A 112693-nucleotide genomic window follows, 5' to 3' on the forward strand; every position below is an offset into this window, starting at 1 on the left:
GCCTCTCTGCCTACTTGTGATCTCTCTCTCTCTCTCTCTCTCTGTCAAATAAATAAATAAATAAATCTTAAAAAAAAAATCATTTGGGGCACCTGGGTGGCTCAGTCATTAAAGTATCTGCCTTCGGCTCAGGTCATGATCCCAGGGTCCTGGGATTGAGCCCCACATTGGGCTGGCTCCCTGCTCCGTGGGGAGTCTGCTTCTCACTCCCCTTCTGCCCCTGTCTGAGAGATAGAGAGATCTATCTCTCTCTCTCACGCTCTCTCTCTCTCAAATAAATAAATAAATAAAATCTTTAAAAAATAATAAAGAATATTCAGAGCCTGGTGTTTAACCAAGACTGGGGGGGAAATAGGTGGCCAAGAGGCAGTTATAATAGTTGGGGTCTGCCAGCCTAGGAAGAGGAGCAGTCCCCACCCATGCAACCTCAGTGGGACTGGAGAACCGACTGGATATAGGTGGGTGGGACAAGGTGGGGTCACAGAGCAGACAGAACACCTTCCTTGTTGGGCTCCTCTAGGACCAAGAGAAACTTAGTGCAGGGTGTCTGGCTGGCTCAGTCAGAAGAGCACGCAGCCCTTGATCTCAGGGTTGTGATTTTGAGCCCCATGTTGGGTGTAGAAATTGCCAGAAAAGAGAGTGAGAGACTTGGTGCACTTGAGAGCCAGGGAAAAGGGGAAGGCAGCCCTGATGGTGAGGGGGAGGCAGGAGCTTGGATTTCGATGTGCTTAGTTTCTCAGTTGGTGGCTGCCTGTTCCTGTGATGATGTCTTATTGAGGATTAGAGTGCTGAAGAACAGTGAAGCCTCAGGGCTTGAGAGCGGACAGGCTCTGCAGAGGTTAATACTGGAACAACTAACATGGAAAGGGGTGAGAGATCATCTCAATGTTCAGACACAACTGCTACCATTTACAGAAGTGTCCACTGAGGCCAGGGGCTGCACAAGACCTGTCACCATTTCTTGTTTACCCCGAATCAACTTTGCAAGCAGGGTAGGTGTTTTTACCCATATTTTATACATGATAAAACAGATTCCTAGGGTTAATTAACTTACTCAAAGACACAGTGCTCGTTGGTCACTGACCAGGATTGTGGGGAGTCAAAGCCTTCCCCATTGCTCTACTGGAGTTATACCAGAAGGCCTGAACCTCCTGACTTAGCAAATGAGAAACCGGACACCTAGAAAGAGAATGTAACCTACCCCAAGAGCACTGTTAGAAATTAAACTGTGGGGGTAGGCGGGGTGGCGGGGGCACAGCTGGCTAGCTCAGTCAGAGGAGCATGCGACTCGATCTTGAGGTCAGGAGTTCAAGTCCCATTTTGGGTATAGAGATTAGTTAAATTAATAACAAACAAACAAAAAACTCTTTAGAAAAAGAAAAAAAAAAAGAAAAGAAAAGAAACTGAATGAGGGCTATAAACCAGGCACCCAGCATGAAATGCCTCTGTGGGGCGTATGAAAGGGGCCTGGGGTGGGAAAGAAAAGCCAATAGAGAAGACACAAAAAGACATGAAGGAAGAACTTCTCAATAGGGTTCACAAGGCCTTGCCTAAAGTTTTCTACAGAACCTCTGCTCTCTCTCCTCCACACACCCTACACTTCTGCTCCCCAGGTTCCTGCAGTTTCATCCCTCACCCTGCAACACTCCACCAACTGACCCCGCCTCTCCTGGAAAACTGCTCACTGAACAGCCAAGTTTCCTGTGCTCTGTGAGGCCTTCCTGCTCAAGCCTCAGGACCCCAGGCAGGCCCCCAGCAAGGGGGGGTTGTGCGTCTCTGGGAGGCTACAGACTGGCGAGGTCATCTTTCCCCAATGACCGCCACGTGATCCCACCAAAAGTAGGCTTATGATAGTGAAGGAAAAGAAAGAGACAGGAGGAGCCCAGGATCCCCAGAAGATGGGGAAGGCCCAAGGACAGGGAGATAAAGCTGACTTTATCTCTTTCCTATGCACACCCACCCCTCAGGCCCCGATCGGGACTGCCCTATACTAGACGCCCACAGAAGGATCTAGGCAACTGGCAGGTTGGAAAGGCAATGGTGAGACACAGCAGTCAGGCATCGGAGCACCAGATTTATGTTTGCACGTACAGAGATTATACTTAAGTTGCACATTTACAGGTGAGACACAGTGTGGGAGGACCCCCGGAACAAAGGCCTTGCTGGAGGCTGAAGTAGCAGACGTTCCACTGAGGCCTACAAGGGGGGATGGCCATGGGGAGAGCCTGAGAGGCAGTCTTCTGGGCAGAGAGGTGGGCTGCCTTGGGCACAGCTCTCTGGGAAGGGTTGGGCCTCCTGAGGATGGGCCAGGGCGGCCAGACGCTGCTGAGCACATGCTGCCGTCAGCCTTGCTTCTGGGTCCGCATCCCAACAGTCCTCCAGCAGCTCTCTCAGGCCGCCAGGGTCCTGGGAAGAACAGGAAGCAGGCTTAATCCTGGGATCCTCAGTGGCCCTCAGAGGGTCCATCTTTTCCTCTGAGGAGTTAATTCAGGTTAATGACTTCACATGCTGATGGGAAGTTACTCCTCTTCCTTTCAGGCGACCAGGGTCTTAGGCAAACAATGGTTAACCCCACAGATACTTGTGCTGTGGAAATTACAGATCAGGTAGCAGGGAAAGGGGCTTCCTGCTAGGAAACTAATTCTACAGACCCTGAAATTTCACTGTTTGGCCACCTTTTTAACCCTTTACACCCAGGACTGGCTTTTAGTGGGTCATAGCAGAAACATGAATGTGTGGGACAGGGCAAGGAATTACTGGATTGAACATTGGGCTCCATTGTAACAGGAGAGGAGCCATCTTGGGAGCAGAGCTCAGGCAGAAGCAAAGCTAAGGAGGCCTTCCTGGAGGAGGGGACTGAGAAATAGGGCTAACCGATGGTGGAGAGGAAGAGAGACAGACCAGGCAAGTGTGAGCAGGAGGAAGGTGTCTGTTTCAGGAATGGGCTGTGAGACTTATGGCGGAAGGGGATGAGCCAAGGTGTAGAGCAGATCTGCCCAGCTCCAGCTGAACAGGAGACAGGAGTGGGGATAGATGAGAGGAGAGAGGAGCAGATGGGCTGGTCCACACTCTCCAGGTCCCCAGCCCACTAGCAGGTGGGTTCTTACTGTGGTGAAGCCGTGCCAGGTGGGTGGGATGTAGGGCCGCCTTCTCTCCTCTACTGCCAAGGTCCACAGCTCACAGGTGCTGGGAGTGCTACCCAGTTCTGCCTCATAGGCCAGCTGGAAGGGTGGTGGTCTGCTGTCTGGGGAAAGGCACATAGGGCTAGATGTCAACTAGTCCTGGGGTGCCTCCTCATGGAAAGGCCAAGAGGGAGAAGGGCAGAACTTCCTGCATCAGGAGGTAGGTGCATCTAGAATGGGTGGGTTAGTTATGGGAGGAAAAGGGGGCACGGTCATAACCATTCTTACCCGGCCACAGATCTGGACAGCGGCTCAGGATCTCCCAGAGGAGCAGAGCCAGAGAGTACACATCGGCTTGTCGGAGGGCCGTGCCCCAGTCCTGTAGGTCCAGAGTCTTGTCCAAGAGCTCTGGTGCCATGTACCTCTGGGTGCCAGCCTGGAGAGAAAGACATGGAGGGCCAAGAGTCATCTCCCTGGCAAGCCTTGCCACAACACTGGTCCATGCAGTATCCCCCCAGCTAGAGTCAGCAACGTCCTAAATGTCAGAAGTACTGCTGTTCCGTTGCCCCAGCAAAGAGCGTGACTTCATCAGCAACACTGCCGTCATCCCGGGCCTCACCATCATCCAGAGTACTCACCTCCATGATGGCAGCAGGGCCTCGGGGTTGAGTAGGGGCCCAGGTGGGAGGCTGGGTGAGGCCAGGGAGCACCAAGGCGAGGCCTAGGTCTCCAATGGCACACGACCCATCCTCCCGAATGAGCACATTTTGGCTGCTCAGATCTCGGTGGGCGATCCCTGGTTTATATTGGCCTGTGAGAGAAGCCAAGGTTGAAGGGGCATGGGTCCTCTTCCTTTCTCTTTGGACCCTCTTCTTCCCCTCCAAGCTAAGGGAGAATCAGAAGCACAGCAGGTGGCTCCTGATTCCATGGCTTCCTCCTTCCGGCTCACCCACCATCCTGCCAGCGCTCCTCATGGAGGAATGCCAGGCCCCGCGCCAGAGACAGTGCCATCCGCACGGAACTTCCCCAGTCACTGGTGTGCTGGGTCAAGTAGTGGCACAGGGAGCCCTAGGGAACAGCAGAGAGAAAAGGAGGACACATAAGCTGGAGGTGGCCGATCTGCCCCGGGCAGCAGAGATCAGTCTACAGACCTCCCCCTGCCTCTCCCAGCAGATGGACATGCTGATCCATCTAGGCCGAGACAAGAGGCAGGGAGGAATGAGAACGTGCCTCTGTCAGACCGACGGGAAAATAGTAGCCCTAGTTAAGTGTCTGAGTGCTTACTGTACCAGGCCTCCTGCAGTCCTCACAACCCTAGGAGACAGGGGCCTGTCACTCCTCTGATAGACGAGGAGATTGAAAAAAAATGAAGTAAACCTGCTGGAAGTCACTTGTGAAAAGCAAGTAGAGCTGGAACCCCAGCAGTCTGACTCTAGGGTCACTCACGAGTCATCACCTTATCCGGCCTAGGGACCTGAGACACCAACAGAAGCGGAAGAGGCAGGGCGAGCTCAGGAGTGGTATTCCCCGGGAACCACCTGGCCTGCGGTGTCAGGCGCCCCCTCCTCTAAGAGCCTCTGGGAAGGAGAGGGAAAGGAGGGGAGCAAGTAGGAAACCGGGAAGGGAAGGAGCATTTGTGTCCCTCATTCCACAAACATGACTTCAGTGTCCCAGGGAGGTTCAACCAACCAACCAACCAACCAACCAACCAACCAACCAACCCAGGAAAGCAGACGTTGTTGAGCTAGGCATTAAGGCACATGGTCAAAAAGGGGACTTCTCCGGATTCAGGATTTCAGAGGGAGAGGACTGCAGGGGCTAATAAAGTCTTTAGTCCTTAGACGGTCCATAGGGACAGGGGCAGCCTGGTCCCTGACTACCTTGTCCTCCTCATCCTTCCTGTTCATGATCGTCCCCTCGAGGCACATCCCCTTGTTCTTCTCTCACAGTATCTCCTCTCTCAGCACTTAGCACACTTGACATTTGACGCTTATTTTTGTGTTTACCTGATTCGCTACTGTCTCCCCCACTACTCTCTCAAATCTACAAAGGCAGGGACGAGGCTCTTTGTCTTAGCCCAGGAGGTTCGGCATACGGTTCATAAGGTTCATAAGTACTCCTTGAACGAGTGTGTAAATGGCTTTGGAGGGCTGTGCCTTGAGATATTTCTTTAACATTGGTTTTCCTTAAGGTTGGGAATATGAGTGGTTTTGATTTCTCCTTTTCTATGTCTCATGAGTAAAAAATATTAGCAAGTATTTCTTGACTAATAAAAAAAACCCAAGAAAACAAAAAAAAATCATTTTTCATGTTCTAGAGAAGAGGAAATCTGGAGCAGAAGAATAAGCGCAAGCAGGCCCCTGCTCTCCCCTAGCCCGGCACCCCCATACACACACAGGCACAGACACACAGACACCTCTCCGTCCTCACCTTTGGGTGCAATTCCAGTACCAGCAGGGGCCCACAGGGCAGGGGCTCAGGGCCCCCTCTGCTGGCGGTGATAAAGCGGACAACGTGGTCATGCTGTAGGCCTGGCAGCTTGTACAACGCTCTCTCGGCTTGGAACTGGGCCACAGCCCTCCGGGAGAAGGCCTTGATGGCTACCAGTTTGCCTTGCAGCTGCCCAGCCCACACCACTGTATGACCTCCTTCCCAGATGACCTGGTGGAAACACGGTGCTGGGTGTGAGCCTCAGCTCGCATCAGGACCAGGCTTCCTCCCCAGCACACCCTCCAGGAGGGACCAGAGGACCTGCCCCCCGAATCCCTGGGCACCTGAGAGAAACACAGCTCAGGCAGCTCAGGCAGCTCAGCACTCCAGTCCCTGCCTGATTCCAGCTCTGGCTCTGGCTCTGGCTCTGGCGCTGACCTACCCTGCACTCTGCAGGACTTTCGCTGTAGCAGGGCTGGGGCGGAAAAGAGCCCTTGGGTCAGGGTACACAGGCATGGAGACTGAGAAAGGGGCTTTGTGGGAGGTAATGAGCTCAGGCTGTAGAGATCTTAGAACCGTGGGATCAGGGGAAGCTGGAAAGGGCCGAGAGCTTTGGGGCAGTGACCGGGGGTGACAAGGGATGGATGAAGTAGATTAGTACCCAGGATGCTGCTGCCCAGCAGGAGGAACAGGAATAGTCCCAGCAGTACCAGCGCCATCCAGATGGACTTGCCTAGATATTAAAGCAAGAATGCAGCCTGGATGAGCCCTGCCCCAAATCCACTCCACTCCTTTCCCCTCCTTAGAGAACTTGCTTCTGGACCCACCCCCACCTTGGTCACAAGCCCCTTATCTCCCAGTCACCAGGGCAACCAACTTCTCAAGGCCAGGAGGAAGAAAACTTGGGATGGGGGTAGGGTGAGAACTGGCCCTGGTTCTACCTCTCGCCCTAACCTGGGCCCCAGCCCCTAACAGGCCCCAGCACCCTGCATGGCTACCTGGGACGGTGGGGGGACCGTGGGAGCCAGGAGTCCCAGGGCTCCCTGGAGGAGGCAGATGACTGTAATTGGCATTGCAGAAGTCAGTGCCACACGAGCAGGTGAAGAGAGTGGACCTCGGGCTGGGGTGGGCTCGGGGGCTCAGGTCACAGTGCGGGGACTCACAGTCTGGCTCATCACTGTCTCGGCATCCTGATTGGGGTGGGATTAGAAGAGGAGAGAGAGGGAGAGAGAGAGAGGGCGAGCGAGCATAATAGAGTCTGGGAACAGAGGATAACCCCCTTCTCTATCAGAGGCATCCCCTCCAACTCATTCGGGCTTTTCTTTCCTCTGCATATTCCATTTCTCCTCCTCTCCCGCTGCCGTCACCCCCACCCCAGGATGTACCTGACTCCCACCCTAGCTTCCACCCGCTGTATACTTTGCCATTCACCTTGCATCTCCACCTGTGCCTGGTCTTGGGTCAGGTTCCAGATCCCAAAACAGCAGCGGCTGTAGAGGCAGCGGATAACCCTGGGAGGCCCTGGTCCTGCATCTAGCAGCTTCCCCAGTGTCTTTGTGCTTCCCCGCACTCCAGGGGCCTCAAAGAACACACAGGTCCGCCTGCTTGGGGATGCTGTGGCCCAGGGTGGGGAGAGGGGAAGGTTCAAGATGGGAATGAATGCAGGGGCAAAAGCAGCAGCCAAAAAGGAGACACAAAACATGTTTCATATCCCAGGGCCAGCATGGTAATGCCGTAAGAGGAAACAGGGTCAGCAGAGGTCTGGAACCTGACCTCACCATGGGGACACATGGATCTACTTTTTACCCTCACTCACCCACCCCACTTACTCTTCCAGAGGGGTGGCTGCTGCTTCAAGTCCCCCTTTCCCTCAGTGGGTGAGTGAAAAGCACCCCCCCATAGACACTTACCTCGCACAGCTGTGGGAAATAGTACGCAAAGGCCCAGAGTCCCCAGCATCATGCTGGAGGGGACAAGCAGCATGAGGTGGTGAGCATGAACCAGCACAGCTGCCCTGGCCAGAGCTTCCTTCAGATATAGGGCGCTGTGGGGCTTCTGATCCCTCAGTGCCCAATCCTGCCCTCCTCCCTCTTCCCAGTCTCTGTGGGGGAGACGGCTGCTGTGGGGGAGAAGATGGGTGTGGGGAAAAGCAAGGAGAGGGAGGAGCAGAGAACGGAGCTCATATCCTCTTCTCTGCAGCCGCCTCCTTTCTCTGCAAAGTGGGAGGAGGGGGTCTTAGAGGCCCAGCTGAGAACCCTGTGATGCCTAACTTCAGGCCTCTGCCCTTTGCTGACCCTGGAAGAAAGTGCTGGATCCTGTCAGCCCTTCTAGGCTAGAAACCAGAGTGAGGTCAACTGAGGGATTCAACTGTGCCCAAGATCCCTTCTTTTCAGGGCTCAGATGTGCAGCTCTCTCCGCAAAGAGAGGCTTCACAGACTAAAGTTGACCTCAGTTTCCAAACTTCAGAATCAGAAAAGAGTTATATAAAATTTCTCAGAGTTTAAAAAAGTCACATTGGAAATGGGTATAATGGTAAAATTTTATGTTACCAAAATTTTAAAAATCATATTGAGTCAAATACTGAAAAAAAATCAGAGAAGGTCAAAACAAAACAAAACCCAAAAACCACAACACTTCTATTGAGTACCTATGTGCTAGGGCATAGCTAGGGCTATGCATTTTACAATCATCTCATTTTATTCTCCCATTGAGCTATTTATTATTATTTTCACTGTACAGGTAAGAAAGCTGAGCTTAGGTAACTTGCCCAAGGTCAATCTGCTAGGAAATAGCAGAGCTAGGATTTGTTTTGTTTTGTTTTTAAGATTTTATTTATCTATTTGACAGGGAGAGAGATCACAAGTAGGCAGAGAAGCAGGCAGAGAGAGAGGAGGAAGCAGGCTCCCTGCTGAGCAGAGAGCCCGATGTGGGGCTCGATCCCAGGACTCTGAGATCATGACCTGAGCCAAAGGTAGAGGCTTAACTCAGAGCTAGGATTTGAACCTAGGTAAGTCTGATTCCAAAGCCCAGGCCTTACTCTTCACATTAGTCTATGATGCCTGAAAACAAACAAAAAACTCAGCAATAAAAAATATTTCCAGGGATGCCTGGGTGGCTCAGTTGGTTAAGTGTCTTCTTTCAGCTCAGGTCATGATTCGGGTCCTCAGATGGAGTCCCGCACTGGGCTCCCTCCTTGGCAGGGAGCCCGCTTCTCCCTCTGCCTGCTGCTCCCCTGCTTGTGTTCTCTCTATATCTCTGATAAATAAATAAAATCTTTAAAAAATATTTCCCTCTGATACAATAATTGAATGTTAGAATTTAGATTGTTGAGAAAATACACATCATTACCTGCCAGCCGGCCATGAACTAGAAAGGGAGCAAACAGTTCAAACTACCGCCACCAGAGGTCAGCAGACATAGGAGAAACTCAGGGTGCTTCAGCATCCTCTGATGACTGATGTCTATAGTCCATCTCCTGCATTTATTAAGAGGCAGGGACTGTATAATGTGAAGGCAGAGCCCAGGGTGTGCAGCGTGAATGTCCGCACAGGGATAGAAGAAGTTTATAGCTTGTGCTGTAATGGGAGACAGGAGTCTAACTGCACCAGACTCTTCCTCAGGGTAAAGCATTACATTAATAGGTAATCATTTCCCTACCTGGGAGCAGTTGGCTCCCTTGAGAATCTGAGTCAGAGGGGATGGGTTCCATTTTCCTAGCCTTCTGTCCCCCTGGTGGTTGCCTAGAAACCCTTTCTGGGAATAGTCTGGCTTAGACCAGGATTGAGGGTATAGGTATTAACTCTCTAATTCTGGAGCCGTTCTCCTGGGAAGCCTGCAGAAACGAAGGAGAGAGTAAAAGCTCTGGTAGTTGTGAAGGAGCAAACGGAGAATGACCAGGGCCAGAGGAAGATGGACAGCTGCCCATCCTTCCCCGGGATCTTCTGGGAGTCTGCAGAACCCTGCCAGTGAGATGGAATGTTGGACTTCGTTACAGCTATTTTCCTGCTCTCAGATCAGATAAGTTTGGGGGGCTGGAGAGCATGTGGGGACTTGAAGGTCAAATAGCTTCTTGTGTCTGGAGTGTTTCAGGAGACTACCTCCTCCAGAGGGGAACAAAATAAAGATGAGGCAGGAAGACCACCTCCTCACCCCAAACCTTGGATGACTACTCCTCTCAAAGACAGAAACATCCCAGGCAGGCTTATGGAGTGAGGTGGTAAGAGAAGGGGTAATGATTTGAATGCTGAGGGATTAGGAAGGTCCTGAGAAAGGACCCCAGCATTGAAACAGTCTCCCTGGATTCCACATACACAAAGATCTTTCTTCATCAGGATCCTGATTCAAGTCTGCAGTGGCCCAGTAAGTTACCTTTGACCGCCCCTGTCTATAGGGCTAACATGAGTTGTTTATTCATTCAACTCAGAAAATATTAAATCTCAGCCTGTCTTTTCTGAGAAAGAAAAGACTGGGACCAGATTGGAAAGGTTTTCAGGTCTTTATCAAGGAGACGAGACTTTTCCCGAAAGCAAAAGATTTTAGGGAGGGGTTTGGTGGCAATGTGGAAGATGGATGACTAGAGTTTGGGGAGACTAGAAGTAGGGAGATTATGAGATCTGAGCCATAGCTATAGTGAGTACTAGGACAGTGGAAATAAAAAAAGGAAAAAGTTGAGATACACTGTACTGGAAATATTGACAGGATTGGCAATCAAATGAATGTGGGTATTTTTTTTAAGATTTTATTTATTTATTTATTTTTGTTTGTTTGTTTAAAGAATTTATTTATTTATGTGACAGAGAGAGCACAAGCAGGCAGAGAGGCAGGCAGAGAGAGAGGAGGAAGCAGGCTCCCTGCTGAGCAGAGAGCCCGATGCGGGGCTCGATCCCAGGATCCTGAGATCATGACCTGAGCTGAAGGCAGAGGCTTTAACCCACTGAGCCACCCAGGCGCCCCTTACCCACTGAGCCACCCAGGTGCCCCTTAAGATTTTATTTTTAAATGTGGGTATTTTAGTGAGAATTAAAAGATGGTTCTGAGGTTTCAAGTATAAATGATCAAGTAACAGTATTACTACTGTTAAGTGAGATGGGGAACACAAAGAATCATTTCCCCTTCTTACATGTTGACTTTGAGTTATCTGTGGGACACCAGATAAAAATGTCCTGTAAGGGACGCCTGGGTGGCTCAGTTGGTTAAGCAGCTGCCTTCGGCTCAGGTCATGATCCCAGCGTCCTGGGATCGAGTTCCACATCGGGCTCCTTGCTCGGCGGAGAGCCTGCTTCTCCCTCTGCCTCTGCCGGCCATTCTGTCTGCCTGTGCTCGCTCTCTCTCCCTCTCTCTCTGACAAATAAATAAAATCTTTAAAAAAAAAAAAAAGAAAAAGAAAAATGTCCTGTAAGCAGTCTATCAGGTTGAGAGAAAAGGCAGGGCTTAAGATTTGGGATACCTAAAGAGTGGATCCAACTTGTTTAAGGGGTTCAAAGGTAGAGTAAGGGTAAGGACACAAGAGAGGGACACCAACACTTAAGGGACAGAGGAAGACGTGACTATGAAGGAGAATCAGTCTTACTTACACTCCAAGGGAACAAAGCTCTAAGATGCACATGGTTGCAAGAGGTCTAAGAGGCAAATGACTGAAAGACCGCCAGAGCTGGCAACCAGATTGCTGATATCTGTAAGAAACAATTTTGTACATGATAGGTGCTGAACAAAGTGGCCTGAGGGGCTCATTAAAAGAAGAGAAAAATTAATCAACTACTTTGACTAACTTTGGAAATGAAAAGAACTGGAGCTGAAGCTTGAAGTGGAAGCAGAGGGACAGGGGGAGAATTTTATTTTAACATGCTTATAGGATGACAAAAGGGAACCCAGGAGAAACTGAAGATGGAAGGGGAAAATACTATCAAAACGAGGAAATGAGGTTAAGAGCACAGGTAGTAGGGCTGGCCTTGCAAAGGCAAACTTTCTCTCCCAAGAAAAGATAAGGAGGTAAATTAGTATTGGCAAGTATATGGCTAATTATAGAAGAGAGGGAAGTTTGAGGAAATTCATGCTTACGTTCTCTCCATGAAATAGGAAGTAAAGCATCTGTTACAAAGTGGGGTCAGGACTCAGAAATCTACAATTAATGATCTCTCTCTCACTCACCAGACCATGAAGTATGTGATGGCAGGATCTGCCTTACTTTTTATCCTCAACCTAGCTCAGTACCTAGGACAAGGGCCCAATAAATGTTTACTGAATGACGAGATGATACTGCTATTAAAGGTCCATTTAGGGCTACAACACCCCCCCCCAAAAAAAGCCCCCAAACCCAACCCTCAAACCAAAAAAATACTCCCCCAATAAAGTCAAATGTTAAAATGTTATATTGCTAATGGCTAAACAGGAAATCTGATGGCTGAGTTTACCCATGGCTAAGTGATTGAAAAGCAAAGGGAGTCAACGAGCAAAATAGTTGGGGATGCTGGTAGCCACAGTATAAAGGAGTGACTAAGGATTCTTGGACAGGTAGGGAGGGAAGTGAAGCCATAGGCTGATGGGAAATTGGAAAGACTGTCAAAGTAATTTCAAATTCAGTTTCAGATGGGGCCATAATCCAGATTCGATCATTTTAGACACAGGCTGGTATTAACCGAATGTGAAGTATGTGAGGACCAGATCTTAGTTTTTGATTATCATTCTCCAATAAAAAGAACTAAGGCTCCTTGGAGAAATGGCTGATTCTAGGGCTGGGGCTGGGAAAATACAAGGGAAGTCTGAATCATCTTGTGTATTGGAAAATTCTTTGAAAAGTGCTCAAAAAAGGAAAAGGATATAGATATATGAGAGACACAGGAGCCAACCTGAAAGGGCTCCCAGTGCCCAAAGCTGGGGTGATTTGAGCAATGAAAATAATGTACAATCTAAGTATAAACACGAGTATATACTAAAATAAATTAATGACAGGAGAAGAGACGGTTTCCTCAGAGAATTACAAATACTCCATGTAGTTACTTACTTCCCTTAGGAAGGGAAACTTAACTCCCACCAACTCCATTAAGGGTGTACTAGACTTACTGACTTGCTTCCCAAGAATAGGGAAACACAGTGGTGAAAGCTGGCAAACACTCTACCTTAACCAGGGTGATGGTTAGCACTGGTGATGTCATGTGGCTCTCGTGGCATCCGAGGGGATGTAATGAGAAAGGCACTTCACACCATTTCACCTGTGTGGTATTTTTTCCAAAAACCTGGAAGCTCAGTCTCAGAATGAGGGAAACATCAGACAATTCAGATTGGGAGATATTCTACAAGATACTTAGTCAATACTCCCAGACTGTCAAGGTCATGAAAAATAAGAAAAGGGTAAGAAATTGTCACAGACCAGAGGAGTCTGGGGAGGCATGTCAATGAAATGCAATGTAGCATCCCAGAATGGATCCTGGAATGGAAGGACAACAGTGGAAAACTGGTGAAACACAGAGCCTGGGGTTTAGCTAATGTAATATACCAGCATCAGTTTTGGAGATTTGACAACATACCCCAATAGTATGTTAAAATGGAAAAAATTGAGTAAAGTATATGGAATCTCTCTGCACCATCTTTGTAGCTTTCCTTTAAATTTAAAAGCATTCCAAAATAAAAACATATATATATATATATATATATATATATATATATATATATTTTTTTTTTTTTTTTATGAGGTTGGGCCTGCCCTGTTCCTCTTGGTCCTCCACATTTCTATGTCCTCATTGCACACTGATCTGGTCATGAAATTATTTGCCTGGGAGTTAAGTATAGGGTAATTGCACTGATTAACATGTATGGTAGCACAACCATATATACCTGGAAACCTTTGTTGGGTACAGTATATGAAGCTATGACCATATTCTCCCCATTCCCACCTTGTCAACACACCAGAGACATGGCTTTTTATTAAAAAAACTTTTTTAATTGGTTTACAAAGGAGCTACAGACTACATTGAAACTAATCTTTGTACAAAAAGGCCAAAAAAAAAAAAAAAAAAAAAAAAAAGCCCCAAAATACCCAGAGACAAAAGGTAGGGGGAGAGACAAGAAAGGAAGATACAAAAGAGCAGGAAGAAACTTAAAGACAAGAGATTAGCATCATACATACACAAGATCAGGGGGGGCGGGGGCAGAAAAAAGAGCAAGAACGATGAGAGAGCATTTAAAAGTATTCCCCACACAGCCCTGGTGATAATTGGATTGGAATTAACAACAAACACAGCATGAGACTATTAAGAGGTTTAAAAAGGCCACAGTGGTATGGAGACTGGGTATCCCCCGTGTTGAGAAAGAGAAATAAACCTGTTTTAGGCACCAGAGACTGGAGCGCTGCCCCTCCCTCCCAGAGGATGACAGACTGGGTTAAGAGGAAGCAGGCTCTGGGGCAGCTGCCATTGGTGTGTGTACAAAGGGTCTCCTCAGGTCAATCTCAGCATATTTCTCCCATCTTCCCCAAAGTCTTTGTGCCCTAGACTCCAGGTGAGGGCTATGGGATGCCACTGGGAGAAAAAGGTGAAGGCCTGCCCTTGTCCACACTGTTCAAGAGCAGTTGCTGGGAAAGTGGAGGGCTGGGTAGACAAAGCCCATGTCCCCTGTGGAGAAGGCACAGTGTAATTCCTGAAGGTGAGATAGAGGAAAACACATATCCCAGGAGAGGTATCAACAGAGTCCTCACTACTTGCAGCCCCAGCTTAACCCCACTTGTTATGCCTTTTTTTTTTTTTTTTTTTTTTTAAATACTGAAGGGAGTTGAACAGATCACCACACCTCTTCCCACTTAAAAGGGACAAGGAAAGCTGGGGCTGTTTGATAAGGAAAAAGGAAGACAGAACAATGTACTCATTTCTCTCAAATGAACGTGGCAGAGGAAATCTTTCTAGGTTTGGGGAAATCAAACTGGAAAAGACCTAGGAGAGGAATGAAGCTGGGGACTCCCCTTTTCTATCCCCTCCTAGCCCTTACTCTAAGGCAAGTGAGCCAAATTGGGAAGAGGGAGTAGGAATTTAAGCTTAAGGCTGCTTAATGTCCTCCTGTGGGCTGGTGTTTAGGGAAGGCAGACAAAGAAAAGAAACAGGTCAACCTCAAAGCTGGTCTGCTCATCCTCCCAGAAGAGGAGAGCCAAGAGAGGCACCAGAGAGAACACAGGCTCCCAAACAAAAGTAATAACCTGCCCATGTTTTATCAGAAGTTCCAAAAGCAATGTTTTCCGGGATTGGAAGAGTGCCATATCCTCCTCCCTTTCCCCAAAACTACTGCTGCCACCTTTCATCCTTGCATATAACTTACTGGCTCTCTTTTAAGGGAGATGAAACTCTGAGATTTCACATTTCTCTTCTCCACCCCGAGAGGCTACCTAGCTTTGAAGAGGGGGAAGGAGAGCTATGCTAAGAGCCCCTTACTTGAGGCAGCTAGACTATCCGCATTTCCTTGGTACCGGGATCTTAAAAGTTGTTTGCTCTGATCCCGAGGTCCGAAAGGCATCAGGGTACTTACAATTGAATGAAAACTCTAAGTAAGTAGCACCAGGGCTCCCCCAAAGCATAACAGGGGCCTGATTAACACCCCCCCCCCGAAGAACCCCTCAAAAAGTATATAAATTTATTGCGTCCTAGCAAAGATCTGCAACTTCCAGTATTCACACAATGTGAAGATATTAACAATACAAAATATATTCTGAAAGTCAAACATCTGCAGTTCATAGTGCTTTCTCAGATTTGTTAAAAAAATACAATGCTTAGTTTCCTATATAGGATATACAAAAGCAAAAAATATATATATATATGTATATAGTAGAAATAAATCAATCAGCCATAGTAATTTACAGCTTTTGTCTCTAACCCTCCCCCAATCATAATCTTTACCCCACACTTCAGTCTATACTTTCTAGATCAAGGGTTCTGTTTATTCTGAATCAGGCTGAGAAATATCCATTAAATTGCATTCTGCACAGCACCCACAAACAGGGTGCTAGCTGGAAGTCCCTGAAGGAAGATGGTGTGGGTTGTTACCGCTCTGGGTTAAAAGTGAGACAGTCAAATGGTACACAGATGAATGTATATGGGCAACCTGAATGGACAAGAGAATCAGGGTTTTAATATTACCACTCCTCTGGGCATCCCCTGCCCCAAAGGTTTGGTCATTTAAAATTTTTAAATAAAAAAGCAACTCATGAAAAAAACTTTAGAATCAATATGCCTGTCAGTTACATTAATTTCTGCTGGCCAAAGTGTTCAGGGAAAGGGATTTTCAGCAATAAGCTCATGACTCAAGGAATGTTGGTTCCTAACTCCCTGTGGAAAAGACTGAGCAGCTCACTGCTGCTGGGAGACAAGAGCAGAAGCTGCTTCAGTTTGGGTGCCAAACAAGATACTGGATCTGGAGCTTCCTTGGAGATAAGGAAAGAGGGTAGGTAAGTGGAAAGAACGGACTATGAATTCACTTACAGCAATGCTCGTGAAGGGGGTTGAGGGTAAACCAGCATTCCATCCCAGAGAAAATCATCATCAAATAACCTTCCAAACACCTGTAGTCCTCAGCATCATTAAGCTAGTTTGTATCAAATTAATTTCATACTGGGGAAGATTCCATTCCTTGAAATGCTCTAGCAAAATACTGCACACTCTGGTGAGTTATCCTGCCCCTTTCCTCCAAAAGATGCCTATGTACATGATTATAGACATAAAATAACAGGTTCTGAGTTCTGCCTTTCAGTGGGAATAAAGGGGGTGTGATAAGTGGCTGGACACGGATGACTTTTACTGCAATGTTAACAGAATTTGATCTGGGGAAAGTTCCTTGCAATAGTTCCTGAGTGTATTAAGTCTGCAGAGAAAGGACCAAATGGAGCGAACTACTGTTTAGAGTATCAACAGTTATTATATTTCAGGTTAAACAACACAAAATTACCCAGACCCTAATTTGGATAGATTTGATACAAAATATATAGTAGAATCATAGCATCATCTATTTGTAATCAAGATAAAAAGATTTATGAAAGAAACTAGGACTCTGGTATAGATCTGGATGTTGGTTTCACTTTCAAACACAAAAATAGTTTTTTCTTCAAAAGTGCAGTTGAATATCCCCCATCATTAATTGTTACTAATTTAGCATAAGCAAAGAAATGACCTCAGGAACATACCCAGGTTTTAAGACAGATTACTAGGTAATGGGCCTGAAAGGCATTTTTGAGCTGAATTTGATTTTCCAACAATTTCAAATATAATTTCTCATCTGTGTGTAGATATATACAGGCACAAACACACATTCACACACAGTCATACACAAACACTTCATTTTCTATCAGATCAGGGCAATTTTTTATTGCAGGTCTCTTTTAGTATAGGCTAACAGAAAACCTATCCCCAACCTAACAGATTACACACATACACACAGCCATTTCCATACTTCCTCACAGTGAAAAGCTCTCCGACAAGATACCAGAAGGTCAAGAGAGGCAACGTTTTAATGGCTGGGCCTTGAGGACAACTCTGGTTGCATTTAAATCTCAGTGCCAAATGCACTAAGAATTCCCTGCCGCTATAATTTTTGGATCAGTCTCTTCAGGAATCAGGCCATGGAGAAAGCAGGATGGTGTCTCCTGATCTCTCCTATAAACCACAGTGGTAAGACAAGATTTCTTTTTGTTCTGGGCTATCATTCCCATGATCATGTGCTTCCTTTTCCCTTAGGAACCACCCAAGGAAGAGTTAAGGGAAAAGATCAAAGAACCACTGCCTTGCCACTTGTGCATACTCTGGAGTTTTGCAGAATGGAAACCCGGAACAGATCCATTGGCTGATGCTCCTTAATAACATGAAAAAGAAACTACGGGGGATGTTCAAAAGAGGAAGTGCATTTCCTTTCAGAATGTGACCTCAAAAACCCATAAAAAGCTTAGAGCTACTTTGGAAGACAGCTGTACAAAAGTCCAAATACTCCACTAACTCCTGAACTGGACCACTCTGAGTCACTTCCACTTCTGGGCACATCATTTTCCTACTGAAAGCCCCTACCTGTTTCTTGACCACTTTGTGACAGTTTATACAAACTGATCCCAGATTATAACCTTTAAAGGGTCTCTTGTACAACTCCACAGAAAGACTCTCGATGCTTAGAGCAGCTAATAAGGAGAGATGCCTTGAACTCTCCAGCGCCAAGAGGGTGCCTGCGTCAGTAGTATTTTGAACACTCTCTCCACAGCTACCTCAAGCATCAGCCTGGGCTTCAAGGCTCTCCATTCTGCTGCTGGGACCAAGGACCTTAAAAGACTGATAGAAGTGCCTCATCCAGGGATCATTACCAAAACATAAAGTGATCAGGTGAGAGAAAGGGAGACAGAAAGGTTGAGTCAAGAAAGGAGTGCAAGAAGCTGATCCCAAATAAAAAGACAAAATTAAGAAAGGAAAAACATTATGTATGTATATATAAACTAAAAGCAGAGCATATGAATGCTTAATCTGGTGGGAAGCCAAGACAACATCTATAGAAAAGCTTGATGTGTCACAACAAGGCTCAGCCATAGGGAAATAAGGCAATATAAAAAAATGACCAAGGTATTTTGGTCACAGAATGGTCTCCTTCCTCCTCCCAGCCAACCCCTGCAAATGCATCTCTATATATCTTTTATATATATATATATAATATATATATAATATAGAATCTGTTTTTTTGTTAAAAAGTATTTCAATGATCATATATATTTATCAAGGCATGATGGCTTTAGGAAAGGGGGGGATCCATCATGGGGGAGCTGAGAAGGGAAATGCAGGAAGGGGAGGCTGGGGTAAGAAGTCTAAGAAACTGGTTGGGGTCAAACAAATGCTCATCAAAGGGTGGCACCAACAGAATTTTCACTAATGTTTCCCACTTTAAGGAGGTACTGATGATATAGGTGGGTGCCAAGACCCCATCTCTTCTCTTGTATCCCTCCCCCAATTCTTCCCACCACCATGCATTTTAATGCCTCATGGCTCTCTCTCCCACATGTCTCTTGGACCCATGCTACCTTGCATCCCAGGATTAATGGGTATGGCCCATATGTCTCTGGCCCTGGGTGCCTCATCTCAGAAGCCATTGCCACTGATATTAATGGACTGCAGATCCGCCACCTGCATGACGTTGATGCCACTGTTGGCAAGACGGGCAATACCCTCTGGACAGATGGCCTCCATGGCTACCATATTGGTGGTAATAAGGGCTGAAGGGGTGGCAGTGCCGCTGCCTTCTGAACCTGCCCCACTGTCCAGGGGCAAAGTGCCCACACTCAGGGATACACCTGGGCCTCCCTTCTTATTCTGGTGGGTCTTGATATGCTTCGACAGGTGGTCACTCCTCATGAAGCGCTTGGGACACTCAGGGCAGGCAAATTTCTTCTCACCTTAGTAAAAGAAGAGAAAGAAGGTAAGAAATGGACATCTTAGGAAGCAGGGTACTTGTTTAATTCACTGTTTTCAAACTACATTAAACAGAATATCAGGCACTCTTAGAAGGTGATAAAAACAAGAAAAATCTATTGAGTATCTTTTTCTTTGTGGGGGCGAGAAAAATAAGTAAAGCTCAAAGATTACTCAGAAAGAAAGGACTAGGAGCGCCTGGGTGGCTCAGTGAGTTAAGCCTCTACCTTCAGCTCAGGTCATGATCTCAGGGTCCTGGGATCGAGCCCCACATTGGGCTCTCTGTTCAGCAGGGAGCCTGCTTCCCCCTCTCTCTGCCTGTCTCTCTGCCTACTTGTGATCTCTCTCTGTTAAATAAATAAATAAAAACTTAAAAAAAAAAAAGAGGAGCACCTGGCTGGCTCACTGGGTTAGGCCTCTGCCTTTGGCTCAGGTCATGGTCTCAGGTCCTGGGATTGAGCCCCATGTTGGGCTCTCTGCTCAGTGGGGAGCCTGCTTCCCCCACTCTCTCTGCCTGCCTCTCTGCCTACTTGTGATCTCTCTCTGTCAAATAAATAAAATCTTAAAAAAAAATCTAAAAGAAAAAGAAAAAAAAAAAGAAAAAAAGAAAGGAAGGACTATAGCAGAAAAGTAAGGCAGGACTGAGACTAAGAATAATAATGGGGCCATGATCTTCCTTTAAAAATCCCACTGAGGGGCACCTGGGTGGCTCAGTTGGTTAAAGCCTCTGACCTTTGGCTCAGGTCATGATCCCAGGGTCCTGGGATCCAGCCCTGCATCTGGCTCTCTGCTCAGCAGGGAGCTTGCTTCTCCCTCTCTCTCTGCCTGCCTCTCTTTCTACTTATAATCTCTGTCTGTCAAATAAATAAATAAAATCCTTAAAAAAAAGAAAAAAAAAACACTAAAAACCTAGCCCCTTCCTTCTGAAAATTTTTCCAGATTAACTCCAATTCCATTTATGTTCTACCCATTCACTTTCAAACTTAAGTTGCTCAGAAATTTAATTATTTCATAGATACATTCTGTGTTTTCTATTCTATTACCATTTCTCTCTTCCCAGGCTCCTCCTCACCTGTGTGTGTACGTTTGTGTCTCTGTAGCTCATCCGAACGTGTAAAGCGTTTCCCACAGTATGACCAGGTACACATGAATGGCCTCTCGCCTGTATGCCAGCGCAAGTGTGCCCGTAGGTGTGAGGTCTTGCCATATACTTTGCCACAGCCTTGGATGTGGCAAATGTGCTGTTTCTTTTTGCCAGGATCCCCAGAGCCCCTAAAAATAAGAACACAACTATTCATCATGCATTCCAGAGACAAAAAGAACCCCAGTGTCAGCGTTTATTACCTGACCCACTCAAAACTAACCCAAATTTTTATTTAAAAAAAAAAAAAAAAAAAAAAAAGGCTTCTCTTGGGGCACCTGGCTGGCTCAGTCAGTAGAGGATGCAACTCTTGATCCTGGGGTCACAAACTCGATCCTCATGTTGGGGGTAGAGTTTACTTAAAAAAAAAGAAAGAAAGAAAGAAAGAAAGAAAGAAAGAAAGAAAGAAAGAAAGAAAGAAAGAAAGAAAAAGAAAAGAAAGAAGAGAAGACTTCTCTTTAGTACCAAAAGATAAATCTTTAGGGGTGCCTGGGCGGCTCAATCGGTTAAGCATCTGACTTTGATTTAGGTTCTGGTCATGGTCTCCGGGTAGTGAAATGAAGTCCCACATTGGGCTCTGCACTCAGCATGGAGTCTGCTTGAAATTCTCCCTCTCCCTCTACCCTTACCCCCACTCACATTCTCTAAATAAGTAATAAAATAAAGTAAAAAGATAAATCTTTAGTTGATTCTAATTCTTAATACCCCAAATTCAAGTTTTAAGTTTCCTCTCTACTGGATATTTACTCTTTCCTGTTTTTCTCCTCCTTAATCCTTCTGATGTTTGACATGTGAAGAGATTAATTGCTCTCAAGACTTGTAAAGTCTGTGAGGCATTTTCTTGTATTTTTCACAAAGTTTAATCTCAACACAAGCATTTCCATGGAACAGTGAATATGGTACATTTTTGGCTGGGGACGTACTTAAGGACCAAAAGGTCTCTCCATTTAAACACCTGGTGGAGAACTTTAAAGAAACATGATACTTGGGGCGCCTGGGTGGCTCAGTGAGTTAAGGCCTCTGCCTTCGGCTCGGATGATGGTCTCAGGGTCCTGGGATCGAGCCCCGCATCGGACTCTCTGCTCAGCGGAGAGCCTGCTTCCCTCTCTCTCTCTCTCTCCGCCTGCCTCTCTGCCTGCTTGTGATCTCTGTCTGTCAGATAAATAAATAAAATCTTTAAAAAAAAAAAAAAAAAGAAACATGATACTTTACAACTATGAACCTATTTCCTAAAATAAAGGTCAAGAGCCAAATGGTGAAGATTAGAAGCTGGAGCACTATCAGGGACTTCAGAGTAGAAGAAGATGGGCTGGATAAAAGTTAAATCAGAGGAATAAAAACCCTAATTCAAGGTATGTTTAAAAAAAAGGGGGGGGAGATGTAAAAAAAAAAAATTATATACATATATTCCCTATATGAAGCAGTTCCTAAGCTCATCCCTGGAATCAGCTCTGAAATGTTTTTGCCAAACCAATTTGTTCCATGTGTGATCCATTAGTGGGCACTGGGGAGATTTCTAAGAGGGACTTTCTTGGGTTTTAAGAGCAGAGGGGAAAAAAAACCATAACAGAAATGAAATCACACTTAGGTGGAAATCAGAGTTTCCTTTGAAAATTTAAATCCACTTTACATTTTGTTAGATGAAAACTCTATTGTACTCAGTGGTTTTTGTTTTGTTTTGTTTTTTAAAGATTTTATTTATTTTATTTTATTTTTTTTTAAAGATTTTATTTATTTGTCAGAGAGAGAGAGAGAGCGAGCACAGGCAGACAGAGTGGCAGGCAGAGGCAGAGGGAAAAGCAGGCTCCCCACAGAACAAGGGGCCCGATGTGGGACTCGATCCCAGGACGCTGGGACCATGACCTGAGCCGAAGGCAGCGGCTCAACCAACTGAGCCACCCAGGTGTCCCAAGATTTTATTATTTTTAAGTAATCTCTACACCCAACATGGGGCTCGAACTTACAACCCAAAAATCAGGAGTCACACGTTCCACTGACTGAGCCAGTCAGGTATCCCTCAGTGCTTCTGATTCGGATTTTTCCTGTAATGTAGGGTTAACCTAAAAAGGACTCAAATTATATTTAGTTTTGGTGCTCTTCTTATTTTTGTATCTTTTTGTATCTTTGTGCTTATTTTGTTGGGACAAAACTTAAACAGATTTTTTTCCAAAGGCATTAAAAAAATCTGTATGGCTTTCTATTTTCTTTCAAAAGCGGTAAGTTAACGAAAAAGAATATAATGTGGAAATTTCCAGAGATAATACTGAGTAAAACTAAATATTTTACTAATAAGAAAAATTTGCCAAAACTTTGTTCTGTAGGACACATTTGATTCTATGATGGAAGAATTTTCTATCTGGAGTAAGTATTTCTGTCTATTGTGAGGGAAAATAAAACTCTGTAAACCCTTAGGATTCTCACACAATCACTATAAAAAATCATTATAGTAAGTATGTTTCTTTTTCTTTGCAAGACTATTTTATAAGCAACCTTGTTAAACCATCTCAAAAACAGACATATGGTAACAATCACCTGACCAGTTGGCTCCATGTGATTTTAACGTTATCTGTGGAGAAGGCAGGCACCTATTAAGGCCCAAGGTCTTAGAGTAGATGAAAGGATCAGAGCTGGAACCAAAATCCTATAATATAACCCAATCAAATGTATTGTACTATTTCTGGTTCCTCTGCAACACTGCCAAGTCCTAAATGTTAAAAAATTAACCCTCTTTTGCTTACCTCCAAATTCATTAATTTTTCTCCTTTATACTCTTAAGAGACTGGCCTGACTGGGTCAACTTACCTTCCTTCACTGTCTTTACAGTAGGGGCAGGTGCATGCTTCCCGCCGGGTCCTCCGACCAGCTTGGGGCTGTGGATCTGGGCTGTTTTCCCCTTCTTCTCCACCTGCTGTGTCATCATGTATTCCATCACCTCCAGCCCCATGGAGGCCAAGCTGAGCTCCATGATCACCTTAAATTAAGAGAAAAAGGGATCAAGGTAAAGTAGAGGAGATCGTCAAGCTGTGGTCATTTCAGTGACATTTTACATTTATAGCACCATTTCATCACAGCTTTGAAGCCACAATTACTGATAGTGCGATCCATCCTTAAATCTCAAATAAATAAAATCTTTAAAAAATAAAAATAAAAAATAAAATGCAACTCTAAGATGACTTTTATAGCTTTTCATCTATAGATCACAAAAGTTAAAACAAACAAAAAAACATGAAAAGTATAAACTCTAATAATAACAATGCATAGCATTAGCAAGGACATGGGGAAATAGGCATTTTTTTTTTAAATTTTATTTTTTATTTGACAGGGAGAAACACAGCGAGAGAGGGAACACAAGCAGTGGGAGTGGGAGAGGGAGAAGCAGGTCTCCCGCCAAGCTGGGAGCCCGATGTGGGTCTCGATCCCAGGACCCTGGGATCATGACCCGAGCCAAAGGCAGACGCTTAACGACTGAGCCACCCAGGTGTCCGAAATAGGCATTTTTAAAAAAAGATTTTATTCATTCATCAGAAGAGAGAGCATACAAGCGGGAAGAGGCAGGCAGAGGGAGAAGCAGGCCCCGCGCTCAGCAAGGAGCCCAATGCAGGACTCAATCCTAGGACCCTAGGATCATAACCTAAGCCAAAGACAGATGCTTAACAGACTAAGCCACCCAGGTGTCCCCGGAAATAGGCACTTTTATAAATAGGTGTTGATAAATCAGTACATCTTGAAGTCCAATTTGGCGATATTATTAAAAATTTAGGGGCTCCCGGCTGGCTCAGTGGAGCATGTGACTGACTCTTGATCTCAAGATCGTGAGTTCAAGTTTTATGTTGGACACAGAGCTTACTTTAAAAAATAAAATTACATTTAAAAAAATTTAAATGTGTATCTTCAAAGTAATTCCACTTTGAATAAGCAATGTCCTACTCATGAGTATACAAAAATATGTGACAAAAATATTTTCTATAGCTTTATTAAAAAAAAACTAGAAACAATCAAATGGTATACATCAGAGTAATTAAGTAAATTATGATAAACTTCCATAATTGAACACTATACACCCATAAAAAAGAGTGAGATAGGGGTGCCTGGGTGGCTCAGTGGGTTAAACCCTCTGCCTTCGGCTCGGGTCATGGTCCCAGGGTCCTGGAATCGAGCCCCATGTCGGGCTCTCTGCTCAGCAGGGAGCCTGCTTCCCCCTTCTCTCTGCCTGCCTCTCTGCCTACTTGTGATCTCGGTCTTTCAAATAAATAAATAAAATATTAAAAAAAAAAGAATGAGATAAAGTTATGTGCTATTACAAAAGACGGTCATGACACAGTATACTTATTTTATGAAGCACTAACAGGTCACACTTAACATTTTCAAACTCTTCTCTAGGCCAATGGACAAAAGTAATGTTTCAAAGGGAGAGGTAACATAACCTCAAGTTTTCAAAGCATCAACTAACAGTACGTATTCATCTGTGAAAACACTTGTAAAAAAGTTAATGACTATCCACAGTTAAGATTCCTATAAATGGAGATTTTATTTTTTTATTTATTTATTTTTTTAAAGATTTTATTTATTTATTTGAGTGAGAGAGAGAGGCAATGAGAGAGAGCATGAGTGAGGAGAAGGTCAGAAGGAGAAGCAGACTCCCCGTGGAGCTGGGAGCCCAATGCGGGACTCGATCCCGAGACTCCGAGATCAGACCTGAGCGAAAGCAGTCGTCCAACCAACTGAGCCACCCAGGCGTCCCTAAATGGAGATTTTAAATTGTCCTGCTTTGTTTTTATCTGTTGTATAAAGGAACAACAATATTCTACAATCTCAGCTCTTGGTTTTACTTCTGTACCTATTCTCCACTCTTCAGCGCGGCAACGTTAATTTTGAGTTACTATGCCTAATAATAAATTCTCCTCATGATTTCTTTCTCACTTTACCACTTCTATGCATTTATGTATGTATGTCATTATTTATTTTTAAAGATTATATTTATCAGAGAGAGAGCAAGCGCACAAGGAGGGGGAGTGACAGGCAGAGGGAGAAGCCAAGAGCGGTATGCTTAACGGACTGAGCCACCGAGGCATCCCTAAGATTTTACTAGGGGTGGGGAGAGGAAGAGGGAGAGAAAGTCTTAAGCAGACTCCCTCCTGAGCATGGAAGCCCAAGGTGGGGCTCAATCTTAGGACTGTGAGATCATGATCCAAGAGGAAACCAAGAGTCCAATGTTTAACCAACTGCACCATCCAGGTGCCCCTCACTCTACCGCTTCTAAGAACAAGCCTATGAAATTAAAATAAACGGGAATGTTTTGAGATTTTCATGGTATTGGCAGAGCTAAACTTGAAGGACTGGAGTACAGGGTTAAGAACAGATTTTGGAGTAGGACAGATATATGAGTCCCTGCACATCCACTTGATTAGCTTTCTAACAGTGAGCCAGTAAAACTTCTCTAATTATCAGTTTCTTCCCTGGCAAAAACTGGGATGAAATATTATCAATTTCATAAAGTTATTGTGAAAAACAAATGAAATAATACTGTAAGGTGCTTAGCATGGTATCTGTCCCTACATTTAACACAGTGTAGTCAATTTTATTAGGAAATCATTTTGTGGGCAAAGCATAGTGAGAAATCATGGAGTCAGATATACACTGCTATTTTATTTAATCAAGTTGCCTTAAAAGCTACATGTGAAACTGAGTGGAAACTCCCCATAATGGGGATAGATAATTTCTCCTCTTGAAATAGGCCCAGGGGTACCTGGGTGGCTCAGTGAGTTAAGCCTCTGCCTTTGGCTCAGGTCGTGATCTCAGGGTCCTAGGATCAAGCCCCGCTTTGGGCTCTCTGCTCAGCAGAGAGCCTGCTTCCTCTGCTCTCTGCCTACTTGTGATCTCCCTGTCGAATAAATAAATAAAATCTTAAAAGAAAAGAAAAAGGCCCAAAAAGCTAAGTGGGTGACAGAATGCTATTCAGTATCACCAGCTGTTATCTATCAAAAATTAACTTCAGAAGAGAAATTATGAAACTATAGATCCTGTTATTATCTATAATAGGTCTTCAGAAACACAGTAAGCAAAACCATGGTCCATACAAGCAACTTATCTTTGATCTACTTTCAAAACTAACCTTACTCCATTAAAATCAGAAAAGCAATTCATTAAACCCCAAAGTTCTCCCTTGCTGCAACTGGAAAGAAGAAAACTGTTCTCCATTTTTATTGAAACATAAGTGTAACATTTAGAACATGGTATGAGTCAGTAAAAAGGGAAACAAAGAAATGCTGAGGTATTAGTATGCTATAAAATCACATCTTTCAAATTCTTATAAAATGGACAGTCAAAACTAATAATCCTCCTCAATCTCTAGTATGATTTCAAAGGACTTTTTTTTTTTAAAGATTTTATTTATTTATTATTTGACAGACACAGATCACAGGTAGGCAGAGAGGCAGGCAGAGAGAGGAAGGGAAGCAGACTCCCTGCTGAGCAGAGAGCCCGATGTGGGGCTCGATCCCAGGACCCTGGGATCATGACCTGAGCCGAAGGCAGAGGCTTTAACCCGCTGAGCCACCCAGGCGCCCCATCAAAGGACTTTTTTTTAATATGAAAACTGGAAATGGGGTTAAATGAGTTTCATTTAACAAAAAGAGGGATGAAATGCCAACAAAACATCAACATCAGACCAGAATCTGTTTCCAGCCTCTTTATTTTTTTTTTCCAGCCTCTTTTAATAACAGTTTTGGAAAAAGGACAGTTTTATCTTAAAATGTGGGACTGGTTAAGCAATGAAATAAATTAAAGATTTTCCTTTCCATGATGAAAATAACAAGTAAACCAAAGGCACAGTTTAATGACAGTCTCGCCCAACCCAGTGGTTGCCTCTAGCATCAGTTATTGAAATAGCTATGGTAGTTAACACACTTTTTCAGTTTCTTCAAAGTGAAGAAGTGTGCTAAAGTCATGAACTTTTAAGGAGACCACCATGTTAAGTCAAATACCATATTCTTCTCTGAGAATAAACTTGGGCAATACTAAAATAAGATGAAATAAGAAACTCAATAATTTTCAAAAGGGTAGTTCCCATATACTTCTCTATTCATCTGGTCTCTGGAATGATTTTGAGAACACTGTGTTCTTTAATTCAGTAAGTATTAACACAGTATGACTGATATTCAAAACGATACCTATATTAAGCACACACTGAGTTTTCTGAACATGTTTCATTTTGCACAGCAAAATTAATCCAAAGAATTTAATCTTAGTGCAGAAAGTATACGTGTGTTCGGCCACATTCAAACAGAATACTGGTAACAAATCATTTAAGCATGAGGGATACCAGAATACACCCCTAAATCAAGAAATAAAACAGAAATAGATAATTCTAATATAGTGTCCTTTATTTTTCAGAATAATAATTTTATTAATCTGGCTTCCCAATGCAAGTGAATCATACGTAGCAAACCAGAGAAAAGGAAAAATGTTATTTTTAATGGCAGAGAAGCTGACAACTGGAAGTGGTAAAATATAACACCAAAAAATACTTATAGATGGGCTCCAAATTCATCCCTATCTTGACTACTTAGTTATGCTTGAGATACAGTTTAACATAAGAGATGAAATAAATGCCTGAGTCTGTCAATTACTAGTTTTTAAAATAGCTTCCTAGAATCCTTAAAGAATGACTAAGAACGGGGGCGCCTGGGTGGCTCAGTGGGTTAGAGCCTCTGCCTTCGGCTCGGGTCATGATCCCAGGGTCCTGGGATCGAGCCCCGCATCGGGCTCTCTGCTCAGTGGGGAGCCTGCTTCCCTTCCTCTCTCTCTCTGCCTGCTTCTCTGCCTACTTGTGATCTCTGTCTGTCAAATAAATAAATTAAAAAAAAAAAAATCTAAAAAAAAAAAAAAGAATGACTAAGAACTCTTCCTTTTTTTTTTTTAAATCTATTTTTTATTTTTTTTAGGACTCTTCCTTTTAAAAATCAGATTTGTTGGGGAGCCTGCCAGGCTCAGTTGGAAGAGCATGTAACTCTTGATCTCAGGGTCCTGAGTCTGAGCCCACTGGGTGCAGAGATTACTTAAATAAATAAACTTAAAAAAAAAATCAGTGGGGTAGGGAGAGGGTGGTTGGGTTATGGACTCTGGGGAAGGTATGTGCTCTGGTGAGTGCTGTGAAGTATGTAAACCTGGCAATTCACAGACCTGTATCCCTGGGGCTAATAATACATTATATGTTAATAAAAAATAAAAATTAAAAAAAAAATCAAGTTTACTAAGACGTAATTAACACACAGTAAAAATTCACCCTTTTAGTAAGTTTAGACCAGGGTTCTCAACCAGGGCCACTGTGCTTCCCAGGAGACATCTGACAACATATGAAGACTTTTTTTTTTTTTTTTTAAAGATTTTTATTTATTTATTTGACAGAGAGAGATCACAAGTAGACGGAGAGGAAGGCAGAGAGAGAGAGAGAGGGAAGCAGGCTTCTTGCTGAGCAGAGAGCCCGATGTGGGACTCGATCCCAGGACCCTGAGATCATGACCTGAGCCGAAAGCAGCAGCTTAACCCACTGAGCCACCCAGGCTCCCAATGAAGACATTTTTGATTGTCACGTCTAGCATCCACTGCTGATAAACATTCTACAATGTACAAGACAACCTGCTCCTCCTCCTAAACAAAGAATTCCCTGGTTCAAAATATTGATGTTGTTAAGGTTGAGAAACTATGGTTCAGATAAACGTATACAGAAGTAGTGTCACCGTTTAATACAATCAAGATATAAAATATTTCTACCACCTCAAATAGTTCCCTCATACCCCTCTGCAGTCAGTCCTTTGTGCATCAATATGTACTCAGGATTAAACTTATTTGATGTTTCAATCCATTGTGGTTATCGTTCTTATAGATACTCAAACTATCTTATCTTACACTTGGTCACAGTAACTTACCAAGTTGACTCCTGTATCCTTTACCAAAATATCCCATATTTAATACTAATTTCCTACTCTAGATATAAAATCAGCTATTTCTTCAAGTATTCCTAATATTCCTAGTTTCTCTTAATGGAAGAGAAATAAGGTATCACAGTTTGGTTCTGTAGGTATTTTAGTTATTTGAAGTTCTAGTAGATTCCATACAGATGATATGAACACTATTTTTTTTTAAAGATTTTATTTATTTATTTGACACAGAGAGAGATCACAAGTAGGCAGAGATAGAGGGGGAAGCAGGCTCCCTGCCGAGTAGAGAGCCCAACGCAGGGCTCGATCCCAGGATCCTGAGATCATGACCTGAGCTGAAGGCAGAGGTTTTAACCCACTGAGCCACCCAGGTGCCCCTGAACACTTTTTCTTCAATTCTTACAGGTTAGTGTTAAACTATCTGTGGTATGAGGTGCCCAGGTGGCTCAGTCGGTTAAGCATCCAACTCTATTTTGGCTCCGATCATGATGCGGAACTGTGAGATCGAGACCTGCCTCAGGTTCTGCGCTCAGCAGGGAGTTTTCTTGAGATTCTCTCTCCCTCTGCCCCCCTACCCCATCCATTCTCTCTCTCTCTTTCAGATAAATCTTTAATGAACTGTCTGTGGTTCTTATACTTAGAGGAGTCTTTATCTGGATACAAAATTCTTCTTTTTTCTTTAAAGATTTTACTTATTTATTTGAGAGAGAGAGAGAGAGAGAGACAGTAAGAGAGGAAACACAAGCAGAGGGGCGCTGGAGAGGGAGAAGGCGGCTTCCCTCTGAGCAGGAAGCCCAACGCAGGGCTCAATCCCAGGACGCTGGGATCATGACCTGAGCTGAAGGCAGACACCCAATGACTGAGCCACCCAGGCGCCCTAAATATAAAATTCTTGGTTCATGTTTTATTTCCTTGATTTTCTTAAATGTTAATCCACTGCATTCGGACACTAAACATGCTGTCAGTAAATCTAGTGCAAGGGGCACCTGGATGGTTCAGTCAATTAAGTAGTTGACTCGAAGGTCATGATCTCAGGGTCCTCGGATCTAACCCCATGTCAGGCTCTGTGCTCAGCGGGGAGTCTGCTTCTCCCTCTTCCTCTGCCCTCCCAATCTCTCTCTAAAAAGTAAGTAAATCTTAAAAATAAGTCCAAGGGCATCTGGGTGGCTCAGTCGTAAAGCATCTGCCTTCAGCTCAGGTCACGATCCCAGTGTCCTGGGATCAAGGTCCCACACTGGGCTCTCTGCTCAGTGGGGAGCCTGCTTCTCCCTCTCCTACTCCCCCTGCTTGTGTTCCCTCTCTCGCTGTCTGTCAAATAAATATATAAAATCTTAAAAAAAAAAAAAAGGCTAGTGACAATTCATTTTCCTTCCTTTTTAAGTGATTAGGTCTTTTTTTACTAGGATGCCTGAATGATTTTTTTTTTACCCTTAAAGTCCATCAGTTTTACTAAACTATGTCTCTGTACTGGCAATTCTGAATCAATTTACCCAGACACACTTGCACAAAGTTTTCTTTCCATCCCATGGCTTTGGTTGTTTTCTTTCTTGGGGACTTTGTTCATATGAATGTTAAGTTTTTCTTTTTTCTTTTTAAGATATTACTTATTTATTTTTAAGACAGAGAGAGAGAGAGAGACTGCGCACGTGCACATGAACGCACAAGCAGGGGAAGCCGCAGGCAGAGGGAGAAGCTGGAATTGATCCCAGGGCACTGGGATCATGATTTGAGGAAGATGCTTAACCAATAGTGAACCACCCACATGCCCCTCTTTGCCTATTAGTATAGCATTTTTTTCTCAATTCCTTTTACCTCTTTTTTTAATTTTTATTTTTTTAAAGATTTTATTTATTTAACAGAGAGAGATCACAAGTAGGCATAGTGGCAGGCAGAGAGAGGGGGGGAAGCAGGTTCTCCAATGAGCAGAGAGTCCGATGCCAGGCTCGATCCCAGGACCCTGAGACCATGACCTGAGCTGAAGGCAGAGGCTTAGCCCACTGGCCATCCAGGAGCCCTCTTTTTTGATTTTTAAAAGCTTCTCTCTTTCTACCTTTGTTAAAAAATTAATTTTGCTTTACTTTTTATTTTACCGAGTCATTACTTGTTGCACTTCTTCATTTATGTGTTCCTTTTAGTTTCACCTTTATTTCTGAAATAAGTTTTTCTTATTTCTAACTTTTTCCTGAGGTCTGTCACTTCTCTTTTCAAATTCTCCTTTTTCTCTAATCACCTAACTTCTGAGATTCTTCTAATTTGAATTAATTAACTAAATAATTAAGTAAGTAGGTGCCATGCCCAACATGGGGCTTGAATTATGACCCCAAGAACAAAGGTCACATGCCCTACCAACTGAGTCAGCCAAATGCTCCAATCTCCTTGAGTTTATTTAATTATTTAAAGATTTATTTATTTGAGAAAGAGTGAGTGAGTGTGGGGTGGACCGGAAGGGAAAGAGAATCTTGAGAAGCCTCCCTACCAAGCCTCTGCAGGGGTCAAACCCAGGACCCTGACCAATATCACCACCTGAGCCCAATTCAAGAGTCGAACATTCAACTGACTGAGCCATCAAAAGCCCCTCTAATTTGAATTTAAAGTATTTTACTTTGGGATGCCCAGGTGGCTCAGCAGGAAGAGCATGCGACTCTTGATCTCAGGATCATGAGTGAGCTGGGAGCCCCACACTGGGCATAGAGATTATTTTTTAAAAAATAAATAAATAAACAAAATAATTTAGGTGAAATCCTCATTCTCTCTTTGTGGTTGTTTCAATGGTATATGTATGCATGTGCATCAGGCTACGGTGCTCAAAGTAGATACTACTACTTGTTCCCAGTTTTCATTCTCTTCCTCTTCTGCCTTAAAGCCACCTGATTTTTTTCAGGCTAACATAGTGCCAGGTTACAAATATTCTCCTTCCTAGATACCCTTGCAGATAAGAAGTAGCCACGTGACAAGGTCTTAGCCAATCAGATGTAAAACAAAATTGCCTACGTAAGACTTTGAGGAAAGCTCTTTAAATGGGAAAAACTCAGCTTGCTTCCTCCTTTATCAAGCTTCACCTTTCCCTCCTTTATCCTGTCTGGAAAGAGGTCACAATGCCCAAAGGTGGTGCAGCTGCCTTGCAAGCATGGCAACTGTCCCACACTAAGGCAAAAGTAAACACAGCCAGGGTTCCTACTGTTACCCTGAGCTGCCACACCAACTTTGGACTCACTATTTTTAGACTCCATGTTACATAAAAACAATAAGCACCCACACACCTGGTTAAGACACTGTAATAGGTTTTCTGGTATATACAGTTAAATATGCATTCCCTAACAAGAAAGGAAGGAAGGAAGATTATTATTATTTTTTAAAGACTGACTTATTTATTTGAGAGACAGAGAAAGAGTGTATGTGCTCAGGTGGGGGGAGGGGAGTGAGATCTGAGGCAGGCTCCACACCCAGAGCAGAACCTGATGACACCCTGAGATCATGACCGGAGTCGAAATCAAGAGTCAGAGGCTCAATAAGGCACCTAGGCACCCCGAAATTATTTTTTTTTAAAGTATGTCATGATCATGCTAAGCCTATAGTTTTTCTTAACTATACAGTCTACACACACCTCAGTATATCCTACCAGTATTTTGTGTCACTATTTGTTGGGTGTCAAACTGATAAGAGCCTTTAATTTTTTTTTTGGTCCAGCTCCCAGAACTGTAAGTGGATAAGCATCTAACAAAAAATTCTAATACTTTTATATTAAATTAAACCACACAAGAATAAAGAACAGATACCAGAAACTTATTTCCTCCTGTTCCAGAACACAAGCCCTTGCTAATTCATTAGTAATTTGTGCTCGATACAAATCCATATAGCCTTGCTTCTAAGCTCATTTTTTCCACATTAAATCTTTCCTAATTATAGAGTTATTACTGCATATTACACACATACAGATAATTTATAGGCTTTACTATATATAAACTTCCTTTAGGGCTTATTCCTATAGTGTCCTCCCTAAAAGTATGCTGTAGAAATGACTCTTGGTTTCAGCTCAGGTTGTGATCTCAGGGTTATGAGATGGGGCCCCAAGCTGGGTTCTGTGCTCAGCGCAGAATCTGCTTAAGAATCCCTCTGCCGGGGGCGCCTGGTTGGCTCAGTGGGTTAGGCTGCTGCCTTCGGCTCAGGTCATGATCTCAGGGTCCTGGGATCGAGTCCCGCATCGGGCTCTTTACTCAGCGGGGAGCCTGCTTCCCTCCTTTTCTCTCTCTGCCTGCCTCTCCATCTACTTGTGATCTCTCAGCTTTGCGCAGCGGCAGTATCGTTGCCAATGAGATTTATCCGAGGCGCGATTATTGCTAATTGAAAACTTTTCCCAATACTTGTGATCTCTGTCAGATAAATAAATTTAAAAAAAAAAAAAAAAGAAAGAAAGAAAAGAATCCCTCTGCCGGGACGCCTGGGTGGCTCAGTTGGTTAAGCAGCTGCCTTTGGCTCAGGTCAGGGAGCGCAGGATCCCAGGACGCTGGGATCAAGTCCCACATCGGGCTCCTTGCTCAGCAGGGAGCCTGCTTCTCCCTCTGCCTCTGCCTGTGCTCATTCTCTCTGACAAATAAATAAATAAATAAAATCTTTAAAAAAAAAAAAAATTCCTCTGCCTGGACACTAAGGAGGACACGTGATGTGATGAGCACTGGCTATTATATAAGACTGACGAATCACTGACCTCTACCCCTGAAACCAGTAATACATTATATGTTAACTGAACTTAAATTTTTTCTAAATGGAAAAAAAATTATTTTAAAAACCTCTCACTCTCGGGGCGCCTGGGTGGCTCAGTGGGTTAAAGCCTCTGCCTTCAGCTCAGGTCATGATCCCAGGATCCTGGGATCGAGCCCCACATTGGGCTCTCTGCTCATCAGGGAGCCTGCTTACTCCTCCCCTCTCTCTCTGCCTGCCTCTCTGCCTGCTTGTGATCTCTGCCTGTCAAATAAATAAATACAATCTTAAAAAAAAAAAATCTTTCACTCTCTGGGGTTATGGACATTGGGGAGGGTATGTGCTATGGTGAGTGCTGTGAAGTGTGTAAACCTGGCAATTCACAGACCTGTATCCCTGGGGCTAATAATACATTACATGTTCATAAAAAATTTTTTTAAGTTAAAAAAAAAAAATCTCTCACTCTCATGCGCTCTAAAATAAATAAATAAATAAATAAATAAAATAGTAAAAAAAAAAAAAAAAAAGTGACTGCTCTTTTAACCCAGTAAGTATACGTCCAAGAATAAGAACATGTGCCAGAGGGGTGCCTGGGTGGCTCAGTGGGTTAAAGTCTCTGCCTTCGGCTCAGGTCATGATATCAGGGTCCTGAGATCAAGTCCCGAATCAGGCTCTCTGCTCAGCAGGGAGCCTGCTTCCCCCTCTCTGCCTGCCTCTCTGCCCACTTGTGATCTCTCTGTCAAATAAATAAATAAAATCTTAAAAAAAAAAAAAAAAAAGAACATTTGCCAGATACTGTATTAAACTCTGGGGATGGCTGGATGGGATCATGGCCATTACAGAGATTTTATCTTACTGGGAAGATATAAAATTAAATAAACTATAATATCTGCCTTATAGTTTATAAAATAAAGTGCTAATGACACGCTCTGATAAAAGGAGCATAAGAGTTGGAAGGAGGAGTATTAGGTTTCTTTTGTTGTTTTTTAAAGATTTTACTTATTTGACAGAGAGAGATCTCAAGTAGGCAGAGAGGCAGGCAGAGAGAGAGGAGGAAGCAGGCTCCCTGCCAAGCAAAGAGCCCAATGCGGGACTCGATCCCAGGACCCTGACATCATAACCTGAGCCCAAGGCAGAGGCTTAACCCACTGAACCACCCAGGCACCCAAGGAGGAGTATTAGAAAAAAGAAAAGTAGGGGCGCCTGGGTGGCTCAGTGGGTTAAGCCGCTGCCTTCGGCTCGGGTCATGATCCCAGGTCCTGGGTTCGAGCCCCACATCGGGCTTACTGCTCGGCAGGGAGCCTGCTTCCTCCTCTCTCTCTGCCTGCCTCTCTGCTTACTTGTGATTTCTCTCTGTCAAATAAATAAATAAATAAATAAAATCTTAAAAAAAAAAAAAAAAGAAAAAAAGAAAAATGAAAAGTAGAATAGTCTGGGCTACTCCACTCAATAATGGTAAAAAATTTAAAAAGGTCTAAAGTAGGCTGTGAGGGGTGCCTAGCTGGCTCAGCTGGTAGAGCATGAGACTCCTGATCTCAGGGTCATGAGTTCAAGCTCCACACTGGGTGTGGAGCGTACTTAACAACAACAGAAGCAAAAGCAAAACAAAGCAAAACAAAAATCAAGTACAGTTCTCTTCCAATGAAGAGAAAAGCATGAATAAAACGTATTTTGGAGTAAAACAGTCAGAATTTAATGGCTGAATACAGGGAACTTCAGTTTCTGGGACATAAATGAAACAGCAAGACTGTTAGGAACATGAACAAAAGAGAAGCAATAAATACAGTCATCTCTCCTTATCTGCAGACTGTCTTTCTGTGGTTTCAGTTACCCACAGTCAATCATGGTCAGAGGCAGATGATCCACCTGACATTATTGTGAGAAGGTCAACTATAGCCTAACACTATGTCACAATGCTTACATCATTCACTTTACTTCATCTTATCATGTAGACATTTTGTCATCTTACATCATCACAGAAAGGATACAATACAGTAAGTACTGTACTGAGTACAGTACAATTAAGATGTATTTTTTACAATAAGATATTGTGACAGAGACCACATTCATAACTTTGCTATATTATTATAACTGCCCTATTTTATTATTGTTGTTGTTAACCTCTTACAGTCCCCAATTTATAAATTAAGCTTTATCACAGATATGCATGTATAGGAAAGAAACAGTATATTTAGGATTCGGTACTATCCACAGTTTCAGACATCCACTGGAGGATGAATGGATCCTCAGCAGATGAGATGACTGTATTTTTTTTTTTTTTTTTTGACAGAGAGAGATCACAAGCAGACGGAGAGGAAGGCAGAGAGAGAGAGAGAGGGAAGCAGGCTTCTCGCTGAGCAGAGAGCCCGACTCGGGGCTCGATCCCAGGACCCTGAGATCATGACCTGAGCCGAAGGCAGCGGCTTAACCCACTGAGCCACCCAGGCGCCCCGAGATGACTGTATTTTTAAGATCTTTCAAAGACACAAAGAAACTCACTAAAATTGAATCTAACCCAGTAGCTCCACTTGTAAGTATATAACAAAGAGAAAATTAAAACATACGTCCATATAAAAACTTCTATATAAATGTTCAAAAGAGCATTATTCATAATGCCAAAAAGTAAAACAAGCCAAGTGTGTATCAACTCGATGAATGGATAAACAAAATGTGGTATATTTACAAAATGAAATAGTATTTGGCAATAAAAAAGAATGAAGTACTAATACATGCTACAACACAGATGAAGCTTGCCAACATGATGCCAACTGAAAGAAGCCAGTCACAAAGACCACATTTTGCACTATTCCATTTTATGAAATGTCCAGAATTGGCAAATCTATAGAGACTGCAAGCAGTGGTTGCCCTGGACTGGGAATGAGAAGTGAGACTAGGCAAGGACAGCTAATGGGCCACATGGTGTTTCTTTTGGGGGTAATGAAAATGTTCTCAAATTAGATTGTGGTGGTAGCTGCACAACTGTGTGAATGTACTAAAATCTACTCACCTGTACATTTTAAATGGGTGAATTGTATGGTATATGTGTTATAACTCAATTAGGATGTTTTAAAAAGCAAATTGTAAAAAAATAAATAAAAAGCAAATTGTAGTTCAAAACATTCCTTTTTAAAAATGGAAGAGAAAAGGAAAAAGGAGAAAATACTCAAAAGGGAAAACTGAAAAAAGAAACAACCTATAACTGCACAAGGGATGGGAGGTACACAGAAGGAGGGAGAAGAAAAATAGTTTATTAATTTTATAAATCTTTTTAAGAAAGATTTATTTATTTGACAGAGATCACAAGTAGACAGAGAGGCAGGCAGAGAGAGAGGAGGAAGCAGGCTCCCTGCTGAGCAGAGAGCCGGGTGCGGGGCTCAATCCCAGGACCCTGGGATCATGACCTGAGCCGAAGGCAGAGGCTTAACCCACTGAGCCACCCAGGTGCCCCTAATTCAATAAATCTTTATTGCACATCTGCTATGTTCTACACAGTAATGTTATGTGCTAAACTGTAGTGAGCCAAAACATAGTGAGGTAACACAGAGGACAGAAGGCAGTATCTCTAGTTGCCTTTTTTGTTCTAGATGTCAGGAGACTCAGAGACTGCTCTAATTTCAAAATAACTTTAGATACCTCTGCCCTGACAGTTTAAAAATAATTCTGGGCAGATAAAGTTCAATGTTTACAAAAATGTCTAGAAAGAAAGCCTGGCAAGAAATTCAAACACATTAATGCTGGTTTCTTTAAATAAGAGGTTGTCAAGAATTCTTCATATTTTCCCCCGAAATATAAAGCATGAAAAATAAAGGGAGGGGAGTTAAAAACACAAACATACACACTTAAATGTAAAGAAAAGAAGGGGCACCTAGCTGGCTCAGTCGGGAAAGATTACTTAAAAAATAAATAAAAATAAATGTGAAGAAAAGAAAATTATTAAACTTTGACTATATAAAAAAAAGAAAGAAAATTATTAAACTTTGAAAAGACATTTCTATATTTTAAAATTCATTAAAGAAATCACAAAAGATCAGTTCACTTGACACATAAAAATAAAAAACTTCTATATTATAAAGAAGCAAATAAAAACTTGAGGAAGTTATTTTCAACAAATTTTATTTTATTTATTTTTATTTTGGGGGAGGTGGAAGTGAGGAGTAGGAGAAGGAGACAGAATCTTACGCAGGCTCCACACCCAGCCTAGAGCCCAAAACAGGGATCAATCCCATGGCCCTGTGATCATGACCTGAGCTGAAATCAAGGGTTGGCCAACTGGGGTGCCTGGGTCACTCAATCATTAAGCATCAGCCTTTGGCTCAGGTCTTATGATCCCCTGCGCTGGGGCAAGCCTGCTTCTCCCTCTCCCATCCCCCTGTTTGCGTTCCCTCTCTGGTTGGTCTCTCTCTCTCTCTGACAAATGAGTAAAATCTTAAAAAAAAATAAAAATAAAAAAAATGAAGAGTTGGCCACTTAACCAACTGAGTGACCCAGGCACTCCTCAAATTTTAAAAAACAATGAAGTTCTTTATTTTTAAAAAATTGCCCAGGCAACCTCCTAAGAATATCATTATAGTGCCAGTAGACAAATCAACTAATACTACTTATGAACAAGCAGAAGGAAAAACTTCAACCTCACTAGTAGACAAAAACACAAAAACTTAACCTTTAGGAAAAGGTCAGCCTATAAAAATATTCCTAACTGAAAAAAATCCAAATATGGAAAAAGTCATTTGAACAGACAACCAACAAATTACTTAAAACAGCAATATAGGAGCACCTGGGTGGTTCAGTGGGTTAAAGCCTCTGCCTTCGGCTTAGGTCATGATCCCAGGGTCTGGAATCGAGCCCCGCATCGGGTTCTCTGCTCAGCAGGGAGCCTGCTTCCTCCTCTCTCTCTCTGTCTGCCTCTCTGCCTACTTGTGATCTCTGTCTGTCAAATAAATAAATAAAATCTTAAAAAAAAAAACCAGCAATATAAGAAATTGATTAAAATGGGTACAATGAGGAAACTGTTAAGTAACCTGATCGAATACCAGGCAGTCAGTAAAAATTATAGTTAACTGAAGGATAACAGCTTGGAAAAAATGCTTATGCCATATTCGTGAACCAACCAAGGAACAAATTACATGCATGCCAAGAATAAAGCTATGGTTAAAAAATAAATACATTAGGGAAGCCTGGGTGGCTCAGTCAGTTAAGCATCTGCCTTCAGCTCAGGTCATGATTCCAAGGTCCTGGGATTGAGTCCAGCATCAGGCTCCCTGCAGGGGGTCTGCTTCTCCCTCTGCCTCCTGCTCCCCCTGCTTGTGCTCCTGCCTGCGCCCTCTCTCTCTCTCTGACAATTAATAAATAAAATCTTACAGTAAATAAATAAGTACATTAAAATTTAAATAAAGTAGAAGAAAACACACCAAAACTGCTGCCTGTGATGGAGAGTAGTTATTAGTTTTGTTTTTCTCCTTTCTGTTTCTCATATTTTCCATAATATGATCATTTAACTTTTATAACTTTTTTTTAAAACATTTTATTTATCGGACAGAGAAAGAGACACAGTGAGAGAGGAAACACAAGCAGGGGGAGTGGAAGAGGGAGAAGCAGACTTCCCGCTGAGCGGGGAGCCCAATGCGGGGCTCCATCCCAGGACCCTGGGATCATGACCTGAGCCAAAGGAAGACACTTAAGGACTGAGCCACCTAGGCACCCCATGATCATTTAACTTTTATCATTAAAAACACACACAGGGGTGCCTGGGTGGCTCAGTACATTAAGTATCTCCCTTCAGCATGGGTCATGATCTCAGGATCCTGGGATTGAGCCCCTGAGCCCCACGTTCGGCTTCCTGCTCAGTGGGGAGTCTGCCTCTCCTTCACCCTTTTGCCCCTCCCCCTGCTCCTGCTCCAGCTTTCTCTCTCTCAAGTAAAATCTTAAAAAAAAAAAAAAAAAAAAAACAAACCAACACACAGACAAAGCAAAAAAAAAAATTAAAAAATCAGCCTGTGCATCTCACCCTTTTATTACTAACAATGTTTTACAGATTTAACATCTCAGTAAATGGGTAGTTTTGTTCAAGTATGAGGCAATCAGCACAGTGATGTCAAGGATTCTTACCAGTAGGTGTCGCTGTAACTAAGTGATAGATAGTTTTTAAAGTCCACCTTCCAGCAAAGAGGTTAGAAGAAAAAAAGGGGGAAAGGCAGTCCACAAATTACAAATGGGAACATTTGAGGAAGTGTAATTCAAATGTCTATCAAAACCAGACTTTTTTTTCAGCTTTGGTAACGTTTCTTTACTAAAAACTCCAGTCTTACGTTATCGGTCATGAATCCAAAGGTACAGATTTCCCTATTTTTGTGTCCAAAAAACTAAAAGATTTCAAAATTTAATTATTAGTAACCTACTGAAATTCTTCTAAATTCCAAGATTTTCACCTACTTCCCAACTCTGTCAACATTATTCCATAGTGAAAACTATTTTTTAAGACCAAGAAATGAGTAAGAATTGTCTTATCTTTTCACCCAACTTTCACCATAGTGATAACTTCCTGGGAAAGGTTTTATTTATTTATCAGAGAGAAAACAAGCAGGGCGAGCAGCAGGCAGAGGGAGAACCAGGCTCCCCGCCAAACAGGGGGCCCGATGCGGGCTCAATCCCAGAACTCTGGGATCATGACCTGAGCCAAAGGCGACTCTTAACCCACTGGGTCACCCAGGCACCCCAGATCTTAGATCTTAGCTCAGGTCTTGGTCTCAGGGTTGTGAGTTCAACCGCCATGCACGAGCAGACTCCTGCCAAGCAGGGAGTCTGCTCTATCTCCCTCTGCTTGCTGATCCTCCAGCTCGTGCTCTCTCTCTGGGTCAAATATAATAAATAAAATAAAATATAGACCTGATCTAAGATCAACTCAGAGACTTAATTGAGCCACCCAGGTGCCCCCAACCTTGCTGGTTTTCAAATTAGGTCCTTTTGACAGACTTTAGGGTCTGTTCATATCCATTAACAGACATTTAAAAATTACTAGGAGCTTCTGATCATTAAAATTAATCAGAACCAATTAAATACACTGTAGTACACTATAATGGTGCAGTTGGACAAACCTAGATTGAACCCTAGTTTCACCACTTACAAGCAGAGTAACCTCTTTGAGCCTTATTCTCCGTATCAGGAAAAAAGATATGATTATACTGGACTAATAAAATTAATATAAAGCATACCTTTAGCATTACACTGAACACATGGGAGGGACTTAATAAATCACTGTATATTAGTAAAATAAAAGAGATGAATTTGACTTTTAATGTTTTTCCCTCGTATCTATATATGCACTCTTACTACTCACAGTATGTTATTCTGAATTTATCTAGGACAACTGTAGTATCAAATTTAATCATCAATATCTCTAAAATAGCACCAATAAAAAACTGTGAAACAAAAAAATTAAATGCACAGTAATTTAATATTTTACTTCTAACCACTGGATTTACCACTGAAAAAGGATAATCATATAAAGCATTCAAATGATATTTGATTCCCATTAAAAATAATTTAGAGTTGATTAATAATGCAGAAACAACCATTCTGAATACACAATACTGTTTTGAAAGGAGAAGTAGTACCAATTAAGCGTCATGTTTTCAGAGAATTTTCTGGATAAAATACAGTAATGAGATGCCGTGTGATGATAAAACCATGAAAAAATGCTGAAGGAAAGTACAGATGATCACAGGGAAAATAAGCACTTTATTTTTTTATTTAATTTTTTAAAAGATTTTATTTGACAAAAAGAGACACAGCGAGAAAGGGGAACACAAGCAGGGGGAGTGGGAGAGGGAGAGGGAGAAGCAGGTTTCCTGCCTAGCACAGAGCCCAACGTGGCGCCTGATCCCAGGACCCTGTGATCATGACCTGAGCTAAAGGCAGATGCTTAACATCTGAGCCACCTAGGCGCCCCCAAAATAAGTACTTTAAACTCAGGTATCCTAGAGATGATCTCACCAATAAGACCAGATTAATTTCTTTAGTAGGGCCTGATGAAAAAGGAATAGTAATAGCCATCTATCATATTTTGTGAGTAAGATTTTTTAAAATATTTACAGTACTAGTAAGAGTAATGGAAACAAGGGGTGCCTGCCTGGCTGAGTTGGAGGAGCATGTGACTCCTGATCTTGGGGTTGTGAGTTTGAGCCCCACACGAGGTGTAAGAGATTACTTAAATAAATATTTTTTAAAAAGTAATGGAAACCAAAAAGAGGGGAAACATCCCAAATCCTACCATCCCAACAAATCATCACTTTTTCATCTTCTCAATATTCATATGCACAAACTTTACCTATTTATAATCATAATAGCTACATTATATATAAAAATCTGAACTAAAGAAGTAACTCTTCAGATCCACACCATTCTGAGATCCCTGAAGTGACCAGGTAAATAGCACTTACATGTTGGGTACCTCTTAATGATAGGCTCCTCAAAGTTTAGGCATGAGTAATGCCCATAGTACAATTATATAATCTGATATACTATGGGCTAATATTTTAACCCCTCCCTAACATAAACTCTAAAGTCACTTTATAATGTAAGAGCTAGACCTCACCCTGTCTTAATTTATCCAGATTATTAGACAAGTACTAAAAGCAGATACTCTCATTTAAACTAGTGTTGCAAAAACGTATCTTTAAACTGCCAACAACAATATAACAAAAAGATGTAAGACAAAAATGCTACTCTATGGGGACGCCTGGGTGGCTTAGGTGAGCCTCCGACTAGGTTTTGGCTCAGATGGACTAGGTTTTGGCTCAGATCGTAGTTTCAGGGTCATGGGACTGAGCCCCTCTGCAAAGGGCTCTGTGCTCAGTGGGGAGTCCGCTTGAGATTCTCTCCCTCTGGCCCTTCCCCATCCCCCCCCCCACTCTCATGTGCTCTTTCTAAAAAACAAATAAATCTTTAAAAAATAGAAAGAAAGAAATGCTACTTAATGATAGTATACAGGTGCTCGTCTATGCATTTACATACTTCTTTTCCCATACTAGTTTCTTTCACCTTCTACTTAATATGGCAATGTAAAATTCAGACAAATTTTATCTAATATATTTTAAATGTTATGTTTTCTGTTTTTTTAATATTGATTATGTAATGAAGGAATCAGCAAACCAACTCCTAAGAATGTATTCTTTTTTTTTTGAGATAACAAATTTATTATTTCTATTAACATATAATGTATTATTAGCCCCAGGGGAACAGGTCTATGAATTGTCAGCCTTACGCACTTCACAGCACTCACCATTTCACATACCCGCCCCAATGTCCATAATCCCACCCCCCCAACCCCCCTCCCCCCATCAACCCTCAGTTTGTTTTGAGATTAAGTCTCTTACGGTTTGTCTCCCTCCCAATCCCATCTTGTTTCATTTCTAAGGATGTATTCTTTTTTTTTTTAATTTTATTTTTTATAAACATATATTTTTATCCCCAGGGGTACAGGTCTGTGAATCGCCAGGTTTACACACTTCACAGCACTCACCATAGCACATACCCTCCCCAATGTCCATAACCCCACCCCCCTCTCCCAACCCCCCTCCCCCCATCAACCCTCAGTTTGTTTTGTGAGATTAAGAGTCACTTATGGTTTGTCTCCCTCCCAATCCCATCTTGTTTCATTTACTCTTCTCCTACCCCCTTAACCCCCCATGTTGCATCTCCTCTCCCTCATATCAGGGAGATCATATGATATTTGTCTTTCCCCGATTGACTTATTTTGCTAAGCATGATACCCTCTAGTTTCTAAGGATGTATTCTAAGTAAATGATTCAAAATGAGAAAACTGTAGGTCTATTATATTCTATATTTAAAATACAGAAATAGGGACGCCTGGGTGGCTCAGTTGGTTGAGCAGCTGCCTTCGGCTCAGGTCATGATCCCAGCGTCCTGGGATCGAGTCCCGCATCGGGCTCCTTGCTCATCAGGGAGCCTGCTTCTCCCTCTGCCTCTGCCTGCCATTCTGTCTGCCTGTGCTTGCTCTCCCTCTCTCTCTCTGACAAATAAATAAATAAAATCTTTAAAAAAATAAAAAATAAAAAATAAAAATAAATTAAAATAAAATAAAATACAGAAATATCTGAAACTACCAAAATATCAGACAAAAGAGAAATAAGACATTGTGGCAAACAACTTGACAATATTACATAGTAATTAAAATTAAAATCGCCACTTTAAAAGTGAGATACAGGGGTGCCAGGCTGGCTCAGTTAATGGCCCAACTCTCAATTTTGGCTCAGGTTATGATCTTAGGGTTGAGAAATGGAGCCTCTGGGTCTGGGCTCCATGCTCAGCAGGGATTCTGTTTCTCTCCTCCCTCTCCCTCTGTCCCCGCCTCCCCCCATACTCTCTCTCTAAAATAAATAAATCTTAAAAAAAAAAAAAAAGTGAGGGGCTCCTGGGTGGCTCAGTCGGTTGCGCATCTGCCTTTGGCTCAGGTCATGATCCCAGCGTCCTGGGATCCCCCTGCTCAACAAGGGGCTGCTTCTCCCTCTCCCTCTGTCTGCTGCATCCCCTGCTTTTGCTCTCTGTCAATATAAATAAATAAAATCTTTTTAAAAAAGTGAGAAATAAAATAAGGTTCCCTACTATTACCACTATTACTTAGCAAGACAAGAAATAAATAAGGTATAAATATTAGAAAAGAGTAGGTAAAATTACTTGTAGATTGGGGCGCCTGGGTGGCTCAGTGGGTTAAAGCCTCTCTGCCTTGGTCATGATCCCAGGGTTCTGGGATCGAGCCTGGCATCTGGCTCTCTGCTCAGCAGGAAGCCTGCTTCCTCCTCTGTCTCTGCCTGCATCTCTGCCTATTTGTGATCTCTGTCAAATAAATAAATAAAATCTTTAAAAAATTTTTTTTTGTAGATGATAAGACCGTTGAAAGCATTGAAAGCATTAAGGTTACAGTGAGAGAGCCATTATAAAATCAATGCCCATAAGTTAATAGCTTTCATATATACAAATAAAAATAAAATGGGGGTGGTCTGGGTGGCGCAGTTGGCTAAGTGTCCGACTCTTGATTTCGGCTCAGGGCATGACCTCAGGGTCCCGAGACTGAGCCCTGTGTTGAGCTCCATGCCTGAGATTCTCTCTCCCTCTTCCCCTTACCTCCCCTGACACCACCCACCCGTGCAAACACACTCTTTCTCTTAAAAAAAGAAAAAAAGGAAAGAAAAAAATAACATCTTAAAATAACAATAAAATAAAATGGAAGAAAAGGTCCTATTCACAATAGTAACAAAAACTAGAAAATACTAAGCTTAAACAGCAAGAAATATGTAGGACCAATAAGAAAAAAATGAAAGCATAATGAGTCAAAATAAAAGTATCAGAGGGATTTATTGGGAGAACCTGACAAAATGTGTCAAATTTACCTGGAAGAATAAGAGACTAAATTAGGGGGAAAAATTTTTAAGATGTTATTTATCTGAAAGGGGGTAGGGTGGAGAAAGAACACAAGCAGATGGGGCAGCACCCAGAAGTAAAGGGAGAAGCAGGCTCCCCGCTGAGCAGAGAACCTGATGCGATGCAGGGCTCAGTCCCAGGATGCTGGGATGACCACCTGAGCCAAAAGCAGACATGAGCCACTCAGGCACCCTAGGGAAAAAATGTTAAGTAGTAACGAGGGAAAATATTAAAACTTTTATAAAGGAAGATTTATTAAAAGAACCAAAAACACAATAAAATAAATACAGGCTGGGCTGCCTGCCTGGCTCAGTTGGTTAAGCATCTGACTCTTCATCTCAGCTCTTGAGCTCAGGGTCTGAGTCAAGCCCTGCATTAGGTTCCAAGTTGGATATAGAGCCTACTTTAAAAAGTAAAAAAAGAAGTTCAAAATAAAAACAGGCAATTTGTGTAAGAAAAAATGTAAATATAAATAAAGTATATATATGTCCCTAATATTCAAATAATGCTCCTTAAAGCAATAATCTCCTCATACTGGCAAAGACTAGTATTAATGGTAGAATAAATTGCTAGCTTTCTGAAACTCAACTTTTTTTTTTTAAGATCTTATTTATTTATATGACAGAGATCACAAGTAGGCAGAGAGGCAGGCAGAGAGAGAGGAGGAAGCAGGCTCCCCACCGAGCAGACAGCCCAATGTGGGGCTCGATCCCAGGACTCTGGGATCATGACCTGAGCCAAAGGCAGAGGCTTAACCCACTCAGCCACCCAGGTGCCCCTCAACTTAGTTTTAAGTATCGAAACATTAAATGTATAAAACCTTTGACCCACTGATGCTTAGAATTTTTTTCAAAGATTTATTTGAGAGAGAGAGAGAGAGAGCAAAAGAGAGGGGTAGAGAGAAGGAGAGGGAAAGGGAAAGAATCTCAAGCAGACTCCCTGCTAAACATGGAACCTGACTTGGAACTCAATCCCACAACCCTGAGATCATGACCTGAGCAGAAATTGAGAGTCGGGTGCTTAATGGACTGAGCCACCCAGGCACCCCTAGAATTTTTAAAGTAAGCTCAACAGCCAACATGGGGTTCAAACTCAAAACAGTGAGATCAAGAGTCACATGCACTACAGACTGACCCACCCAGGAGTTCCTTTTGAAATTCTTTTAAATGACATGAAATTCACCTAACAATTCGATTAACTATTTTAAAGTGTACAATTCTGCGTCATTTAGTGCACTCACAATTCTGTGCAACCACTACCTCTCTATACTTTCAAAACTTTTATCACCCCAGAAAAACACCCATACACATTAAATAATCATTCCCCATTCTCCCCTCAGTCCATACCCTGGCAACCACTGTTTCTACGGATTTTCCAGTTCTAGATAGGTCATATAAGTAGAATCACAAAATACATGACCTTTTCTCTCTGGTTTATTTCCTTCATTTAACAGAACGTTTTCCAGCCTCAATCACATCGTAGCATGTATCAATACTTCATTCCTTTTTTGTGGTTGATTAATAGTTCATCGTATGGATGTATCACATTTTATTTACCCAATGGCCATCTAGGTTATCTCCATATTTTGCCAATTATGCATTATACTGTTATGAACATTTCTGTGCAAGTTTCCACATGGACCTAAGTTCCCTTTTCTCTTAGAAATATACTTCAGGGTGCCTGGGTGGCTCCACTGATTAAGCGACTGCCTTCGGCTCAGGTCACAATCCCAGAGTCCCGGCATCAAGTCCCACATCGGACTCCCAGCTCCATGGGGAGTCTGCTTCTTCCACTAACCTTCTCCCCTCTCATGCTCTCTCTCTCGGTCTCTCTCTCAAATACATAAATAAAAATCTTAAAAATATATATATATACCTCAGAGTATGGGGTGCTTGGGTGGTGCTCATCAGGGAGTCCGCTTGAGATTCTCTCCCTCTCTCTTTGCTCCTCCCCCCACTTGTGCATGCTCTCTCTTTAAAACAGATAAATCTTGGGGCGCCTGGGTGGCTCAGTTGGTTAAGCGCCTGCCTTTGGCTCAGGTCGTGATCCCAGGGTCCTGGGATCCAGTCCCATGTCAGGCTCCCTGCTCAGTGGGGGAACCTGCTTCTCCCTCTCCCTCAGGTGCTCCCCCTGCTTGTACTCTCTATCTCTGTCAAATAAATAAAATCTTTTAAAAATAAATAAAATAGATAAATCTAAAAAAAAAAAAAAGCAAGCAAGAAAGAAAAGAAATATACCAAAGAGTAGAACTGCTCACTTATGGAATTTTAATCTAAAAAGTGTGAACTTTTTAGTTCATCACAAGATGTTCATCACAACATCACAAGCACTGCCATAACAGTGAAATTCTGTAAACAACAGGGTTAAGTACATCCTAGTGCAAATATACTATGGAATTCTCATACAATCATTTAAAAAGATACAAAATGTAATTTATTATTATTTATGGAAAAGATGTTCATACTATATTACTTAGTGAAAACATATCATGGAGCATTATGGATAGTATGATCCTATTAAAATATTGATAAAACTATATACAGATTTCTTTGTAAATTGTACACAAATGTACAAAAAGCTGGCAGGAATTTTATCAGAATTTCAACTGTGGATATCTCTGGATAACTTAACTTTAATTAATTTTTACTTTATTTTCCATATTTGTGTTGTTTAATGTTTTTACAAATATCATTTAAACAAGTTATTTTTTTCCCTATGCTCAAAAGTTTCTAATTTCAGATCCACAGATCTTTATTTTTAAAGATCGTATTTATTTATTTGACAGAGACAGTAAGAGAGAGAGAGGGGGAGAGCAGGGGGAGCAGCAGAGGGAGAGGGAGTAGCAGACTTTCCACAGAGCAGGGAGCCCCATGTAGGGCTCGATCCCACAACCCTTGGATCATGACCTGAGCAGAAGGCAGACGCCTAAACACTGAGCCACCCAGGTGACCCTACTAGATTGGCTTATGAAAGAACAAAGCACACTAACTGGAATTTACTTCCTTTGGTAGCTGTGGTAGTTTAATGACTACACCAATGGAAGAAAGAATCTAAACACCTGGATGCTCAACAACCCGGAAAAGCAGCCTTGAATTAAGTGTTTAATACCCTATTTTCAGGGGCGCCTGGGAGGCTCTGTGGGTTAAAGCCTCTGCCTTCGGCTCGGGTTGTGATCCCAAGGTCCTGGGATCGAGCCCCGCATCAGGCTCTCTGCTCGGCAGGGAGCCTGCTTCCCTTCCTCTCTCTCTCTGCCTGCTTCTCTGCCTACTTGTGATCTCTGCCAAATAAATAAATAAAATCTTAAAAAAAAAAACAAAACTATTTTCAGTTGAATAGGAAGACTACGTAGAATGGAAGTTTTATGAGAGATGGGCACTAATGTGTTAAGCACCCATTATGTGCTCTTAACATGTTATTGATCTCATTTAATCCTAATAATCGATTAAACTTTTTTTTACAAATAAAGAAACCTCAACTCAGAGAAGATGAAGAACTTCCCTGAGTCACAGAGCAAAGTTATGACTTGGACCCTTCTGGGTGTGCCTAAAAATGCCATGTATCACTTTCTTGTCCATGCTAGATATCTCATTTCAGGACAACCTTTCTTTCTCTTTCACAAAGGATTTTCAATCAATTACTGCTATTTTCAGAGCTGGAGTTATTTCGTCCATCAGCTTAATGAGTATGTTCAGGGGGCTTGGGTGGCTCAGTCGTTAAGCAGTTGCCTTTGGCTCAGGTCATGATCCAAGGGTCCTGGGATCGAGCCCCACATCGAGCCCCACATCGAGCCCCACATCAGGCTCCCTGCTCCACTGGGAGCCTGCTTCTCCCTCTCCCACTCCCCCTGCTTGTGTTCCCTCTCTTGCTGTCCTTGTCGAATAAATAAATAAAATCTTAAAAAAAAAAATAAAAAAAGAATATATTCACAGCTAAACCATTCAACCTGTATTATACAAGACGTGAAACGTTCATTTGCAAAAATAGTACATAAACAGAAAAAGCAAAAACAGCATTTTGAGCTTAAGATCCCATTTACAGTCAGTCATCCGTAACACTTCCCATCCAAAAAAGTACTAAGTAGGAAAACTCATCTTAAATCATCTCCCAACAATTCTGTGGATTTTTATATTGTACTTTTCAAAGAATCACTTCATCCACCCTCATAACAGCAGTGTAACAAATTGGAGGGGGAGTGTGGGACAGGGCAGAGAATTACCTTTAGCAAGACCCTGAGTCTGTTCATAATATCAATGTCTCGGGGAGTGTGGTGATAGAAAAAGGGCAGGGTACGGGAAAACAGCAGACATAACACAATATGAGTCATTTATAGATACAATCATTCATGTGCAATGTATAATTCATTATGAGCCTCCATTTCAGCTTAGAAGGCAGCTGCCTAGACCTGATGGCAGTTTTCTTGACTGACTTCCTAACTGAACAGAAAGCTTGTGTTTTCCAACATAACTATTATATTTTTGTTTCCACTAGATAAAATCTTATAGAGCATGCTGAGAACAATGCCAACACATGTGGCATCTCCAAACAATTTTCCACCGGGGTTCTGAATACCTTACTTTCATTAAGGGTCTTCATATGATGCAACATTCAGTAACATTCTCACTAAGAGAATCATTCTGGACAATGCAATGTATGGTAATGACGCTTTAAGGGAGCTAAATAAAAAGAAAAGTTTGCTGTAAGTCTGATGCTTGGCTTTTTGGGAAGGGACACATTTCTTGGCTGACACACTTTAAATAGCATCAAATTCCTCTCTGCAAGCAAAGCAATGATTAAAATCAAATAGTCCATGGAGTGTTCAATACCAAGAAGTGTAGGAAATGAAGGTGCCTATTTCATGTAACCCCCCCATTACATGTGCCTATTTAAGTTGAAATGCTTCTTAAATTTTTATGATAGGGCACATTTGGTAATATAGTAGTATTTTGTAATACCTCCATTTTACTTACTGAAATAAAATTCTTAGGACTTAAAACAAATTAGTTGTCAGAATGTTTACTGAAATAAATCAAAGAACCATCAGTAATTTAAGTCGGGATGCATCTGAGTTTGCTTCACACTCCAGGTAAAAATAATACAATGTGATGATATGCAGAGTTTTTATTAAGACAGTTCTGATCAGGCGTTTCACTAAAAGATTAATTACCACTACTACATCAAGATGTTTGGCCATGCTACAGTTTCCTAAGCATATATATATAGAGCTAGAGATTGTCTGGAATGGCAGGACAATTGTCATTTTCTGGGACTTGGGGCAGGGGAGAGGGGTGTCACTAAATTAATTCCATAAAGGGAAATGCTTGCCAGCAACAAGCCATTTTTACGTTTTGTGGCCTTTTATGTGTAAGTAATTAAAACAAGGTGGTAAGCAACTACCAGTTACCTAAGAAGAATGACTTATCTTTAAAAGCATGCTCAGGGACGCCTGGGTGGCTCAGCTGGTTAGGCAGCTGCCTTCGGCTCAGGTCGTGATCCCAGCCTCCTGGGATGGAGTCCCACATCGGGCTCCTTGCTCAGCAGGGAGCCTGCTTCTCCCTCTGCCTCTGCCTGCCACTCTATCTGCCTCTGCTCACTCTCTCTGTCAAATAAATAAATAAAATCTTTAAAAAAAAAAAAAAAAAGCATGCTCAATCACATTGTATATCATGACAATTTTTCTTGTGCAATTCTAAATAGCAATAATTCCTATCTCAAGCCTCAACCCTTGAGCTCCATTTTAAGCAACTTACTCTATAAATACCCAAGATTTAAATAACGTAAAAGCAACTGGATATCAACTATAATGTATTAATGATCTTGCTCCATTAGGTAATTTGGACACAATCTTACGAGAAAAGTGCTCAGTCAGAAAAGTTTAGGGGCGCCTGGGTGGCTCAGTGGGTTAAAGCCTCTGCCTTTGGCTCAGGTCATGATCTCAGGGTCCTGGGATCAAGCCCCGCATCAGGCTCTCTGCTCAGTGGGGAGCCTGCTTCCTCCTCTCTCTGCCTGCCTCTCTGTCTACTTGTGATCTCTGTCAAATAAATAAAATCTTTAAAAAAAAAAAAAAAAAGAAAAGTTTAAAATGTAGTTCTGACTATAGGGGAGCCTGGGTGGCTCAGCTGTTAAGCAGCTGCCTTCCACTCAGGTCATGATCCCAGGGTCCTGGGATCCAGCCCTGAATCAGGCTCCCTGCTCCGTGGGAGCCCTGCTTCTCCCTCTCTCACTCCCCCTGCTTATGTTCCCTCTCTCGCTATGTCTCTTTCTGTCAAATAAATAAATAAAATAAAGTTCTGGTTATAAAAATAGTGCAAAAATAGTGTAAAAAAAGTTTCTGGGGCATCTGGGTGGCTCAATCAGTTAAGTGTCTGCCTTCAGTTAAGGTCATTATCTCAGGGTCCTGGGATCAAGCCCCGTATCGGGCTCCCTGTTCAGCAGGGAGTCTACTTCTCCCTCTCCCTGTGCCCAAATCATGCTTGCGCTCTCTCTCTAATAAAATAAAATCTTAAAAAATTAATAAATAAATAAAATTAAAAGTTTCTTTAAAGAAGCGAAAAGGAAAGTTATAAAAAATAAATGTTTTTAAATTAAAAATAGAATTACCATATGATCCAACAATTCTACTTCTGGGTATCTACCCAAAAGAACTGAAAGCAGAATCTCAAAGAAACATCTATACACCCAAGTTCACAGCAGCACTATTCTCAATAGCCAAAAGGCAGAAGCAACACAAATGTCCATCATACATGAAGAGATAAAGACAATGTGGTGTATATATATATATATAAACAGTGGAATATTATTCAGCCTTACAAAGAAAATCCTGTCATATGCTACAATATGTGTGAAATTTGAGGACATTATGTTATATAAAATAAACCAGCTACAAAAAGATAAGTACTCTATGATCCTACTTATATGACAAAGTAGTCAAGTTAATAGTCAAACTCACAGAAATAGAAAGAATAATGGTGGGACACCTGGGTAGTTCAGTTGTTAAGCCTCTACCTTTAGCTCAGGTCATGATCCTGGGATCCTGGGATCGAGCCCCACATCAGGCTCCCTGCTCGGCGGGAAGCCTGCTTTCCCTCTCCCACTCTCCCTGCTTGTGTTCCAGCTCTCGCTGTCTCTCTCTCTGTCAAATAAATAAATAATCTTTAAAAAAAAAAAAAAAGAGGGGCGCCCAGGTGGTTCAGTGGGTTAAAGCCTCTGCCTTTGACTCAGGTCACTGCTCTCAGGGTCCTGGGATCAAGCCCCACATCGGGCTCTCTGCTCAGCAGGGTGCCTGCTTCCTCCTCTCTCTCCGCCTGCCTCTCTGCCTACTTGTGATCTCTGCCTGTCAAATAAATAAATTTTTAAAAATCTTTTAAAAAAAAGGAAGAAAGAATGAATGAATAATGGTTGCAAGGGAATGGTAAGAGGGGAAATGAGTTTATTGGGTATAGAACTTAAGTTTTGTAAGATGAAAATTTTCTGGAGTACTGTTGCATAACAGTGTGAATATACTTAACAGTATTGAACTGTTCAATTAAAAATGGTTAAGATGAGGGCATCTGGGTGACTCAGTAGGTTAAGCATCTTTGACTCAGGTCATGATATCAGGGTCCTGGGATAGACCAGGAAATCACCCTCTCCTCTCCCTTTGCCTCTCCCCTGACTCCAGCCCTGCTCATGGCCCCTCTCTCACTCTCTCAAATAAATAATGGTTAAGATGGTAAATTTTATGTTACATGTATTTTGTCACATTTAAAAATAATTATTTAGGGTGCCTGGGTGACTCAGTGGTTAAACAACTGCCTTCAGCTCAGGTCATGATCCTGGAGTCCTGGGATGGAGTCCAACATCGGACTCCCTGCTCAGTGGGGAATCTGCTTCTCCCTCTTAGCCTCTCCCCTTCTCATGTTCTCTCTCAAAAAAATAAAATCTTTAAAAAATAATCATTACTGGGGCGCCTGGGTGGCTTAGTGGGTTAAGCCGCTGCCTTCGGCTCAGGTCATGATCCCAGGTCCTGGGTTCGAGCCCCACATCGGGCTTTCTGCTCGGCAGGGAGCCTGCTTCCTCCTCTCTCTCTGCCTGCCTCTCTGCTTACTTGTGATTTCTCTCTTTCAAATAAATAAATAAAATCTTTAAAAAAAATTAAAAAAAATAAAAAATAATTATTACTATTTTAAAAATAACTATACCATTTTGCATATTCTTTAATTTAAAATAATTTTTCCCTAAAAATATGTAAATGCGGGGCACGTGGGTGGCTCAGTGTGTTAAAGCCTCTGCCTTCAGCTCGGGTCATGATGGAGCCCCGCATAGGGCTCTCTGCTCAGCAAGGAGCCTGCTTCCTCTTCTCTCTCTGCCTGCCTCTCTGCCCACCTGTGATCTCTGTCAAATAAAATAAAATAAAATCTTAAAAAAAAAATGTAAATGCTAGAGATTTAATAATGAACAAAAATACCATTACCATTAAATACATGAAAATATTTGTGCAATTCTCTTCCCCCTTTCCACATATCTGCTCTTAAAACTTGAGTCAAAATTATAAGTAGAAATACAAATAGTTAATAAAATATTAAAGGACACGACAGGATTTTAATTAAAAATAAATAACTTGGTAATATATAACACAGTAGGAGAAAAATAAAATCCAAAATAGCGTGGCCCTATTTTTTCTTGTATTTTCTGCAACTCAAGATTAGCTATGAAAATTAGTGTGAAAACTCGTCCCCTCTAAAGTGCAATAAGTGTATATAACTACAGCACAAGAGCAACTTGAATACCATGAAGGGAAGGACCATTATCTGTTTCAGCGAATTCTGAGACCCTAGCACATCTGACACTTAATAAATGCTCAATAAATTTTGCTAAATTTGCCTATGAATAAGGCATCAAAAATTGGAACCCATTTTCATTATTATACTTTTCCCCTCCACTGTTACACTTTTGTATCTAACTCTTAAGCCTGCTGGGGGCAATATATTATTGCTTATACTTATATTACTTATATACTTATATTACTATACTTAATATAGTAATTTACTTATATTATTTATTATATATAACTTTATTATATAATATATATTATATAATATTATAATATTTATATACTTATATTACTAAGTATACTCGTGTTCAGTAAATGTACACGTGAGTTAACTGAATCATGAGTATTACTGGATTTCTTTTTTTTTTTTTTTTTAAGATTTTATTTATTTATTTGATAGAGAGAGGTCACAAGTGGGGAGACAGAGATGGGACGCAGGCTCCCTGCTGAGCAGAGAGCCCGATGCGGGCCTCGATCCCAGGACCCTGAGATCATGACCTGAGCTGAAGGCAGAGGCTTAAACCACTGAGCCACCCAGGCGCCCTTTCTTCTTTTTTTTAAAGATTTTATTTATTTATTTGACAGAGAGAGATCACAAGTAGACAGAGAGGCAGGCGGAGAGAGAGGAGGGAGCAGGCTCCCCGCCGAGCAGAGAGTCCGATGCGGGACTCAATCCCAGGACCCTGAGATCATGACCCGAGCCGAAGGCAGCGGCCCAACCCACTGAGCCACCCAGATGCCCCTATTACTGGATTTCTTAACAGCATTTAAGGCTAAACAAGGAAGCCATTCAAAACATGATAATGCCAACAAGATATTCTGTTAAGAGAACACCAAACCAAAGAAGTTCTTGATAATATGGAAAATTCCCAAATACAGTTTTCAGAATTAAGAGTTTTTTAACTTAAGACAAATAGTCTGTATAAAATTAAAATACAGTTTTTCATGAGTGCAAGAAACTGCCAAATAATTCTAAGCACAGTACTTCCAGATACCACACGGGACCATAAGAAATATTATGTATTAAAAAAAAGAAATGTTATGCATTGTCTGTATCAGGCCTAGACAAAATTGGGCCCTTAATATAGTCTCTCAAAGGGTTGTTAAACTGTATCCCCAACAAAGCATGTCAGGATAATATGTTTTTTCCAAATCAGAAATGTGGTGGGTAGGGATGCTTGGGTTATTCAGTTGGTTAATCATCTGCCTCCAGTTCGGGTTGTAGTCCCAGGGTCCTGGGATAGAGCCCCACTTCGTGCTCCCCACGTAACAGAAAGTTTGCTTCTCCCTCTCCCTCTGTTCCCCCTTGTGCTCTCTCTCTCTCATTCTATCTCAAATAAATAAATAAAATTTAAAAAAAAAAAAAAAAGGAAAGAAAGAAACGTGGTGGGTAGAGAAGGCAGGCACTGAAAGGAAATTTCCTGATAGCATGGAAAACAACAGATGAGGAACAATAAATATTTGCTATGAAAATGTCTCAAGCATATCAGGGAAAAAACAGTAAGAGAGGTACAGTCAGGGAAAACACATCACATCATCCTAACTATAAAAAGGGGGGGGGGGGTAATACACTTCTACACACACACCTCAATATGACCCAGCTGATTTTCACATTTTCTCTTTTGATTTTTTCACATTTGATTTCTCTTTTGCCATCTTGATCCTCCCTTATGGTTTGATCACATCACTTTATTTATATTTCATTTAATTACAGTTCAAATAAATTCAAATTAACTAATCTGATTACAACAAATTATGATTCATAACAAAGTTTCTAAAGAAGTTGTTGATTAACCATGCTTCTTTTTTCCTATTATCTGTCCTAGGCTACAAATGTTAGTAACAGTGAACCTGGGTTTAAAAAAAAAAAACCCAAAGCCATTTTTCTACTTGAAAGAACTCCTATAAGAGAAAATAGCAGGAAAAAAGAAGAAAAGGAAAACAGGGGTGCCTGGCTGGCTCAGTCGGTAGAGTACTCGACTCTTGGCCTCACCCCACACTGGGTGTAGAGATTACCTAAATATTAAAAAGGAAGGAAGGAGGAAAGAAAAAGAAAATGAAAATAGTGTGGTACAGTGGAAAAGGATATTGATCTAAAGCCAAAAGATCTGTTACTCTATAAATTTTGTCAGTGACCTCTGCAAGTCATTGAATCTTTCTAGTCCTTAGGTTCTGTCAAAATGGGGGTATTGAAGAGGATGAGGGTCTCCAGCTCCAGCAACCTTCAGTTTAGTTGCTATTACCAATGATAGTCTCATTTAATTGTATTATGTCTGCAAAGAGTTGTAACTTTTAAACCATCAAACAGGATCAATTCAATGAAGAACATATTGAATTCTTCAACATGAAGAAAAGATCTCAATAGCATTTAACCTTTTTCAGATTATTTGCAGCAAGTATTTTCTTTCCTATAAAAAGATTTCTTGGGCACCTGGGTGGCTCAGTTGTTAAGCGTCTGCCTTCGGCTCAGGTCATGATCCCAGGGTCCTGGGATCAAGCCCCACATCAGGCTCCCTGCTCAGCAGGAAGCCTGCTTCTCCCTCTCCCACTCTCTTAACTTGTGTTCCCTCTCTCGCTCTCTTCTCTGTCAAATAAATAAACAAAATCTTAAAAAAAAAAAAAAAAAAGATTTCTTATAAGCTTTCAGAGATATATAGATATTTTTTAAAAGATTTTTATTTAGGGGTGCCTGGGTGGCTCAGTGGGTTAAAGCCTCTGCCTTCAGCTCAAGTCATGATCCCAGGGTCCTGGGATCGAGCCCCGCATCGGGCTCTCTGCTCAGCAGGGAGCCTGCTTCCCCCTCTCTCTCTCTACCTGCCTCTCTGCCTGCTTGTGATCTCTGTCAAAAAAAAAAAAAAAAAGATTTTTATTTATTTATTTGACAGATCACAAGCAGGTAGAGAGGCAGGCAGAGCGAGAGGGGAAAACAGGCTCTCTGCTCAACAGAGATGTGGGGCTTGATCCCAGGACCTTGAGATCATGACCTGAGCGGAAGGGAGCAGCTTAACCCACTGAGCCACCTAGGCGCCCCTGGAGATGTACAGATTTTTAACTTAGTTCTCTCATCTCTTACGGTAAAGTCTTTATTTTGGCACAGATATATCTTAACTCCTTCAAAATTAAGTTATTTATTTTGCACATAGATACAGACTTAGAAAGATTCACAGTAAATTAGACTGGCACATCCAAACTTGTCAAACAAGTAATACTGACCAGTTTCCATAAGCCATTTAGAGTTTAAAAAACACTGGAGAAAAGTGCAAATTCAAGTAACAGCCCAAATTTGCAACCAATTCTGAAGAAAATATGTCTACAGAAACTTTTTCAGGCTCTTCTAAGAGAAACATTTCTTAAAACCTAGCATAGTATTAACAATATAGTCATAATGTGAGCATATACGCCTTAAAATAACACTTCAGCACACCAGGGCCTGAATAATAATGCTGTATATTAGAGAAAGGGAATAGCAATATTGTGACACACCTGTGAGAAATATGAAAAACAAATAGCAAAGTAGAAAATTTCAACTAGGGACGCCTGGGTGGTTCAGCAGTTTAAGCGTCTGCCTTCAGCTCGGGTCGTGATCCCAGGGTCCTGGGATCAAGTCCTCATCAGGCTCTCTGCTCAGCAGGGAGTCCGCTTCTCCCTCTGCCTGCTGCTCCCCCTGCTTGTGTAAGCTCTCCCTCTCCATCTGACCATAAATAAATAAAATCTTAAAAAATTTTTTTCAACTAATATTATCTACTAATGTTTACAGACATCCAGTAAGTAACTTACAAAGCATTATGTAATAAAGCTTTACTACAGAAGTTCATCTTACATCCCAAAACATTTTCAAGGAGTCAAAACAAAACAATGAGAAGGAATGAGCAGAACTAAATTATTAGTGGCAACAATTATATGCTACTTTACAAAGTGGAACAGTTAAAAAAATGGAAGATATAAGAACAAAACAGATACTAAACTTCCCTGAAACACTAGGCACACTTGTGCTGTTATTTAATTAAGAACTAAAATGGCCACATTACACAATGCAATGTGATTTAACAATGACGTCATTTACAGAAAGCCACCAGAATGAGTAAATAGGAGCAACTGAAAAGGTCCGAGGACTATCTTCTCAGTAGTTTCAAATCAATGAAGGGACCTTGGTTTTAAAGGAACCTTTTCTACTTAAATTGAAATCAGTTAAAAGCACTAATATCACCTTCAGAAACAAGTATTAGATTAAAAAGGCAAACGATGTAGAAACATTTGACATTATGTATTTGATAAAGTATATTAAGAGAAAATTCTCTCAAATGATCTTTTGCAAAAGAATAATTCTGAACACATTTAAATTATCTAAACCTACTTGTAACTAGTGTTCGAATACCCTAGTCTAAAATACAACTTTATAATAAATTAGTTCTCAGCAATCTGACCCCAAGTTTAGCAACACTGTTGGCAAACTAACTCTGGTATCACATTCAACTTAACTTCTAAGAGAACACATTTTCCTGACCTGGATAAAACCAAGCAGATGTGAAATTTTTATTTTTAGTGCCTGAAGTTTGCTTCTTGACTGAATTATAGCCGTCAAGGAAATATGTTTTATTCTCCTGCCAAAGACTAGCCCTGAACTCTTTATTAGGCAGAACTCCCACGAAGTCATACAAACGTCTTTCAAAGCTGGCCCCCCTCAACCTGGTGGAAGAGTTTTCAGGACACAGCAGTGTCTGAGAAAAAACCTGAAACTTTAAACTGGAAAAAAACAAGATCTGTGAGAGTGTTAACTACAAAATGAGAGGAAAGGGGGCTTTAACTGGGAAACAGTGTCGATTTAAAAACAAAAAAACTATAAAAAAGCTGATGGGGAAAAAAAAAAAAAAACACCCAACCTCAGAGCCCATAGATCATTTCACTGTCTAGAAACTAAACTCAGTTTACTGGGTGGTCCCTTCCTCACTACCACCCACCAGGGGCTGAGCCATAAAAAACACAGAGATGGCTGGCTTACTTTGGTGCTAAGTTTCTGTGTGCCTTTGCCTGTGTATTCAGCAAACAGAAATAAACACTGCAAGTCAACAGGAGAGCTTAAACAATTTCTAAAAGATAATTTTTAAAAATAATAAATGTAAACAGACTAAGTGAACACCATGGAAGTTGCAGTCTTCCACAACCATGTAATAATGTTTCAATTTGTAGAGTGCTATGTATCTATCCACTTATCTATAGATGATTTCACATCCAAGGCTCTTTCTACTACATTATACTGTCAAGACATTGAGTTTTTCCAGTAAAAATACTACATACCAGAAAAAGGGGTAAAATGAAACATTTTTTAGCAGCCAGGCAACAGCAGAGCAGCACTAAAGCTTCTAGGAAATTATTTTATTACCTTTCAGTGAGGATAAAGTTGACCAATTGAAGGGGGAAAAAATGTTGCACAAGTATGACTAACCAAAAAGGAGGAAACTTTTATCTTCGGAAACCACTATTAATGAGGCAACCAATCTCAACTCTCACAAAATGGCCTTTCAGAGACTCATTCTCTCACTAGTGAATGTCAAGCTGCAGCTACTTCACAGAAAGGCATGCATTTTCTTGAGCTCTGAGACCATCAATAATAGCCAGGTAGCCCTATCCTATGACCTATTAAATGGCAGACTTCCCCAGAGCATGATTTAGCAATGAGAACGCCTCATAACTTTTCTCTAAAGCCTAAGCTCTGAAACTTTTTAGAAATTCGCAAGGATCCAAATTATTACTAAATGGAACTATCCCCCAGCTCTGCCTTCCTTTGAGGAAGAGCAAAGCTATTGGATACAACAAACTAAGAGTAAAGAGAAAACAAACATGCTAGTGTAGCAAGTGTCTAATTTTCAGGGTGTTTTTCAGTTTTCATTAACTTCTCCCACTTCTACAGCTATAATTTTTAGCCTATGAAACATCTGCCAGCTCTAGAGCATTAAATTTCAAAGAAGCAAAGGTATCTTTTCTAAAACATTTTTAATACTCTAAAGGATGTTTTTAACATCCTAAGTTAAAACTAATAGGTAAGTCTTACATTAGGAGAACTAAGTACAAGTCCTAGCTCTGACAGTATGTAGTCTCACCACTTACTTAATTGCTTCTCTGTAACTCCATGCCCTTCCTCATCTAGAAAATAAGGCAGTTTTACTAGATGAACTCTTAGGTCCTCTCCAGCTCAGACTTTATTCCAAGGTCTCCGATGCATTAAGAAAACCGTTGTCTTGTTAAGGCTCAAAATGTAGTCATCTTAAACACACCTCAAGAATGTAAGAAAGTGGGTGCCTGGATGGCTCAGGTTAAGCATCTGGCTTCAGCTCAGGTCATGATCCTAGGGTCATGGGATGGAGTCCCACATCGGGCTCCCAGCTTTGTGGGAAGTCTTCTTCTCCCTCTACCCCTCACCCCCACTCATGATCTCTCTCTCAAGTTCTAATAAATAAAATCTTTTAAAAAAAAAAGAAGAAGGGGCGCCTGGGTGGCTCAGTGGGTTAAAGCCTCTGCCTTCAGCTCAGGTCATGATCCCAGCCTCCTGGGATGGAGCCCCGCATCGGGCTCTCTGCTCAGTAGGGAGCCTGCTTCCTTTCCTCTCTCTGCCTGCCTCTCTGCCTACTTGTATTCTGTCTGTCAAATAAATAAAATGTTGGGGCACCTGGGTGGCTCAGTGGGTTAAGCCGCTGCCTTCGGCTCGGGTCATGACCTCAGGGTCCTGGGATCGAGCCCCGCATCGGGCTCTCTGCTCAGCAGGGAGCCTGCTTCCTCCTCTCTCTCTGCCTGCCTCTCTGCCTGCTTGTGATCTCTGTCTGTCAAATAAATAAATAAATAAAATGTTTTAAAAAATAATAATAATAAATAAATAAAATGTTTTAAAAAATAAATAAATAAATAAATAAAAAGAAGAAGAAAAGAGGCGCCTGGGTGGCTCAGTGGGTTAAAGCCTCTGCTTTCAGCTCAGGTCATGATCCCAGGGTCCTGGGATCGAGCCCCGCATCGGGCTCTCTGCTCAGCAGGGAGCCTGCTTCTTCCTCTCTCTCTGCCTGCCTCTCTGCCTACTTGTGATCTCTGTCTGTCAAATAAATAAATAAAATCTTTAAAAAAAAAAAAAAAAGAATGTAATAAAGTTAGGGAACTTGAGCAGACCTCCCGGCCACCATTTTCCAAACCTGCAGGAGACAGGAAATACGCTTATCTATTTGTTAGCCTCTTTTATATAAGAGCCAATCATAAATGAAATGATAACTCTATAGTAAAAGTAACCAGTTTACGAACCCACATACATTCCAATAAAACTAAATTCGGTGATATTAAATTATTTCCCATCATAATTTTTTATATCATGCCTAAATATAAAAATCTATAGTATCTTGGGTGGCGCACTGGTTTAAAATGTCCAATTCTTGATTTTTGGCTCAGGTCTGATCTCAGAGTTACGAGACTGAGCCCAGTGTTGACTCTAAGCGTGCAGTCGGCTTGGATTTCCCTCTCCTTCTGCCCCTCCCTCTTCAGATAAGTCCTGAAAAAAATTCTATAGTATCCTCTTCTTGTGCTTTACTAAAGATTAGCTCCATCACCAGAGAATTTAAAATAAATTCTAAATGGACTTTCACTTTTTTCACTTTTTTTTATCTCTAACCAACAGTGAAACACTATTCAAAATGAATAACTGAGTACTGTGGTCCACTGATTAAACATACATTCCAATACATACCTCTTCCCTGAGGACTCTTTCCCTTCAATGCTCTCTTTATTCCTAATTCCTCTCAGCTCCATCTCCCCACTCCATTTCAGGCCTTCTCCTTTTCTCTCCCATCCCTTCTTAATTATACGCTACTTTCAAAGCAGTCTAGGAAGTGGTTCTCCTAGCTAGGAAGTACCAGAATCACCCAGGAAACTTACTGAAAATACACATTAGTGTAAGAGAAGGCAGACGGATTCTACTTTTAAGGTAACCAGAAGTTTAAAAAAATTAAACCTTAATTAATCAGCTTGCTCAGAAAGTAAGATATTCTAGCTAACTAAATATTAAACAGAGAGTAGAGCAGGATATTCTGGCTAACTAAAAATTAAGTATGAACTTTTTTGTTGAAAATCCTTCTAGAGAGGCGTCTGGGTGGCTCAGCTGGTTAAGCATCTGCCTTCGGGTCAGGTCATGATCTCAGGGTCCTGGGATGGAGTTCCACAAGGGGCTCTCTGCTCAGTGGAGAGCCTGCTTCCCCATCTCTCTCTCTGTCTGCCTCTCTGCCTACCTATGATCTCTCTGTCAAATAAATAAGTAAAATCTTAAAAAAAAAAAAAAAAGAAAGAAAAAAGAAAAACATCTACTTTTGGCTCAAGTCATGATCCCAGGGTTCTGGAATCAAGCCCCACATTGGGAGAGCCTGCTTCTCCCTCTCCCTGTGCCTCTCCCGGGCTTGTGTGTGTTCTCTCTGGGTGTCAAATCAATCTTTTTTTTTTTAAGATTTTGTTTGTTTATTTGACACAGAGAGAGAGAGATCACAAGTAGGCAGGAAGGCAGGCAGAGAGAGAGGGGGGAAGCAGGCTCCCTGCTGAGCAGAACCCAATGAGGGGCTCGATCCCAGGACCCTGAGATCATGACGTAAGCCAAAGGCAGAGGCTTAACCCACTGAGCCACCCAGGTGCCCCTAAATAAACAAATCTTAAAAAAAAAAAAAAAAAAATGGGGCACCTGGGTGGCTCAGTGGGTTAAAGCCTCTGCTTTCGGCTCAGGTCATGGTCCCAGGGTCCTGGGATGGAGCCCCGCATCCGGCTCTCTGCTCCTCGGAGAGCCTGCTTCCTCCTCTCTCTCTCTGCTTGCCTCTCTGCCTACTTGTGATCTCTGTCAAATAAATAAATAAAAAATCTTAAAAAAAAAAAAAAGAAAGAAAGAATCCTTCTGGAACCCACTTTATCACTTTTCCCTTACTTAAAGAGCTACAATTCATAAGAAATACCTGATTACTGGGGCGCCTGGGTGGCTCAGTGGGTTAAGCCGCTGCCTTCGGCTCCGGTCATGATCTCGGGGTCGTGGGATCGAGTCCCGCATCGGGCTCTCTGCTCAGCAGGGAGCCTGCTTCCCTTCCTCTCTCTCTCTGCCTGCCTCTCTGCCTACTTGTGATCTCTCTCTGTCAAATAAATAAATTAAAAAATCTTAAAAAAAAAAAAAAAAAGAAATACCTGATTACTTAATAACTGTCCTACAAACAGGTCAAGTTTATAATCAAGTCTCATTCTACAATGCTGGTGGGCCAAGAGGCCAAATAAAGCCCTTGAGGTAAGAATGCTTTTTTTTTTTTTTTAAGATTTTATTTATTTATTTGACAGAGAGATCACAAGTAGGCAGAGAGGCAGGCAGAGAGATGGAGGAAAGCAGGCTCCCTGCTGAGCAGAGCCTGATGCGGGGCTCCATCCCAGGACCCTGAGATCATGACCAAAGCCAAAGACAGAGGCTTTAACCCACTGAGCCACCCAGGCGCCCTGGTTTTACATTTTTAAAGGGTTGTAAGGGAAAAACAAAAAAGAATACTACGTGGTCCACAAGGCCTAAAATATTTACTATCTGGACCTTTACAGAACAAAGTTTGCTGACCCTTGTTCTGTAGCACCAAAAGCCCTGGAAGTACAGTGACCCCAAAGACACTGCCCAGAAATGCTCCTTTCTCATAAGATTAACTGAAAAAAAAAGTTTCCGTTAAGTCGGTTCCAAATGACTTAAATAGAATCATTCTATTTCTCTGATCAACGTGCCTTCTAGAAACTGTTACCCACAAAAATCTCTATTTCCTTCCTTAGACTCAACAGTTTCAGTTAAGCTAGTTAGCTCTGGAAATGAATGCAAAAGATTGAAAGCCTTACCTGGGGCATTTGCTATAGCCAAAGGCAGGCTTGGAAGCTGGTGCACCTGGATACCTGAAGCACCCAATGCACTGAGGTTAATGGTCTGGAGGCCAGGCATGGAGGAGAGCTGAGCAGCATTCACAGTGACTGTGCCGGTAGGGATGGAGGCGGCTGAGGCAATGGGTGTAAGGGTGGTATTGCTGCTGCTGGTCTGCCCCAAGGAAACACCCTGCATTGGGGCCAAGGTGATTGTCTGGGCCTGTGGGTTCTGAACTTGGAGATTCTGCAGCTGAAGAGTCTGCCAACTGACCTGTCCATTGGGCCCCACGGTTGGTGTCCGGATGATGATGGGGCCAGAGTTTGGAACAGCCTGAAGCTGGAGATTCTGGAGGGTTTCCTGGGAGATAGCTTGGGTTGTAAAGGTCTGCCCTGACAATGGTGCTGCTTGAAGGGCCTGGAGAGCCTGTCCCCCTTGAACTAGCTGAGGCTGGATAAGGATTTGCTGCTGTTGCTGCGTCTGCTGGTTTTGCTCTCCCTCTTTTTGCTGACTTGTTTGCAGAGAGCCTCCAGATGTCTGGTTCTGCTGGATATTTAGAGCATCAGACCCCTGTAGCCCACTGACCCTCTGGGGTGTCTGCCCTTGAGAGTTGGTCCCTGCTGATCCGCTGGTGGTAAAGTTCATAATTCCCATGTTGCTGGTGGTTGTAGTTGTTGAATAGCTATTGGCATTGGTGAAAAAGGAGCTGGAACTGGCTTGTGATGATACCAAACTGGCAGAACTGATGGCAGTCCCTGAGGTGGCGGGCTGTGAACCACTCTCCTGGGACCCAGAGCTGCTGATAGTGACTGCCTGAGAGCTAGGAGTCAAGGTAGCTGCAGAAACGCTGTTGACAGGTAGCAAGGTGATATTCCCATTCAGGGCCACTGGTACGTTGGTCACATACTGAGTCTGTCCTGAGAGTACGTTATTAGCCAGGCCTTGGAGGGGGACAGCCTGCTGGAGTAGGTTTGGCATAGCAGCAATGATGTTGCCTCCACTTCCTCGATTTGTGATGATCTGTTGGTTTGCACCTGGTATGATCTGTATCTGACCAGAACCATCCTGCTGCACTTGGGCCCCAGTGGCTGCAAACTGCAGCTGTTGCCCATCAACCGTCTGGAACTGTGGGATTACTTGATACTGAATATTAGGCATCACTCCAGGTAATCCTGTCAGGACTTGCTGGTTCTGTAAGTTAGAAGTGGCGGCCACAACATACTGCCCACCAGAGACTGTGCGATTCTTGGAAGACTCACTGCCATTGCTGCCATTGGTACTGCTGCCACTCTGTTCCTTTGAGGTAGGGGTAGCCCCAGAGGAGGAAGAGATGATCTGCCAGCCATTGGCACCCTGTGAGAGCTGTGTGGCTGTGAGGTCAAGCTCACCTGTGCCCCCTGACTGGCTTGGGCCCTGGGAGTTGTTGCTGTTTTCATTGGGTGACTCAATTCTGCTGCAAGTTGCTGCCAGCAGAGCCAGAGGGGATGGCTGGGATTCCTGGCCAGAAATTAAGGGAGAAGAGAGGATTAGTTTAGTGATACCCAGCTGCCAGCCTAGAGGGTAGTATAAAACAAATAAACAGCAAAACAGTGCACATAAAAGGGGGGAAAAAGAAGGAGGAAAGGAAGGAAGGAAGGAAAAGCTGACCTATTTATACTCCTGAAATCCTCATCTTTGGGGATCTCCCAATCATTTGTTTCACTATGTTAACTTTCCTAGCTACAAAATGGCTTAGCTCTTTCCTAAAAATGTTTCTGTGAAAAGATAATCATCTAAAAATATTCACATTCTCTTAACATCTCCCCCACTCTGTCCTGATCATCACTTACCTGCCCTCCTCCTCCTCCACTGCTGCTACTGCCTGTGCTGCTGCTTCGAGCCTGAGAAAAGGCACCACCACCATTACCATTGCCCCCATTATTGCCACCAACTCCTTTTTCAATCTTCACCACAGCTGTCATTTCATCCATGGAGTGATCTTGGTCTAAAAGGAATTAAAAGACAACTTAAAGTTAGGGGAAGGAAAAGGGTGAGGTGAGGTGAAGAGGAGTAAGGGACACTACAAAGAAAAAGAAATACATAAGATGAAAGGTACTAGTGTAAAAAAAAAATAGTGGATTGGAGAAAGGGCAGTTGTAGGACATACAGAACACAAACTAGGCTTAGTAGCACTAAAACTGGGCCTCAATTCTCCCTTGCACAAAATTAAACCCAGAAAACATTAAAAATGTACTTTTCACATAGGAAATGTAAGGGGAGGTGGACATGTTCAAAGAGTTTCAAAATACAAAAAAGTATCCTGGGGAGAAAAAGGAGGATAGGTAAGGCAAAAAACAACATGTGGGTGGATGGAAAGCTTGCTAAAATTAGGGTCAAAGGATATGGAGAAAGAGAAAACTTGAAGTGTAAAAAGCACCCAGAGCAGAAGAGGGGCAAAGAAAAAAGAACAAATAAAAAGTGTGAGTGGGAAAACATTTGTGAATACTGCCAAAGGACTAAAGGGGTCCAGGGCTTAGGAATCTGGAGGTTTCGGGGCGGACAGAGGGCGGGCCCTAGAGGGAAAGGGCGGTTTCGGGGTGAGGGGCGTGGAAAGGGCGGGACGGCCGGGGGGGGGGGGGGGGAGGGGAAATCTACGGGGGGAGGGGAGGGCCTTGGGGCAGGCGGCGACCAGAGGGCGGACCAGGGAGGCGGTTGGCCCGGGCGGGGCCTGCACTGTTCGGGCCGCCCCCGCGGCTCCAGCCCCCGGCGGGAGGAGCCTCAGGCGGGCGGCCGAATAGTGGGGGGTAAGGCCCGTCCCCCGTGGCCGGGGCGGGCAGGGGGCGGGCGAGGCCACGCTGCCCCCTCCCCCGGGGCGGGCGGCCCATCCCCCTCTTTCTCGCAGGCCCCGCCACTGCCCCTTCTCCCTCCCTTCCCTCCGCCCCGGGCGGGACCAAGGCCGCCGCCGCCGCCTCCCGCCCGCCCCCCCTCACGGCGGGGACCGCCCGGTCGGCCCTCGCGCGCGCCCCCTCATTCCCCTCCCACCCCTAAGCTTGGAGTGGACTCATCCTTACCGCTCATGGTGGCAGCTGAGGGACGAGCTCAAGGGGGTCCTGTCCGGGGGGGTTGGGGGGGGCCGGGAAAAACGCGGACGCTGACGAGGCAAGCGAACCCGGACCGGACAGGGAGGGGGGGGGTAAGGAGGAGGGAGCAGCGCGCCACAAGCCCAGCCTAGGCTCCGCCCCTTCGCTGCTGCCCCGCCCAATGAGGGAGGGAGAAAGGAGGGACTTGCAGAAAAAAGACGGGTAGGTTATCCAATGACAAGACTCGCTTGCTCGCTGAGGCGTGTAAGACATAGTTGCGTGCCCAGTGTCCGCCCAAGGAGGCCACCCTCTCAGTTTTAAAAGCCAATGAAAGACGCAGGAAGCGAGGGTGGGCGGTAGCTAGTGATGATAGGCTTGGAAGGAAGCCAGTCAACCGCCAGGCGGGCTCCCTGAACGGTAGCGATAGGAAGAACTTTGACTGGAATGACAGAACAACGACCAACCAGAACCCTGGACATGCCTGGGCACAGTCCTTTTTGGGAGGTGGTAAGAAGTAGGCAGAAATGGGATAGGATGAAGCTGACCAAAACCAATCAGAAATCAGGCGGGCAGCCAGGAAAGTTATGATTGGATTAACACTGAAAAAAGACAGGCTAGGACGCAGATTGACGTGAATGAAAAGCCAATTGAACGCCGAATGAGCTCTGGGGGCGGGATTTTGGAGTGGGCAGAGGAGAACTGGCGTCTCCCTCAGTCACTCAGTCCAATGAGGCGGCGAAGGAAGGTAGGCACCGCCTCCAACTTGGCCAATGGGCGTTAGTAGAGCCTCCCGTCCTGGGGGAGGGAGCAGGGCTGTGCCAAGGGGAGTTCGTCGCCATTTTGGCCCTCCTCAGGGGACGTCTTTACAGTGAATAGGTGCCGCGCTTCGGTGGATCCTTGCTGCTCAGCAAGTGTCAAGGCCAAGACAGTCGGTTCGCAGTTCTGCCTCGCCAGCAGGGCTCGTTCGAGCCTTCACTTAACCGTTCTTAAAAGTACCTCTCAAGTCTCACCCTTCCTGGGGTGGGCGGACAAGCGGGCGGATGCCTCTGAATGTGGGTGTAAGCCCTGTGGGTGCGTGCTCGACGAAATCTGGCGCTGCGCTCGCACAGTTAACTGACAATTCGCAAGGGCTTTGTCAGACCAGCAAACGCCATTTTATTAACTTCTCCCAGATAAAGCTGCTAACTACTTAATCAGGGTTAACTTTTCAAGGGCTGGTCTTTGAGGCTCAAAATACATTGGAGAGCCTCCCAGCGTCAGTGTCCTATAAGCCACTTCCTGTTTCTCCCCTTCATTGTAAATACCGTCTAAGCGTAAAACAGGATGGCAAGATAAAGAGTTCCTGCTTTTGTAACTACAAAGTTAAAGGACATTTTTCCCCCAGGCACTCGAATTGCTGGCCTACCATTCCACCTCTCCTTTTTCCTGCTTTTGGGGGAGGCAGCCTGGGTGACTTGTCAATGACACGGAGGTCATTCTCTGTAGCCCCTTCTATTTTACGTGTTGGTCACTAAGTTATTTACAATTTACAATTCAGCACTTCGTGACATGTTGTTTTAAAGTCTGGATCCCCCTAAAACAGGCCTCTGCTGCTTTGCATAGGCCCTGAAGAAAGTAAGTGTGGAATGCCTACTGTGTTAGGTGCGTAGGTCAGTTAAGCGTTCTGCATTCCTTGTGTCATGCTCATAAAGAAAATATTGGTACCAGAGAAGTTATGTATTTTATAAGAAATTTAGGCTGGTAAATAACTGGCCCAAAGTCACAAAGCTAGTAAGTTTTAGTGCCAGATTCCAGCCCAGAGCAGTCCCACAAAAAGCCTTCCATAGATTTCTTGAATAAAGCAGGCCTGATATAACCATTTATAAAAATGGGTTTAATAAAAGAAATAATTACATATGTATTTTTAAATGTATTGTTCCTTTTTAGCTCCTGAAAACTACTAAATCTAACTTCTATGACAGCTCAAATGGCATTATCCTCTTGTATACATTTATATAAAACATTACATTACAAATTACAATAGCATCTCTCCCTAGATCAAAGCTTCCCAAAATATGTCAGATAGTCTCTATCCAAACCCTTGTCTGCTTTGTTTAAAAAGGTAGATTCTGGGGCTCCTGGGTGGCTCAGTTGGTTTAGCGGCCGGCTCCCGCTGAGGTTATTATCCCAGGATTCTGGGATCCAGCCCCTCCTCCTCCACAGAGGTCCCCTCCTCCGTGGGGAGTCGGCTTCTTCCTCTTCCTCTTCCTCTTGGCCTCTCACCCCCCACCCCGTTCATGTGCTGTCTTTCTCTCAAATAAATAAAATCTTTTTTTTTTTAAGATTTTTTTTATTTGACACAGAGAGAGAGACATGGTGAGAGAGGGAACACAAGCCGGGGGAGTGGGAAAGGGAAAAGCAGGCCTCCCGAAGAACGGGGAGCCTGGCGTGGGACTAGATCCCAGGACCCCAGGACCATGACCCCAGCCGAAGGCAGATGCTTAGCGACTGAGCCACCCAGGCACCCCTCAAATAGTAAAATCTGAAAAAAATAATAACTTCTCTGGGCTCCCCCCCCCTTTTTAAGGTTTTATTTATTTATTTGACAGAAACACCGAGAGAGGAACACAAGCAGGCTTCCCCCAGAGCCGGGAGTCCCACGTGGGGCCTGGGGCTTGATCCCAGGACGCTGGGATCATGACCTGAGCAAAAGGCAGACCCTTAACAACCGAGCCGCCAAAATGCCCTTCTCTGGGCTTCCTCATGTATAAAAATAGGAATAATGAAAATCTATCAAATAAATACATAGATAATTACGTAATACATAAATTTGAAAGAGGTAGATTCCTAGTCTCCATGTCAGACCTAGTAAATCAGATTCTCTGGGGTGAGGCTTGAGAATATTAACTTTTTAACTAATTCTTTCAAGTGATTAGTCCCTAAACCAAAGTTTAAGAAACAGTAAAGGATGGGGCGCCTGGGTGGCTCAGTTGTCAAGCAGCTGCTTTCGGTTCAGGTCATGATCCTAGGGTCCTTGGTTCGAGCCCCACACTGAGCCCTGCCTCTGGCTCCCTGCTCCACGGGAAGCCTGCCTCTCCCTGTTCCATTCCCTCTGCTGGTGTTCCCTCTCTTGCTGTGTTTCTGTCTGTCAAATGTTTAAAATCTTAAAAAAAAAAAAAAAAAACCTAACTAAAAAAAGGGAAAACTAGGGGATGAAACTGTAAAGAAGAAACTTCCAGAAGGGAAGAAACTGAAACTTCCGGGATGTTAGAAACCGCATTACTCATCTTTGTAAACCAAGCTCTGGAGATTCTAACAGCTGTTTAATGTATTCAGCAAAAGACCACACCTAAAGTTGCAGGGGCCGGTGGGGTGAGGTGGGGTAGGAGCTAACATAGAGCCCTCCTCTGAGTGTTTTATGTATATATGTATTGTCTAACTTAATCCTTTCAGTTAATTTAAGTTCCCATTCCCTTTTACAGATGAGAAAACCTAGGCTCAAATACTTAAGTTAAATTATAATAGTTCGGGACGCCTGGGTGGCTCAGTTGGTTAAGCAGCTGCCTTCGGCTCAGGTCATGATCCCAGCGTCCTGGGATCGAGTCCCACATCGGGCTCCTTGCTCATCAGGGAGCCTGCTTCTCCCTCTGCCTCTGCCTGCCATTCTGTCTGCCTGTGCTTGCTTTCTCTCCCTCTCTCTCTCTGACAAATAAATAAAATTTAAAAAAAAAAATTATGATAGTTCTGTTTAGTTCCAAAGCTTGTGTTTTTTCCCATGGTTCTAAGCTAGTTTATCCCTGAAATGGGAATTAGAGTTTGATTTTATCCTAGGTATTGAGAAAAAGGTCTATTTACCGATAAGAGAGCAAATGGGCATGACCCATCTTGTTCAATTCACCTGTGAAAATCTGAACAAAATTTCTTTAAACAAAACTAAGATAAATTTTAAAAATGGGGCACCTGGGTGGCTCAGTGGGTTAAAGCCTCTGCCTTCGGCTCAGGTCATGATCGCGGGGTTCTGGGATCGAGCCCTGCATCAGGATTTCTGCTCCGCAAGCAGGGAGCCTGCTTCTCCATCTCTCTCTGCCTACTGATCTCTATCAAATGAATAAATAAAAAATCTTAAAAAAAATTTTTTTTAAATGAATAACTTATTTCAAGGTTTCTCAAATCCCACACATGCCAGTGTCTGTCTACATAACCATTTGTGAAATCATTTAAATAACTCCTAATGACTGTGTTTACAAAGCAACATGGGTCATTTGAGAGATGTTTTACTTCAAAATCAATCATAATAGTACAAGCACTAAGTGGTAACACTCCAGAGTGGCTGTCAGGATTCTTAGTGGTCTACCCCTCACTTATTCAGGCTCATCTTCCATTACTGTCCATTGCACTCTTACCTTTCACTTTGTTCTTTGTTGGACTCTTCCTCCAAAGCATTCTTTCTTGGGTCTCCATAGTTCAGAACCACAGTTTACTCAGCTTACCCTCCTTCTGGGGTACCGAACTCTTCCTATTAGCTTTGATAAGAACGACTTCTCTGAAGTCTTTTCCTAACTCCCCCAGATTGAATACTCTGTCCACTATGTTCTTTTAACATACCTCCATTAGAGGTATGTAAATATCCAATCTCCTCCAACTAAAGCATTCTGAGGGCCTAGGTGATGCTTTTTTGCTTTGTATCCTCAGGGCCTAGCATAGCATATAATTGACACCCAGTAAACAAACACTTAAGTGAAAGAAGTCTAGTCCCCCCAATCCTAAACAGAACTCCAGAAAATACAAGGCCAAGGACTGACTCTCAGCCTTCAGTTGCTTGCCTTTTATAAATTAAATCATTCCTCTTGACTTTGAAGCCACTCTTGTTTTCATCAATTTCTCACTTGGCACACCTGGCTGGCCCAGTTGGAAAGGCCTGTGACTCTTAATCTAGGTGTAGTGAGTTCCAGCCCCGTGTTGGGTGTAGAAATTACTAAAAAAGTAAACTTGAAAAAAAGTTTCCACTTAGCAATCTGGTAACTGGGAACATTTTACAAAATAAAATATGAAGATATTTCAAAACCTTCCTTTTACACCATCATTGTAAACTTCCTTCTCAGTTAGCTTTCAACTACAGCTGTTAAATACAAAACAGACTTGGGGCATCTGGATGGCTCAGTTGGTGAGCATCTGCCTTTGGCTTGGGTCGGGATCCCAGGGTCCTGGGATGGAGCCCCATGTCAAGCCCCATGTTGGGATCCTTGTGCTTGGTGGGGAGCCTGCTTCTCTCTCTCCCTCTGCCTGTGGCTCCCCCTGCTTGTGCCCTCTCTGTAAAATAAATAAATAAAATATTCCAAAAAATAAATACAAAACAGACTTTTTTTTTTTTTTTTTTTTTTTTGAGAGAGAGAGGAGCGCCTGGGTGGCTCAGTGGGTTAAAGCCTCCGCCTTTGGCTCCAGTAATGGTCCCAGGGTCCTGGGATCGAGCCCCCGCATTGGGCTCTCTGCTCAGCAGGGAGCCTGCTTCCACCTCTCTCTCTCTGCTTGCCTCTCTGCCTACTTGTGAGCTGTGTCTGTCAAATAAGTAAATAAAATCTTTTTGAGAGAGAGAGACCATGCGTGTGCACATGCACGAGTTGGGGTGGGGGGTGGTGTGTCTCAAGCAGCCTCCATGCCCAGCATGGAGCCCTACACAGCTTCTCCATCCCACAATCCCTCAACCCTGAGATACTGACCTAAGCTAAAACCAAGGCTGATGTTTAACTGACTGAGCCACCCAGGAGCCCCCATATTATTCTATTCTATTCTGTTCTATTTTACCTATTCTGCCTACTCTAGGATAAAGGAGGTCAGGAAAGAAAAAGTAAAAGAGAGTCCCTGATAAGATAATAAAGCATCAACAGTCTTCGAAGCAAGAAAGCTTCTCTCTGAACAAGAAAACAAGCCTAGGATTTTCACACCATGCTATCTAGGGTCATCTGAAGTGCAGTGGTGATTGGAGAAGTTGGGTGGATCATCATGCACATCCCTCAGTCTTTTTAGGGCCCTGGAAAGGTGAAAAACTAAGAAAAGGACTATATTAAGCCTGGTTTCTATTTGGGAAGCCCAGAACTTGTTGATGAGAAATCCAGGAATGATTACAGATATTCTTTATTATTATCATTATTTAAAAGGATTCATTCTCGGGGCACCTGGGTGGCTCAGTGGGTTAAGACTCTGCCTTCAGCTCAGGTCATGATCTCTGGTCCCAGGTCCTGGGATTGAGCCCCGCATTGGGCTCTCTGCTCAGCAGGGAGCCTGCTTCCCCCTCTCTCTCTCTGCCTGCCTCTCCACCTACTTGTGATCTCTGTCAAATAAATAAAATCTTTGACAAAAAAAAAAAAAAAGGATTCATTCTGGGGCACCCGGGTGGCTCAGTTGGTTAAGCCACTGCCTTTGGCTCAGATCACGATCCCAGAGTCCAGGGATGGAGTCCCACATAAGGCTCCCAGCTCTGCAGGAAGTCTGCTTCTCCCTCTGAACTTCTCCCCTCTCTCATGCTCTCACTGTCTCTCAGATAAATAAATAAAATCTTAATAAGAAAAAAAAAAGGATTCATTCTGAGGGCACTGGATGGCTCAGTCAGTTAAGTGGCTGCCTTAGGCTCGGGTCATGACCCTAGGGTCCTGGGATTGAACCCTACATCGGGCTCCTTCTCAGCTGAGAGCCTGCTTCTCCAAGCTCTCCCTCTGCCTGCCATTCTGTCTACCTGTGATCTCTCTCTGGCAAATAAATAAAATCTTAAAAAAAAAAAAAGATTTATTCTGTCCTTTGCTATGTCTTTATTTCTGTATCTGAGAAGCATTGTGGTTCATCCCTGTCTATTCTGTACCTTGTACTAGGAAGGCCTCCATTCAGTCTGGCAATCTGTCCGTGGCTCTGGCGATCTTAAAGGCCTGGAGGGGGAAGAAGGGCTGAGGGTGGGGGAAATGAAAATTCTTGAGAGTTGGGGGGCATGGTCAACAACACGACTTAGTTGTTGTTGGAGTTGAAGTCTGGCCCAAACTTCTCGAATATTCTCTTTTCTGAGGGCTGCAAGATGACGGGCCTGACTTTAAACCCAGCTGATAGTCTCCAGAGCTTGAAGACAATTAGACAAACAAAAGCAGAGGTGGTTTGAGGTGGTGGGGAAGAGGAAGAGGAAGGTCTGAGACTAAATTCCACAATCTATCCGCATTTGAGAGAGCTAGAGAAGGCAGGCTCAGGGGCAAGGACAGCTCAGAAAGAAGCCTAGACCCCAAAGTGAGCAAGGAGACAGCTTTTCTGCACATTTGTGGAGTCCGGCTTGAAATAAATGCATAATCAAAACATTTGCCTCCCCTAAAATATCCAAACCCTTCAGACACCTCAGGGACCTCAGCTCACCAGACCTGGAAGTACGCCAGTACCTAAGGTCAGTTTACCCACCAGTCACCCCCACCCAGACTGCTGCACCCCAACAGTGACTGGGGTCCTGCCCTGCAGTTTAGCATTGTTAAGAGGAATAAAGTTCCTCTTTTAACCAAAAATGCAACAGCTTCCTCTCCTGGGACAAACAGTCCTGAGTCCTCACCAGAGGCCAGAGCTGGGAGAGTTACACCACCCGCAGCTTTCCATTCCCATTAAGGAAAATGGCCCTAACAGGGTACACGCAGCTGGACTGGGAAGAGGACCTGGCCTCCCCGCTCATCCACAGGAGAGGCTGGAGAAAGTAAGGGGAGGAGTAGGGGGGTAGGCGGCCCAGTTTCCCCCTCCCATGCAACTAGGGCCACCCTGAGGGCGGGCGGAGGGCCGGGCTGTGGGAGGAGGGAGCTGGATTCATAAACAAACCCGTCTGGGCCACGAGGTGCCCAGAGGAATGGGGTGGGGTTTGCAGGCCTCCCAGGCCCAGCCTGGAGCTGGCTTTCTGGTGTGAGCTGGGCTGGGTCTCTCCACCCCCAAGTTTCCGGAGAGGGGTGGGCCCTCTGGCTCTCCCCAACCGCAAACCCCTCCTTCCCGCTTTGCCCTCCCTCCCCCGACCCGGGAAGCCCGCTGAAGTTCGTAGAGGCGGAGGCGTGACATCTAACTTGTCTCTTCTTCCGGAAGTTTGCACTGTCCCCAGGGCTAGTGGGTGGTTTCTGTGGGGACAAGGGTCTGGAACACCATGTTCATTCCTTCTTGAAGTGGCCAGGGGAGACGGTGGAGAGTGCAAGGTGGGAGAGGGCCAGAGCTTCCCAGACTTTTGCCTCCAGCAGGGGTTTTCCCACCACTGCTGCGAAGCTCTCCAGCCCAGCTGAGAGGTAATCTTTACCAAGGCTGGCCTGTTTTCTGCTCTCCCCTCCCCCACCACCGCAGGGGCTGAGACGTGCCTGGACAAAGGTCCCAGGGAGCCTCCCAGGAAGAACTTGCCTTCAGTCACTCGCAACAAAACTGGTTACTAACGCCTATACACAGTGTAGTTACTTCCTTCTTATTGATTAGGAAATACATTCAGGACTTGAGAAATGTGCCCAACCGAGGTCCAAGGCAGAATGAAACTGACAACAATTCTACTTCTGTGGCATTTCCCAAAGTGTGATGTACTTACTAACTGGTGGAATGTGAACATTTCTTTGTGTGCTCTTGTAATTAATTTTATTTTTTTAAGATTTTATTTATTTATTTGACAGAGCACAAGCAGAGGGAGGAGCGGGCAGAGGGAGAAACAGGCCCCCTCCTGAGCAGGGACTACCCCCCCCCCCCATGCGGGGCTTGATCCCAGCACCCTGGGATCATGACCTGAGCTGAAGGCAGCTGTTTAAAGACTGAGCCACCCAGGTGCCCCTCTTCTGATTAATTTTAGGAAGAAACAACAACATTACCAAACCTATCATTTCAGAGGGGGTGTTGTTATGATAAAGAATAATGGTATACTATGGAACAAGGGGAACCTGATTATGTTAAAAATTATGCAGGTGGAGTGGGAATGATTGAAGTCTGGGGAAATAAACTGTACCTTCTGGTTTCACCATCTAACATGGAGCTATTTCTAAGGAAGAATGGAATTTCTTCAGTGACGGGCTAGCTTAGATGGTACACAAGCTTCTTTCAAGTACTGACACTCTAAAGCTTAAAAGCAAGAAAAAAAAAAAAAAAGTACTGTAAGGCAGGACCTGGAAGCCAGGGAACAAGAAAAACTGAACTAGTAGAGTCAGGAATTTTTCTGAGCCACAGCACTACCAGGCCCATTACCGACGGGCCCAGAGCTAAAGAGGAAGGTTTCTTGCTCTCTGCAGTGGAGAGTGCAGGACAGCATGAACGGGTCCTGGAATGGTTCCAGCCCCAATCCTGGGGAATTTTGCCTGCTTAGTCTCCACCTTCAGGACTAAGGGAGGCTGTGTGTGTGGTATCTGCCTGTGTCCCAGAACTCTGCTCAATCCTGCTCTAAGACTGAGCCAATCCAAGCTGCCAGCTTCAAGCTGTTGCTTTTCTCAGTGCCTCCCCCCAGAACTCAGCCCCCTTGTTGCTGGTACACACCAGCAGCCCTGCAGGGTGGGGTTCAGCCAGAGCTCGGCTTCCCAGTCCACAGGGGATTGACTGCCTAGGTCCCCTCAGGCTCAGCCTCCTCCCAGCTTCAAAAACACTGAGTCAGACCACCCCTGACATGTGCATTATGTGTGCCTGATGTAATGTAATATGGAGAACACCGCATCACCTAACAAGTTGTCTTTCCAAAAGCATTGAGCCTGAATCTAAAGGAGTCCTTACATCTAATCACTGGCTTGCAGAAAATATGGGGGCTGGCAGAATAAGGTAAGTGGAAACACAAACAAATAAGAAAAATCCCAAAGGTAGGACATTCTACAGGGCAATTGACTGTTTATTCAACAAGTCAAGGGCATGGAAAAAGAGGAGGAAGGGCTGTTCTTGCTTAAAAGAGACTTAAGAGGCAAAAGAGTCACATGCAATATAATCCTATTTTGAACAAATCACTTGTAAAAAAACGTTACTGGGGACAGTTGGGAAAGTGTGAATGAGGACTGGGTATTACATGATATTAAGGAATGATTGATAATTTGGGGGGCATGATAATAGTGTTGGGATTATATAAGGACATGTCATTATTAGCATAGTGAAATATTTAAGGTTTTTTTTTTAATGTCATGTCTATAAATTATTTTTTTATTTTTTATTTGAGTGAATGCTACTCCCCACGTGGGGCTCAAACTCAATGATCCTGAGATCAAGTCACATACTCTGCGGACTACGCCATCCAAGCGCCCCTCATGCCTGTAATTTATCTTATAATACTTTTAAAAAGGAATAATTGGGGGGCACCTGGGTGGCTCAGTGGGTTGGGCCTCTGCCTTCGGCTTGGGTCATGATCTCAGGGTCCTGGGATGGAGCCCACTTCCAGGGCTCTCTGCTCAGCAGGGAGCCTGTTTCCCTCTATTCTGATTTAAATCACTTTTTTTTTTTAAGATTTTATTTATTTACTTGACAGACAGAGATCACAAGTAGGCAGAAGAGGCAGTCAGAGAGAGAGGAAAGGAAGGAAGCAGGCTCCCTGCTGAGCAGAGAGCCCCACCCAGGGCTCGATCCCAGTACCCTGGGACCAGGACCTCAGCCAAAGGCAAAGGCTTTAACCCACTGAGCCACCCAGGCGCCCCTGATTTAAATCACTTTTAAATTATAAGCGGCTAACATTTTTTAATTAAATACTCATAATAGTTAAAATACCCATTGAGTGCTTTCTCCTTTTGCATACCCAGTATCAGGCCCATGGCCTCCTTTTCTTTCTGCTGGAGTACACGTCTTCTCGCCTTTCTCTCCTCTTTTCCCTTTGCCACATCAGCTTATGGCACAGTGCCAAAGACATGCCACCTCTTGCCACACAGCTCAAGATTTGGTGGTTTAGAGGACAGAAGTAGAAGTCTGAGGCTTCCTTCACAGAGCCTTTTTAGAATCACTTTCTGGGTGGTGGTAGCCGACTTGAGGGGAGACAATCTCCCCCACTCCCCAAGTCACCCATTTCTTGACCAGCCAGGAAAGGACTCAGGCAAAATTGGGCAATCTCCCCTGGAGCTGGCTTCTGACCAAGGCTGAGGAGGGAGACAGTAGGCGGGGGAACTTCCTGCCTCTCAACCTGTGTGATTTTTTTTTTTAAGATTTTATTTACTTATTTGACAGACAGAGATCACAAATAGGCAGAGAGGCAGGCGGGGGGGGGGGGCAGGGGGAGACAGCCTCCCTCCTGAGCAGAGACCCCAATGTGGGGCTTGATCCCAGGACCCTGAGATCTTGACCTGAGCCAAAGGCAGAGGCTTAATCCACTGAGCCACCCAGGGGCCCCAGGAACTCACTTCTCAAGTCTGTAATCAAACTTCATCTCTGGAACCCTTTCCAGAAATATCCCTTCTCTCCCTAAAACTGTCCATGGTTCTCCACGTACCCCCATTGCAACCTGTGCTGTCTCCCCCCTTGCAGCCTTCCACATTTTATTTGTACATTTATAAACATAGTGGAGAGAAGTGAACCTCGGTTGTTGAAGCTACAGGTCAGAGTTCACATCCAGGCTTAATTCCTGGACTACATGAGGCGAGTTGCTTAACCAGGCTGAGCCTTGGTTGCCACATCTATAAAGTGAGGCTATTATTACTTATCTGGAAGGGTTGAAGAGAAATAAATGAAAATGTGGCAAGACAATTTTGCTTTCATTGTGGTTGTTGTTATTGTTATTTTAATCTGTTTTAATATGTTTAATCTGTTTAATCTGTATGTGTATGAAAAAGAACATTTTTAAAAATTTTTAACTTGGGGCGCCTGGGTGGCTCAGTGGGTTAAAGCCTCTGCTTTCGGCTCAGGTCATGATCCCAGGGTCCTGGGATCGAGCCCCGCATCGGGTTCTCTGCTCAGCACGGAGCCTGCTTCCTCCTCTCTCTCTCTGTCTGCCTCTCTGCCTACTTGTGATCTCTGTCAAATAAATAAATAAAATCTTTAAAAAAAAAATTTTTTTTTAACTTAAATTCCAATTTGTCGGCCCAGGCTCACTCAGTTGGTAGAGTTTGTGACTCTTGATCTTAGGGTTGTAAGTTTGAGCACCAAGTGGGTAAAGAGATTACCTAATTTTTTTTTTTTTTTTGAGATTTTGTTTATTTGTCAGAAACAGAAAGAGCAGGAACAGGGGGAATGGCAGGCAGACAGGGAGAGAGAAGCAGACTCCCCACTGAGCAGGGAGCCCCATGTAAGACTCAATCCCAGGATCCCAGGATCATGACCTGAGCAGAAGGCAGACGCTTAACTGACTGAGCCACCCAGGTGCCCCTAAATCTTAAAAAGGTTAAAAAAAAATAGTCAACATATGGTGTAATATTAGTTTCTGGTGCACAAGATAGTGATTCAACACTTCCATGCAACACCTGGTGCTCATCACAAGTGTAGTCCTTAATCCCCTATTTAATTTTTTTAAAGTGGGCTCCGTGCCCAAAGTGGGGCTTGAACTTATGACCCGGAGATCAAGAGGTCAAATGCTCTACCAACTGTGCCAGCCAGGTGCCCCTCACCCCCCACCAACTGACCCATCCTTCCAATCCAAATCTGTTTGGATTTTGTTTTACTTTACTTGAGTAACACACAAACATCATCTCTTTCTGTAAGGTTCAAACAGCCAGAAGTTTGGGGGAGTACACAACACCTCCCTTCACTGATGTATCCTGCACACACTTTTCTCTCTCTTCCCAAAGTAGGGAAACACCTTCACCAGGTCACAGTTTGGTTTGGAGCTTTTCAGTCCCTATTCTATGCATTTACATATATTTATATACTTCCAACAGATATTTACCCCATATCTACTATGTGCCAGGCACCATTCTGTTATGACAATGAAGACACATCAGTGAATAAAATAGAAAAAGTCCTCTGCTCTTTTGAGCATACTTAACTTTGTTCACACATATCTCTTCATTATTGGTATTTTTATGTAAATAGGTAGTATAAGTATTATTCTACAGCTCGCTTTTTTTTACTTAACAAAATCCGTTAAAGATCTTTTCATGTTAGTTTATCTCACTCTTTTTAAAATTCTTTTTGTTTTCTTTCTCTCACTCTTTTTTTAATTCTTTTTGTTTTCTTTCCCTCTTTTTTAAAAGATTTTGTTTATTTATTTGACAGACAGAGATCACAAGTAGGCACAGAGGCAGGCAGAGAGAGGGAGAAGCAGGCTCCCTGCTGAGCAGAGAGCCCAACACGGGGCTCGATCCCAAGATGCTGAAACCATGACCTGTGCTGAAGGCAGAGGCTTAAACCTCTGACCACCCAGGTGCCCCTATCTCACTCTTTTTTAATATTTCATTTTTTAAATTAAATTAAATTTTAAGGGGCGCCTGGGTGGCTCAGTGGGTTGAGCCGCTGCCTTCAGCTCGGGTCATGATCTCGGGGTCCTGGGATCGAGTCCTGCGTTGGGCTCTCTGCTCAGCGGGGAGCCTGCTTCCCTCTCTCTCTCTCTCTCTCTCTCTGCCTGCCTCTCCATCTACTTGTGGTCTCTCTCTGTCAAATAAATAAATAAAATCTTTAACAACAACAAAAAAAAATTAAATTTAATTTTTTTTTTTTTAAAGATTTTATTTATTTATTTGACAGACAGAGATCACAAGCAGGCAGAGAGGCAGGCAGAGAGAGAGGAGGAAGCAGGCTCCTTGCTGAGCAGAGAGCCCGATGCGGGGCTCGATCCCAGGACCCTGAGATCATGACCTGAGCCGAAAGCAGCAGCTTAACCCACTGAGCCACCCAGGCGCCCCAAATTTAAAAATTTTTAAAGATTTTATTTGAGAGAGAGTGTGAGCTGGAGAGAGTGCGAGTGAGCATGGGGGGCGGGAGGACAGAGTAAGAGGGAGAAGCAGACTCCCTGCTGAGCAGAGAACCTCATGTGGGGCTCCATCCCAGGACCCTGAGATCATGACATGAGCCGAAGGTGGAGGCTTTAATCCACTGAGCCACCCAGGCACCCTGAGTAGGGATCCTGATGTGAAGGCAGATTCTTAACCAACTGAGCCACCCAGGTACCAGCAGTTGTTGATTTTTCAAACTCTCCCACAGCAAATATCTTCATACGTATGTATATGTGCCTACATATGGCATTTAGGAGACTGGGGAAAGGCAGAGCAGAATGCTTAAGAGCACAGATTCTGGAGAGACACCATGGTTGTGATTCCTGACTCTGTCACTTACTAGTTGCATGACCCCTGGGCAAGTCACTTAACCTTCATTTGTAAAATGCAGAAACAGGAGTATTTATTCCAGGGCTCCTGGGTGGCTCTGTCAGTTGGGCGTCAGACTCCTGATTTCAGCTCAGGTCCTGATCTCATGAGATAGAGCCCCAAGTTGGGCTCCACGCTCCCTGGGGAGTTTGCTTCTCTCCCTCTCGCCTTGCCCCGCTCCCTCACAGGTGCTCTCACTCTCTCAAATAAATCAATTGTAAAAAAAAAAAAAAAGTATTTATGCCATAGAATAGTTGAGCTATGGTCAGAATCCCAGCATACACTATGCACTCAATACATATTATCAGTATAGGGACGCCTGGGTGGCTCCGTTGGTTGGGCAGCTGCCTTCGGCTCAGGTCGTGATCCCGGCGTCCTGGGATCGAGTCCCACATCGGGCTCCTTGCTCATCAGGGAGCCTGCTTCTCTCTCTGCCTCTGCCTGCCATTCTGTCTGCCTGTGCTTGCTCTCTCTCCCTCTCTCTCTCTGACAAATAAATAAATAAAAATCTTTAAAAAAATTAAAAAAAAACATATCAGTATAGATCCAATAAGTAGAATTGTCCAGTCAAGATTATGCACATAGAAAATTTTGATATGCTTCCAAAATATCTCCCCAGGGGGCCCCTAGGTGGCTCAGTGGGTTAAGCCTCTGCCTTCGACTTGGGTCGTGATCTCAGGGTCCTGGAATCTAGCCCCACATCGGGCTTTCTGCTCGGTAGAGAGCCTGCTTCCCTTCTCGCTTTCTGCCTACTTGTGATCTCTCTTTCTCTGTCAAATAAATGAAATCTTAAAAAAAAAAATCTCCCCCAAATATTTCCAGTTACATTCATACCTGCACTGTGAAAGTGATCGTTTCCCAAATTCTCACCAATTTTAAAAATTGTCAGTCTGGGGGCGCCTGGGTGGCTCAGTGGGTTAAAGCCTCTGCCTTCAGCTCAGGTCATGATCCCAGCGTCCTGGGATTGAGCACCGAGTTGGGCTCTCTACTTAGCAGGGAGCCTGCTTCCTCCTCTCTCTCTCTGCCTGCTTGTGATCTCTGTCTGTCAAATAAATAAACTCTTTTTTTTTATTTTATTTTATTTTTTTTTTTAAAGATTTTATTTATTTATTTGACAGAGAGATCACAAGCAGGCAGAGAGGCAGGCAGAGAGAGAGGAGGAAGCAGGCTCCCTGCTGAGCAGAGAGCCCGATGCGGGGCTCGATCCCAGGACTCTGAGATCATGACCTGAGCCGAAGGCAGCAGCTTAACCCACTGAGCCACCCAGGCGCCCCAAAATAAATAAACTCTTAAAAAAAAAAAAAGTTCTTTATGTACATTAGATATCAATTCTTTGTTAAAATCCACTTGCAACGAGGGATTCCTGGCTGGCTCAGTCAGAATCTTCTGACTCTTGATCTTGGGTTGTGAGTTCAAGTCCCACATTGGGCAGGGAGCCTACTTTAAAAAAAAATACAAAAACAATATGTGCACACATACATGTATATATATATACACATACATGTCAGTGAAGCATGCAACTCGGTCTCTCTTGATCTCGGGGTTTTGAGTTCAAGTCCCACATTGGGTATAGAGATTACTTAAAAAAATCAAGTCTTAAAAAAATCCATCTGCAAGGACGTGGGTGGATCTAGAGAGCATAATGCTAAGTGGAATAAGTCGGGGAAAGACAAATACCACAGGATTTCATTCCTAGGGGGAATTTAAGAAACAAAGCAAAAGAGCAAAGGGGAAAAAAAGAGAGAAAGACAAATTAAAAAACAACAACAACAATAGACTCTTAATTATAGAGAACAAACGTGGTTACCAGAAGGGAGGGAGTTCAGTGGGGGGAATGGGTGAAACAGGGGATGGGGATTAAGTCGTGAACTTGCTGTAATGAGCACCAGGTGATGTGTGAATTATTGAATCACTACATTGTACACCTGAAACTAATATAACACTGTATGTTAATGAAGGAATTAAAAACTTAAGAAACGAGGGGCACCTGGGTGGCTCAGTTGGTTGACCATCTGCCTTGGGCTCAGGTCATGATCCTGGTGTCCTGGAATGGAGTCCCTCATCTGTCTCCCTGCTCTGCGGGGAGTCTGCTTCTCCCTCTCATGCTGCCTGACTCTCTCCATGATTGTGCTCACACTGTCTCTGTCAAATAAATAAAATCTCTAAACAAAAAAAAACAAGAAACCAGAGAAATTCTTTGTTAAAATACGTCAAATATTTTTTCCCTGTCAATTGTCTTTTGTTCTGTTTTGGTTTTTGAGATAAAATTAACTGCGTCCCAGGCGTCCCTTTTCACTTTTTTTTTTTTTTTAAGATTTATTTAGGGGAGCGGGAGTGGTTCAGTTGCTTAAGTGTCTGCCTTTGGCTCAAGTCATGATCCCAGGGTCCCGGAATTGAGTCCTGAGTCAGGCTCCCTGCTTAGTGGGGAGTCTGCTTCTCTCTCTCCCTCTGCTCCTCCCCTCACCCCTGCTTGTCCCTCTTACTCTCATTTCTCTCAGATAAAAAAGTAAAATCTTTTTTTTTTTTTTAAGATTTTATTTATTTATTTGACAGGCAGAGATCACAAGTAGGCAGAGAGGCAGGCAGATAGAGAGAGGGGGGTAAGCAGGCTCCTGGCTGAGCAGAGAGCCCGACTCTGGGCTCGATCCCAGGACCCCGGGATCATGACCCGAGCCAAAAGCAGAGGCTTTAACCCACTGAACCACCCAGGTGCCCCAAAAAAGTAAAATCTTTAAAAAATCAAAATAAAAAGATTCGGGGCGCCTGGGTGGCTCAGTGGGTTAAGCCGCTGCCTTCGGCTTAGGTCATGATCTCAGGGTCCTGGGATCGAGTCCCACATCGGGCTCTCTGCTCAGCGAGAGGCCTGCTTCCCTCTCTCTCTCTCTCTGCCTGCCTCTCCGTCTACTTGTGATCTCTCTCTGTCAAATAAATAAATAAAATCTTTAAAAAAAAATAAATAAAAAGATTCATTTATGGGGCACCTGGGTGGCTGAGTCGGTTAAGCATCTGCCTTTGGCTCAGGGCATGATCCTGGGGTCCTGGTCTCAATCCCCACATCAGGCTCCTTGCTCAGCAGAGTGTCTCCTTCTCCCTCTGCCTCTCCCCCCACTCATGCTCACTCTCACTCTCTCTTCTAAATAAATAATTTAAATCTTAATAAATAAACAAACAAATAAATAAATAAATCTCTATGCCCAGTGAGGGGTTCGAACTTACAATGCGGGAGATCAAGAGTTACTGGCTGCAGTAACTGAGCCAGGCAGTCGCCTTCATCCACTCACCTTTTTTTTTTTTTTTTTAAAGATTTTATTTATTTATTTGACAGAGAGAAATCACAAGTAAGCAGAGAGGCAGGCAGAGAGAGAGGAGGAAGCAGGCTCCCCGCTGAGCAGAAAGCCCGACGTGGGGCTCGAACCCAGGACCTGGGATCATGACCTGAGCCGAAGGCAGCGGCTTAACCCACTGAGCCACCCAGGCGCCCTCACCTTTTTTTTTTTTTTTAATATTTTATTTATTTATTTGACACAGAGAGAGAGAGATCACAAGCAGACAGGGAAGCTGGCAGAGAGAAGCAGGCTCCCCGCCAAGCAAGAGAGCCGGATGCGGGGCTTGATCCCAGGACCCCAACCAAGATCGGGACCGGAGCCGAAGGCGGAGGCTTAACCCACTCAGTTACCCAGGTGCCCCTCCGCTCACCTTTTGATGGATGTTTGAGGTATTTCCTATATTTTGATTTTATGAATAAAGCATCTATGAATCCCATGTAAGAGTCTGTGTAGATATGTTTTTATTTCTCTTGGGTAAATACCTAGGATTGGAATGGCTGGGTCTTATGGTAAATATATGTTTATAAGAAACTACCAAACTGTTTTCCAAAGCTGCTGTTACACTTCGTCTTTTTTTTTTTTTTTTAAGATTTTATTTTATTTATTTGACAGAGAGAGAGAGAGATCACAAGTAGGCAGAGAGGCAGGCAGAGAGAGAGAAGGAAGCAGGCTCCCCGCTGAGCAGAGATCCCTCTGGGCTGGATCCCAAGACCCTGAGATCAGGCCCTCAGCCAAAGGCAGAGGCTTAACCCACTGAACCACCCAGGCGCCCCTGCTGTTACACTTCATTTATTTATTTATCTATCTATCTATCTATCTATCTATTTATTTATTTATTTATTTGACTGAGTGACAGCAAGAGAGAGAGTGCACAAGCAGGGGGAGCAGCAGAGGGAGAGGGAGAAGCAGGCTCCCCACCAAGCAGAGAGCCTGATGTGGGCACCGCTATTTTACACTTTTAAATATACATAAATACAATATACTAATCATTTAAAGAAATTGAAAATATTTTCTTGTCAGTTGACTTTTGACTCTGTTGTTGTTATCTATGAAATAAAACTTTTTTTTACGGATCCAATTTCTTTCTCTTTTTTGTACATTGAGTAAGGTCTCATTTATCTTTATATCCCCAGCACCTGGACCTGTGCTGGGCACAAAAATAGCCCCCCAATAATGTTTATTGAATGATCCAACAGCAGTGAGGAATTCTGCTATCCCTAGAAATTTGTAAATAGGGTCACATTCCAGTCATTTATTGAACACCAACAGGTTATAGGTGATAGATTTACCATTGGTAAAAGACCCCAAAGTATTATCTGTAAACCCAAGGCTGATGAGATTTGGAAACACCCAAATCCAATCTGTGGTGCCCAGAACACCTACCAGATCCTTCTTAAAGACTCTCAGCTCTTTGTTGCCGGCCTGACTCAGTCAGAAGAGCGCGTGACTCTCAATCTCAGAGTTAGGAATTTGAGCCCCCGTTTGGTGTAGAAATCACTTAAAAAAAGGGGGGGGTATGAAAACTCTCATCTGTTTATATTACACTCTCCTGCTTAAATCTTTTCAAGGCTTTCCAGAACCCTGGGAATAAAGTGCTCCTACCTTAACTTGACCTTCAAGGTTCTGAGTCATCTGGTCTGCAAGTTCAGCCACAGTCTCCTCCTCTCTTGCCTATACGTGTCCTTCCAGTGTGTCATGATCTTCCTCAAGCCAGAGTCCTTTTGCCGGGAATCCCCCTGTCTCTCTCCACCCCCACCTAACTTCCTCTCATCCTTCTGGACTCAGTTTAATTGTCGTGTCCTCAGGGAATCCTTCCTTCCCCCAGATCCTGAAAGAGCCTTAGGTCCCATATAACCAACCCTGTAATTACTCATTTAACTTTTGTTTCCCTAAAAGATCGTAAGCTTCTCAGGAACAAAGACTGCTGCTCTTATTTGCCTCAGTTTCCACTGACTGCTAGAATGCCTGGCTCATAATAGACACTTGGTAAAGGTTGAATGGATGAATGAATCAAAGGTAAGGCAGGACGGGGAGGAATTGTAGGATTCATTAAGCACTCGACTTCAGGGGCTTCTGGGTGGCACAGTAGGTTAAGTATCCAACTCTTGGTTTCAGCTCAGGTCGTGATCTCAGAGTCGTGGGACTGAGCCCCGTGTGGGGTTCTGCGTTCAGAGGGGAGTCTGCTCGAAGGTCTCCCTCTGCCCCTAACCACTCTCTCTCAAATAAATACATACATTTTTTTAAAGATTTTATTTATTTATGACAGAGAGAGATGGTGAGACAGGGAACACAAGCAGGAGGAGCTGGAGAGGAAGAAGCAGGCTCCCCGCTGAGCAGGGAGCCGGATATGGGGCTCGATCCCAAGACCTTGGAATCATGACCTGAGCTGAAGGCAGACACGACTGAGCCATCCAGGAGCCCCTAAATAAATAAATCTAAAAAAAAAAAAAAAAGAACTCTGAACTTTATCTTGGGGTAAGGGGGACCACTAAAAGACTGGAAGCAGAAGAGTGAGATACAAAAGTCTCCATCTCACTAGACTGTGATGAACTGTTTAGATAATTTGAAAATAGAAATTGCACAGTTGATAGAGTGAACACATAAAGGGAACTTAGTTCAGCCTGCGAACTCCTGAACCGAGTAGGAAATCATGATTGTTATCCTACCTAAGGATTTTTTAAAATTTTTGTTTTGGTTTTATTTTATTTATTTGGGAGAGAGAGAGAGACAGCGAGCAGGAGCTGGGTGAGGGGCAGAGGGAGAAGCAGACTCCCTGATGAGCAGAGAGCCCTTCGTGGGGCTCCATCCTAAGACTCCAAGATCATGACCTGAAGACAGTCACTTAACCAACTGAGCCACCCAGGTGTATCAATCCCCCCTTTTTTTAGAGGATTTTTTTTTGTTTTTAAATAAAAATCTGGCCATTTCACTTCCCAGTTCCACAGCCTTCAATAACTCCAATTTCCTTAGGATAAAGCATTAATTTTTTAGGATGACAAAGGAATCAAGTCATTTTTCAGCTCTATACGTCTCTTTCCTTCATAAGAAGATCTAAGGATGCTGCCTAGTCCATTAGGCGCTTGTAAGGACCAAATGAGTTGACACAGGGGAAACGCCGGTGTAAGCTTATAAAGAGCTATAGAAATGGGGCACCTGGGTGGCTCAGTCATTATCATCTGCCTTCGGCTCAGGTCATGATCCCAGGGTCCTGGAATTGAGCCCTGCATCAGGCTCCCTGCTCAGCAGGAACCCTGCTTCTCCCTCTCCCACTACCCCCCGCTTGTGTTCCCTCTCTTGCTGTGTCTCTCTCTGTTAAATCAATAAAAATCTTAAAAAAAAAAAAAAGAGAACTATAGAAATGTTGGTTTGATCAATAGACTGTCTCTTAATATGTTTCTTCCCCTCAGAGGTAGGGTTCATGTTTATTTTAGCCATTCTTGAGTGGTGTAAAAATGTGGGTGGTAGGGGCGCCTGGGTGATTCAGTGGGTTAAGCCTCTGCCTTCGGCTCAGGTCATGATCCCGGGGTCCTGGGATTGAGCCCCACATCGGGCTCTCTGCTCAGCAGGGAGCCTGCCTCGCTCTCTCTCTCTCTCTCTCTCTCTCTGCCTGCCTCTCTGCCTACTTGTGATCTCTGTCTGTCAAATAAATATATAAAATCTTAAAAAAAAAATGCAGGTGGTAGGGAGTGCGCCGCCCACTCATTGGACAGCACCCAGGCAGGGTGTTAATACAGTGAGAGAAGAGGGACCACTAGTAAGAATGCTGGAGGCAAGGAGATCAGGCTAGCAAGGTTCAGATTAGGGGGTTTGGGTGTCCCTACCCTTTCTTCTTCCTGGTTTCTTTTTTTTTTTTTTTTTAATTTTTTTATTTTTTTTTTTTTATAAAGATTTATTTATTTGACAGACAGAGATTACAAGCAGGCAGAGAGACAGTCAGAGAGAGGAGGAAGCAGGCTCCCTGCTGAGCAGAGAGCCCGATGTGGGGCTCGATCCCAGGACCCCGGGATCATGACCTGAGCTGAAGGCAGAGGCTTTAACCCACTGAGCCACCCAGGCGCCCCTTCTTCCTGGTTTCTTTTTTTTTTTTTTTTTTTTTTTTTTTTTTTTTAAAGATTTTATTTATTTATTTGACAGAGAGAAATCACAAGTAAGCAGAGAGGCAGGCAGAGAGAGAGGAGGAAGCAGGCTCCCTGCCGAGCAGAGAGCCCGATGCGGGGCTCGAACCCAGGACCTGGGATCATGACCTGAGCCGAAGGCAGCGGCTTAACCCACTGAGCCACCCAGGCGCCCCTTCTTCCTGGTTTCTAAAGGCATATGAGAATAAAGGTCAGACTTTTTTTTTTTTAAGATTTTATTTTTAAGTAATGTCTACACCCAACATGGGGCTTCCAGTCACAATCTCAAGATCAAAAGTTGCATGCTCTACCAACTGAGCCAGCCAGGAGCCACAAAGATCAGGCTTTCATATTTTTCATTTATCTTCGTTATCTCTTATAGCCTTTGAAAGAGACTCGTAATAGGTTCTCACTAAAAGTATGTTGATTGGTGGAGAGAGTCTGGACTATGCCAGCCTCGAAGGTGGCAAGCTAGCCTTTTCCTTGTCCCTGTTGCTGGTGAGCCAGGGGTGCACATCCATGCTCCCCAAAGTTGTCTATTCCTCCCTGTTCACCTTCCTCCAACACCCCCCCAACTTAACCACCTCTCCTCCTTCTCCTAAGTACCTTCTACTTATCCTTCAAATTTCTACAACACTGAATGTTCTCTAGGAAGTCTCCTCAAGTCTGACTGGGGTGCTGCTCCCCTAGCATTCAGCACTTACACCACCTACACAACGGACAATGAATTTTACTTATTGTACTTAAAAAGTGTTTTTAGGCATGAATTTTATACATCATCTTGTTGGTCTTCTGCAAGGGTCATATGCTTCCATTCTACAGACAAGGAGACTGAGGCTGAGTTTGTACAACTAGCAAGTGAGCTTGAGTTCATACCGTAATCTGCCTGACTTCAAGTGGGTGCGCTTAATCACTACTCGAATTGCCTCCCAGTGTCATAGGAGCATAGCTATTTGCCCGGTTCTCTTCTACTAGACCGCACTTCTTGCTAAATGCTACATGGGACACTTCTAACATATACCTGATGCATATTAGATGCTTAGGAAATATCTGTGAAAGGAAGGCAGGCAGGTAGGTGGGGCAGGAAATAGACGTTTGCTGGATGCTGGCCTGGGAGTCAGGAAACCCTTAGACCTTTGACAAGAGCTTTGTCCTCTCTGAGCCAAGACCAGGGGAAGGAGGAGAACCACTACCATAAGCTTCTGAGAGTTCTTCCCACCCCAGCCCTCGCCTCAGCTTTGGTAGCTCTGCCATACCCCACCCCACACCACCTCGGGAACAAAAATGTGTCAACCTTCTGCTCCCAACAAGCCCAGCCAGGGACTAGGTGGAGTTGTTGAGCAGCTCACTCCTGCCACCTGGTGGTATTAAGGAGCCTTGCTCAATTTTCTTCGCAGATCTAAGAAAGGTCTTTCCTGAAAAAGTCTGGAAGCTTTTGCACACTTCCCTTTCCTCCAGGGGTTTTGCTTTCTCTGGAATCCCTTCTTCTTCACAGCACACATCAACATTCCTGCTATGTCAACACACAGAACTGAGTTGGATGAAGTTATGAGCCTTAAAGATCCTAAGGTCCAAAAAGATTGTGGTGTATACCTCCACCGTAAGGGCTTCAAGATAGAAACAATACTAAAAGTAAAATAAGTACAAATAAGGATGTACTGCAAAGTTCTGATTTCTCTTATGATGACTACTTTAATGCTTTTATTTTTTTTTAAGATTTTTTTATTTATTTGACAGAGAGAGAGATCACAAGTAGGCAGAGTGGCAGGCAGAGGGGTGGGGGGAGCAGGCTCCTTGCTGAGCAGAGAGCCCGATGTGGGGCTCGATCCCAGGACTCCGGGATGATGACCTGAGCTGAAGGCAGAGGTTTAACCCACTGAGCCACCCAGGCACCCCTAATGCTTTTAAAATATGAAACACAAATTACTTGTCTCAAAAAGATTTTTTAAAAGATTTTATTTATTTATTTGACACAGAGATAGAGAGACAGCAAAAGAGGGAACACATGCAGGGGGAGTGGCAGAGGGAGAAGCAAGCTTCCCCGGGGAGAAGGGAGCCTGATGCAGGTCTCGATTCCAGGACCCTGGGATCATGACCTGAGCTGAAGCAGACACTTAATAACTGAGCCTCCCAGGCACCCCTGTCTCAAAATTTGTTTGTTTTAGTGTCCCTGCTTTGCTGTCCCGGGTACTAAGCACTAAGTTACTTCTGCGTAGCATACCATGGACCCTATTTTGGAAGAGACAATCTTCCCAACTTCAGCCTATGGGCTACTTGAGGGCAGGTGTGTTGTTATTTTATAAGAGTGAGCCTTTCAGGGCACCTGGCTGGCTCAGTAGGTGAAGCATGTGACTCTCAATCTTAGGGGCTGTGAATTCGAGCCCCATGTTGGGTGTAGAGAATACTTAAAAATAAAATCTTTAGGGGGTCGCAGGTCATGATCTCAGGGTCCTGGGATTGAGCCCCTCATTGGGCTCTCTGATCAGCAGGGAGCCTGCTTCTCCCTCTCCCTCTGCCTGCCTCTCTGCCTGCTTGTGATCTCTCTCTGTCAAATAAATAAATAAATAAAATCTTTTTTTTTTTAAGATTTTATTTATTTATTTGACAGACAGAGATCACAAGTAGGCAGAGAAGCAGGCAGAGAGAGAGGAGGAAGCAGGCTCCCCGCTGAGCAGAGACCCTGATGCTGGGCTGGATCCCAGGACCCTGAGATCATGACCTGAGCCAAAGGCAGAGGGGGCTTTAACCCACTGAGCCACCCAGGAGCCCCTAAATAAAATCTTTAAAAAAAAAATTCTTTAGGGGCCCCTGGGTGGTGCAGTTGGTTGAGCATCTACCTTGGACTCCCATCTTGATCCTGGGGTCCTGGGATAGAGTCCCCTGTCAGGACTCCCCATTCAGCAGGGAGTCTGCTTCTTCCTTTCCCTCTGCTCATGCTCTCTATCTCAAATGAATAAATTAAAAAATATATTAAAAAAAAATAGAATAGGGTGCCTGAGTGGCTCAGTGGATTAAGCCTCTGCCTTCGGCTCAGGTCATGATCTCAGGGTCCTGGGATCAAGCCCCACATAGGGCTCTCTGCTCAGCGGGGAGTCTGCTCCCCCGCCCCCGCACCTTCCTGCCTCTCTGTCTACTTGTGATCTCTCTCTCTCTGTCAAATAAATAAACAAAACCTTTTAAAAAATAAAAAATAGGGGCGCCTGGGTGGCTCAGTGGGTTAAGCCACTGCCTTCGGCTCAGGTCATGATCCCAGGTCCTGGGTTCGAGCCCCACATCGGGCTTTCTGCTCAGCAGGGAGCCTGCTTCCTCCTCTCTCTCTCTCTGCCTGCTTCTCTGCCTACTTGTGATTTCTCTCTGTCAAATAAATAAATAAAATCTTTAAAAAAATAAAATAAAAAAAAATAAATAAAAAATAAAATAAGACCTTTAAAAAATAGGCTTTTCTACTGGAACTACAGCAGGAAGTCACAGGCTAAAGGAAAGACGGAAGATGGTGGTTACACTGAATAAAGGACTTCCATGGGACGCATGGGTGGCTCAACTGGTTAAGGTCCTGGGACCAAGTCCCCCATGGGCTCCCTGCTCAGCAGAGGAAACTGCTTCTCCTTCTGCCTGCCACTCACTCCCCCTGCTGTGCTCTCTCTCTCCCTGACAAATAAATAAAATTGTTAAAAAATTAAATAAATAAAGGGCTTCCAGGTAGTTAGAGAAGGAAATTGTCAAGCAGGTGAATAAAGATGGCTTGAGTCATCCCCTTACCTTACCAGGTGAGCTTGAGAAAGAGGAGGCTATGCCTTCTGACTAGGTAACAAGACCAAGGAAAGAACACAGTGATTTTTGGTCAGGCTGATTAGCTTTGGTTCCTCTTAGAATTATTATCAAATTTCCTTATTTCTCTATGGTGACCTTGTATCCTAGATTCTCCAGAACTTTACAATTTTAAATATTTCTTCTCAGGGCACTTGGCTGGCTCAGTCAGTAGAGCATGAGATTCTTGATCTTGGGGTCATGAGTTTGAGCCCCATGTTGGGTGTGGAGCCTACTTAAAAAGAAATAAATAGGGCGCCTGGGTGGCTCAGTGGGTTAAAGCCTCTGCCTTCGGCTCTGGTCATGGTCTCAGGTTCCTGGGATGGAGCCCTGCATTGGGCTCTCTGCCCAGCAGGGAGCCTGCTCTCCCCGGACCCCCCGCTTCCCTCTCCGCCTACTTGTGATCTCTGTCTGTCAAATAAATAAATAAATAAATAAATAAAATAAAATCTTAAAAAAAAAAGAAATAAACACATACATAAAAATAACCAAATATTTCTCCTAAACCAGTGAGATGTTCCAGAAAAAGAGCAGACTACTCTACCTTCAGCTTTTCCAATGCTCTGTCTTGTATCGTATCCATGTTCAAATCTGTACCCTTCCCAGCAAAAGACAAACATTCCAGATTTCCAGATGTAAGAATAGATCCCTGAAAAAGAAAGAAAGAAAGAAGAAAGAATTAGGTCTCTGTGTTTGAAAGGCAGTGGGCAGAAGAGGAGGCACAACACCCACATTCTTCTTTTCACTACCCTCTGAGATAGAAGGGATCTGGGGGAGCAGTGAAGGGTAGGCTGTCACCAGTGAGACCACAGGTCCCCAGGTTCCCAGAGCTCCCTGGAGCAGCCTATTCTTGCCTTCTCTTTGTCCTTTGGCTGAATGAGCCCACTGGACACCATACGCTTTTTCTCTAAGAATAATTTGTAAGCAACTAGAAAGTGCTCTGAGGCCACCACCAAGGGCGAGCATCCCAGATTTCCTCCACCCTGGTCCCCAGGTTTTGAGAACCATCCAGAAGCGGAACAGAGTGGTAGGTGTTATCTGGCAGGGCACAGGCAGTCTTAGGTGTGTATGTCTGTCTCCTTACCCTCTCTTAGCTAAAGTCTCTCTGCTGTCCTACCCCATATTCTTGGATTCTTAAGGTCTCCTCAGCTGGCAAGGAAAACCCAGTGCCTGGGGAGACTTTAGAGGGGTAAGGGACTATGTAGATAGAGAAGGTTTGCCTAGGTGTTTGCGGAATTATTTATATGACCTTGCATGTCTCCCTCTAAAACCTGGCCCCTGTGGTTCATGAAGTGTCGCCATGAATGCCCATGGGTGTGTTACTGTGGCATGTGTTGTGTGCGTTTGTATGTCAGGGCAGGGGCTCTGCGTGGTGTGCATGGGTTGGGAGCGGGTGATGGTGAGGGCCTGGCTCACTCCCCTCCTCCTCCATCCCTGCTCCCATCTGGCCTTGATCAGCCGGTCCCTGGGGAGAGAGCCGCGGTTTCGGATGCAGGAAAATGTTCCAGGAAGCGGCCACTGTGCGGGCCCTGCTCCGGCTCCCCCAGCGGAAATTGTTCCAGGAGGGAGGGGGAAGGGAGTGTTGAGATAGGATTAAGGAGGGGGTGGGTGCTGGCTCTTGGCTCCCCTCTCCATGGGATAAAGCAGGATAAGCTGATGGGAAGCTCAGGTTAATCAGGAACCTGGATGCTGCTACCTAAATCATTTAATGCAGGAAAATGGAGAACCAGCAAAAGAAGTTTCCTTTTCTTATCTGCTTCTCTTTCTGTGAAGTTTAGGGATTGGATCTGGGTGGCTCTTGGGTTCCTTTTCCGACTCTGCTAGCATGTACCCAAGCTGGGGACGGGAACACCTGGGTCTTGTCTGAAAGCAGTGTGGCTTGGGGGGGGGGCGGAGAGAGGCATAAGATTCGGCCCTCTCTTCTCCCCTGTGAGGGGGCTTTGAAGCTTGCATCCAGGACTGGGAGGGCTGCCTAATTGGGATAATGGAGGTTAATGGGGCGCCTGGAGGGGGTGGCCACGCTCCCAGATCAAAGAGGCCAGCTCTTCCCAACCACCACAGCTGGAGGTCACAGCTGGAGGGGGAGGGGCAGGGGCTTCGGGCCAGCCAGCAGGGGGTGCTCTGGCCCCTGGATGCCTGTACTCTCGAGTCTGACCCCCTCTTCGCTGGGAGCTACTTTTGCCTAGAGAATGCTTGGGCGGGGAGGAGTGGGGGGGGAGCGGGAGACATGGAGACGGGGAACCCTGAGAGTCAGACTCCTCTTTGCGTGGATGTGGGGGTGAGGGAGAGAGGCTGGCAGCCCAGGGTCAACGGCCTGTTAGCCCCGTCCGGACCTCCGGCACTGCAGGGCCCAGAGGAGGACGCCCGGGATCCAGGTCTCGAGAAAACCAGGGCTAGGGAGGCAGGACTCCCACCGTGGGTTCGGGCCGCAGAGAAAGGGCTGGGCGGGGCAGCTGGGGGCGCTGGCTGCGGCTGAGGGGACAGGGGTACACCGAGCGCCGCCGCCGCCTTCTCCCCCTCCCCCGGGTTGGCGCTCCCTCTCGGGCTCTAATCGGCGCGGCGGCCGCAGCGGGCAGAGTCAGCGCCGCCAGTCTCCGGGACGCGACTCCCAGCAATTGTGGTCGGGACCGCAGATATGCAGCGGCCTCCTGCCCGGGCGCCCGGCCCGGCCGACCCCGCCCGCGCCCCGCCCCCCGGCCGGCCCGCCCCTCCGCCACCCGGCCGCGCGGGGACACTGAGGCACGCCAGGGCGGCCATGGCCTCGGCGGCCCCGGGCCCGACCGAGGCTGGAGAGTCCTCTCCCCGCGTCCTCAGACCTCACGATCCGTCCGTCTGGGGACAAGCATTCCCGCGTCAGCTGGAGCTGGGGCCGAGACCCCCCAGTCCCGCCTTCGTTTGGCGGCTCACCGGGCCTCAAACCTCCGCAAGCAGGAAGGGATGAGCCATGCTTTGAGACTGGCGGGAGAGGGGGCGCCCGATTGAGGGCGTGTGGGGAGGTGGTGGTGGCTGAGTCCTAAGGACTCTCCTTCACCCGGGCAGGGGAAAAAGGAAGGATGGGGAAGGGTGGCCTAAGCAGACTCTGAATTTACAGACAGTGCCTTCGTAGGGAAGGAGGGCTGGTGGGGAGAGGCAGGAACGGGTGCAAGAGAGGAAAGGACGTAGTTAAGGAGGGATTAGGGCAGTGAGTGCGAGGGGACCGAGTTGTCCTCCTGCGAGGCGGGAGGCCAGTCCTCACTCTGTTGGCCGGATCCAGGGGCTGTCAAGGGCCATTCTCAGAACTGAATAGGTACGTCTAGGATGCCTGCGCATCCCGTGTGCGTAGGCACGCACAAACCCACATGTCCGGGGAAGTCATTCTTGACTGCTCTTCACACACCCCCAAACTTCTCACGTCCAAGCAGCCTCCACCGCCTTCTCAGTATCACCTTTCCCTTTGCTCCTGGGCATCCCCTCTGCCGCTCCAGGCCATATCGCAATTCTGGCTTGGACTGCTGCCACACACTGCTCTCCTTGACTCTAAGGTTGCCCCCCTCCAAACTCTGACAATACTCATAGGCACCGTTTATGCAACGACTACTAAGCGCCAGATGCTGCGGTAAGAGTTCCACATGTATTATTCTTAATCCTTGCAACAACATTGGGAGGTGGCTGTATTATTCTGTTTCCCCTTTCTAAAGAAGAATCGAAGGCATCAGAGGTTATATTGCCTGGCCAAGCTTACACCATAGTAAACGACTGATTTATCCAGAACTGCTTGGCTCTAAGCCCCTATTCCCATCTACTCTCTGTGGCTGGGGCTATCTTTCTAATTATCTTTCTAATTTAGGAATATTCCCCTATGTTGCCCTTAGGATCAGGTTCAGATGCTTAGCATAGCCAATTAGACCGTTTCCACCAGTCTCCACTCTGCTCAGTCACACTCAACTTTGAGCATTTCAAAAGTGTCATTAATCTCCCAGACTTCTAGGCCTTTGTATACACACTTCTCCATGGCTATGAACACTCTTCCTCTCTTCACCTGGCTACTTGAGTTTCTTGATCTAGTCACTGCTTCTTCCAGGAAGGCTTCCTTGATTCCCCAAACACTGGATTAGATTCACTCTTTGGTCTCCAGTAACATCTAGTAATTACTGTCTCCATATACTTCCCACTCTTTATGTTAGTCACTGGTTTGTGAGGCAAAGGGCTAGGTCTGTTGTTCACAGTTATGTGCCTGAGCCTAGCTTGCTGTGCTAGGTGCTCGCTGAGCCTTTGTGGAATGAAAGAATGTTCCTTGGGTCCAGTCTGCATCTCAAGAAGAATAGGAGCAGGTCAGAGAAAATGAGGGAAATGTGTGTCCAGGGTTTTGAAGAATCATTCCCTTGCGTTGTTCACGCCTAAGGATAGAAGATGTGATCAGGGCTCACCCCAAATTCTCTTTATTCAGACATTAAATATTTCATGTATCAGACTCCAGGTTATATAGTTTTACAAAGGGCCATGTCCTCGAGATGACCAGAGTCTTAATTCAATGCTACCCATGTGAGACACCCACCCAAGGCATGTTCCCTTGTTCCGAAATCAGGTCTCAAGTCTTCCCTTTCCCTTCTTTTTGTCTCCTACTATTCTTGTTCCTTCCCTTCTAATAGCACTTCTCTTTACTTTTTTTTTTTAATTTTTAAAAAAGTTGCATTTATTCAAGTAATCTTTATACCCAGCATGGGGCTCGAACTTAGGACCCTGAGATCAAGAGTCTCCCGCTATTCTGACAGAGCCAGCCCTGTGCCCCAGAATGTCTCTTTCTGATTCTGATCAGCCTTGCCTGGAATTGCTGTATTATCTCAGGACTCAAACATCAACTAGGAAAGCCAAGGCTCAGGGCAGATGGGAGCCAGGACTAGCACCTGGAGTCCTGCCTTGCAGCCTTGGTGCTGGAAGAAGGGATGGGGAGACCCAGCAGAGAGTGAGGGAGTTGCGGTAGGCATATATCATGTAAATGTGTATACGTATGTGTTGGGGAGGGGAGCCCCTCTTCCAAGCTCTGTGCAGAGTTTGCCGGCCTCTTGAAAGCTTCCCTTTTGCCCTGTGTTCTCAGCTTTGTCTCCTAGAATTGGATCCTCTTCCCCAGGCACCCTGAGCCTAGGCTCAGAATGCTCCATCAAAGAACAGAACAGTAGCCCTGTCCCCAAATCCCCCAAACCAAGGAGCAATTTCCCTGGTCACCACCTCCATTGCTTTTGGAGGGCCCTACCAGATTGGAGGCTGTCCCCCAGGGCCTCTTATCTCTCTCTCCACCATCTGTTCCCTTCCCCCCAGTGTCTCCTTTTGTCTTCCAGTTTCCCTGTCTCTCAGTGCCTTCTTCCTTCCTGTCCCCTCTGTGTTCTCTGTCACTGGTGTCTCTCCTGGAGACAAGGGCTGGGCCTGGGTGCTTGGGGGAGGGGGGGGCGGGCAGTGGCCAGACCAGGGGCCCGGGACATGAGCGCAACTTTCCAAGCTTCTCTTCCAGGCCCCTGTGGTTGGGGAGCTCCACAGAGGGAGGGATGAGTCATCGGGCCACAGAGCAGGGGGGGTCTGGGTGGGGGTGGGGATGCCAGGGTTCCCCAGGGCCAGGGAGTTCGCTGGGGCATCCGGGTCTCTCAGCTCTGGAGGATACAGGGAGTAAAGGATCTTTGAGTTCCCCCAAGGGTACACTAGAGGTTGCTACACTGGCAGGAGTTGCAAGCAGCAGTTTGTGGGACCGGCAGTGCCCTCCACATCACCCTTTTCCCCAGATTCCTGTGGGAAGAGGGTTCCTAAATTCCCTCTGGGAGACTTCAGGGGACTTTAGAGCTGTACAGTTGTGATGCTAGGCCCTGCGTGTATGTGTGCGATGTCTGCCATGTGCATAAACGTGTGTACTGAGGGAAGTCTATGTGCATCCCCGGCTGGGAGGGTATTCGAGGGGACTGTGAGTCTGTTTGCGTGCGTGCATTCTGCTGTGTGCGTTCTTGTGATGAGGGGTTAGGCCAAGTACCTTAGTATAAACATCCATTTCCATTGGAAAAAATATATGTATATATTTATATATTTATATTTATATAAAATCAGTGTGTATCAGTGTGTGTGCCTGCTGATTATTCAGCTGACCCTTGAGCAACATGGGTTAGAACTGTGTGGGTTCACTTACACACCCATTTTTTAACAGGACAGTACGAAAATATTTTTTATTTTTTATTTTTTTATTTTTATTTTTTTTAAGATTTTATTTATTTATTTGACAGAGAGAGACCACAGGTAGACAGAGAGGCAGGCAGAGAGAGAGAGGGAAGCAGGCTCCCCGCTGAGCAGAGAGCCCGACGCGGGACCCGATCCCAGGACCCTGAGATCATGACCCGAGCCGAAGGCAGTGGCTCAACCCACCGAGCCACCCAGGCGCCCTATATTTTCTTTTTTAAAAGATTTCATTTATTTATTTGACAGAGAGAGGGATCACAAGTAGGCAGAGCAGCAGGCAGAAAGAGAGGGGGAAGCAGGCTCCCTGCTGAGCAGAGAGCCCAATGTGGGGCTCGATCCCAGGTCCCTGAGATCATGACCTGAGCCAAACTAGAGGCTTAACCCACTGAGCCACCCAGGTGCCCCCAAAATGTATTTTCTCTTTTTAAAAAAGATTTTATTTATTTATTTTTAATTTACTTTATTTTTTAAAAGATTTTATTTATTTATTTGATAGAGATCACAAGTAGGCTGAGAGAGAGGGGGAAGCAGGCTCACCACTGAGAAGAGAGCCCGATGCAGGGCTGGATCCCAGGACTCTGGGATCATGACCTGAGCCTAAGGCAGAGGCCTAACCCACTGAGCCACCCAGGCGCCCCAGGATTTTATTTATTTATTTGCCAGAGAGAGACACAGAGGGAGAGAGGGAACACAAGCAGGGGGAGTCGGAGAGAGAGAAAGAGGCTTCCGGCAGAGCAGGGAGCCTGATGTGGGGCTTGATCCCAGCACCCTGGGATCATGACCTGAGCTGAAGGCAGACACTTAACCAACTGAGCCACCCAGGCGCCTCCTATTTCTCTTTCTGATGGTTTTCTTAATAACATCTTTTCTCTAGATTATTTTATTGTAAGAATACTGTATATAATAGGACGTACAAAATACACGTTAACCAACCATGCTATGTAAGGCTTATGTTATACATTATGTTATGTATAACTATGTTATGTAAGATTTCTAGTCAACGGTAGGCTGTTAGTAGTTAAGTTTTGGAGGATCAAAAGTTATATTCTGATCTTCAACTGTGAAGGGACTGGCACCCCAGCCCTTGCATTATTCAAGGGTCAAAATATATATATATTCGTAATTCAGTGCATGCGCAAGAGTGTCTCTCAAAGTGTGTCACTGTTAGGTATGTATTAGAGTGTGTGTCCATCTCTATTTCAGGGCTTTGATGGTTGTTCACTGGTGATTCTAGGGTAGCCAAACCTTCTATAACAACAACAGGAAAGGGTTAGGAGTCCCTTTGGTATAGGGCTATCAGCAGGAGCCCAGCCTAGGAGGGTGGAAGGAGGGCCTTGGGTGTGAAAGAAGGCAGCTTCCCTGAGGAGAAGGGGGCTAGAACCTTCCCACCCTGGCCAGTTTTCACTGTGTCTCTAGCTCACCCCATCCCGCCCCCCGAACTTCCCAAAAGATCCCAAACCATTAGAGAGAACCAAAGCAGGTTCCAGAGTCAACCCCTCTAACCTAGAAATCCCACCCTGATCCTTCTAGGGGAGGGAGTGAAGGGAGCGGTCCCTGTGGTTCAGCCCAGTCCTGGGGTTGAGAGATCAGAGAGGCATCATCCCACCCCTTCCTTCAGGGGCGTCCATCTCAGAGCTCAGCATCTGGGTGGCCATGGGCGGAGGCTGAGGGGCCCCCAGGGTGGTGGGGGGTGGTGGATAGAAACCAGATGCCTAGGGGGTTTATACTGGAAGGACCAGAGCCGCAGCCTCTACCCGCCCCTGCCACATGGCGCCTCTGTCTGGGCTGCCCCACCCCCTGGGAGGCTGGGCTGAGGGAGGCCTGCAAGGGTGGAGGCAGGTCCTTGGTCAGTGTTCCCAGTTTCTGCCCTTAGCCCCTGGGGGCACTGGGAATGGGGTGTGGGGGTCTGAACCCAGGAATACCAGGTCCTCAGCTGGGCAGTAGGACTATCTTTAAAAAGGGTGTGGAAGAAGTCAGAACCCAGGGTCCCAAGGGAGGCAGCTGGGGGCTTTAGGCAACCTCTCTGCCTGGCTTTGGCACTGACCTTTGGGAGGGGCCTCTGTGCCCAGGCACTAGCCTTTTGGGGGTAACACATCAGGGACTCTTGGCTCTCATATTTCTGGGAACCTTGCTCCTTCCCAGGTAGGATTAGGGATAAGGCCCCCAAGGGAAGTGGAGAAGGTTGGCCTTCTGTGCCCCCCCACCCCCTCTCCCCAACCCTGCACCTCCATTCATCCTGCCTTGTTTTCTATCCAGTCTCTTCCTTTCTTCCCCAATCTAAGCTGAGCTCCAATCCCTTCTCTCACCTGCCCCCTCTTCTCTATTCTGGAGTCTTGACTTTTCTCCTCTGCCTCAGTTGCTTGCCCAATCTAACTGTTCTCAGGCTTTTCTGCTGGCTGTGTAGTAATTTCTCTAAAGCTTCCCCTTCCTCCTAGCTTCTGAGTGGGGGCCCCAGAAATCCATCTGCCACCTCAGCCTTGGATGCCCCCACCAGGGGGAGACTGGGAGGTCATGGGGACACCCCACCACGGGCACTTCCTCTTGGGCAGACGGGTGGGGTGGCCCGTGTAATCATCGGACACAATTATGCGCTATTTATACTCCATCCCCACCCCCCACCTGCCCTGCTGCTTAACCCTCTGCCTCCTCCAGACCTGGCCAGGCCTCCGGCTATTTTCTCTGTCCTGTCCTTCCAAGCCAATTGTCTCTATCTTTGTTCCTCTGGGCCTGTTTCTTTTCCTTTTCCTTTTTTTCCCCCAACTCTCTCTGTTTTTTTTAAAGCCAAGCAGCACCTGGTCTACTGTGGCCCTCTTGTCTCTTTCTCTTTTTATATCCCACAGCATCTCTTCTGAGTCTCTTGATTATTTTATTTGTTCTGTATATCTCTGGGTCTTTCTGATTTTTTTTTTCTCCTTATTTTCCATTTGTCAGCTAGTCACCCTAGTTCCCTGACCCTTTCCGCAAATGCTGGGCCCACAGGATTCCTTGGGGGAATTCACATCATGGGGCTGGAGTCCAAATGACTGGTCCTGAACTTTGATCCTGGCAGCTGGTTAAAGGCACTTAACCCTCCCTGGACCTCCAGGTTGCTCATCCTTCCTCCCCACCTTTTCATCGTTGAGACCAAAAGGAGCAGGGAGGTGGGCACGCAAGGGAGAAAGTGAGGGAACTGAGTTGGGAAGTGAGGGAAGTAGGGAAGGACAGGTCTCCTTTCCTCTGATGGACCGGGCTAAGAGGGGCTGAGGGTTATGTTGGGGAGTAACTTCCAAAGCAGCTGCAGCTGGCTGGGCTCCTCTGTGGGAGAGACACCCCTCACTGGTGACCTGGGCTCCTCTTTCCCAGAAACTGATCTTAGGACCCAGATTTCAGTTCATAAACTTTTTGGGTCTCCCTCTCCCAACCTAGTTAACCTTCCTTCTTTTCTTCCCCGTTTCAACGAGAAGTCACTTTTGGGAAGTCCTGCTGCAGCTCTAACTTCAGTTCTGCCTGCTGCAAGAGGGCATTGATGCATGGCAATGACAAAGGGAACTGGGGGCTCCCTCCCAGGAGAGCAAGACCGCTTAGAACTATCCAGCAAAGGATGGAGATTTGATGTGTGGCCAAGAGGAGCCGAGGGATGGTAACTGGCAAGGAATAATGGAGACCAGGGCTTATCTTTTTGGGAGTTAATCCAAAGGGGCTAGGCTCGGGCAGGATGACTTGATCCAATGACCTTCCACTTCCGCCCTCCCTCCTGCACCTTCAATTTTTCTTGAATCGGAAGATCCAGGTTCTGTCCCACAAAGGGAGGTAGGCCTAGGTACTACTTTCTAGGAGTGAAACTGAGGCATTGGAAAGAAGACTGGGGAACCCCTGAGCCTGTGCCAAGCCCTCCTCCCATTTTCCATCCCTCTTCCAGGCCTTGCTCTTCAACCTACCTCAGTGACCCTAAAAGTTAGGCAGCTGAAGCCTCCACCCGGAGGACAGCCTCCCTCCTGTCTCTCACCGCATGTGCGCGCGCGTACACACACACACACACACACACACACACACACTGTTCTCCTGATCTAGAGGTGGGTGACTGGAGAAGCAAGCGTCTCTGCGGTCAGCTCCAGGGTGGGGGGGGTGTGCCCCTCCAGCCATGTCACCGTGCTCATGTGTGTGTGAGTTTGTCTGTGTCCATTCATGACAGCGGCCGTGGCCGTGTGGGCAGCGCCGTGTGTGCAGACGTGTGTGTTGATCATCCTGTGTTTGTCCATGAGTGTGTATGTCAGTGTGTTCCAGTCTCTCTGTGTGAGTGTCGTCCCCAATCCCCCATCCCCCCCCTGGATCTCTAATTAGTGGTTTGGGGTTTGTTCCTTTTCCCTCCTGTTCCTTCCCTCAGCGGCGGCGGCCTCAGCAGCAGTAGGAGAGCGGCGGCGGCGGCAGCCAGGACTCTGGAGTCAAGAGTAGGACTGTAGGATCGCAGCCTGAGTGGGAACAGGAGTGGAGCTGGCCTGGGAGAGGAGTGCAGCCCTCAAGGGGCCCTGAGGCCACCCCTTGCCCGAATTCCCACTGCCAGACCTCCAGGGAGGAGAGACCCAGGACACCCAGCCCCAGAGCCCCCAGGTACATGACACCGGGGAGCCCCGGGAGGGGTTCCTTCGGATGGCTTGGGGATTGCCGGGGGCGGGGCGGGGTGTGGGACACCTGGGCCCACTGTCCCTTCAACCCTCCCCCTCAGCACCCCCCAGGACACCCTGACAACTTGCCCATGGCCCTACCCTCCTCCTGCTTCCACCCCTTCCCTGGAACCCTGTTTCTCCTCTCCCGCCCAGATCCCTTCTTTGGGGAGCTCAGCAAATGGAGCAGGAAATTTGGACCCTCTGCCTCCCTCTCTCGCCCTGCTCATTGGATCCGGAGCCTTCTCCGCTGGGAAAGCTGTAATTAGAGGGTGGATCCCTACAGACAGAGAGCAGCCCCCCCACCCCCCACCCCCCAGTCCCTTCTAACTTTAGATCTCTTCTCTCCCATTCTCCCATTCTCCCTCCCTCTCCCTCTCCCTCTCTTTCTCCCCTGCTCGGCTGGCTCTCTCCATCTGCCTGGCTCCTTGGGACCCGTTCCCCAGCCTCAGGATGGCGTCCTCCCTGCTTGAGGTAACTGCCCCCACCTCCCCCACCAGGACACCAGCGACAGTCCTAATGGCCCTAATCCCTGCCCGCTCCATCCCTCCTCCCAACTCACACAGACAGTGGCTGGGGTGCTTGTCACTTCTAGGGTCCCTCTGATGAGGAGAGAGGACAGGGCTCAGAGGGGGGAGCAGAGGGCAGGAGGTAGAGTTGGAGAGAGTGGGGCCAGGGGTCAGAGAGCAGTCAAAGGAAGATGAGAGGGGCCAGGTCAGAAGAAGGCACAGACCTCTGAGGTCCGCCCTGCATGCCAACCCTGAGGAGTGGACAGGGATGGAGAGAGGAGGAAGAGGAGGGCTGGGAGAGAGGCCAGCCATGGCAGACCATGGGAGAGAGTGAGAGGGCTCGTGGAGTGGGCACTGGGCTACAATGGGCTCCGAGTGCCTTGGGGGTCCCGTCTTGTCTCCGGGAGCTCCTAGCCTGAGCCTGAGCTGCAGCTGGTCTGGTTCGTAGGTGGGCAGGGGCTGGGCCTCTGGGCCAGTGTGTGTAGAGGAAGAGGTGAGCTCTGAGAGAGGGGAAAAGGGCGGCCCGTGCATGTGGGGGGGCTGACCAAGGCACTGGGCCCGGGCCTGAGAGGGAACCCAGGAGGAGGGCCAGGGTCTGAGGCCGCCTGCCCGGCTCACAAATATTTAGCTTTCAGCCAAAGACAAACTCAGCTCTATTTTGGGAGTGGGAGGCTCCAGGGTGGCCTGGGCCACTTCCCCTACAGGCTGGGACCCCAGCATCCCTTGCTTTTGGCACTGGGGATGGAAGGATCTAGGGTACCGTGGAGGTCAGGTTTGGGGGTTTGAAGAGATCACTGACTCTACCAGGGGTTCTGGGGGACTCCAGGTGCATAGTTGGAAAGGAAGGACTCAGAGCCACTCAGAGCCACTTAGTACATCCTGAGTTCTCCTTGCTTCTGAGTCTCTGACTCTGTTTCTCTGTCATCATCACTGTCCTGCTTTCTGGGTCCTTCCACAGGAATTTGGAGCCAGAGAGCCTTCCCTACAGGTCTTCCAGCTTCAGGAGCCCCTCAGAACCCCCCATCTCTGTTCCCAGGGCCCTAGCTCATGTCCCGGGGGGTGATGGGCCAAACGGGAAGCCAACTCACTCGGCCTGTAGGAGGGGTGTGTGTGAGACGGAGTGGGCATCTTTTGGCACCTGTGCTCACTGGCCTGGGTGGAAGTGTTAGGACATAAGGCACGCACAGCTGGCTTTGTGAGGGCACAGGCGTGTGTGTCTGTGGAGCAGCTGGGCCTTGTGAGCATCTGTTGGTCCAAGCGTGGACTGGTATGTGTGTGGAAAGCTGGGAATGGTGAGTTTGTGACTGAGTCTGAGGGAATGGCAGGCAAGGCAGTGGGGGTGGACACGATGCCCCTCGTCACTGCTCTGTGTCCATTCCGGGGTCCCAGGCGTGGGGCTCTGCCTCCTGCTGCACTGAGGGCACATTGCTATGCCACCCCCCATCAGACTCTATACTGAGCCACCATTGAAACCCTGAGGTTGGTCTTCAGGAAGCTTCAGGACCAAGGCACATGGACATTCCAGGGCCATCCAGGGCAGGGGCAATGTCAGTGGGCGTGGGCACCGTGCCAGAGTTGCCAGCGTGGCACTGGGGCCTGGGGGAGGGGCTGGCCTGGAGGCCTGCTGGAAAGGCACAGGATTGGGGCAGACTTGGCAAGAGGAGTGTGTCCTGGTATCTGGGCCTTCATGACCCTCACTGCTGGTGAGCCGGAGATGCCCCCCACCCCAACACAAAGGCATTCCAGTCCCTCCGCCTGTTTCTCCTACTTTTGGGGCACTTGGGCCCTCAACGGTCCCCCTTCCCCACCCAGGAAGCCCTCTCCCTGGTATGCGCGGGCTCTCTGGTGGTGGAAAGAACTTGGGAGTTCCGAGAGGGAAGCAGCTGCTGCCCGATGAGAGGCTCACCTGGGAAGATGAGCTGCAGGGGGAGAGGCAGGAGGGAGAAATGGGGGTGAGGGCCGGGTGGGGACGGAGAACTGGAAGTGGGGAGGACCCAACAACGAACAACACGGGCGGAGGCAGAAAGTGTAGAATGGGCACCCGGGAATTTGGGTGCCCAGAGTGGAGGGCCAGCAGGCCCTCGGGTGTACAGTCAGCTTCAGCGGGAGGTCAGCTGGGCACTGTGAGCTCCCTGGAGAAAGGGGGCCGCCTTCCCTGGCCGGGCTGCCTAAACGAGTGAGAGAGCTGGGACAGCTCCTCGTTCTTTCTCTGGAGACGCCTCAGTACTTTCAGCCTGCTTTTATTGTTTCAGCGGAAGGTGGGGTGGAGGTAGGAAGGAGGGACTGGAAGGAGGGACTCCAGGGCCCCTGGGAAAGGAATACAGACAGGTATGGGGGGGCGCATAGGTAGGAGCCTGTCAGGAGCACACAAGCAGCAGGAGAAGGAAACTGAGGCTGAGGTGAACCTAGCCAGGTGCCCAGTTCTTGGCCTCCAGAACCTGTCTGAGCGAGTCCGGTCTTGCTCCCCCTTCCCTGCCTTCAGGGTCCCTGGGGGCCTCTGCTCCAGGGCCGGGGTCTCCTGTTGGCCTGGGGCTGCATGCCTTCTTTCACCCCTCCTTCCCTTTCCCCAGCTGGGTGGGGTCCCTGGGCTTGGCTGAGGCCCCTGTGGCCACAGTGTGAGGGCCGGGCGGGGGGGTGGGGGTGGGGGGGGACGGCGTCGGCGTTTTTAAAAATAAACCGACCGCAGGGAAACCAACGGAGCCGGGCTGGGCCGAGGGGGAGAAGCGGTCAGGGGGAGAAGGAGGGAGGAGTGGCCTGGTCTGGGGGTTTTCTGGGGCCCAGCATCATGGTGGTTTTCTCTTAGGTAGGAGATCTGTCTTCGTCCTCCTCCTCCCCCTCTTCTGTTTTCTTCCTTCTCTCTCTCCCTCTCTGTTTTCCTCTGCCTTCCTAGCCCAGGCTCTCTCCATCACCTCTTTGTTTATTCTGCTTTCCTCTCTCTCCGTGCCCTTTGTTTTTTCACCTTTCTGCTCTTTTGGGTTTCTGCCCATTTCTGCCCCTTAATGCTAGTTTTCCCCTCTGTTCCCCCTCCCCCACCCCTGGGGCTTTTTCTTCTGTGCCTCACCCTGTGCAAGGGTCCTTTGCTCTCTGCCTCTCTCCTTCGCATTTCGTGGTTTTACCTTTCCATTAGGCTTTAAGTCCTGCCCCACCAGCTACCCTGCCTCAGCTTACCCTCTGCTTGGGAGACCAGAGACTCCAGGGAAACTTTGGCTAGGGAGGACCCACGGCTTTTCCCATAGCTGAATTTCAGGAAGGTTTTGTTGGCTCAAATTTGGGAGTCTGTGGGGTCGACAGGACCTCAGAAAGAGGTGACTGGGCCAGGGAGCAGCGTTTTTGCCCTTGGGGAGCAGTGCAGGAATGATGAGGGCAGAGGCCCCTTGCCACAACCTTAAAACCCGATATAGCTGTAGGTTTGTTCATACACACACACACACAGACACACAGACACACACACACACACACACACACACACACACACACACACAGGCTGCTGCATGCTCAGAGGAACGAGGCAGGTCTCGGATGCTTGGGTTCTTTTTCAGCTTTACTGGGAAGACACCAGTTTTCAAGGGCCCCAGTCAGGGAACTGTATGGGGTCAGCTTTTGAGGTCATCTTTTTGGGTGGGATTCTCAGTGATGGAGGTCTGTACCAGCCAGGGATTCTGGAAGTTATCTCCTCCTGGTGTGTCTTGAGACTCACCCAGGGAGGGGCACCATGTGCTCCCAAGGGATGGGCATCTCAGGGTGATTTGGCCTTGTAGCAGCAGCATGGTGGGAATTAAGGGCTTTTCGTGCTTCTCAAAGAGCCCCATGCCCCACGTCTATGTATCTTCCTCCACGCACGGTGCTGGAAGGGTGATGAGAGACCAGCTATGTGTGTAGGCTACATGTTAGGGGACACTGGACATGGCGGGGTATGGCTGGGAGCCAATATCTTAGCCATCCCAATTCCTGGGCCTGGAGGGGTGTGAGGACTTCAGGCTCCTCCAGCCTTCCCAAAGGGATACCAGCCGGCTCCACGAAGCAGGAGGTGCCCACTGCCCTCTTGAAAGACATTCTTGCCTCAGCCACAGTCCTGGCTTGGCGGCAGCTCTGTTCCCTCTCAATGTCCCAGTGTCTCCACATCGCTCCCTCTTGCTCCCCAGCCCTACAATCCCTGCCAAGAGATTCTTTACCAGGGACATGAGGCTGTGGCCTCAGGGAGACCAGGCCACTCGCTGCCTTAGTTAAGAGCTGAAGCAGAGACAGGAGTGGAATATGGGGTAAAGCTGAGCAAATCTGGAGTGGGGGCAACTGCGGTCCTCTAATTTTCTTCCCATGTTACTCTTTGAACCGCATCTTTCCTCTCCAAGTCTCTGACCATGGCCTCCGCTCTGAACCCATTTCCAGGGATAGGACCCCTAATTCTCCCCTCACCTATGTCCTGCATCCATTCCTGGCTCTTCTCACGGTTATTTAAGAAGCATCTCCTGTTCCTCTGAGTCGCCCCTCCCTCCCCCGGCACCCCAGCAACTCCACAGTGAAGTCTGCATCCTGGACTGGGTTGCTAGGCTGCAGTCTGGACCCGGCTCTCCCCCGCCACAACTCTGACTCCGTCTGAGCTCTGCCCTGGGGCCCAGTATTCACGGGCCTGTCCTCCTCTACCTCCCATCCTCTTCGACTCCTCTTGGACCCCTTGGTTCTACTCTCCACGTCTCTAGAGTTTTGCTCTTCTTTCTGCACTTCTCCTCCTCTCCCCCTAAGCCGTGCTTCCCTCTGTCCGCAGGAGGAAGCTCACTATGGCTCCAGTCCCCTGGCCATGCTGACGGCAGCGTGCAGCAAATTTGGTGGCACCAGCCCTCTGCGGGACTCAGCGACACTGGGCAAAGCAGGCGCCAAGAAGCCATACCCTGTGGGCAGTGACCTTTCAGCCCCCAAAACCATGGGGGATGCCTACCCAGCCCCCTTTACAAGCACCAATGGGCTCCTCCCACCTGCAGGCAGTCCTCCTGCACCCACCTCGGGCTATGCCAATGACTACCCTCCTTTTCCCCATTCGTTCCCTGGGCCCACGGGCACCCAGGACCCTGGGCTACTAGTGCCCAAGGGCCACAGCTCTTCTGACTGCCTGCCCAGTGTCTACACCTCTCTGGACATGGCACACCCCTACGGCTCCTGGTACAAGGCAGGCATCCACGCAGGCATCTCACCGGGCCCAGGCAACGCTCCTACTCCTTGGTGGGACATGCACCCGGGGGGCAACTGGCTAGGTGGTGGGCAGGGCCAGGGTGATGGGCTGCAAGGGACACTGCCCACAGGTCCAGCTCAGCCTCCACTGAACCCCCAGCTGCCCACCTACCCCTCCGACTTCGCCCCCCTTAATCCAGCTCCCTACCCAGCTCCTCACCTCCTGCAGCCAGGGCCCCAGCATGTCTTGCCCCAAGACGTCTATAAACCCAAGGCAGTGAGCAACAGCGGGCAGCTGGAGGGGAGCGGTGGGGCCAAGACCCCGCGGGGGGCGGGCACCGGGGGCAGCGGCGGATACGGAGGCGGTGGAGCGGGGCGCTCGTCCTGCGACTGCCCCAACTGCCAGGAGCTTGAGCGCCTGGGGGCGGCAGCCGCTGGGCTGCGGAAGAAGCCCATCCACAGCTGCCACATCCCCGGCTGCGGCAAGGTGTACGGCAAGGCGTCGCACCTGAAGGCGCACCTGCGCTGGCACACGGGCGAGCGGCCCTTCGTCTGCAACTGGCTCTTCTGCGGCAAGCGCTTCACCCGTTCGGACGAGCTGGAGCGCCACGTGCGCACCCACACCCGGGAGAAGAAGTTCACTTGTCTGCTCTGCTCCAAGCGCTTTACCCGGAGTGACCACCTGAGCAAACACCAACGTACCCATGGCGAGCCAGGCCCGGGACCCCCTGCCAGCGGCCCCAAGGAACTGGGGGAGGGCCGCAGTGCAGGGGAAGAGGAGGCCAGTCAGACGCCCCGACCTTCAGCCTCCCCAGCACCGCCAGAGAAAGCCCCTGAAGGCAGCCCAGAGCAGAGCAACCTGCTGGAGATCTGAGCGGGGTGGAGGGTCTCCAGGCCCAGGGCTGCCTTGCCGGCCTTCCCCGGCTTCATGGACCACTGCTTGCCCCTCACCCCCTTAGCCCCATGCATGCTGCCCCTGGGGCTCTTGCCAGCTCTCCCCTGGCCCGTTTTGGGCCTGGGTGTCTCCCGGCATGCCTCTGCAGCTCACCCCTCCCTTTGCCGTGAGCCTGTTCCACAGACTGTCATCTCAGGCCCTCACCTTGTGCCTGGTTTCTGCCCTCTGGCTTCCTAAGATCTTCCCTCACCCCTGCACACAGCTTCCCTCTCCTCTGCTCTTACCACCCCATCTCATTTTCCTTCTATCTGGGCTCCTGACACTTTCTTTCTCCAGCTCACTAACTCCTTGACAAGCATCCTTCCTGCTTCCCAAGCTTATTTACCACTATTGCTTAGCTTCCAGGCTCCAGTCATCCCAGCTTCTTCTTCCACTTGCTTTCCATGCTCCAGAACGTTTTTTGTTTTTGTTTTTTTACAAACATAATGATGATGATGATGATGATGATAATTTATTGCCCCCTGGTGGCCTCTTCATTAGGGACCAGAGTTAGGGGGATTGGGGTTAGTGACCTGGCAGGGAGCAGGGTGCCAAGAAGGGGGCAGACCAGTGGGGATCTGATCCCAAAGATGGGGTGACCCCAGGGTCAGGGAGGCTGCCCCCAGGCCTGTATATTTAACCCCTATGTTCCAAGAGAAATGAATACTAATAATAATAATTCTATTTATCTAAGTTATGATGACAGGTCAGGTAGAGTGAGCTGGGGAGGGAAGGAGGTCCATTTCTGCTATGGAAAATTTTAGCTAAGTGTATCTCGGTATAGAAAAAGTGTTAGTGGAGATCTTGTTAATAGAATTTCTATCATCAGGGTCTCAGTTAATGGGGTTTCTCTTTTAATAGAATCTCTGCTAATAGGGTTCGTTAGCTAGATCTCTGTTAAAGAGTTGATGGGCTGTCTCTCAATTAGGGAATCCCCCATATTCCCAGCCCCAGCCAGAAGCTGTGAAACCTCAAGTCCTATGGAGGGGAGGACTGGAATGTACCCCAGCTTCCTTGACCCCAGAGCAGGTTCTTCCACTGCCCCTCCCATGACACCGTGACCCCATCAGGCTAATCCCTTGTTGCCATGGTTACGGAGAGCTTGCAGCTGCCATCCTAGACCTGCTCTTTGGGGAAGCCCACCTAACAGGAAGAGCACACTGGTTTGGAGGTGCCTGTCCTGGAGAATAGGTGGGGAAGGCTTTCTCTGGGATCACATTCAAATAAATCAAGTATTTATTGAGTGCCTATTTTTTACAAGGCACTGCTAGGCTGGTGCCTAGAAACCACGAGAAAGAAGAATTTATAGAGCTAGGAGGACAGAGGTCCCCAATTTGATTTGGGGGATTGCATCCCCAGGCCCCCAACCAGGGACTTCCAATGCTCCCAACTCCAACTCTGGTGACTTTTAAAGCCGCTTCGTGCCTTTGAATGCCTTTCCTGTGACTTTGGATCCTCCTTTCCTATCTCCTGCTCCCTCAAGGCCCCAAGTTAAAGGGTTAAAGCCGCTGGAGCTTGGGGAGAGGGTAATATTGTGGAAGGGAAAGGATCATGCCCTCATGGAGTCTTTTTGTTTTTTATTATTATTATTATTTAATAAAAATTTCGATTTTAAATTTTGTGCTGGTGAGAAAAGAGAAAGAGGAAGGAAGAAGAGTGAGCCACAGGATTTTTCTTTGGCAAATTGGAGACTCCCCACGGGCATCCTATCCTGCACGTTGGCACACTGTGCCTGCGGCAGAACCCTCGGTCGGCCAGGCCCTCGGGCTGAGGTCAGTCAGTGTTCGAACGCCCAGAGCTCCCCGTCGAGTTGGGAAGGCCGGGAGGAGTTTCCTTCCCCGGCTCTCTCCCGGTCTCTGCTTCCCGACCCGGGCCGGGGTAGGGCCCCGCAGTCGCGGCGCGGACTACCGCGCGGCCCCGAGCGGGTCCCGGCGGGCGGCCCCCAGCCTGGCACGTAACCGCCCCCTGCCCCGGGCCTGCAATCAGCCGTGCCCGCCGCCGAGTTAGCGGACGAACAAAAGCCACTCTGTGGCGGCCAGCCCGGAGCCACAATAGGGCTTTGTGCGGCCCCCGCCCCCGGGCTCCCCAGCGGGGTGAGGGGGCGCACGGGCAGCGCTCCCGGCGACCGTCCCCCCGGCCAGCTCGGGAGACGCTGCGGGCGGGCTCGGGCGGCCAGCCCCCTCCTCAGCCTACCGCCGCCGCCGTCCCGGCCGCCCGGGCCAGGTGCGAAACCTCCTGCCCTCCGGCGGGGCGCGCCGCTTCAAAGACGCTTTGAAGAGGGCCGCATTCCAGGGCTCCTTCCGCGGGCGGGGGTCCCGAGCGGCGGCGGAAGAGACGTGCGCCCCCCAATTCCGGCCCCCGCCGGGCAGGCTCCTCGGGACCCCCCAGGGCCTGGCCCTCTTGCCACCCGGTCCCCGCCTGTCCGGTGCCAGCCCCCGCCCGCCGCGGCCTCGCGGTCCTCCCCTCCCGGCCCCTCGGCCCCTTTCATCTTCCCTAGACTCCGCTTGGGGTTTTGCTGGTTTCTGGGAGATAAAAACCGCCTCAAATAGCGGCGGCGCGCTGCCAGGACAAACAGGGCCAGGCGGGCCATGTGCGCCTGGTTACCGGCCCTGAGCCGGGGCGCCGGGCCTCCGCAGGCCGAGCTCCGGGGCGCCCAGACTCTGGCGGCGCCTCCCGCCTCCCAAAGTCAGGGACCCCTTTAGGAGACTCGGGCAGGGGCCCGGTGCTGCCTCGGTTTCCCGCCCAGGTCGTAGGAAGCCCCCCACAATCCCCGGACTCGGGGAGTGGAGACCGCCCGCTGAGCGCTCTGAGTCCGTGGGGCGGTGGGTCACCGTCACTGTGTCGCTGGGGCCACCGCGCCCCCTGGTGAAGTAAGTGGGAAGTGCGCTG

The 112693-nt window shown here is 45.8% G+C and overlaps 3 protein-coding genes and 1 pseudogene across 6 annotated transcripts; 2 read left to right on the forward strand and 2 right to left on the reverse strand.

Moving 5' to 3' along the window:
• Nucleotides 1-244: 244 nt before the first annotated feature.
• Nucleotides 245-21888, reverse strand: AMHR2 (anti-Mullerian hormone receptor type 2). The gene is given in 13 exon segments (XM_047740478.1): nt 245-2222; nt 2224-2406; nt 3108-3244; nt 3411-3558; nt 3761-3933; nt 4076-4190; nt 5553-5783; nt 5897-6027; nt 6214-6285; nt 6551-6742; nt 6984-7166; nt 9210-9752; nt 21874-21888. Coding segments are annotated over 12 exon segments (1737 nt in total). The 5' UTR covers nt 9262-9752; nt 21874-21888; the 3' UTR covers nt 245-2102.
• Nucleotides 14201-67070, reverse strand: SP1 (Sp1 transcription factor). The gene is made up of 6 exons (XM_047740477.1): nt 66918-67070; nt 65697-65851; nt 63849-65364; nt 22905-23073; nt 20034-20233; nt 14201-18945 (listed from the first exon to the last, which is right to left on the reverse strand). Exons 1-6 carry the CDS (start codon nt 66922-66924, stop codon nt 18632-18634), a joined length of 2361 nt encoding a protein of 786 aa, XP_047596433.1. The 5' UTR covers nt 66925-67070; the 3' UTR covers nt 14201-18631.
• On the forward strand, nt 33322-33431 carry LOC125108016 (uncharacterized; annotated as a pseudogene).
• Nucleotides 67071-75833: 8763 nt separating the features above from the next.
• Nucleotides 75834-111363, forward strand: SP7 (Sp7 transcription factor). Of its 4 annotated transcripts, none has more exons than XM_047743392.1 (4): nt 94614-94741; nt 102922-103145; nt 103645-103672; nt 108470-111363. In XM_047743392.1, the coding sequence occupies exons 3-4, from the start codon at nt 103652-103654 to the stop codon at nt 109742-109744; spliced, it is 1296 nt and encodes a 431-aa protein (XP_047599348.1). In that variant the 5' UTR covers nt 94614-94741; nt 102922-103145; nt 103645-103651; the 3' UTR covers nt 109745-111363. The 4 variants fall into 4 exon arrangements, with proteins under 4 accessions (XP_047599350.1, XP_047599348.1, XP_047599347.1 ...); XM_047743391.1 differs by lacking the exon at nt 94614-94741 and adding an exon at nt 95415-95652; XM_047743393.1 differs by lacking the exons at nt 94614-94741; nt 103645-103672 and adding an exon at nt 95415-95652.
• Nucleotides 111364-112693: the final 1330 nt, after the last annotated feature.

Source organism: Lutra lutra, chromosome 8 (genome assembly GCF_902655055.1).
Source record: "Lutra lutra chromosome 8, mLutLut1.2, whole genome shotgun sequence".
Classification (NCBI taxonomy): domain Eukaryota; kingdom Metazoa; phylum Chordata; class Mammalia; order Carnivora; family Mustelidae; genus Lutra; species Lutra lutra.

Coding starts and splice junctions, on each gene's coding strand:
- SP1 (XM_047740477.1), bottom strand. Junction 23,074..63,848: donor GGCTATAGCAAATGCCCCAG/GTAAGGCTTTCA, acceptor TCTTAATTTAAG/GTGATCATGGAGCTCAGCTT. Junction 20,234..22,904: donor TGTAAAGACAGTGAAGGAAG/GTAAGTTGACCC, acceptor TCTTATTTTTAG/GGGCTCTGGGGATCCTGGCA.
- SP7 (XM_047743392.1), top strand. CDS start 103,652: ATGGCGTCCTCCCTGCTTGAG. Junction 103,673..108,469: donor TGGCGTCCTCCCTGCTTGAG/GTAACTGCCCCC, acceptor CTCTGTCCGCAG/GAGGAAGCTCACTATGGCTC.